At 38.3% G+C, this 121896-nt stretch overlaps 2 protein-coding genes across 3 annotated transcripts in view; one reads left to right on the forward strand and one right to left on the reverse strand.

Moving 5' to 3' along the window:
- Nucleotides 1-12858, reverse strand: part of Pola1 (DNA polymerase alpha 1, catalytic subunit) — a 291393-nt gene extending 278535 nt beyond the window's left edge. Inside the window, exons 1-4 of the mRNA XM_077793905.1 lie at nt 12778-12858; nt 7598-7713; nt 3329-3425; nt 2207-2287 (exon numbers count right to left, since the gene is read on the reverse strand). Coding sequence (XP_077650031.1) covers nt 2207-2287; nt 3329-3425; nt 7598-7713; nt 12778-12820 — 337 coding nt within the window. The 5' untranslated portion in view covers nt 12821-12858. The remainder of the gene's footprint in view (nt 1-2206; nt 2288-3328; nt 3426-7597; nt 7714-12777) is intronic.
- A 45292-nt stretch (nt 12859-58150) lies between these two features.
- On the forward strand, nt 58151-121629 carry Pcyt1b (phosphate cytidylyltransferase 1B, choline). 2 transcript variants are annotated; one of them, XM_026401384.2, is made up of 9 exons: nt 58151-58267; nt 79141-79240; nt 85959-86075; nt 96093-96244; nt 98936-99014; nt 104708-104850; nt 108278-108466; nt 120516-120578; nt 121457-121629. In XM_026401384.2, the coding sequence occupies exons 1-9, from the start codon at nt 58151-58153 to the stop codon at nt 121466-121468; spliced, it is 972 nt and encodes a 323-aa protein (XP_026257169.1). In that variant the 3' UTR covers nt 121469-121629. The 2 variants fall into 2 exon arrangements, with proteins under 2 accessions (XP_026257169.1, XP_026257168.1); XM_026401383.2 differs by lacking the exon at nt 121457-121629 and having other exon boundaries at nt 120516-120728.
- Nucleotides 121630-121896: the final 267 nt, after the last annotated feature.

Here is a 121896-nt window from a genome sequence, read left to right on the forward strand (position 1 = left end):
CGATCCTCAAAATAAAATATATTGTGTCCACCTATAACTAAAAAATGTACCTTAAAATAAACAGAAAGGTTGTTGGTTTAGTAATTCTAAATCAACTGTGTATATTTCAGAAAACAAGGATTTTCATTGAAAGTGTAAAAATATGAATTGAGAAGATGAATTCAGTAGTATTGAACTGGGATAAAATTTATCAGTATGAATTCAAAACATACATAATTTCCTAGTTCTGTTCACCAAAAGGGCCTAGAAGCTAGAAACCATCATACCCCAAGAGCAATAAACACATCCTTCTCCCAGATCTGAATAATATTCCCCATGAAAGGAACCAGATGGTGGCTAGAAACAGTTGATTCCAAGTCTGGTACAGGAAGAGTACAAGGTAAACTTTGAACATCTTCTCAGCCCTGATAGCTAGGAAATGCTCAGACTGATTGGATCACATCAAAAGGATGCAGGCACCAACTAAAAGGGGTTTCACTCCTACCAGCTAAATCTGGGATAATTTGGATACTGAAAGGAGAAATGGTAGCACTGAATTATAACAGTAAATTTTCTAGAAACCCATGAGTTTGAAGTGATAATTTTAAAAAGGAAAGAAGCTGAGTGCAGTGGCATGCACCTGTAGACCCAGCCACTAAGGAGGCTTAAGCACGAAGATCACCTGACCCCAGAAGTTCAAGGCCAGCCTGGGGAACGTAGCAAGACTCTATCTCAAAAATAATAGAATAAAATTTAAAAGGAGAGAATCATCAACAGATGCTGAAAGCACTGGGTGAAAATTCATGGGAAAATGGGATATACACATGGTCTCAAATTATCACCACTTATTTGCATTAATCATAAAGGGGGAAAGGTAGCTTTAGAAGAAATCTGACATATCATCTTAACCAGGAGATCAACACTAAGGGAATGGAATGCTCTTTACAGAGGGCATGAATTCAGGGCCTTGTGTATGCGAAGCAAGCGCAGGGTCAATTTCCAATACTGCAAAAAAAAAAAAAAAAAAAAGCTGCAAAAGACCTTACTCAGCAAACTGGACACATATTACTATAGACAATGATAAATGATAATGGTACTGTGGTTAAGCAGATGAGAGCCTTTATTCTTAGAAAGGGACTTCTGAAGTTCAAAAATTTCACCAACAATTAGTCTGTGTCAGTGGTTGGAAAGGGGAGAGGAAACAAATGTTGCAAAACATTAATGTGCAAATGAGAGTCCACTCCCTCTATAAGAGCATGATAGCAGAGACGTAAGGCTTTGTGGCCAAATAGGATTCTGTAACATGATTATGTATTCTTTATATTTATCTTTTTTTCAAAAAACACACTTTGGGGGCTGGGGATATAGTTCAGTTAGTAGGTGTTTGCCTCCCATGCACAAGGCCCTGGGTTCAATCTCCAGCACCAAACACACACACACTTTGGAAACATAAAAACCTTTCCTTAGCTCAATGGCTGTATAAAAACAGATATGATTTGATGATTTGTGGGGGGGGCTGTTAATGGAGAATGTTCTAAAATAACCTATGGTGATAGCTGCACAATTCTGTGATGAATTTTATACTTTAAATGAGTGAATTACATAGCATGTGAGTTATATCTCAATGAAGTGTTTTTTTTCCCAAAAAAATTAAGCCATAGGTTTGCTGACCCCTGATCTATCACTTGGTGGTAGAAGACCAATTAACAAACTAAACCAAAAAAAAAAAAACAACCAAGGAGTACTTCCCATTCTCATTTTACAGAACTAAATCTGGCTTGTTTACCTGAAAAAAAAATGCCAAGATTGTACAGTTAAGAAAATTTAACACATTCATTCATATCATTTTAAATTTCAATTAAACAAAGCAAGCTGATTACACTAGTTCTAAACTTTATTATTGTACTGTACAATTATTGAAGAGCTAAAATTCTGAGTTCATCATTTCAGTAGGAATTAAAACATATCACTTACTATGGCAGTCCTCAATATCAACAACTCTAAACTGACCATAGGACTAAAAATTTCATACTTTCTGGTACTGTTTTTGTTTCTTACATTTAATTTTCTACACAACTGTGATTCTCTCACTGTCAGAACATATACTCTATCTAAAAATAATTGTGTAGGTTCTTCTCCCTCAAAAGGAGACTGTTTCAGAATACCAAGTCATCTTAAAAGTTTAGACAATTCTTCAAATCTCAAAATGACATTCTCTTGTAGGTACCTTTCTCACTGGTATCAAGAGCATTATCTTCAAGATCATCATCAAAAATCTCTCGGCCGTCTTCCACATAACCAATACCATCTGCAGGAACAAAATTTAATATTGGGATCAAGTTTTCACAAGTCACCAACAATATTTTAGCCATAGCAAAAAGAATACTTTTGTACCCACTCAGATGTTCTCCTAGTCTGTTCCATTTATAAGTGAAGCGGAATCCTATTCAAACAGGTCTCAGACAAGGCAGGTCATCCACACAACAGATGTGGCATCAAAACCAAATATATACTATACCTAGCTAGGTGAAACAGGGAAATGATCTGGTCCCACAGGATCAAAAACTTAGCCACAAAAGCTTGCTTCACAGGTATTTTACTCTACCAGAAGAATTTTTTAAAAGCCCAGAAAGACACCCTAGTCTACATGGGAAAATTAGAATATAGCTGAGTTCTATTACAGAAATAGAAACATAATCACAGACACAGTCTATATCTCCTTCCTGTGGTCAGCAATTACATAAGCAGGAAGCTTTATACAAGGGACACAAGAACAGTAGAAAAGAACCAGCTTTTACAGTACTTTGCATTGCTCATATTACCTCTCATACCTAAAACTTCATGTGCTCCTTGCAGCAATCAGGGAGATAGTTTTCTTATCTCCATTTATAGAATAAAAACTTGTGGCTCAGTGGCATTAAGTAACTTGGCCACAGTCACACAGTTGCAAAGGAGAAAAGAGAACCTCAACCTCTGTCCCTTAATTCAGATGCTGTGGTTTGGCCCCACAAAAACAATTCACTCCAATTCACCCTCCTCCCAATTCACCCTTCCCCACTTTGGTGTTGGGGGTTGAATGCAGGGTCTCGTGCATCTTCACAATTCCCACAGAGTCGTTTCCTGGATGATTTTTACTATATCTTGAGATTTGTGCCTTGATTCTCCAAAATGTTGCCAAATCAACTTCTTATTGTTCTGCTTCCTCATCCTCAAATAACTAAAAATGATCCAAACCAAAGGTATGATTCTAACAATGCCTTCCCTCCACCCAGGCAAAGTAGAAACTCCACATGAAAACCTACAAAAAGCAACTAACACAGTGCCTGGCAGGTAATTTCCTCCTACATACCATCATCCACAATCCAGTCATCATCCTGCCGTGCCTGAACCAGCTTCGAATACTGTTCTTCATCAACTTCTTCATAAACACTTGTGAAGTCCTCGATCTGCCATTATACAAGTTTGAGAAAAAGCTTCAAATGGAGTGAAAGTGTTAAACAATTCTTATGAAAAAAAAATTGTCAAATTGAAACTGGAATGGCAGCCTGACGGAGAAGCTGCAACCAAATCATGAGTTCTGACATTCAACACCACTACAGGGTTTTCCTTAAATAGACATCAATTAACTTAGTATTCCTTTTAGGTGGGTGTTAACATAAGATATTAAATGATTCCATTAGCATAATATACTTGTCACACCATCAATTACTCATCTACTTCATAAAAAACAAACTGAATTATAGCCAATTCTTCATTAGCTGCTTTGGGGATTATTCACTTGTAATTTCTAGACTGGTTGCTCCTATACTTAGCAAACCTGTAAGGCATACCACCTCTTTCTCCACTACTGATGGATGTTCTACAAATAGACAACAATTTTAATGCCTGTTTGACTAAATAAAATGCAAAAGGAAAATCTCCCTCATCCAGCCCCCTACAAAAATTTGGCAAAACAAGCATATTCTTCTATAAGCAAACAAGAAAAGGCTTTTGAGTGTTCGCTCTTTGCTTCACCACTGATCCTCCACCACTCTCAGGTTTTGAAACTGCACAGGGATTTATATGCTGAGCTGTTTGAAAGGCAAGTCCAGAGAAAGCAGCCACACTAGCTGCCTGTCAAAGGGTCATAGTACCAGGAGCTACTGGTACAACTAAAGCAGAATACCTCTGCACAAAATAACAGATGTGCACCATTGCTGCCACTGCCCATGGTAATGGGCCACATACACCCCAAATGAGAATCTGGTGAGCTGGTTAGGAAGATTTCATAGATATCTCATGAATAATATCCGCCTTCTCTCAAGAGTTCTGCATTTTTCAAATAGGATATCAGGGGAGATGACTAACTCTACCTGAAGAGCTAAGACTCTAGGAAAAACCTGGGGGACAGAGATTTGAGAGCTTGATGAACAGAGCTGACTGATTTCTGCCACACCTATAAAGCATATAATGATTACAGGACTAGGCTTTGTTTCACCTCTTTTTTAACTTACTCTGTAGGGATCACTGGCAGGTACTGATTTGGCCTTTTACCATTTGATAAAAAACGAGCTACTCTACCAAACTTATTAACAAGCCAAATGTAAACTAGTCCAATTAATATTATCATATTAACACATTTTCTTTTTCGGGAGGGGGGGCTGGCATAATTATTATTGTTGGTTGAAGGCATACTGTTGTTTTTTATTTAAATAATTGATTTATATGCTATTTTGGGGGGGTACCGGGGATTGAACTCAGGGGCACTTGACCACTGAGCCATATCCCCAACCCTTTTTTATATTTTATTTAGAGACAGGGTCTCACTGGATTGATTTGCACCTTGCCATTGTTGAGGCTGGCTTTGAACTCGTGATCCTACTGCCTCAGCCTCCCAAGCCACTGGGATTATAGACATGTGCCATCACGTCCAACTGATTTATATACTATTTTTGAGGGGATGGTACTGGGGATTGAACCCAGGGGCACTTTACCACTGAGCTACATCCCCAAACCCTTTTACTTTTTATATTGAGATAGAGTCTTGCTAAGTTTCTGAGGTTGGCCTTGAATTTGTGATCCTCCTGCCTCAGCCTCCTGAGTCATTGAGACCATAGGCAGGTGCCACTGTGCCCAGTTGATTTATATAATATTAAGAAGATCCTAGAAAACTTTCTCTTTTTGATACTGAGGATTGAATTCAGGGGTGCTTTACCATTGAGCTAAATCCCCAGTCCTTTTTGTTTTTCTTTGTAGTTGTAGATGGACAGCATGACTTTATTTTATTTTTGTATGCAGTGCTAAGGATCAAATCTAGTGCCTCACACACGCTAGGCAAGTGCTCTGCCACTGAGCCCCAGCCCCAGCCTCCTTTTTATTTTTTGAGATAGTGTCTCACTAAGTTGCTTAGGCTGGCCTCAACCTTGTGATCCTCCTGCCTCAACCTCCCAAGTTGCTGGGATTTATAGGCATGCACCACTGCACCTGGCTAAGAAAACTATTTTTAAAAATCATTTTGGGGGCTGGGGTGTGGCTCAGAGGTAGAGCACTCTCCTGGCATGAGTGGAGCACTGGGTTTGATCCTCAGCACCACATAAAAATAAAATAAAGATATTGTGTCCACCTACAACTAAAAAATAAATATTTTAAAAAATCATTTTGAATAAAAAGTTCTTTTGACTCTTTATTTTTTCAATATTTTTTAGTTGTAGTGGACACAATACCTTTGTTTTATTTATTATTTATTTATTTATATGTGGTGCTGAGGGTCAAACCCAGGGCCCCACATGCACTAAGCAAGCGCTCTACCACTGAGCCACAACCCCAGGCCCTGACTCTTTATTTATTAATGCTGGGGAATAAATCCAGGGCCTTGTGCATATATATATATATATATATATATATATATATATATATATATATTACACTCTACCACTGAGCAACATTCCAAGCCCAGCAGACTCTATCTTTAAAAACAGTATTGCTACTGTTCAGCATGAATTCTTAGAGCCATACAATTAATATCACAGTGTTTAAAGAGAAATCAGCCAAATTGTGCCAACATTAGAAATGCCCCACAAAACCTACATTAAAAATGCTTTACTTTTGCTTCACTCTAATTCTTTTAGCAATGTTTTATTATCTGATTGCCTCCCTTAACTTGAACAAATGGTGCCAGCCACATGGCAAAAATCCTCTTCTATTTGCTTAATTGCCCAGTACAGTAAAGGCCATAGTGAAATGTGCATATTCCAAAACCAGACTGCCTGGGTCTAAATAAAGGATCTGCTATGTGATCTCACTGAATTTCTGTGCCCTCACCTCAAACTGTTGTTAGTCATAGTATCTAATTTATATATGGTTACTAGATGGATTAAATGAATAAACATATTAGTAAAATCACTTATAATAGTGTCAGCTGAAAAATAAAGTTAGGTATTATTATTTTCTAGCATTAATCACTTTCTAGCCTTGGCAGTTAAGATACTCAGAAAGAGTGCTGAAGGTAAAGCTAAACAATGATATATAGATGGTAATCACTTTACTTTTTGCCTACAGGCCAAAAATAATGAGCGGAGGAAAACCACCAAAAGTGTATTACATTCAATCTTACAAGCAAGACATTGCAGAAGTAAGGTCCAAGTCTCCATTCCCTTGCAAATTAAAACAATACTGTCCAAGGAGAAGGTACTTAACTAGGCTGCTAAAGACTTTAAAGTTAAAGCACACTCAGTTCCCCCAGCGAAGCCAAGGGACCTAGCAGAGACACAGCACACCAAATAAGGAAAGTATAGATATAGCTATTTTAATTTTGGAATTTTAAACTCATCTGTAAAGTGCCTTACAGGAACTTTTAAGGAATGAGTACTCTCCATAATCTATAAATCTACCTCATAATTACTATTAAATTAAATTAGTATTTAGAAATAAACGAATATTTCTAAATCCATGTGATTTCTTCTTTGGTGGCTCAAATATGTGTGAAATCACTTTGTAAACCCTAAAACAACTTTTAAAAAGTCAAAGGGTGTTTTGTAGTTTTACTTTGTTACTAATGACTTGTATTCAGTCCTCAACTGAAGCTATTCTGGGAAAGTATTATTTCAAGCAGGTTACAGTTTAGGTATACGGTATGCCCCAAAAGCTCTTGTGTGAGACAATGCAAGAATGTTCAGAGGTGAAATGATTAGGTTATAAAAGCCTTAACCTGATCAGTGGATTGATTGGGCATTAACTATAGGCAGATAAGGTGTGGCTATAGGAGGTAGGTCACTGGGGTGTGCCTTTGGGGTTTATATTTTGTCCTTGGTGAGCAGAAATCAATCAATCAATATCTATCTATCTATCTATCTATCTCCCTCCTTCCCCCCATTGCCATATTCTGAGCTGCTTTTTCTCTGCCATGCCTTTATGCCACGATGTTCTGCCTCTTTCCATAGCCCCAGAGCTATGGAATTGGCCAACTATGAATTCAATCTCTGAAACAGTGAGCCAAAGTAAACTTTTCCTCCTCTATGTTGTTCCTGTCAGGTCTTTTGGTCACTGGGACAAAAAGATGACTAATACACTGACAGAGGTGACACACACTACCAGCAGGCTATAAATTAGATAAAGTACAGGAAGAAAAATGGTTACTTACTTCATATTTATATTTCTCACCAGCTTTAGCCTTTTTCAGTCTTTCTAGAGCTTCTTGGCGACCTTTCTTTGACTTTTTTTCTCGCCGAGCCCGAGAAGTTACAAAACTTCCTGAATCTGACACAGGTGATAAAAACACAAAGGTATAGGAGATGTTACAAAATCACAGCCAGGCATGGTGGGGCATGCCTGTAATCCCAGTGACTAGAGAGGCTGAGACAGAAGAATTGCAAGCTCAAGGCCAGCCTCAGCAACTTAGTAAGGCTCTAAGCAACTTCATGAGACTCTGTCTCAAAATAAAAAGGGCTGGGGAATGTAGCTCAGTGGTAAAGTGCCCCTGAGTTCAATCCCCAGTACCCCCCCCCAAAAAAATGAAGAACACTTCTAGTCAACAATAATATGCAATTTTATTATATGTAATATTAAATTAAATATTATAATGTAAAATAATTCACAAAGCTCATGGCCAAATATGCAGATCCTGTAGTTCTTCAAAAATCTTCTCTAAGATCCTGTTACAACTGAAGCCAATGTTAATTTTTTCCACAAAAAAAAAGGAAAATCTCAAAGCCAACTGATACCCTACAGAAATATTAGCTGTTAGCTAGTCCATAGCCTTTCCATTGGAAATGACAGGCCACAAATAATCCAGTAGGTCATAAAAGAACAATTCATTTTGCTTCCTATTAATCAACATTTGAAAGTCTTTAAGAAGGATCTGTTCTTTGCAAAATACTAGGTGCTATGATGGACTAAAAGATCAAAAAATATGGTCTTTGTGTTTACCCTACCTACAATCTAATGTAGGAGATAAGTAGCAATTGGATCTTAAAGAATATGTAGAACACATGCCCTAATAGAAGTTCAGATAAAGTACCTGGAATTTCAAAGAGAAATACATTAGAGACTGGGGGTATTTAACAAAGATGGTACCATAATTCTAATACAAGATGATACTATATAAAGATGCAAAAGTAAAAACATTAAAAGTGGAATTATTCTTGGGCTGGGGCTGTAGCTCAGTGGTAGAGCACTTGCCTAGCACGTGTGAAGCACTGGGTTTGATCCTCAGCACCACATAAAAAATAAATAAAGTGCCCATCTAAAACTAAAAAAAAAAAGTGGAATTATTATTTTTTTTAAAGTTCATAGTGGTGAGCCGAGGCCATGGCTCAGTGGTAAAGCACTTGCCTAGCATGTGTGAGGTACAGGGTTGATTCTCAGCTCCACATACAAATAAAGAGCCATTGACAACTAAAAAAATATTTTTAAAAAAAGTTCATAGTGGTATTGAAAGATCATGACAGGATTAGAGGACAACAAAACAACAACAAAAACAACGATGGTTCTAAGGAACCATCTTATTAATTCTATCACTGACTTCAAGACCTCAGTGGATCATGATATTATAGGTTAATAATAACACATTACCACGGTTAAAATATATTTTGTCAAAACTGATTGAAATACCAGAGGGCCTCAGCATTCACTCATTCAACTTTTTAACTCTTCATGCTTTTGGTCATTACAAACTGACCACCCCACACACATACTGAAATGAATTCATCCACAGAATTAAGACTTTCACATACCAGCTGATGAATAATCAAATCAAGATGACAGTGCTGCCTGCCAGCCATAAGTTTAGGCTCAGCAGCCATCTACTATATTCCGTGCTAATTTATTAAAATAAGTAGGCACAAAAAGGAAGATGTATTGATAAAGAGGCATCTTAAAAGCTCCAACCCCAATGGCATATTCATAACAACACTAAGTTGTTTGACTGTTTGAAGTATAAAAAACAATCTAAAGAACATGTACCAAATACTGGCAATAAACTGTTGAAAATTATATCTTAAAGGTCAAGTATAATTAGAGAATCTTATTTTTTTAGCTTCCTGTAAATGGAATCTCTATAACATCTTAGCCTATTGTTTGACTTTCACATTTGACTTTTAAATCCATTTTTGGAAAGGCATTAAGTAAAAATTAAGTAATGTGGGTACTTAATGATGACAGTCACAAAATCTTGGGTATAATTCAAATGATTTAAAATTTTTGAGTAGGCTTACATGAAAAGGTTTCAGAGATTATTAAACACAATCAATAAGAGTGAAAAGCTAGCCGCAGTATATTCCCTTTAAGACTCCCTTGACATCTGACAAAATCTAAAGGTCTTCAAATGGACTTACTCCACAGGAAACACTGCTCCACTACACAGGGTTTGTGGTACAATTACAAACAAGACAGAGCTGCCTGTAGCCTCAAGAGGTTCACAGTCAAGTAAAGCAAAAGACCCTGAGACTACCATCATAATATAAATATAGTGCCATAGAAGAGGTAAGAACAGCAGACAAGGAAATGTAGAGAAGAGAACCATTAATTTTGCGTGAGAAATCAGGTCAGTTTTCATAGGGGAGGTCTCCAATACAAGCCTAGAAAGAATTTCACCAGCACAGAACAGGGTAAAAAGTGGAACAAGCAGAGGAAGAGGTGCGAGACAAACTACAAAGGTATTCAAATCCAAGGTGTACTCAGGAATCAAGAGAAAATCAATGCAGAAGGTAAGTTTGACATGAGTGTAAAGTGAGCAGTACAACTGAGAAATTAAGATGTAGCACATCCCAGCTCTGCCATTTAGTAATTAATATGAGACTACAAGTTAACCAGTTCAGCAGTGGACAGCTGTTTTATTTGAAGCTGCCCAGCATCTGAAACAATCTGTGGACACCCCCCCCCCGGCGCCACACACACACACACACACACACACACACACACACACACACACACTTTAAGTCCCATGGGTTCACAGAGCCTATGCCTATACAAGCTGAAAGTTCCCTTTCCCAAACACTCTTGCAGCTGGAGTTAGGGCATTAAAATAGGCTCTAATGATTAGAAAAACCTGCCCAGTGGCTAATGTCCCAATAAGATATATATGGACTTAAGGAAGATTCTAGAAGTAGCAAGAGCTGCAGGAAGATTGAGAATGTGAAGCAACAGTGCCAGCAATGTCCCAAGGTACAAGATCTAGCATCAAGTATTTAGTCATGGTTGGCAATGACCCAGTGGCCCAGTTTTGTGGCACAATTTTAATCACTGTTTCTGGCTAAGCAACCTGCAGATCAGATTTCCAGTCCTTCAGGATTTGTGCAAATGCTATGGAATTCTAATAAATTCCTTTTCAGTTTAAATTAGCTAGAGTTGGTTCCTTCAGCTTACACCAAAGCACTCTGACTAATGCAGAACCTGAGGGTCCTGTGAAATGGAAATAAACCACATCTGTCTACTTCATAAAGCTGAAGGATTACATGAGGATGGCTATCGGATGGCTATCTTCATTTGTACTTAGCAACATAAACTAACTTAATGTTTATATTTGTTTCTCTTTGTGTAGATGCAGGGCAGTCAAATACACATACATATACTCCCACATACATAGTCTAGTTTCAGAAAGCAAAAATAAAGCAAAGCAGTTTCCTCAGGGAAGATTCCACACAGCACTGCATATAACTGGAAATTTATCTCAACTCATGAGGACAGAAACCATGCCTAGTCTACCCATCATCAGAGCCTGGCAGAATACCTATGCCTGGTATGTACATAATAAATATTTACAAATGAACCATTATACCCACTTTTTTGATCACTAAACTCCCCTTGATCTCTTTTCATCCATAAAAATAGTTATAGATATTTCAACTTTTCACTGCTATTGTCAAGGTGCTCCACCTGCTAACATTTAAGAGAAACAAAATCCAGATTTCCCTTTTTGGAACATGTCTCTAATGCTTCATGTAAGTAACTAGTAAATAAAGGAATAAGCATGAAAAAATCCATTTACAAAGACTTAAATATTTATTTTAAAATTACTATCTGGAGTACCTCCATCCTCCCCAAAAGCAGGCCAAGACACTAGCTTGCAAAAGTAGTCTTTCAGGTAACAATCTTTCAGTCTGCTCTAAAGGAAAAATTCCAGTCACAAGTTCTCAGCAAGTACTTAATCAACATCATGACTTAAGAGGGGTCTCAAGATTGCACAGTATCCTCCAGAGAGTGATTTCTTGATGTTCATGGATGGCGTACAGTTTTTAGGGTGAAGAAAGGGCTTAGTGGCAAATCACTGATAGAAGGCTGCAAAGACTGTTCAGATACTCACATCCCATATCCCATTTGTAATCCAGGCTAGTCGACTCTCCAAAATAAATTGTCTTAAAAAACGAAAGGCTAAAGAACAAATTGAAATCTGTGATTTACAACTAGCTGAATGCAAAGGAAGCTGATTAGGAAGCAAGTTCTCATTAATGGTGATGTATTTGAGTGACAGGAGATGTGATGCTTGGGCTAAAAAAGTGAAGCATCTGATTTTAAGTTAGAAGTTCAGGGAAGTTAAGTCACATTTTAGTTGAACACTGTTCAAAAATCAGAAATCAGACAAATCCATTTGCATTTTTGTATTCTATTTTTGGAAATAAAAGATTACCACTGACAAACTGAGTGATATACAATGTACCCGAAATGCTGAATTGATGTATTTTTTAGGAACTTCGCCAAAATGATTAGATTTGAACGCTAAAAAATAGCAGCACTTGAAGAACTTTCCATAGAATAATTTGAAAGAAAAAGTGTTAATGCATAAAATAGAAATCCATTACTAAAAAGACAAAACGCATTTGTATATGGTGTCAGCACTTGCAGCTTTCTCTCCTGCCTAGTTAGAAAGTGTAACAATTTTCCGGGAGTTTCTAGCAAGGGAGGGGCAAATATCTTCTGTCGTAGTCCTCAAGCGGGTGGGAGAAGTGAAATACCCTTGATCAGGCCAGTGCCCCACCGACCCCAGTCTCGCTGAAGTTGTTCCCACACGTGGGTATGACTTACCAAAGGAATTTTTAAAAGGGGTCACTTGCTGACAGAGATGTGACAGTCTCCCAAACAGAAAACCCTGCAACGGGTGGCTCGGATTTGCAAGCCGCCCTACTAGAATGCTGGTTCTGACACCCGAAAGGCCCCCGCCCTGAACCACAAGGTCTGAGCCCAAGCAGACCCGCACAGCGAACCCGGCGCACGCCTCCTTCGGAAGAAATAAAGCAAAGACCCCACCACCACCACCACCACCACACGCAATCATGCTGCTGTCCCCACACTCCCAACCAGTGCTCTGAGTGCGGAGTCGTCCCTCACCGCTTGCCCCCAGTTCGCAGTCGTCGCCGTGCACAGGCGCCATAGTCCCGCAGTCTCCCGATTCCGCGCCAACCAGCCCGAAACTGGCGCGGGGGCCGAGATAGGCGCCAGCCTGAAAGCCAATCAGAGGCTTGGGAGGCTGCGGACTTCCGCCCGGAAGGCCACTGACGTGCCGCGCGGCGCCGCGCCCCACCCCGGGCCTTCCCGCGGGCGCGCATTTGGCGCCCTGTGATGACCCCTTAGGGAAAAACTGGAGCAGAGAAGAGACCGGAAGAGAGCTGGAGAAAGAAGCGGTCGGGCTCTGTAAAGGAGCTTGGCGGAGGATCTGCGCAGGCGCACGCAAGCTACTGGGAAAAGATTTGGGCGCGTGGGAGTAGGGGCTCTCTGGTTCTGAGAAATGATTTTCTAAGCAAAGAGGCGCGGGCGGGCAGGAAGGTGGACGTGGTAGGGCTGGCCCCCTTGTCCCCCTCCCCCAAACCCGGAAAACGACTGCCTCCTGGTGCGCACTCTGAGTTTTGTCTGATCCTTTGCCTCAAGGAATGTGAACACTGTGTGTGTGTGTGTCTCCTAACTTAAAGGTATATGCACCGCTCAGAGCGGTGGCTCACTCCTGTAATCCCAGCAACTTGGGAAACTGAGGCTGGAGAATCATGAGTTCAAAGCGAGCTTCAGCAACTTAGCAAGGCCCCGAACAACTTAGCGAGACTCTATCTCAAAATTAATAATAAATTTAAAAAAAAAACATGGAAAGGGCTTTGATGTGGTTCTGTGGTTAAGCACCCTTGGGTTCAATCCCTGGTACAAAAAAAAAAAAAAAAAAGTATATGCATCATCTTAACCAAATGACCAAAAGAAGCATCACTAATAAGTGGCAGTCTAACCTCATCACATTTGACCTGATGTGATGCACTTGAGAAAAGAACAACATCGCCTACATGCTCTTCTTGCAAAAACAACACACACTAGCCTGAATCTAAACATGAAGAAACAATCAGACTTTTTCAAAGTATAGGACCACTTATAGATGCACAGTGCAGGATGACTTACAAAGCATCTTGCCTGGACTCCTCCAAAATGTTAATGTTTTGAAAGACAAAAGGGCATTAGATTCTTGTGTATGGTACAATGCATGCAATGTATGCATCTCATTTTTTTCTTTTTCCAAATAGGTATATTTTATTAAATAATGCTTACTGTACATTGGTAATATTTTCTCTACACTTTTGCCCACATGCTTGTCGACCCCTTCTTCGTGTGATGACCATTTTGTTTAAATAATGATTAGTAACATTACTTAATACCCAATAAACCTATGTTTACTCCCTGTTTCTCCTTCTGACACATATTCAGTCCATAACATAACCTACAAAATATTTTTGAATCCCATTCAAAATTCTTATGTGCCTGGTCTTGATATTTTTCTTCTTTTTTTTATTGTGCATTAGAGTTGTACATAGGGATGGGATTTTTTTGTTACATATTCATACATGCATAACAATATAATTTTGCCTTTTTAACTCTCTATAGCTCTTTATATAAACACTATCCACTGCTGGTAACATGAAGTGTGCACTGCTCCTGTGTTAAAGGTGGCAGTGTAAATTGGTACAATCTTTTGGAACATAACATTGCAATGTGAGTACAATAAGCATAGTTATATATTTTAAGCCATTATTTCCATATGTAAATTTTTTTTTCAGTAATGAGGATTGAATCCAAGTTTTATGCATGCTAGGCAAGCACTCTACCACTGAGCAACATTCCCAGCCCTTTTTATTTTATTTTGAAACCAGGTCTTTCTAAATTGCCCAGGCTGGCCTCCAATTTGCAATCCTCCTGTCTCAGCCTTCTGCATAGCTGGGATTATAGGCATGTACCACCATGCCCAACTCACATATAAAAGTTTTGTAAGAAATAATAAAGATGAAAAGAAATGCAAAGATGTTAATGCGTCCACTCCAGAGCAGCAGATTAATGATGTGATATCAAAAGGAAAATAATTAGGAAAATGCAAAACCTGGACAGCGTTTATGATATTTCATAAAGTGAAAACAGCAGAGGGAAAAATGATGTATGCTCATTTAATTGCAACAATATATTGAATAGTTATGTGAATGCAATATGCAAAATGGACTGTATCTTCTGAGATGGTAGAATTATTGTTTAAAAATATTGTTTATAATTTGTTCTCTTTAATATTATATTGGAAGGATTAAAGCATCATGTAGAGTCAGATTTGGGAGTTGACTCTTAGAATTCTACTTCTGTTTAAACTTGTGCTGATTATTGAGATCTCAGGCTCTTCTTTTATAAAATGTTTATACTTACCTAAGAAGTTATTGTGAAATTTAATTGAAATAATACATGTATAGTGCCATTATGAAGTCCACACCTAAAAAGCATTTAATAAACAGCTATTCTTATCACTTTGTCAGTGTGTTGGTGTCAACATAATCAAAGGGATATGATAGTTAAACAAATTAAGTGTATCAACTGGCAGAAATTTCTTTCAGTCAACATATTTGGTTATGATCATTTTTTGGAGCATGTTGGTGCTTTACCTATTATATTAAATCTCTATTCAAGAAATTTCAAGTTATTTATCCACACAGGCATTTCTCCCCATTTTTTCTAGTAATAGAATGTGGATTTTCAACTGGGCACATTGGCAGAAGGATGAAAAGACCACATTTCCCAGTCTTCTTTGCAACAAGGTTTAGCTATATGACAGATTTCTGGCCCACAAAATATAAGTGGTAGTGTTGTGAGGGGATTTGAGGGAAGGCTATTTAAAGAAATCTGGCATGTCTGAAAGGGGATTCTGTTTTGCCATTTTGCCTTTTCCATGTATTTCTTCTTGCAATGCAGATGTGATGGCTGAAGCTCAGAAGCCATCTTGGGTCATGATATAACTGTAAAAATGAAAGTCACACACTGAGATGGTGGAATAGAATGGTAACAATGTGGGTCCATAAACATTGTGAAGCCGTTACACCATCCCTGAGCTGCCTTCCTCCAGTCTTTTCCATGATGGAGAACTAAACATTGAACATATTCAAAGAAGCTGTTTGGGGGTTTTATATATAATCAAACCTAATTATATAAATTATACTTATTTTACTTTCACTTTACTTACTTTACTAATTGAAACTGTAAAGTAAGTTTCAGATGGGGGAATCTAGCCTCTTATTTGTCTAACACCAAAACTGACCCATTTTTTACATTGTGTAACTTCTCTGTTTCTGGTGAACGGGTGTCTATCTCATCTCAATGGCAGTAGCAGTTAAGACCCTATGAACAACTTTCATAGCACTCATTCATTCATCAAATGTTTATTGAGTGCCTGTTCTCTTTCTGGCACTACTCAAGACCCTAGGGATAAGATGGTAAGCAAAATCAAATATTTTCTTTCTTTGTTTTAAATATTTATTTTTTAGTTGTAGTTGGACACAATACCTTTATTTGATTTATTTTTATTGGTACTGAGGATGGAACCCAGGGCCTTGCACATGCTAGATGAGTGCTGTACTGCTGAACCATAACCTCAGCCCCCAAATCAAATATTTTCTACTCCTTAAGCAATCTTTCTTCTGTAAACTAGATTTTTTTCTTCAGAGGGAAACAAAAAGCCAGGCATGGTGGCACATATCTGTAATCCCAGTGGCTTGGGAGGCTGAGGCAGGAGGATGGCAAGCTCAAAGCCATCCTCAACAACTTAGCAAGACCCAGTCTCAAAATAAAAAACAGAAAGGACTGGGGATGTGGCTCAGTGGTTAAGCACCCTGAGTTCAATCCCTACTACCAAAAAAAAAAAAAAAAGCAGGGAAAGAAACAGTCAACCAGATTATACTCTGTCAGGTTTATTTCTCATTGTAAATTAATAAATTAGCACTCTGGTGTCAATCAATATCTGTGTGAGTTTGTTTGTATGAGTCTGGGCCCCGAGTCTGATTTTCTTTGTATTGTCAAAACCAGCTTTGTGGCTATACAAAGATTCTTAGTTCAACTAGGATATTCTTTTTTTTAATTTTTATTTTTTATTAGTTGTTCAAGACAATACAATGATCTTGACATATCATACATTTGATTCAAATAGGGTATGAATTCTCATTTTTCCACGTGTACAGATTGCAGAATCACATTGGTTATACATCCATGTGTATACATACAGCAATCCTAGTGTCAGTTGTATTCTGCTGCCCTCCCTATCCCCCCTCCCTCCCCCTTCTCTCCCATCCCTATTGTCTACCCATACTCTCTCTTTTTTTCCCCTTCCCTTCCCCCTCACACCATCGTATATGTATTTTGTGAACCCATGAGGGTCTCCTTCCGTCTTCCATGCATTTCCCCTTCTCCCTCCCTTTCCCTCCCTCCTCTTTTCCTTATTTCGTGGTAATCTTCTTCTCATGCTCTTCCTTCCTACTCTGTTTTGAGTCACCTCCCTTATATCAGCGAAGACATTCGGCATTTGTTTTTTAGGGATTAGCTAATTTCACTTAGCATAATTTGCTCTAGTGCCGTCCATTTCCCTGCAAATGCCATGATTTTGTTATTTTTTTACTGGTAATATTCCATTGTGTATAAATGCCACATTTTTAATCCATTCATCTGTTGAAGGGCATCTGGGTTGATTCCACAGTCTAGCTATTGTGAATTGTGCTGCTATGAACATTGATATAGCTGTGTCCCTGTAGTATGCTCTTTTTAGGTCTTTTGGGTACAGTCTGAGAAGGGCAATAGCTGGGTCAAATGGTGGTTCCATTCCTAGCTTTCCAAGGAATCTCCATACTGTTCTCCAAATTGGCTGCACCAGTTTGCAGTCCCACCAGCAATGTACGAGTGTACCTTTTTCTCCACATCCTCGCCAGCACTTGTTATTGTTTGACTTCATAATGGCTGCCTTTCTTACTGGAGTGAGAAGGTATCTTAGAGTGGTTTAATTTGCATTTCTCCGATAGCTAGAGATGGTGAGTATTTTTTTTTTGTGTGTGTGTGTACTTATTGATTGCTTGTATATCTTCCTCTGTGAAGTGTCTGTTTAGATCTTTGGCCCATTTGTTGATTGGGTTATTTTTGTTGTTGTTGTTTAACTTTTTGAGTTATTTGTATACTCTGGAGATTAGCACTCTATCTGAAGTGTGAGGGGTAAAAATTTGTTCCCAGGATGTAGGCTCCCTATTTACCTCACTTATTATTTCTCTTGCTGAGAAAAAAACTTTTTAGTTTGAATATGTCCCATTTGTTGATTCCTGATTTTAACTCTCATGCTATAGGTGTCCTATTAAGGAATTTGGAGCCCGACCCCACGAGATGGAGATTAGGGACAACTTTTTCTTCTATTAGATGCAGAGTCTCTGGTTTGATTCCTAGTTATTTTATCCATTTTGAGTTAACTTTTGTGCATGGTGAGAAAAAGGGATTCAATTTCATTTTGTTGCATATGGATTTCCAATTTTCCCAGCAACATTTGTTGAAGATGCTATCCTTTCTCCATTGCATGCTTTTAGCACCTTTGTCTATAGGTTTAATGCAATGCCAATCAAAATCCCAATGGCATTCCTCGCAGAAATAGAAAAAGCAATCATGAAATTCATCTGGAGAAACAAGACCCAGAATAGCTAAAGTAATCCTAAGCAGGAAGAGTGAAACAGGTGGTATAGCCATACCAGATTTCAAACTATACTATAGAGCAATAGTAACAAAAACAGCATGGTACTGGTACCAAAACAGGTGGGTAGACCAATGGTACAGAATAGAGGACACAGAGACCAATCCACAAAATTACAACTAGGATGTTCTTTACATAGATATGGTGAGAGAATTGTCTACCAGCTGGAAATAGGCAAGCAGTGGCAGGGGCTACATATGCTCTCAACATCCCACAAAGAGTCCAATTGATAGGAAAATATATACAGCTCCCCTGGACAGCTAGTAGTGCCCAAGCTCAAACAATTTCCCCTTCCACCTAAGTTGCAAGTTCCCTTTTCTTACCTTACTTGACTATTAAAAAAGTGTAATGACAGTGTGTAGGCCCCCTCACTAGCACAACCCTTGATGCATCCCACTGTTCATAGACAAAACACCTCTCTGGATGGTATTTGCCATCCTGTACCAATGTGGTCATGTGGTGCCTATGCTGTGTAATCTTCAAGGTGGTTGTTTAAGCCATTTGCTTAAAACAGCAATGATTCTGAGGCTGATACTAAGTGAATCAACACACAACGGAAGAGAAACTTTGACTTAAGAATGGACTCTATATAATCACCTGTAAAGTAAAACAGGATAACATCCTGAAAATCAAATGGATCTTACATTGTCCAAGTGAAAGAGACACTGGGGAAGAAAAGCAAACTACTTGTTCCTTAGATATGATCTCTAAATAGATACAAATACATAAGTACACACATTAGGTTTTCCTGATGTTGATAACAACCCCTTAATTAATTCATGATGGACACCTGTCATTGTTTTAGCTGCCTAATACCTAATGCCCCTTTCCTGTGTCTGGGGAATTTTCCACATTCTAAGTTTTGAGGGAAGCCAACCTAACTATAACTACACATTGAAAATGTTTTTGTCCCAGCAACCCTGCCAGTTACAGCATGAGCATGTCTATTGGCCATTCCCACAAGAGCTTTTAATTTTGGAGCTACTGGCACAAAAATAAGGAAATTTCTTTGTGTTGGCAGTAGCAGTTTTCTGCTTCCTTCTGGGCAGCAAACTCTTCAGAGTCACTGCAAAGGTCAGCCAGCATCTAGGCCACCTTCAATGGCAGAAATGGTCAGGATGCTATTTGTCAAGTGCCTCAGAAACGTGATTTTTATCCATGATTTCAACTTAGAGTCTCCCTTTGTGTCTGTCCACTTGAGCCTGGTTCCTCTGGATGCTTAGTGATTGTGTGAACTATCTGCTATTCTCTCACAAACTTCTTTTCGTCCTCCTCTACACACTCCTTCTCCTCTCTCTCTTCCTCTTCTCTTCCTCCTCTTTTCTCAAATAAGCCAGAAGTTAATTTCTGTTGCTTGCAAATAATATCCCTGGCTGATACACCATTCTATTTATTTGCTTTATTCTCATGCCAGGCTCATCAAGAAATCTTCTGGTTAGTATTTCAAAAGCTTAAAACTAGGGCAGAAGAATGATAAACAAAGGGTGGATAAAAATATTGCAGTTTCAGCATTTAGAACATGATGGTCCCCACAATCAATCAATAGGTGCCTATTCTAGTTAAAATGTCTATTATGGCTGGGCACAGTGGTGAACACCTGTAATCCCAGCAGCTCAGGAGGTTGAGACAGGAGGATTGCAAGTTCAAGGCCAGCCTCAGCAACTTAGCAAGGTTCTCAGCAACTTAGCTAGACCCTGTCTCAAAATATAAAATAAAAAGGGCTGGAAATGTCACTCAGTTGTTAAGCACCCCTGCATTCAATCTCCAGTATAAAAATAAAAATAAAATAACCTGTTATGAGTTTAATTCAAGTGTAGAGTAGAACTGTCCCTAAAAGACCATATATGGGTGCTCTAAAGGAATCTGGTCAATATCCACAACACTAAGGACAGGACCCTGGAGACTGTGAAGACCAAGAAAGGTGACCCTAAGAAGGCTTTCCTACAACAATGAGAACTTGGCACTTCCAGACCACAATCCATAGATACATCCTCTCTAACCAGGGAACCTTCCTATGGGGCTTCACCTTCATGAGTACATCCCTGTCTTGTCTCTCACAGTATTAATTCATTGAAAAATGACCTTGACATTTGTATTCATTCATCCTTTTCAGACAAAAAATCATTTTGTAAGGTGTGGTTTTCTAGATCTATAAAATTGAGAGAAGTGGGAAGACTTACTAGAATTAGCCATTAATTATTCCACTTCATATCCATTCCATCTCATATCTGCTAGTAATAATTTACCTATTATCTGATTCCAGAAAAACCAGCAGCAATTTACTGTGTCCTGGTCATGTAGATGTGTGCTGCATATTATACCCTCTGATATTTAATCCTAGAGACTAGAATACAAAACATTGAATCTAGAAAGTATATTCTTGAATGACTTGAATCCTAACCCCCACAGCCCTAGTGGCTTCTGGACAGAAAATTTCATTTTCTTAGGACAGCCATGAAAATAAATTAATTAGAAAACAATAAAAAACAAAGACATCTACATGTATATGTGAACTAAAGAGTATTAATTAAGCCAAGAACTCAGTGAGGATTAACCATCTTTGAGTCCCACATTTATATAGCTAACTTTAGCCATCCAGATCAATACATCTGTATCCTTTCCTCAGACCCACTAGTGCATAATGTCTTTAGTCCTTCCCTCCTAGAGAGCAATGTTAGATCCCTGCTCTCAAGTGATCTAACATGAATTATTGACCTGGTAGATCCTTTGTGACAACTTAGGCATGACTCACAGTATAAACATGCATTGTCGTTGTACTAAAACCTGCTATATACTTCAGAACCCTCTAAACTAGCATTTTTAATTAACAGGAATAGAAAAATAGAACTCGTCTAGGAGGTATTAAAGTTATTAGAAGAATTGTAGTTAAAGTATGAATCATATAAATTGGTCAATAGTGAATTTCAGCAGAGGCTGGCAGCATGAGGATTTTGTGATTTATATCTAGCCAATGTTCTATAAAGCAGTGGTTCTCAGCACTTGGATGTAAATTAGAATCATCTGAGTAATCCTTTAAAGTTCCAATGCCCAGTAGTTCCCCAGACCTATTAAATGAGAATTTTTGAGGATGAGATTTCAATTTGCAACCAAAGTTAAGAACATGTAGTCTAGATGAGGCATTGCTAAACTTTCAGCTTGATGGCTAACTTGGACAGACATATTAAATTATATATTGTCAAAATTGCCTGGACACACCTCTTCCCATGAGGAATGAGGGCTCATCTCCTACCTCTACCTTATAGGATTTGGTATTGTGGCTTTGTGTGAATTGAATGCTATCTGGGTTACCTAAAAGTTTTTATTTCAGGTCAGCACTAGCTTTACAAGAAATAATGCAAAAGATCCCACTCTTCTTGTTAAGCATCAGTCACCAGTAGAAATCATAGTCTGACAGCATCTCTGTGGTTTGGGTTTGGGAAATTTGAAAATTATATTTAATTCAAGCAGTCATTACTTGTTGCTTTATCATATTATCCCCTGTTCCTTCAACAGCAAAGACAACTTATATTTCATTTCCCTTAGTTTTTAACTACATATTAAATAATTTCACCAGTGAAACAAATTTGCCCAAACACTCATTGATAGTTCAGGAATAGTCAAGTGAGAGAGAGGGGTGAATGACCCCTCAGTCAAAAGTTCTTAGTAAGGTAAATCTGCTGAGAAGTTATGCTTGTATGTGTGAATCTGATGCCCTCCAGAGACATGAATAAATTATCCTTAGAGCTACAATAACATTCTATCTTGATTGATCTTTCATTTTCCTCCACTGGCATCAATAATCAATGGTTAAGCTATACTTGATAACTTACTTTTATAAATGTACCTTTTTTATACAATGGGCCCATTCTTAAGCATTTTTGTCCAAATTATATTTTATATGTATACTTTGTATCGTACATTTTAAAATGTTATTTTTAGATAATTGTAAATTTGTATACAGTTCCAGGATATAATACAGAAAAACCCCATGTATCCTTTACCTGGTACATAAATATTCAGTCACACAATGTGTGGTCACAAATATGTATATTCTTTACCCAGGGTCTTCCAATGGTTGCATCTTGCACAACTATAGTGTTGCGTCACAACTAGGATATTTAAGTTGGTAATAGTCAAGACATAGGACATTTTTATCACTAAGGATTCCTCATGTTGCCTTTATTCAGGCCTACTCACTTCCCTCTTGTTTCTTATCCCTATCCTTAGCCGCTGACAACCACTTACCTATTTTCCATCCCCCCCCCCTTTTTTTGTACTGGGTATTGAACCCAGGAATGCTTTACTACTAAGCCACATCCACAGCCCTTTTTATTTTTTATTTTGAGATATGGTCTCCCTAAATTTCTAGGGCTGATCTCAAGCTTGCAATCCTCCTGCCTCAGCCTATTGAATTGCTGGGAAAACAGGGTGTGCCACTGCATCAGGCTTAACCTGTTCTCCATTTCTATAATTTTGTGCACATGTCTTCAGAAAAACAGGTTCCAGTTCTCCTGGGTAAATAAGACTGAAATTGCTGAGTCATATAATAAGTGTATGTTTCGTTTTAAAATAAACTGTGAAACTTTACATTTCCACCAGCAATCCTCATAGATTTCTCAGCAGAACTGTCAAATTATATTTTATTTGTTTGCTTTGTTTATTTGCAGTACTAAGGATTAAGGATCTCACCAATGCTAGGTGACCACTCTACCACTGAGGTACATCCCCAGGCAATCAGTTTTTATTCTAATTTTCATCCTAGAGGGTATATAGTAGTGTCTCATTGTGAGTATTAACTTGCCCTTCTCTGATGACTAATGATGTTGAGGATCTTTTCGTGTGATTTTTGACCATGTGCAACTGTTTTCTATTTGGTGGATTTATTCTTTTTTCTTCTTTTTGGCTTGAGTGGAACAGTTCATATGGTTCCATTCTATCTCCTCTCTTGACATATCACTTATATATATTTTTTAAATTTTTTAGTGTTTGCCATAGGGTTTACAATATACATTTAAAAACAATCTAAGTCCACTGCCAAATAACACTGTAGTGCAGGTACCTTTTAAGTGAATACTCCCCATTCCTCCCACCCTTCCCTATTTACACAGCTGTCATTCATTTCACTTTTCCATATGCTATTATCAACCAATACGTAGTTACTATTTTGCTTTAAACAATTATCTTTTAGAGCAACAAAAAATAGTAATAGAGTTAATTTTACCTTCAGTTATTCTTTCTCTAATGCGCTTTTTAAAATGTAGACCTCAAATTCTGACCTATCTAATTTTCCTTCTGCTTGAACAACTGCTTTTAACATTTCTTGCAGGGGAAGACTGTTGATGATAAATCTCCCAGGTTTTATCTAAGAAAGTCTTTATTCCTCCTTCACTTTTTTTTTTTTTGGTGCTTCAAAAAAACCATGCATGTAATGAGAAAATTTCAAAGCAGCATTTTAAAAGAAAACAACCATGAATTCACTATAAACAGCATTTAATTTCCTAAGGGAGGATAATCACTCAAACATGATAATTACCTAAAATATTGAAAAAAAATTAGCAATCACTAAAGGTCTCAAATAGATGGACAGGATCTAAATAGCATTAGAAATAATGAAAAACTTTCATAGTTGACATAACATTTTTATTATATAAATATTTCAAAATTCCACAAAAGGTTATAAAAGTCAAAATGACAAATTATAAATAAATAAACCTTAAAATCATAAAAATACTTATCCATGATAATGATAATGGGAATGAAAAAAATTACACAATTTTTCACTCAATATTTTTTTGTTTTCTGGTCTATATATATTATCAAAATCAGAATAAAGGAAGTCAAAAGCATTTCTGACCATTACCAAGAATCACATTAGGATTTCCACTTCTCTTATTGGTTTCATTTCAAGTAAAAAGAATCTTGTATTTCTTCAATTCTACAGATCATTCTCAATCACATATTCTTTCTTCCCTTTGGAAGTTTAATGTCACTGGATGTAGAACTCAAGGATGATGGGTTTTGTTTTTTTCCAACACTTTAGAGATTTCACTTGGCACTCTCTTGCTTGCATGGTTTCTAATAAATCCACTATAATTCTTTTTAAAATTAGTTTTTAGATGTTGATGGATCTTTATTTTATTCATTTTATTTTTATGTGGTGCTGAGAATTAAACCCAGTGCCTCATACATGCTAGGCAAGCGCTCTACCTATCACTGAGCCACAACCACAGCCCCAAGTCCAATAATATTCTTATTTTTGTTCTGCTATAAAGTTTTTCTCTCACCACCCCTGGGCTTCCTTCAAGATCTTCACTTTGTCTTTGATTTTCTTCAGTTGGAATATGACATTACTAGGTGTATTTTTGTTTTGTTTTGGTTTGGTTTGGTTGGGTATTTATCTTGCTTGGTATGGTTGGAGATTCCTGGATCTGTGGTTTTGTGACTGTTATATTAATGATAAAATATTTGAAAAATTCATGACCATTATTACTTAAATATTTCTTCTGCCTATAACAGGTATGTAGAGAAGCTGTCTTTGCCCAAAGCAGTGTCTCTTTGGGTAGATTCCCCTTGGGTAACTAACTATAGGATAAAGCTTGGCATCTCTGCCTTCATTTTGTATCTGTCTCCTCTATTACCTCAAACTCTGTGACCTGCTCAGCCCTGCATATACACATGTTAGTCATTTAAAGAGTATTCATCTAAAAGTGGGTAATACAAGGTTTATTAGCCCAAAATTTACCTAACCTATCTTGGCCCTCTTCAAGTCTGAGGCAAAATTTGCAGGGATATTTACAACATCCTGTTTCAGCCCCCTGAAGTGGTACTTAGAAATTTCTAGTCATTGCTCTACCCCTTCCAGGAACAGCAAAGCTTTGCAGGCACATTACCACACACTGAGACTGCCCCCTTAAGCAGGAGCATATAGATTGTTCTTGCATCACTATTTTATTTTTATATTTAGTTCTGGTAAAGTATACATTAAAAATTACCATTATGTCCATTTTTTATTTTATTTTGAGACAGATATTGCTAAGTTGCTTAGGTCCTCACTAAATTGCTGAGGTTGGCCTTGAACTTGCAATCTTTCTGCCTCAGTCTCCCAAGTTGCTGGGATTACAGGTCTGCATCACTGTGCCAGGCTCCTCATGACCAATTTTAAGTGCAAAGTTCAATGGCATTAAGTAAGTTCACATTGTTATGCAACCAATCTCCAGAACTCTTTTCCTCTTACAAAACAGAAATTCTATACCCATTAAACCACAATTCCCCATTACTCCTCTTCCCAAACCCTGGCAATTACCAGTCTACCTTCTATGTCTAAATGTGATTATTCTAGGAACCCTATGTATTTATCTTTTCAGTTAGCCTTATATTCTGAAGGTTGATTCATGTTGTAGCATATGTCAGAATTTTCTATCCTTTTTAAGGTTGAATAATATTACATTGAATGTATATACCACATTGTTTATCCATTCATCCATCAATAGACACTTCAGTTGCTCTTGGTTATTGTGAATAATGCTGCTATTAATAGCACCATTCTTCAAAAAGGCAATATTTTTACCCTGGAATTACTTTGACACTTTAGTTGAAAATAACAACACCACATACACATATGAGTCTATGTCTGGATTTTCTATTTTATTCAACTTATCTCTGTTTATACTAATGGCAATACCACACTGTCTACTGAAGCTTTACATAAGTTTTAAAATCAGAGAGTCTGAGTTTTCAACACTGTTCTTCTTGTCAAAATTATTTTGGCTAATCTAGGGTTTTACATTTTCATATAATTTTTGGAATAAGCCCATTTATCCCAAAATGCTTGCAGGGATTTTGACTGGGATTATATTAAATTTGTAGACTAATTTGGGGATGCCTCAGTCAATTGGGGCTGCTTATGACAAAATTCCTTAGACTGAGTAATTTATAAACAGAATTTTATGTCTCATAGTACCAGAGACTGGGAAGTCTAAGATCAAGGCACATGCAGATTTGATATCTGGTAAGGGTCTGTCCCTCATAGATGGCATAGGACATCTGAGTGTGTTCCTCTTATTATCACAAATGGATGCAGTTGCATCGTCCAGAGACAGGGACATTCAGAGGTAGAGAAGTTCTTAGAAATTCTTTAATTGGTAGCCTCTCCCATAAAACAACTTCGGGAATTACAATTAAAGTTAAAGACTCTCTTTTGCCTTGGCAAGTCAGAGAATGGAGAAGAGGGGAGGAAGGGGAGAAAGATATGAGCCAGCCTCTTGGATCAAGCACAGCCTTGCATCACACAAGGGCTAACTGAAAAATAGCAAAAAGCCATGAGAAAGATGTGGAGGCAATCCCAAAATGTATCATGTCCAGTTTTTCTCCAAATAAGTTCCACATTAAGTAGACAACTTTTCTAATGGTGAAAAATGTCTGCAAAACCTAAGTGATCCATTAAAATAATTGTTATTATGTGAGGAAAGGGGAAAAAATTCTGAATTACTTTGATTATCCCTCTAACAGCTTAGAGAAATATTGTTAATGGCCTAATGGATCAATAAACTTGGAAAACATCCATTTGCTTGGAGTTGAGTTGTTTTACTTAGTTGCTATACTGAAACTACTGTGTCCCTAAAATGAAAGTTAATAAATTTCACAGGTCTTTTCACTGTACAATTTCTCAATATATATGTTTTTCTTTGACATCAGTGATTTTCCAGAACCTAACACCATTCTTCAGCATTATTAATATACCTCCAGTTCTTTCAGGAGAAGAAATGACTGACACTGTCAAATCAGATTGCTTTTCCTTTGCCCTGTTCTCCTATCCACCTAAAGCCATATTGAACCAGAGGAAAATAATATCAACACCAAATTATGTTCATTAAAAAATGTTTATTGAGCACTTAATACATATAAGGAACTGGTCTAGGCACAGGAGATGTCATCATTGAAGCAAAGTTTCTGTGCTTCAATTCTGCTGGAAAATAATAAAAAAAAAACCCCAATAAACATAATATATGCCTTGATGGTGGGTATTATGAAGTAAACCAAAGCAGGGTAAAGGGGAAACAGAGTGATGACTTGAGGGTTATAAAATTGATTATTTAAGTCAGGGGACTATTCTTCTTAGTAGCATTCATATACTAATTAATAATTCCATGAAAGCTGGTACTGTCACAATTATCTTCATTTTCATAAATATAGAGAGAAGATAAGTGAAGTAGAAGCAGGAGAACAAGAGGGATGGAGGGAAGGAAAGGGAAAGAAATATGGAATGACTCTAACAAAATCATGTTATATATGTATATAAATGTACCAAAGTAAATTTCACCTTTTTGTATATGTAGAAAGTACCAATCAAAAATTAAAAGTAAAGGAGTGAAAGGAAGATCAGCAGAGGAGGGAGAAAAGGGGGAAGGGAGAAAAGGGGAAGGAAGAAGGGAAGAAAGCAGGGGATGGGGATCCAAATCAGATTCCTTGTATATATAAATTTGTCAAAAGGAACCCAAATATTATGTATGATTATAATGCTCTAATTAAAAAATAAATTGAAAAAAAGTTGTCTTCAATTTTCACCTTGTTTCTGGCTTAGCACAAGATTCACAATGAATTCAACAGAAACAGTAATATGCAAATATACTTACCTTCTACTCTTAAAAAAATTGTAGTTGTAAATAGACAGAATGCCTTTATTTTATTTGTTTATTTTTATGTGGTGCTAAGGATCAAACCCAGTGCCTCACACATGCTAGGCAAGTGCTCTGCCACTGAGCTCCAGCTCCAGCCATTACCTTCTACTCTTGAATTTGGACATATGTTGACATCATGAGGATAGATTATGATTCTAGTCCAGATTTTGGAAGTGCAAAGTCCATACTTCACATTCCTTCTTCAGAACTATTGATAGCTAATTATACATCAGGTAAAGCAAAGAGTTAGGGGTGAGGATCACAGGCAATCACTTTTCTTTAGGACCAAGCAGGCTACCATCTCCTCATCTGTTCCCTGGATTCATCTCAGGATTATATCAATCCAAAGCAACCCTGGATGTAGTCATCAATCACAGGGTTTCCACACCCAAGTTAACCAACAAATGCATGGCAAATGATGAGGGGCACGTACAAAATATTGCAGGGACTCATGTATTTTTAATAATCATTTTAAAGCAACTACTATTGTACCAAGAACTATTCAAGGGGTGGATTATTTCACCTCAGTTCAAAATTTCTCAGCTACTTAAGATTTGGACAATCATATTGCTTACATATTTAGAGATAATCAGACTTTTGATGACAAACCACTTCACTGCAGCAGAATCACACATCCCTAGGCATAAGGGGTTGTTGAGCAGGGACTTTTAGCAGAGGGATTGAACAACAACAACAACAAAAATCCTGGCTATCTAGGCTGGTGCTATCCTGTGGTGTAGGATAGATAAAGGGTTCTGCCTCCTCTCCTCCCTACTTTTCCAGCAAGGAATTCCAAGTCACTTGCCCTCCTAAGTCAATTACAAGGTATATTTGCTAAGTTATGAAGATGGAATACACATACACACACATGTACAATCTGTTAGCATGATTTTGAAGTTTTAAATATCTAGACCCAGGATATATCAGCCTCCATTTATACTTTTGCTTTGATCTCACAAATGTTAGATGTAGGCCCAGATAGAGACATTCTGAATCATTGTAGAAATGAATGAATTGGCATTTTTCTGCCCCCATTCCATTTTCTTTATAGTCATAATTAATCAGAATCTATCTGCTCACCTCTCTCATGCTCCCAAGAAAAAAAAATCACCTACTATAACCAGGAATTAACCAAGAGAATAGATTGGCCAGGATTCTTCTTTTGGCTGTGAGACAAGAAACTTGGAAATATGATCACACACACTGTGATTCTAAGAGATGACAACAGGAGACAATTTCAAAACAAGCCTCTGTTGTTGAACCTTTGGGCCTCAATGACACAAGAGTGATTTTCCATTGCTGAGAAGAGAAAACCAATGCAAATACAGTTGGCTCCCTATATTCACTTGTTCTGCATTCATGGATTCAACCAGCTGTGGATGGAAAATGTAATTATGCCTACAAGGCTTGTGTCTGTACTCAACATGTACAGACATTTTAGTTGTCATTATTCCCTAAACAATACAGTATAACAAGTATTTACATATCATTTACATTGTATTAGAAATTATAAGTCATCTAGAGATGGTTTAAAGTGAATTAGAGAATGTACATAGGTTATGTGCAAATACTACACCATTTTACTTGAAGGACTTGAGCATCTGTAGATTTTGGAATCTGAGGAGGTCCTGGAACAATCCCCCATAGACACTGAAGGACAACTTAAAGGTGGATGATTTTTCCTGATGACTGAACCAGGCTTCGGTTAGTTTCAGAGAAACTTAATTTGAGTTGATTTATCTTTGCTGTGTGGAGCTGGTTTATCATTTGAATGGATCCAATAGATCACTCTGGAGAAAATAATGTACCTAGGAGTTAGGCCTTTTTAGTTGACTATCTAGGATCCACCCTGGTATGTGGCTTACCTCTAATGGCCAATCCTACCTCTCTAGGGGATAAGAATGAGGATGAAAAGCCACAGGAGGGAAGAAGGAAAAAAGTATCTGCTTATATCTGAAAATGGGGAAGAGCTATAGAGAACTGTGAGGAGAGATTTCATACAAATAGAACATCCATTTCCTTGGACTACTCCATGTTTTTAAATTCAAGTTCCATCAGGTTTTCTTCCTATTGCTCTCTCTACTCTCCCTCCCAGCCCCTGCTTAAGGATTATCTCCTAATAGTCCTTGTATTATTTGGAAGACTATGTGTATCAGTCCAAGTTCCAACATGGAAGCACAATGAACTGTGGAAGAAGGGATTTATCATAGGAATTAGTGCTGGAAAGAGGGGTGGGGGAATGGAGGCCCAGAAGGGAGTTGGAGGATAGGAGAAGCCACCCACCATTAGAAGCTCACAGCATCCAGCTACCCAAGTGGAAGAGGAAACCTGTAGGGAGACCTGTGGAGAGTTGCTCCTACTTCTAAGCCTGAAGCTAACTGTCCAGTGGTGGGCCTATGGCTGCTATTGGTCAAGAGGATCAGCAACTGGAAAGAAAATCTGGACACAGAATAAGAATGAGGACAAGCTGGGACTCAGTGTCACTTAGACCTCTGTTTGTCACCACACCTTACTACATAAACCTTTGGGAAGTAAGGACTCCTGCTTTACTCCTGCTTTCCCCTTCAGTACATGCAAATTCCTCTTTTGGCCAACTAACACAGAGCTTTAAGGGAAGGGGAGCCTGGGAAATGCGATTCCAGCTTACCAAGTTGGCACACTACATTCTACCACACTAGGAAACTCATAATATATCTGCTAACAGAACTACCCTAGCAATTGGCATGGCACCTAGACAAAGATGGCACATGATGAATGGATAGACAGAAAGCCTAAAAAGTATCCATCAACTGATCAGAGCATATTTTATTATCCTGGATATTAGAATATAGGAGAAAATTACTAATAGTTTTCCCACTGGGATGAGGCCAAGGAAATCTTCACTTAGCTAAGATGAATTTAGATAGGTAGATGTCTTCATTCTGAGCTGAGGTAACAGTCAGCAACCAAAGTTCCCATAGCACTTTGGTGCAGCTAGATTTTTTTTTAACCATCTTCATTTGGCTTTATTTTGTAACTCTAGAACCAGGCAACACTTCATTTCATCAAATAGAATATGTGTTCTATGGGTTGAGCAGTGGGGGTTGGTTTTATAGACAAGGAACTAGTATGCACAAAGTCCTCAGCACTGAAAAAAAGAATATCCAAGCTGGGTTGGGTGGCATGTAATCCAAACTACTCTGGAATCTGTGGTAGGAGAATCACAAGTTCAAGGCCAGCCTGAGCAATACAGGGAGGTCGGTTTCAGAGGTCGACAGAGGGCTCCATTCCTTTGGGCTCGAGGTGAGGCAGGACATCATGGCTGGACAGTGTGGCAGAGGAAAGCAGATCATATCATGGTGAACAGGAGGCAGAGAGTGGTATAGCTAGATTTTAAAAGAATCTTTTTCTCAGAAAGGCTGGAGCACATGCATATTTAAAGAGTTCTTTTTCACATACCCAGAGTTATCTGAGGGGACGTTACCTTAACAGAAATTATGAAGATTCCACATTGTTAAAATGCACAAATTCATTATCAGTGGTGCTTAGAATAACTCATTGGAAGGAATAAAAATGTTTATTAGAATCAAAGTACATTTGAGTGATTTATTTTCTCCATCTTTATTTTCCTCTTTAAAGAAAGTGCTGATTTGTATATTAACACTTCAAGGTTTTGACTACTTTTTTATCTTGGAAAAAAAAAGAAAATGTTTGTCATTCCGAGAGCATAATCAGTTGAGCCGGCACACAATGACATAGTTAATTCACCAACGGAATTTGTTGCCATAGCTCCAGCGAGGGACAGGGTAGATTAAACAATGGCCTTTTTCACAACTGCAGCTTTCACCACAACCTGCCTGTCCCCACACAACAGGCCATCATAGAGCCAGTCCAGAGCACAGCAATTGTCAATGAACAACAGTCCAGAGAGGACAAGAGGAGGCTTGTGGTAAATAAAGCAAGAGTGTCGGGCAACTTGAATCTCTGCTTATTCAATAACTGGACACTCCTAGTTCCTCTGAGCTCATCTTTAAGCACTGGGCATAGAGAGCTGGCTTGACCTTTGGTCAAGTGTTCCGGTCCAGAACAACAAAAATTTCGCTCAGGGATTCATAAGAACTTGAAAGGGAAGAGGATCCTAGTGAAAGGGGAAAGAGATCAGAGGTAGACATGGTGGGCCACCAGGAATGCACCATGGAAGAGGACACCAAGAACAATTGCACTCCCAAACTCTGGCGCAAGGTAATATGTAACCAATTTCTTATTGATTTTTGCCTTTGACATCAAAGTTAGTTCAAAGAGTAAAGTCTTCTGTATCTGCTAATATAACAGACCTGTACTAATTAATAGAGTCCCACTAAAAATGGAAATATATCCATCTTATTAAGGTGATAAAAAAGAAAAACAAAATGTGGCTAATATTTCTTTATCCCCTTACGGAATGTGTAAGCTCCTTGTATAGAGTTAGGCAACAGGAGCCGACTCACTTTCTTAAAAAAATCAGGGGCTGGGAGTGTAGCTCAGTGGTAGAGTGTATGCTTAGCATATATGATACCCTGGGTTTAATCCCAGTGCCAAAGCCAAAAATAAAGTCAATTTATCAATTAAATATGAAGAAATATAGGTAGCCCAAGGCAAAGAATGATGATGTGGGAGCCTGAGGACATTGGAGAAATGTTTTAACGAAATGTCCATTATCTTATAAAATGAGGAATTCTCCTAATAAAAATGTTCCAATTTTTTTAAATTTTATTTATTCTTTTTAATTATACATGACAGTTCCATGCTGTGTGACTACCACATAAATGAGGTTATCTTATGTGGTCTTTAATTCTGGGGATTGTCCAGAGGAATGTGGGTTTGAAGGGTAGCTTTGTTAAATGAAATAAGTTCTAGATGGAGAAAGTTTGGGCAGTGGGACAAAGTTTTAAGGAGAATCTAGATAATGTGAAGAAGAAATTTAAGATCAGAGGCAATCTTCCCAGAAACAGCATGATTTCTCTGGTGTTATAATGGTGAAACGACTTTTACTCCATTAACCTGAAAGGAGTTTCTCAGGCCTTAGGACATGGCCCTATCTTTTCTGTCCCAGAACTCCTTCAAAATCTTCCTGTGTACCTTGGAATGGATATGAATAGCTGTGTTAAGCACCATAGGCTTCAGAAAGTAATCTGGGTCCACATCCACTGGACACTTAAGCTGATGACTGGTGGACCATTTTCCCTAGTTGGTCCCTTTTCAGATAGCCATCATGTTATCTTGGCTTTAGAGAAATTTACATATTGAAGGTATATGGGTTTATTTTTAATGTTTTTATTAGTGCATTATAGTTATAATATTGGAGTTCATTTTGACATTATCATACATGTATGGAATATAATCTGCTTCATTTCAGTCCCCAGGACTTCCTCTTTCCCTAATCTCTTCCCTTCTCCTCTTCCCTTTCCTCCACTCTCCTGGTCTTCCTTCTAGTTATTGTTATTTTAATTAGTGATATATAAATATACATAAAGGTGAAATTCACTATGGTATACTCATATATGTATACAGCATAATTTGGTCAATTTTATCCCACCATTTTATCATTTGTTTTATTCAGTTAATGGGATAATCAGGAGGCATTTAACCATTGATTCATTCTTCATTCAAAAAATAGATTTGAAATGGTATCAAAACAACTAAATTCAGTTCTTGACTAATGCAGATATAATCAATATGCTCTTTCCATGTTGGAGTCATGTAGAATCAAATCTGTGCAAATACCACTTTGTACTCTCATACTGTTTATGAACTCAAAAATAGACAAAGGCCTCCAATTTCATGGTCACCCAATAGCATCACTTATCATAATAATGACTGGCATTTTTGGTCCTTAGGTGGCATGCCCTGTTCTAAGTACATTCTATGCCTTGCTTCATGTGATTACGTTCACTGAAAGAACTTAAGCTTCTAGCCACTGGTCTATTTTGCTAATTTGTGCCTGAGTTCCTCCCTGATAAATGGAATGAGTTTATTTATCCTCCATGGGCAAACAAAATGGATTACATTGTTAATTGTAACAATATTAAAGAAGGGATTATATTAGCATTTTTATCATGTTTCTCAGTTCTCAATGTACTGTACTTTTCTCACACAGGTGATCTCAACTTTTATAAAGTTAACTTTCTGTCAGGGTTTTTGTACACCATGCACTGTTATCCCACACTAACACATGACCATTTCTGGTTATTGCTAATGGTGTGGCTTATCAGCCAATAGTTACAAGCATCATTAAATATTGTATCTGAAAAGTGAGGATAACTATGAATTTAATAGTATTTTAGAGCTTTATGAGAATGGAAACTCCCTTTAAGTGATAAAGTTGGTTATTTACTTTCCACATATTTAAATTTGGTTAGCACTTATTTGGAAATAGGAGAATGCCCAAACATTATTCCAATTCCTCTTGCCCCAAATCCTGTGAAGTTGATATTATTCATAATCTCATTTTCAAGTGACAAAATTGGAGCTCGTAGAAATTAATTGTCCAAGGTAGTGCTGAAATTCAGGTTCCTCAAATTCAATTTCACTTTTTCTTTAAACCTGTGTTGTCAAATAAGGTGGGCACTACCACATATGGCTATTGGGCACTAGCCACATATGGCTATTTAAATTTAAATTTAAACAAAATTTGAAATTCTTTTCCTCAGTCACACTAGCCACATTTCAAGTGCTCAACAGCTACACATGACTAGTAACTACCTCATTTGGACAGTGCAATTACAGAATATTCCATAATCATGGAAATTTCTTTTAAACAATATTGCTCAAAATCATAATGTCTCTCTTAGATATGTTGACAAATGTCCTCAAAATATATTTAAGTTTTGTAACAAATAATATAGATTTAAAATCTTACATTAAAGTCTCATTCATTTAAAATCTCCTCATTTGCATAGTACAAGTTAACTTTGGTCTGAAAATTAATAATATACATAAGAGTCAAGGAGACTGTTAAATGCACTTCAGAGACCAAAGATTTTTAAGCACCATCAAATAACTCCAGAAGCACTCACTTAGATGCAAGCAATTGATATGATAATTACACATCATTTTTATTTATTCATTAAAACAGGGATCCCCTAAGGTGCCCTTGTAGGAAATAATGTGGCTAGCCTACTTATTTCTAGTAACCCTTTTGCTATTTCTAAATTCTCTGTAAGATCGCTTTATGCTATTGATTTACCTTCCTCTCTTCCTTTGGATCATACAGTAAATTGGTAGCACAACATACTTCCACACTGAAATTTTGACTAGCTCAAGATCTAATTCCAAAACCCTCACTTCTCCCCCTATATTCTGTGATTCCTTGGAAGAGGTGCTCCTGTGGACCCAGGATAGTGCCTGGAACATAGTAGGAATTGGCTAAATATCTGTTGATTGACAGTTCTTCCAAGATACCATTTACTGAAGTGGACTCGGATTTTCTACAGAGAATACATGAATCAAATGGAAAAATAACTTCTGTTTTTTTCTTCCTCCTTTACCAGTCTTTGTTCCCAAGTCTTCATGGTAAGATAAGGACTTCCCATCTGTGAGAAAGAGATGACTTCTGGGCATTCAGGTGGGAAGGGAGGGGCATGTGATCTGGCCTATGGATTTGGAAACTACATCTGCCAGCTTTTTCAGAGGGGAGAGCTGGGCATCAAATATGTTGCCTTCCCAAGGCACCAGTCATCAGTTAGCTCCATTAGTCCTAAAACACCATGTTGAGTGCATTTGCTGGTACTGTGCTGGTTCTAGGTAATGAAGAGAGAATTTCGACTTGTTTAGAGAAGAATGAAAGTGGGACATGTAGCTCAGTTGGTAGAGTGCTTGCCTCAAATGCACAAGGCCCTGGATTCAATCTCCAGAACCAAAAAAAAAAAAAAAGATAGGAATGATACTTGTGGTTTTATTTGTTTGCAGTGCTGGAATCAAACCCAGGATCTTGGGTATAGTAGGTAAGCACTTTACCACTGAGCTACACCTCCAGACTGAAACTTACTTGTATGTCTAAATCCTTAGCTGAGGTGATTTCTTACAGCCTATTGAGATCCATCATACCAAACATTAATGCATTTTTAGCAAAAATAAAACCCAATTCCTCAGTTTAGTTGTAAGTTTCAAAGAACATGATTTGTTGCTTTCTTGTCTTCCATAAGGAAATTTTCTAGCCTACAGGCCATAATCAGAGAAAGAAAAATTCATAGAAACAATGTAAATACACATTAAATATTTAAGATTTTATTTGAACAACTTAGAATGCTCAGATTTATGAAGCTGAGCATTTTTAAGCCACCTAAAGGAAAATTAGTTCCATTTTTACTTTTTGTTCCAAAACATCATTAAACCTTCTTTCCTCTCATCTCTAATTCCTGACCATGAACCCTAATATTACAGGAACAGGCTTCTATTTGTACAGCCTTCACCTAACTCAACATAGTCTTTGTGTCCTTCTAAAGGGTCACAAATCCTCTTAATTCAATTAGCAAATATATGATCACTGCCAGAGATTTCTCTCCTGACACTTCTCCCCTCTGAATATGGACAGGTGGAGCACAACCTGCCCCAGGTTTTAGAACATTTTAAAATTCTGTGTCTTTCCATGAATGACAAATCACCCCACCCCCATATACCTGAGAGAGAAAGAGATAAAGAATTTTAAAAATTGGAAAGTATGGTCCAGGACCAAGAGAAACATAATATCTGTTTCAAATATGTTTTCCTTAGTTCCATTGATTCAAGTCATAAATAAAAGCACAGAGTAATTTACATGATAATTTCTTTTGAAAACAATGACCAACATACCTAGCATATATTTTTTATTTAATTTTTTTCATTGGTGTATACTTTGTTTTTGTTTTGAGGATGGAACTCAAGCCTTCCTGCATGCTAAACATGTGTCGTACCACTGAGCTACATCTGCTACCCTAAAGCAATCTTTTAAAAGTTTGTTCTACATATATATTCTTGTTCTAGATGTTCTTTTTTGAGAGAGAGAGAGAGAGAGAGAGAGAGAGAGAGAGAGAGAGAATGAATGAGAATATGAATCTTTTTTGTAGATGGACACAACACAATGCCTTTATTTTTATGTGGTGCTGAGAATTGAACCCAGGTCCTGCCCATGCTAGGGGAGCACTCTACCGCTAAGCCACAATTCCAGGCCCTCAAGATGTTCTTAAGAGTGGAAACTATCTCATTCATCTTGGATGCATGGCTCCCGGGGACGCTTAGTAAATGTTTTTTGAGTGAGTGAAAGGAATTTAAATCACTATTTATTCTGTATCTTTCTTGTCCAGGGAATCCTGAGTTTGTCCATCTAGGATTACCTCCAGGTCACCTAGGAGAATGAATGAGTTTCAGTCTAGCCTTTGAAGCATGATTCAATGTTAGGTGGACCAACTTCAACTTGACTCCAGACTCTAAATTGATTAACATTGCCATTAGCACTATAACAAAGATGTTGTGGTCACCATTTACAAGGCTCTCTTATTCAATCCCTGCCAGTCTTCTAGGATTGCTATAGGTTTGTGATATTTAATGACTGGGAAGGACTGGCTCAGAGATACAATAGATGGCAGGTTCACCTTTTACAACTCTTTCTCAGCTTATCCAGAGGGGCAGGAGCTGGACCCATCAAAGAGAGATGGTTAGGACTTATACATATTATCTGAATTCTTTCTCATGTGGCTACTACACCTTTATCTAAGGGTAAATTTAAGTACTAAGAGTGTCAATTTAAGTACTTTCTTAAATATTACAAATAATTCAAGATAAAAAATGGAGAACTGGGCACAATAGTGCACACCTGTGATCCCAACAGCCTGGAAGGCTGAGTCAGGAGGATCACAAGTTCAAAGTCAGCCTCAGCAATTTAGTGAGACCTCATCTTAAAATAATAAATAAAAAAGGGCTGATGATGTGGCTCAGTGGTTGAGTGCCTGTGGGTTCAATCCCTAATACCAAAAATGGAGAATTAATGAAAGCTTTGTAAGATTTTCTCTGTTATTCATTGAAAAATAGAATGATTATAATAGAGATTCATTTAAAAATGATAAATACTACATTAAACATCTTATTTAAATATAAAATATATTACTAATTTGACAGTCCTTTGATTGGGCTGCTGATTAGAGCTCTGTGTTATCTCTTTTCCTTTTCTTTTTTTTCTAGTACTGGGGATTGAACCCCAGACCTTGTGCATGATAGGCAAACATTCTACCACTGAGCTACACCCCTAACCCTCTCTGTATTATTTTTATTCATTAGGCATACAGAAACATATTGCCTATTAGTTCTGGTTTTATTCTAATTGGAATGAAAACTTAAGATACTTTCAAAACACTCTGCCTATAGAAGCCTAGATTTTTTTTCCAGTTTAGTCTCCTAGCTTTTACAGTTGTCTTGACCTCAAAAAGCAATTCAACAGCAATTTTTAAAGGTCACATAATTACATATTCTCTTTCTAAAACAATTTAGCTTCGTAAAACAAGACACATTTGAAAGACGCGATTCACATTTAAGGTATACAAGTCAATATTTTTAGTGTATTCATGGGGTTATACAAACATCACCACGATTTTAGAATAGACTACTGTCATCATCCCATAGAAGAAACCTCATACCCACTACCAGTCACTCCCCACATACCTCCTCCTATGCTCCCAGCAGTAGGTAAACCACTAATCTACTTTCTGTTATAGGTATTTACCCATTCTGGATGTTTTGAAATCAAGGGAAAACCAGAATAAACACTCTAGGCTAAACTTATTTGACCTGCTCTTTGTTAACTTCCAGTCACCTTTCATCATGCCTCAGAATATAAATATCCACAAGGCCAAATCTTGGTGGGTAGATTTGAGACTTGGGTCTCTTGTCTCTTCACAATTGGTTGCCTTGTGAATTAACTTTCTTTTTTGCAAAACTCTTTGTTTCATAGATTGGTATATTTCATGGTGAGTAAAATGACCTGGTTCAGTAACAATTTCATATAAGTACAATTATATAACATGTAGTCTTTTGTATTTGGCTTCTTTGACTTAGCATATGATTTTAAGATTCATACATGTTGAGGCATGTATCAGTACTTGGTTCCCATTTATGGCCAAATAACATTCCATTGTGTGGATATATCACAATTTATTTCCCCATTCATTAGTTGATGGACATTTGTGTTGTTTCCACTTTTTACTTATCGTGAATAATGCTTCTTACGATATTCACATACAAGTCTTGTTTGTGAACATATGTTCTTAATTCTCTTGGTGTAAAGCTAGATATGGAATTAGTAGGTCTAATGGTAAGTCTATTTTTTAACTTTTTGAGGAAGTGCCAAACTGCTTTCCAAAAAGGCTGCACTATTTTACATTCCCCTCCAGCAATCCATGAGAGTTCCAACTCTTCAATTCTCACCAATACTTGTTATTTTCCAGGGTTTGTTTGTTTTTGTACTGGGAATTGTACATAAGGGGTACTCTGCCACTGAGCTACATCTCTAGCCCTTTTTATTTTTTGAAACAGGATCTTTACAAGTTGCTTAGGGCCTTGCTAAATTGCTGAGGCTGACCTCGAACTTGTGATCCTCCTGCCTTAGCCTCATGAGTTGCTAGGATTGTGGGCATAAGCCATGGTGCCCAGCTACTTTCCAGATTTTAAAAATGTCCTAGTGGGGGCTGGGGTTGTAGCTCAGTGGTAAAGCACTTAAGCATGTATAAGGCATTGGGTTCAATCCTCTCCACTGCATAAAAATAAATTTAAAAATAAAGGTATGTGTCCATCTACAACTAATAAAATCTTTTTTTTTTAAATGTCCTAGTGGGTGTGAAGTGATGTGTTATTGTGGTTTTGATTTACATTTCCCTAATGGCTAATGATGAGCATTTTCATGTGGTTACTGGCCATTTGTACATCTTCTTTGGAGAAATGTCTACTTAAATCCTTTGCCTAGAGGGGTGCAGTGGTACATGCCTGTAATCTGAGTGGCTCAGGAGGCTGAGGCAGGAGGATCGCAAGTTCAAAGCCAGCCTCAGTAATGGCGAGGTGCTAAGCAATTCAGTGAGACCCTATCTCCAAATAGAATGCAAAATAAAGCTATGGATGTGGCTCAGTGGCTGAGTGCCCCCGAGTTCAATCCCTGGTACCCCCTGCAAAAAAAAAAAAATCCTTTAACTATTTTGACTTGTGTCATTTATCCCAAAGACCCATCTTGGTCCTAAAGCAGGATTTTTAAACCTCATCATTATTGATATTTTCAGTTGGACAATTCCTTGTGGAGGCTGGCTTGAGCAATGTAGGATGTTAAGTAGCATCCCTGGCCTCTATTCACCAGATGCTAGTAGCAATACCCACACAGTAATCAAATTATCTCCAGACATTGCAAAATAACTCTTGTGGTGTTTGTGGGGAAATCTCCTGTAATCAAGAACCACTGCTATAAATGATCCTTCTGAAAAACTTAGAAACATAAATTAGTTTTAGTGGAATAGTAGAGATAGAAGCCAGTCTGAGTGAGTTGGAGATGATTTAAAATGTAAAAAAGTGAATAGATCCTATGAATATGAACTGCCCTTCCCAAATCTGATTGTTCATGAGTTAACTAACCATATAAGAGATAAATATCAAGGCACAAATGAGAATAAGTTGATATTATGAAATAAACAATAGTTTAACACAACAAAATAAAGGAGTTATAACACAGTATATGAAACAATCCAGAATGATACGGTTTCTAAGAAGGAAAATTCACTGTGAGCTGGTCTTTGGGGGAGAACTTAACCCTCCCACGCATGAAGTACAAATAACCATTAGGCAAGCTCTTGGTTTCATTTATCATGCTAGTCTCATCTCTTATTGGACACATCTGTATATCTATCTTAGACACAGATTTCATAGTTTCAAGGAATGGCACTCACTAAGTTAGCTCTTTCAGAAGGGTGATTTCCGGGGTGGAGAATGCAAAGGATTATCTTATAAAATCCACAGAAAGCTGAAAAGCATGCCTCAGCAAAAACAAGAATCGGGGCAGCTTTGAGAAGCCCTCAGAAGGGACATTCACTCCATTTATTCTAATACTCTGCCTACAGCTCAGCTCTTGACCCATTTAGTGTCCATCTGTTCTTCTTATTCTTTTTGTGTGTATGTGATACTGGGGACTAAACCCAGGAACATTCCACCTCCAAGCTATATCCCAGTCCATTTTTAAAAAAATTTATTTTGACATAGAGTCTCACTAAATTGCCCAAGCTGGCCTCAAACTTGAGATCCTCCTGTTTCAGCTTCCTGAGTTGCTGGTATGCACCACTGCACCCCACTCTTATTCTTATTCATGAATGAAGAAATATGAAGATATGAGAAACCACTGAAAAGCAATGACTTGGTGCTCTCCCTCTTTTGAGACCAGGTTTCACTATGTTGCCCAGGCTGGTCTTAAACTCCTAGACTCAAGCAATCTTTTGACTTCAACCTCCCAAGTAGCTGGGACTACAGGGACATGCCACAATGTCCAGGTTGACTCTCTTAATCAGGTGTCCCAACACAATTTTCCTGGGCTGTGGGGTAAAGCAGTTTTCATAAAAGGGGTAGGGTGTGATGACAGAGAAATAAAGAAATAGGGCCATATCATAGATCTTTAAGAAATTCTAATTCCATAGAGATTTTCTCCATTCCCCACCCCCACCATTATCTTCTAAAATATTTATTTTACTGCCCCCCAAAACACACAAAACACCTCACAAAACACCTATGGTTTGCCAACTGAATACACTGTTATCACCACTAATCTCTTTCCTTCAGTCCACGTAGCACTGTGGGTTTTTATGTTTGTTTTGTTTTGTTTTTGGATACTGGGAATTGAATCCAGGACTCTACACATGCTAGGTAGGTGTTCTGTCACTGAACTATATCCCCAGCCCAACAGCACTGTGTTTTTGACTTCAAGTTCCCTGACTTCAGAAACAGGATGGAGGACAAATTGCACATAGTTTTTTCTATTTAATACTGATAGTAGGCAGACATCATCTAAATGGAGATGGGCTATTTTAATAAGAGAAATATAATCCATATGGGGAGTAGTGTCTGAATCTGCTTTATCCTAATCCTCCCCATAGTTGGGAACAAAGACTATATAGAGTTGTCAGGAGATGATACTTTTCACTAGTTAATAAAGAGATGCCCTGCCTTCGCAGTCTATTAATTAAGAAGATAATCAGTGCAAGCTTGGAGTTTGGTATTTGAAACTCAAAGGCAATAAGATCAGAACACTACTCAGATTTTTTTCTTCATAAAGAAATGAATAACAAATTAGGGCCTCAGAATTAGAGTAATCACATTTTGAATGATTTCTCCTGAGCATGCTTTTAATAACCTGTATGTGTTGGGTAAGAAGAACAAAGAAAGGCAAAGTTAATTACTCAGGAAAAACTTCATCAAGGAATTTTGGTCACCTTACCCTAGGGTTTCTCAACCTTGCTACTACTGATATTTTGGATTAGACAATTTTTTGTTGTAGGATTGTCCTGTGCATGGTAGGATGCTTAACAGCATTCTGGTCTCTAACCATTAGATACCAGTAGTGCCCCTCCAAGTTGTGACAAGCAAAAATGTCTCCAGACACTTAAAAATGTCCCCTGTGGGAAAAAAATCACCATTATTGTAAACTACTGAATTAAATACTACCTTCCTTCTCACTCCCTAGCCTCTAGGGCCTTCTAGGTTTTGCTGTTTGAAACCCTCAGAACAAACCAGGTGAGATGGCACACACCTATAATCCCAGTAACTTGGGAGGCTGAGCCAGGACAATTGCAAGTTTGAGACCAGCCTCAGCAAATTAGCAAGGCCCTCAGCATCTTAGTGACACCCTGTCTCAACATTTAAAAAAAAATAAAAAGGTGGCCGGGATGTAGCTCAGTGGCAAAGTGCCCCATGTTTAATCCCAGTACCTAAAATAAAATAAAATAAAATAAATCCTCAGAACAAAACATCTCATACTAATGCCCCCTATATTTTTCAGGGAACTATTTGAAAACAAATTGAGTGGGTCAAAATTATTTATCTGGGGGCTGGGGATGTGGCTCAAGCGGTGGCGCGCTCGCCTGGCATGCGTGCGGCCCGGGTTCGATCCTCAGCACCACATACAAACAAAGATGTTGTGTCCGCCGAGAACTAAAAAAAAATAAAAAAAATATTAAAAAAAATTATTTATCTGGATAACAGAAGGGTCTCATTGCCTTTCTGTATTGAAAAGTAGTAGACAACAAGAACAAAGGAAGATCTAATAAAAGTATTTATTTGAGGCAAACATTTGACTTATATTTAATGTCCACAAAATCCTTAGGTGCATTATTAGCCTTATTTTATTGTGGAGAAAACTGAGGCTAAAAGAGGTCAAAACATTTGCTCAAGAACACAGTTTTTTAATTTTGTGGTGGAGGTAGAAGCCTGACATCATGCATTTACGCATATTGCCTGAGTTTAGGTACTTAAAGTGCCAGATACCAAATAAACCAAGGTGACCACTTTTTTAAAAAAAATATAATTTTGGGGGCAGTGGCAGAGCATTTGCCTAACATGTGTGAGGCACTGGGGTTCAATCCTTAGCACCACATAAAAATGAAACAAATAAAGTAAAAGCATGCTGTCCATCTACAACCATATATATATATATATAAAAATTTTTCAGGGGTTGGGGTTGTGGCTCAGTGGTAGAGCACCTGCCTGGCATGTGTGAGGCATTGGGTTCAATCCTCAGCACCACACAGAAATAAATAAAGATATTGTGACTATATACAACTAAAATAAAATTTTAAAAAATATATAATTTTTCTTTTTTAAATATAATTTTTCTTATGGAGAGTTTCAGACTGATACAAAATTAGACAAAATCATACATTGCCATTTGAACTACTCACATACTCCCCACCTCGCCTCAACAGTGATCAACTCATGACCAATGTTGCCTCAACATTACTGACATTTGGGGTGGGATAATTTTTTGTTGTGACATGCACACACACAAGGCCAGGCCAGGCCAAGGTCTGACTGATTCGACTGGCAAAAGTACAACAAGTCACTTTTAGATTCAGACAGTTTATTACTTACATAGACAGCAAAAGAAACAGTAGCTAATGCTGCCAGTTTCTCATAGTCTTATCTTCACACACTGAAAAAGATAACACTGAAACAAAATGGGCCAGATGAGTCCCACACCCATTGCTCAGGGGCCCACTATAGGCCACAAGTAAGTGGATTTCTATCTATAACTGTATACTGAGAGGAGCAGGGTAGGTACCCGCCTCTCCCAGCAGAATAGAAGGGGTGATTAGAAACTACCTCATAACAGCATTTCAAGGGAGATAAGGAAGGGTGTGAGAGATGGCCCTGAAACAACTCCTCACAGGCCTCCCATTCTTTCCTGTGCCAGGAGGATCACATTCTCCAGTACTCACATGAACTGTACCTCAAGCCTCCGCCTGCATGACCCAAAGTTGTCAGAGGACCAGGCAGGGCCATCCCCCTCTAGTGGAGGAGTGCCTTGTGCATTGTAGGATGCTTAGCTGTGACCTTCACTCACTAGATGCCTGCAGCACCATCCTCCAAGTTGTAACAAACAAAAATGTCTCCAGATATTACTAATTTTTTTTTGAGGAAAAATTGCACCCAATTGAGAATCACTGATCTAGAGCTATATCCACTGCCCACATCCAAACAATATATTTCATGTGCAAATACTACAGTATATACTTTTTTTTTTCCAGTACTGGGGATTGAACCAAGGGATAGTCTACCAATGAGCTACATCCCTGGTCCTTTTAGTTTTTATTTATTTATTTATTTTGGTATGGGCTTGAATCCAGGGGTGCTTAACCACTGAGCCAAATCCCTAACCTTTTTATTTTTTTTAGTTTGAGACAGAGTCTCACAAAGTTACTGAGGCTGGTCCTGAACTTGAAATCCTTCTGCCTCTGTCTCCCGAGTCACTGGGATTACAGGTGTGTACCACTGTGCCTAACTACAGTATATACTTCTAAAAATTGGAAATATAAACATAATACCATTATTATATCCCCCAAATTAACAATTTCTTCATGTATTCAGAAATTGTTCAGATTCTAATTGCCTCACAAATGATGTTTTTATAGTGTTTGAATTGGGATACTAATAACATACCCACACATTATGACTAATTGATGGTTTTTAAATCTCAATCCATAGGTTTCTTGCACATTTTTTTTGGTTGAAGAAACAAAGTTTTTCCTATAGAGCTTCTCACAACTTTGATTTTACTGATTGCTTCCCCATTGTGTTAAAATATGTTTTATTCCTTCTGTATTTTTTGTAATTTAGTCTCAGATCAAGAGGTGGGATCAAAGCCAGGTTCTATTTACTTGAAAGGCATATTTCATACATAGTGCAGAAGTCCAAAATATTTAGGGTGGTCTTTTTGTCATCTTATCAGTGGTTAATGCTCAGAGCATAGATCTAATCATTCATTGGGGGTTAGGAAGCAGGGATAATTCATTGCATTCTTCATTATTTTCTTATCTTCTTCATTACTCATTCTGAGATACTCCTATTTAGACAGTTTGTATAGGAAAGGTAAGATGAATGTCTGATTCCTTCTCTGTAGTTTCCAGTTTTCAAAGTAATGCATTTGTTTTCTAGAACCCACCAAAGTTTTAGGGGTTCTCCCCCACCTATAGTACTTTGAACTCATGGGCTTAAATATATCTAATGGGTTTCAGTTCATTGCAGTTCTTATCCTTATTGATACCTAAACTTTCCATCTTTCACAGGAATCTCTTCAAGATGTCTCATAATTTTGACAATTTCTATCATTTTAAAAAAGTATACACACACACACACAAAGTATTGTTATATCCACAGTCTTACTTGGTAAACCCCTGTACTTACTATATTTTTATAATTTCTTTACAACGATATTAAAGCGTGAACTTCAGGCAACATCTGCCAACTTGATCAAAATTCAAATTGAGGGACCTTACTTGACCTACTGAGTTAGATCCTCTGGGCCCCAGAAAACTATGGTTAACAAATGCTACAGGTGGTTTCTATGAACATTAAAGCTCTAAAACCTTTGCTCTACAATAATTTACTTCTGAGCCTAATTTGGGGTATCTAATGCTTTCCACTTTAAGACAGGGTCACAGGGATTATCTCATCCCCTTTAAGAATCTCCCACCACAATAGGCCACTCTCTGTTCTTATTGGCTATCACTAGTAGCATAATCATCTTGGAAGGAAGTGTTTCTGATATTTTTGAAACAACTATAAGTCAATGAATGTTTGACATGTTTATGACAAATCTAAATTATACCTCTTTGGATCTAAAATTTAGATATGAGTATATAATAACTGGTTCTCAGTTATTGATTAGTTGCCATGATGGAAATTTCAAAAGACTTACTCCAAATGGTTTTTTGTTTGTTTGTTTGGTGGGGGAGTACCTGGGATTGAACTCAAGGGCACTCGACCACTGAGACACATCCCCAGCCCTATTTTGTATTTAGAGACAAGGTGTCACTGAGTTGCTTAGCACCTTGCTTTTGCAGAGGCTGACTTTGAACTCTCAATCCTCCCATCTCAGCCTCCCGAGCCACTGGGATTACAGGCACCTGGCCCAAATGTGTTTTGAACAATGATGATATTACATGTGCTAGGGACTGCTATGGTTCACTGTCATGGTTTTACTCCTTTTGAGTTTCTATGGTTGAGTGGTAGTATAAGTTTATTCAAACCATTTTGAATTAAGTATTATTTTTCTTTGAAGCTGTGCTTATCTCATGCTGTCTTGATTACTTAGGAGAATATTTTACTATAAAAGGATGGTTTCTGTGGAGGCCCATTGGCTACATTACTCTCAAGCACCTGTGGGTGAGCCATTTGACATAGTCTCTCACCTGGCACTTTAGTAGTAGACTAGGTGTGTAAAAGGATTGTATTTGGACATATTGAAGGTTTTTACCTAGCCAGTTTCTTGGGACACATACACGAATAAGGCTTCTCTTGATGCAAACAAAATTGTCTTGAAAAAAAGCATTGTTTGGGGATCAAAATACATATGTTAATAAAGCCTCTCATCTGTGCTTTACCACAGTGGTTCTGAACTTTTAAAAGTCCTGATGCTGAACCCCAGGTCAATGAGACCAGAATCTGTAGGGTGTAGAAACCAGGACTCAGCGATACTGAACTCACCAGGTAATTATAATATACAATCAAGGTTGAGAAACGTAGGGAGTGAAGACAATAAGATACTTCATTAAGACATACCAGACCCCCAAAGTATTAGATTCTCTTTTTTTCTAAAATAGGATATTTAGGCCTGGCCCAGTGTGGCATGTGCCTATAATCCCAGCTAATTGGGGGAGCTGAGGCAGGAGGATCTCAAATTGAGACCAGCTTGGACAACTTATTGAGACACTGTCTCCAAACGAAATTTAAAAGGCTGGGGATATAGCTCAGTGATAGAGTGCTTGACTAGCATGTTCCAGGACCTGGGTTCAATCCCCAGCACCACATACAAAAATATGGTATTTGGTATACTTGTGGGCTTTTGGAAAGATCATTTCTTGCCCACATCAGCCATTATTATTCAGAGATGTACATGTCACCCAGAGAGAAGCAAACACAGTGAATCCAGTTCTGGTTACATTGCAGAGGAAGAATCCATCAATGCTACTTTTTGAAAGATTAAAGAATGTGAAAGCATTTGTTTTCTTCTGTTAGGGATGGAACCCAGGGCCTCAGGCATGCTAGATAAGCACTCCGCCAATGTTCTACATCCCCAGCCGTGGCATCTTCTTAAGTGTGTTTTGTAATGACATTCTGCTTTGGCATCTACTGATTGAGTCAAATATTAAATTTATAGGGGCTTAATAAAAGCTTTTATCTAGCTAGGTTGTATCATTAAATGTCAAACAAACTAAATGAAAAGCTTTCAACATGAAGGCTATCCAGAGAGCAAAATGATTAGAACATTGCAAATGTTGAGATACCAAAGCAGCAGGCAATGTACCTGGACTTTGAAGTCCCACAGCCCTGAATTGGAAACTTGGCTGTTACTAACCATCTCTGTGACCTTGGGCAAATTATTTAACGTCTCTAAGTACCACTTGTTATCTGCAAATTGGGCATGATGCCTATATCTGACAAGGAGTAGGGATTCATAAATTACTAAGTATTAAAATCATAATCCACTTTTTGTTCAGAATATCTGGAGGTCCAGCTCATGCTAAGAAAGGTGTGGTAGGTTGAATAACAACCTCTCAAAGATGTCTGTTAATGGTCCCAAAGTTGTCTTTACATAGCTAAAGTGAGTTTACAGACGTGATTCAGTTAAAGATCTTGAGGTGAGAGCGAGTGTCCTGGTGGGCCTAATGTAATCACAAGGGTCCTTTTAAGTGAAAAGAGGGAAACAGACAACTTAGAAGATGAGACTGTGAAAGATGGAAACAGACAACTTAGAAGATTAAGACTGTTATAGCAAAGGCTAGAATGATGCAATTGCTGGTTTTGAAAATGGAAGAAAGTGGGACATGAGCCAAGTAATGCAGGCAGCCTCTAGAAGCTGGAAGGGAAATGGATTCTCCCTTAGAGCCTCCAGAAGAAATGCAATTGTGCCAATACATTGATTTTAGCTCACTGAGACCCATTTCAGACTTCTGACCCTGGTCCACACTTATGATAATAAACCTATGTTACTTTTAGATACTAAGTTTGTAATAAATGGTTGCAGCAGCCATATGGACTTAATACAGAAGATTAAACCAAATCTTTCTGTGCATTCAAAGACTCTGAGTGCAGGTTTCCAAGATGAAGAGTCACTTTGGAGACCAAATCTTCAAAATCTATTAGTACAAATCTAAGGATTATATTAATAGTTTAATTGTGAATAAATGTATCCATCCTGGCATTAGATAGTCTTCATTATTCAACTAGCCAGTTGAACTCATTGGTGTCACATTTGAAGGCTACAGGCAAAATCCTTAGGATCCTGCAGTATTTGCTACAGTGCTAGGAAAGTGAGCCTAGTGGTTCAGCAAGAAGGAATAAAAGTGGATATGGCAGATCAATAACCAAGAAAGACAACTCTTTAACAGTATATGAACAGGTGTAAATGTGGTTAACCATTCTGGAAGACATTTGATAATAGTATCAAAAAGCATGTACCAAAAGCTTTAAAAAGGCAAGTACTCTGAGTCAGCAACTCATAAGAAAATTCATCCTAGGGGGAAAACCTGGATTAATATGCATATCATTCACTTACTTAAAAAATCCTTTCATGGTTCCTGTAATTGCTTATAGATTAACACCTGGGGATACTGAAGGGCAACAGCAGTATATCCATTTATGTTGAATAATTAAGACTGGCAGGTGTTCATACCCATCATAGCTTGGTATGGACTTGAACCTGGTTAGATTATTAACCTCTGAAGGTCCCTCAACCACTTTTGGTACATTTGGTCTTTTTTCATTAAAATCACCGTAAGAGTGATTGTTACTATCTGTTTCAGTGTTAACTTGGTGCCTGGCCTTGTACTTTTATCACCCAATTTTGTGAGTTAAGTAAATTAATTTTTAATATATGTGTGAAATCAAGCCATTGTTAAAAATCACCTACAGTCTTACTTATCCACTGACATCAGATAGTATATTTGGCATGTTGTGAATTCAAAGAATGCTCAAAGACAAGTAAGAATCTTTATCCATCTTTTTTTCGGTTGCATTACTGGTTTGTCATATGTCTGGACCCAAACCCCAAGGAGGAGGAACCAAAATTTATACAGCATTCTTGAGTATGATGGCGGCTGCATTTGGAGTTTTGATTAAACTGCACTACATGTGTGATTATTACTTGTAAACAGATGATTAGATATTAATTAGACAATAAGTGATTGTAAAGCACTTAGAAAATAAAAGTGTTTATAAATACCACCAAGTAATAGCAACAATAATTCTTTACTGACTACACAGCTGCTAATGTCAGTTAGACTGATTTATTCCAGCTAAGGGCAACTTTAATTTATGCCAAAAAAAACCTCTGCCATCATATCTGTTTTGATACAGCAAAACAAAATATATTTATAACCATTTTATCATCAACATTTAGATAAATACATCTCATTTTGATTAGAAAAACATCTTTAAATACCTTTTCAAACACAGGTACAACCATCATAGTATGGTGTCCTTGAGTAGTAAGAATTCGGGACCTCCTTATTGCTTGTCTTTCTTACGTCAAATATTTTAAATATTAGATGTAAAAATTTATTTTCATTTATGCAGTAAGTTTTTTATGTTGGGTCTGTTCAGTTTCTCCCCAGCACATTACAACTGTGCTTGGAATTGATAAATTTTGGTCAAATGGATGAGTGAAGGTCATTTTTTTGGCTATTATAAAAGTGGAAAAAGAATAAAATACATTTAAGAATGAAACAAAAACAGTTTCCATTTTGTCATTTTTCCAAAAAAAAGTTTTGAAGCTCTATTATATCTCACCATTAATTTTTCTCCTAATGGCCGTTATGGGTCATGGCCCTGTATACATCCAGTTCTTAATCCAGTGATGAATCCGGCAATGCTGCCTTGTTAATTTTTAAGTCATAAGTAAATGCAGGCACCTACAATGAATCCAGATGCTTGTATGCATGCACAGATTTGAAATGAACTAAATGAATAAAAGTGAAGAGTTCTTCATGTTTCATGCATTCAGAAGAAAAGAGGGGAGGGGTGATACTGAATGATGAGAAGTATATGAGTTAATAACCATGTTAATAAAGCAAATCTAACTATATTAAACAGTGGGGAGTGTAATATGGTGGAAAACTGTTCAACTTTGATTCGGGAGGCCTGGATCAGGTGATACTTCTATCACTCACTGTATGACATTGCCATGTCATTTTATATGAATTGGTTTATTCATCTGAAAATTTTTAGTATTAAAATTTGGCAATCTCAGTGTGCTAATCTGATATAATTTAATATATAAAAGTGCCACATGAGAAATGAAATTGTTTCCACTGCAAAATATTTTTTATTACCATGACTTTCCCAGAGTGAATGGAAAAGACATATGCACAAGTTTCATTACTTGGTATAATGGAGATTTTTCCAGACCATCAGGATTTAGGATTTTTTTTTCTTTAGATGGGATCTTGCTATATTGCTCAGGCTGGTCTTTAACTCTTGGGCTCAAGTGATCTTCTTGCCTCAGCCTCCCAAGGAGCTGAACTACAGGTTACAGGTGCACATCATCATGCCCAGCTCACACTGTCAGGTCTTAGGCCCTAACTTTAAGCCACATCTGGAGAATGGGAGATGTGGCTCAAAAAATAAAAATTTGGGGCTCGGTATGTGGTTCAAGTGGTAGCATGCTCACCTAGCATGCATGAGGTACAGGGTTCGATTCTTTTTTTTTAGGGGGGGGAGAGAGGGAGAGAGAGAGAGAGAGAGAGAGAGAGAGAGAGAGAGAGAATTTTAATATTTATTTATTCTTTTTTTTTTTTTTTTTTTAGTTTTCCGTGGACACAACATCTTTGTTGGTATGTGGTACTGAGGATCGAACCCGGGCTGCATGCATGCCAGGCGAGGGCGCTACCGCTTGAACCACATCCCCAGCCCCAGGGTTCGATTCTTAGCACCACATAAAAATAAAGATATTGTATCCACCTAAAACTAAAAATTAAATATTTTTTAAAAATAAAAATAAAATTTGGGGCTGGGGTTGTGGCTCAGTGGTAGAATGCTCACCAAGTATGTGTGAGGTCCTGGGTTGGATCCTTAGCACCACATAAAGATAAATAAAGGTATTGTGTCCATCTATAACTAAAAAGTATTTAAAAATAAAAATATTAAAAGATGAAAAAATAATGAAATTCCATAGAGGTAATACTGGTTTCTGGAAATCTTAAATTCTTCTGTCAATTTTACCCTCTATTTTCCATCTTCCTCCCTTCTTTGTAATAAATTCCTTGTTTGGTAAACTTGAGACTATGAGAAAAAAATGAAAAGTGGAAGAATAGTGGAATCAGGAGTGATGGTATTAGGGAAAGATTTGGAATAAATGTTTTACATGTGGCCTTAGTGATAAGTTTTAAGAGCAGTATGGCATCTGGAATGGCATAAAGATTATAACTAAATAATTTTAAATATTTGGTAGAATTGTCCTAACATTTTAAAGCAATGTATATAAAATCTCCAGCTGCATTACTAAAGATTGGAAAATAGAAAAGAATTTTTTTAAAAAAACTTAAAATTAATGCATTTTTAAAAGGCTAAAATATATTTATTAATTACCTTATGATTCGCTTTTATCCACAAGTGATGAGGTTGTGAAAGGTATTTTACCATTAAAAATATTAAAGCCAGGTGCTGTGGTGTACTGTTTCATGCCGGTAATCCCAGTGACTTAGGAGGCTGAGACAGGAGGATCATAAGTTCAAGGCCAGCCTCAACAATTTATCAAGATCCTAAGCAAACTGATGTGATACAGCAATTTGTATACGGGGTAAAAGCGGGAGTTCATAATCCACTTGAATCAAACCGTGTAATATGATGTATTAAGAACTATGTAATGTTATGAACGACCAATAAAAAAAAATTAAAAAAAAAAGATCCTAAGCAACTTAGTGAGACTCTGTCTCAAAAAATAAAGAGGGCTAGGGATGGTAAAGCACCCCTGGGTTAAATCCTCAGAACCCACCCCCCCCCCAAAAAAAAATTAGAACTTTACGATGGGGCACTGAAGTATCCTCTTAGTCTGAGAGGACCCAAAGGTAGACCCCAAGGGAAGGATTCAAGTTTACGTAGTTAATTTGGTAGGCAATCCCAGGAAACACCCACAGGAATGTGGGCAAGTGAGGCAAGGAAAGGGAGATATCCAGTACAGGTTCACTGTCAAGCAAGCTATTGCATGGCAATTGGAAGTTAAACCCACTGGGCAATTTGGGAGTAGAACGTACAATTTGCTTGAGGGCCGGGGGAGCAGAGGTAGTCATACACTGAGTTATAAGTCGAGAATTCTTTAGCTCTGCCTCTGCTGTGATGTTGGAAAGGCATCAGACTCTAATGGTCAGAAAAAGCCCTCAGGCAGGGAGATGCAGGTGCTGGCAGTTGGCAATGGGCCAGGTGTTGACTACCATAGTAAGGCCTGAGGGGATTTGGACAAGGTTCAGACAGCATCTGCCCCAAAGAGATTTTAGTTCTCCTCTGCAGATCTTTGGGAATGGTATTTTCAACAATTTGATGTTAGTATGAAGACCACTCGTGGGAAGGATGATACATAATGATACATCTGTAATGTAGATCTCTTTTAAGCTGAAGTGAAGGTCTCTATAGCTCAGTTTCTGCATTTGCAAAGTGGGGCCACTACACTCATATGATCAAGTGTTGTGGGGGTGACAGGTAGTAAGTACCTATCATAATGCTAAAAATATAAAAGGTACTCAATAAATTGCAGAAACAATAATGGGGTGCACGTTAGGGCAACACTGATGTAACAAGGTCTCACAGAAGGCATGTCCTACTTGAAGAGGTTACAGGACTCAGGAGCACTGTTTCCAAGCATTCTCTGGGGATTTTTCTGAGCAGCCTGATTCCAACATATTCCTTCTGCTAACTGGAGATAGGTCATAGCATTGTTCCCCAGTTTCAGCTTTCTTATTTCCCCTTACTGAGATACATGCACCTTTCTATTTGCTCATTTGCTAACCAATTCTGCCTCCTCCCCATCTGAATACCCAGCCCTTTATTACTTTTGGAAGGAGGATAATATTCATTTTTTTCTGATTATAAGAGTAATATATGCTCTCTTTCTTTGTTAAAATATTTATTTTTTAGTTGTAGTTGGACACAATACCTTAATTTATTTATTTATTTTTATGTGGTGCTGGGGATCGAACCCAGGGCCTCACACATGCTAGATGAGCACTCTACTGCTAAGCCACAACCCAAGCCCATTAATATATACTCTTTTAAAATACTTTTATAGGGGCTGGGGTTGTGGCTCAGTGGTAGAGTGCTTACCTCACATATGTGAGGCACTGAGTTCAATTCTCAGCACCACATATAAATAAATGAATAAAATAAAGGTCCATCAACACTAAAAAAATTTTTTAAAATACTTTTATACATAGAAAAACTAAAAAAGAAAACAAAATTCCTCAATAATACCATAAGAAACAATCTTTTTGAGAAAAGTTTCTAAGTGGAATCCCTGGGACAAAAGGTATCAACATTTTAAGGGCTGTTAGCATATACTGACAAATGTCCTCTGAGGAGTTTCTTTTTCTCTCTCTCTCTCTCTTTTTTTTTTGGTAGCAGGGATTGAACCCAGGAGCACTTGACTACTGAGCCACATCCCCAGCCCTTTTTAGACTTTATTTATAAGCAGAATTTCACTGAGTTGCTTAGGACCTCACTAAGTTGCTGAGGCTGGCTTTGAACTTTCAATCCTCCTGCCTCAGCCTCCTAAACTGCCAGATTATGGGTGTGTGCCACTGCCACCTCACATGTTGAGCCTCTGTGGAGATTTTGTTAATACAGACATTGGTTTTGTATAATTATTACCATAATCAGAATACAGAACAATTCCATAACCCTAATAAACTCTTTCCTGCTATCCCTTTATATGTTACCTTACTGTAACCCCTGGAGGATTGTAGAATATGCAATTCCATAGTGTGGAATCAACTGGTCATTCTCAGCTAATTGTCTTGATAGTATTACAAGACTTCCAAGTTAAATAAAGTATTATTAAAAAGTTCCTAAATCAGGTAGCAGTATCAGCCAACACTGGGCTCCAAAGTGGGTGGATCCAGTAAGGATCCTTCTCAAAGTGGTGTCTCAGTCTATTTCTGCCATTAGGATTGCAAGACATGCTGGGATTCAACCACTGGGTTGCTGGGAGAAGGACAGAAGAATCAAAGACTAGGCTAGAGTAGGATTAATGCTTCTGCAATTAGTTATAGGGCTGACCTTTAGGGTAGCTAGAAATCCAAATTGAGAAGTTCAAGGACTTGGGATGAATAAGGGTCTAACATGGGTGATGTGATGAAGATACTCACTCTAGGCAGAATAGCCTCTTGGTTTGATGGGATAGGGGAAGATAAGGGGGAGAGGAAGAGAACAACTTTCCACTTTAAGGCAGAAAAGGCTGGGGGCATAAGGACATAGTCCAGGCTCTGGGAAAAGAGGGGTTCATAAGGACTCAGCTAGACATCAAAACTCAACTAAACAAACAGATGGAGAGGCAAGGCTTCTTTTCAAGAGAGGGAATCAGAGGACCAATTAGGAATCAAACTGGAAGTTCAGTGACCCAGAATACAATAAGTGAGGTGCTTTCAAAAGTGAATATATGATTCCAAGTCAGTGGTTCTCAAACTTCTAGTGTATGTCAGAATGTATCCCAAACCGAGAACTTTTGCTAGAATCCAGTTTCTGATTCAGTTGGTCTGGGGTGGAGAATGAAATTTTCTGACAAGTTGCCAGAATGGCTACTGTTCTTTGGAGGACCACCCTTTGAGAACCACTGCTCTAAGGCAAAGGAAATATTGAGATCCAATCTCACTCTCACATCACCCAGCATGGGTAAAAATGGGGCTCTCAAACAATGCAGGGCTTGGCCCTTCCATGTTGATTAGCTCCTTAAAGTCAAACCTGTACCTTGAGGTATTTTGTGTTTCTAGGAGGACAAATAAGGTAAGAAGAAAATGGCCTCTCTTCAAATGACCTAAACATCACTGGAATTTATGCATTACTGAAGTTCTCTTGAGCATAGATAATATACTATCAGGTGACAACACCTTGACAATGTGATAAGATCTATAACCATAAAACTATATAATTCTCTGATGCAATATTCATTTCCTTCTTTTAGGGCTAGCCTTCTTTGCTTATTTGAGGAGTGATAAAAATAATGTCCTTTTATGTTAGCATGGCACATTCTAATTTACAAGGTGTTCACATGATATCTCATTTGATCTCCCACAATTTTATAAGGGAAACAGGGTTGGTATTTTTATCCCATTCTTTGGAATGCTGTTTCTCAATGTATTGTCCCTAGACCTGGAGCATTAGCATCATCCAGGCACTTATTAAAACTGTAAGATTGAAGGGCTGGTGTTGTGGCTCAGCAGTAGAGCACTCGCCTAGTATGTGCAAGGCGTTGGGTTTAATCCTCAGCACCACATAAAAATAAGTAAATAAACAAACAAACAAATAAATAAAGGTATTATGTCCAACTACAATTTAAAAAAAATTTTAAAAACCCTGCAAAAGGGGCTGGGGTTGTGGCTCAGTCTCGCCCCGCAAGTGCGAGACCCTGGGTTTGATCCTCAGCACCATATAAAAGTGAATAAGTGAAATAAAGGTATTGTGTCCAACTACAAATAAATAAATAATAAATAAATAGAACCCTGAAAAATCCAGCACCTCCCCAGACCTACTGAATCTGGTCTGGGGTCTGGTGTGGGGTCAATAATTAGCATTTCTAATAAGTTCCTTGGTGATGCTGATGTTGGTGCTGCTGGTCTTGGACCACACATGGATAAAAACCACAACTACAGAAAAAAATGAAACATTTAAAAGTCTAGGGACTTGTCTTAAGAGGACTCCTTCTTGGGTTCTTTTTCTACTATACCTGCTGCAACCCTACTCCCCCACCCCATCTTTCAAATGCCAGCTCCATTACTTGGGAGCTTTGAGTCCCTGAGTCATTATGCTAAGTTGCAATTTCCTCACCTGTAAAATGGGGATAATAATAGGATCAACTTCTTCAGGTTCTTATGAAGATTAATCAAGATCTAAGTAAAGTACTCAGCACTCTGTGCTTGTGCTTAATAAATGCTACAGATTATAACTTTTATTAATATTGAACGTATGACATTTCACTAGAACAAATACCTTTGTAAGTTCTTTCCTTTGAGTGTATATCTTCAGAATACTTCTCTTAAAATGTGAATATTCCCAGACAATTTAAACTTTCAGGTACACTAATTTTTAACATTCCTTCTGGGATGTTTTTCTGAGTGCCAGGAGCATTTGGCTGAGAACAGAGTGCTTAGGAAATAAGACTGCTAAAATGGGAGCAGAGGGATAATAGACCAACACATGGAACAGTATATTCAAGGACAAACAATAACTAGATTTCTTCAGAGGGGTAAGAGTGGCTGACAGGAAGCAGTTAGTGAGGGTGGCCAGAAGTGGCAGGCAGACTGTCAAAGACAATCTACCTCCTTCAAAGTGGATCCTAGGGTAGCCCCAGGGATAGACTCCAGGGCTACATCATTCTACAGGGGGATCTGCTCCTGTTCCTGTTGCATGCAGTCCAGAGGGTGAACATTCAGGTGCCCACAGTGAATTCCCTGAGAGATCCTTGGAGGCCAGCTGGCAATTGGCACAGTGAATTTGGGCTCAAAAGTGGCTTTGTCCTCAGGGTGACTTCTATTTGGCAAATACTCTGGCTATAGCACATCATACAGTCATGCCAGGGACCTGGTCTTTTTTTTAGTGAAGGTCTGTTATGTTCTTTCTAGAGGCATCCTAGGTCCCTCAGGAAGTTGTTTTATTTTATCTGGGTAGTGAAACCCGGGTCCCTTACCCAAAATGGACCGAGACCTTTGCAGATGAATTAAATAGAAGAAACAAAAGCAGCAAGTTAGGCCCGTGGGTACGGCTGGCCAGCCAATGGGGCCTGGCCGCTCCCCGCTGGAGTGGTACTATGATGACAGTAGCCAACCAGCGCGCTCCATGCAAATGAGGATACTGTATCCCGCACCAGCCGCTCCAGTGCCTTCTGGTTGTTATAGTGATAAACTGAGGCCTTGCCTTTTTGCTTCTCGGAGAAAGAAAGGGGCGGGAGAGGGGGGTAACCTCTTTACTTCCCCCAGGGAAAAGAGAAAGAAGGGAAGAAGAAGGGGGATGGGTAGGGAAGAGAAAAATACGTGACAAAGAAAACATTCTCTGCTTGGGAGGCGACTCCCAGAGGGTGTAGAGCTGGAGGGAGCATTCGCTGGCCATGCCAGTACTTACCACTGATGCTGAGTCAGAAACAGGTATCCCAAAATCCCTTTCCAATGAGCCTCCCTCAGAAACCATGGAGGAAATAGAGCACACATGCCCACAGCCTCGACTGGTAAGTAAAGACAAAGGATGCAAATGTATGCGTGGCTATGGCACAAAAGAGTTCCTTATGCGCCCGCAGCCAGAGAGGAAAATGATGCTTAGAGGATTTTCATGTAAATGAGAATGGAGCTACCGCCTAATCCTTCTCAGCTGTTTATACTTAGCTTCTATACCGGGCGCTGCTCTCAGCTTACAAAGCATTATTGTATTGGCTGGGTAGGAAACGGGCTGCTTGGGATATGCTGTTTTTTTGTGCTTTGGGAGGAGGGGATGGCCTTTTTCCTTTTAGGTGTATTCTCGTTCGGAGATAAAAATCCTACAGTGCAAATTTAAAATGGTTTTCTCTACGCAAAGCTTGGAACGAGTCCCTTGTTAAGTTCTAAATTCTAGCTCAGGAATGATTCGGTCCTCAACTCATCTTCGTGCCTAATGCCAATTTTGTGCCTAATGCCAATTTTGGAAGCAAAACTTACCCCCATTTGTTTAAAAAAAAAATCAAAAGTAAAATAAATAGGGGTCTTTCTGCATTATATTTAGAAATAACAGGCATTTAAAATGAATTGTAAAGATTTCCGGAGTGTGCGATGAGGTTTCTATTCAGATAGTGGAAACCTGGGGAAGCTACATTTATTTAGAATGGGGCTGCATGCCTTTAATAATGAAAGTGTAGAAACGGGGCACTCAGAGCTTCCATCCATCTCAGTAACCAGTATTCCAAATTTGATGAGTTCCTCTTCCGGCATTGGTCATGATCCCTTAACTAGATGTGGAAATTCCTTCTCAACCATCTCAGCATGTGTGCTCAAGGAATCAAAAACATCAAATAAGTGGTGAGTTCTCTTTGGCTTGCAGTCTTGCGGAACTTGAGGAGATCTTTCTTTGAGCCCCCAAGTCCAAGAGACACACTAGAACTATCCTTTATAATTTTCTCTCAAGTTAAAAGGTGCAATATTTTGATTGGCTGTGAAGTTTGACCTGGGAAGAGTTTTTTTTTTTTTTTTAAAGGATTTTGTGGTGTAGCCCCAAATAAGGGCTTACTGATGTCAAAGCCATCCCATCATGGAATTGTCATTTCTTAAGGGTTAATGGGGGTTCAAAAGCAGGTTTAGAACCACTTCCTAAAAAACAGTAAAACCAAGTTATATTAGAGCCCTGTGGGGTTTTTATTCATTATGTTTCTAATTTGCTTAGGGAATTTTAATATTAACTGCTTCCTAGGCCTTTGGATAGTTGCTGAATGACATACACAATGTAGAATTCATGTTCTATGGAGTATAAAATATCCCAATAAGTTTGTTAACTGAGGCATTCCTTAGAGCTAACAAACAACTCATGATTTAGCATTGGAAAAAAAGGCTACTAAAATTATGTTGCAAGATCATCTAGAATGTACTTTTAAGTAAACTTCATGTTCAGATTTGGATCTTATACTTTTCAGAGATAAAGGGCAAGGGAGAGATAGGTGGCTCCATATTATGTATCATTTTAGCTTCATGTGTCTGCTTCTTTTTCTTCCCTTTTCACTTAGTTATTCTGTTCCTTGGTTGCTTCTACCTGAGAAAGATGGGCAGAGGAAATCAAGGGAAGAAAGTTCAAGTTGCTTTCCACTTTCACTTTTGACAGTTCATCCCAGGTGGTAACTCAAGAACCACATAAAGGTTGCAGTTTACACCCTCACCTCCTACTCATTTTAGAAATGGCAAACAGATTCAGAGAAAGTGACTTCCCCCAAAGGTCACATTGCTTTGAAAGAGCAGAGCTAAGAATTGAACCCAAAAGATTTTTAGATCTTTCCCCTTAAAAGACACTGCTTTCCACAACCAAACCCCCAACCCTAGTACTGGGGATCAAACTCAGGGACTTGTGCATGCTAGGCTCTACCACTGAGCTACATCCCCAGCCCTACAAAACACTCTTGAGATACATTCCCTTCCCATTTTTTTGGTTGTTCTGGTTGAAAGTAAGAGAGAGAGAGAGAGAGAGAGAGAGAGAGAGAGAGAGAGAGAGAACACGCATGCACACACACACACACAAGATCAGGTATGACAAGGATGTATAGAAATTGAACTGTTGAAACAATTGCTTTGACCTACTTTTGATTAAAATTTTCCACAATGTTCATCATTATTGTGTGCTACTGAAATTGGTTCTGTTTAAATAGGTACTTGCAACCAATTTATAAACAATCACTTAATCTTTAAAGCACCTTTTCTCTTATTAGCAAACTTTGATCGCTGTAGGGTTGGTTATATTTTGACTTTAGATTTACATATGATAACTGAAGTATCCTTTGCTAGTGATTTTACCTTAATAACTAAGGCACATGCTCACTACTTTAAAGTTTGTTGACAGTGTGTGGCACATGAAAATGAGAAGTTAGTTTTTTGTGGGTTTTAAGAGTTTGTTGATTTTGTAGCTTTGCTAATATCTTCATTTTTTCAAACTCTATTAATCTTGTGTTTCTCCTGATACCCAAGCATCTCTCTCCTGATCACATGTAGGTCACACCATCCATGGCCATAAACAGGTATGGCTACTGAGTGGCTTAACTAACTTTGGAAAGTGTCTAAAGGATTGGAGAGGGGCCTGCTTAGGAATGAAACTCCACACTTAGATTTCCCTTCAGACATCAGATTCCTTCTCCCAATTGTTGAAGTGAAGAAGAAAGCCAGCATCCTTGAGTGAACAAGGCTTTAAAGAATTCTATATTTTATATCCATGTAAATAGCATATTGATGATATTGAGGATACAATTAAATCATATTTCACAGGGAAACTTTTGTGAACGGAATATATATATTTTCCCAGGTTCCTTAAAAGAAAGGAAAGTGGCAAATAGAATAAAATAACACTGCTAAAGACATTAGAAAAAGGCCAGGTATGGAGGCACATGACTGTAATTTTAGCTACTTGGGAGTCTGAAGCAGGAGGTCACAAGTTTGAGATCAGCCTGGGTAACTTCACCAGACACAGTCTCAAAAGAAAATATAAAAAAGAATAGGAATGTTAGTCAGTGGTAGACTGCTTGCCTACCATACACAGAGACCTGGGTTCCATCCCCAGTGCCACACGCACACATATACACATGAGAAAAGTAGTAACAAAATCATTTAGGTTTTATGATAGAGCCTGTATTTAAGTAATGTAATCTTGTTACTCTTATCTCCTTACCATGGTGTTCTGGCTTGAGATGTCTCTGAAAACTCTTCTTTCCATTGTTATAATGCATATTCTTAATATCTGACTGGTTTTCTGTTCTTCAATATTTTCCTGCTTGAACATGATGCAAGGTGACTCATAAGCTTGACAGTCAAGAAGAGAAACTGAGTGACCTTGAGTGATATGATGTAATCTAACTCCTGAGGAATAAGGACTCCTTGTGGGCAAGGACTATCCTCCTATCTCCCCAGGCCTCTGATTATGCCTAGAAAAAGCCTCTGAGCCAAGTAGGTGCTCCATAAACCCTTTCTAATAAGGCCTAGCCACCCCGAAAGCTGTCTGCTTGAGAATTTGGTTAATGACCTTGGTCAAGTTCTTCTAGGGGTGCATTCTTCCATCAGAAGGAAGTTGTAATTCTAGCCTGCAGTAGTCACTTCCATGAAGATGGATGTGCCACGGATCAACTGAGAAGGCCTTGGAAATAAAAAAAGGGCTGGTTCAATATGCCACGTTAGCAGGAGTTCATTTTGGGCTTCACTTCAAAGTGGAGCAGTGCCAAGAGACTGCTGTCTTGCAGAAGGCGCATTATGTCAGTTGGGATGTAGGATGCTGACCAGTAGTACTAAAAAAGATGGTTGGATTTCCAGACATTAGTAGCTTCCTTTACTAGTATCATCACCTATTTAGCCACGTAGAGCAGCATGCATTTTATAAGTGAGACATTCTCAATGTGCTGTATTGGTGAAAATAAACAAACATAAGCTTTTTGGGGCATTTACTGTGGTCAATGGGAATTCTGCCCAAGGTTATTATTAGACATCTTTCTGCTGGTCTCTGTTGAAATGCAACATCCATTTCTTACAAATTGATAATAGTCAAGTGTATCGAGCATGGAATCAATGAATTTGTTTCTTCCATTCTTTTGTTAAATTTGTTTTTACTATCCCTCCAAACCCCCATCTGCCTCATGATAAACTTCTTGTGGAAGAAATAAACCTAATTCAAATATAAGATAGGTAGTAGTTTCTTTTACTTTTGTGTTTGAGCATATAGAAATCAAAAGATACACATATCATCATTCGGGCAGTGAGGAAATGTTAAGGATTTCATGATGGAAAGCTTTATAAGGTAACAGAGTAAACTCCATTTCCTACCAACCCCTACCAACAGGATTCACAGTCAGTCAAGTGGGCAACAACTTTCAGACACAGCAAGGTGCTATGGAAAGATATAAAAGAGAATCCATAATCCCTGCCCTTAAAGATCACTTCCACTTAGTAGAAGACAGTAGTTTGTTATTTGGAAGCATGCCAAGATGCTGAGATCCCTAAGAGAGCCATTTTAAAGTTTGGCTCTAATATATTGGACTTTCTTAAAAGCTGTATTTTATTCACTGAGCAGAAATACTTTCCAGCAGGGAGGGCTCTGTTAACCTGATCCCCAAGTTAAGTCACTCCATCTGAAGAAAATATCCTGACCCAAAACAAATTTGGGGACATGGAAACAATTATTCTATTTCTGAGGGGCTCTTAAGCCCCTGTTGTGGGTGGCACTTTCCAACTTTTTTAAAGCAGTGCTATGCAAAGAAATGCCATTGAAGCCACATATGTAATTTAAAATTTTCTAGTAGCCAGTTTAAAAAGTTAAAAAAAAAGACAGGCGAAATTAATTTAATAATGTATCTTATTTAATGCAGTGTATTCAAAATGTTATCATGTTGACATGCAGTCAATATAAAATTATTAATGAGAAATTTTACATTCTTTTCCTCATGCTGAGTCTGAAATCCAGTGTGTATATTATACTTGCAATACATTGCAAATGAGATTAGCCAATGTCAAGTGCTTACTGGCCACATGTAGCTTTGGAGGGATCTTAATCATCTGCCTGCCCAGTCCTGTTCAGGATGAGCTCTGAGGAGCAAAAACAACAAATGCTTTTCGTGTTGTACAATACATGTATGTCATCATAACTAAAACCAAACATCACTTTTCTTATTTCATATTTTGCACTCATATCTTTTCTGTTATCCTAATCTGTGTCAATTAGGAAGCTGTTAGAATAATCTAAATGAGAGTTGATAAGTTTGAAGTTATGGTGGGGCAGTGGGGGAAAAGAGAGCTGGATGAATATGGGAGACATTAAGGAAGTAGATGAACCTGGACTTGATAATTGAGTCTGAGAGTGGGCCATGGTCAGTGAAGACTAAGTTTTCCAGTTCCAGTGAGTGGGTGCCATCATTGAAATGGAAGAACTATAAGAGAAGGGTTTGTGAATGTTATGTTGGAAATACCATGAAGACTTCCACTTATAGGTGTCTGTTAATATTTTGTTCTGGAACTCTGGAGATCTAAATTTAGGAGACATCAGCATAGACCACATGGATGTGAAATTGAATCACTTTCTGGACTGAGAGGGAAGTGGATTGAAATGATTAGCAGGAAGAATGCTTCAGGATAATCCTACTACAGGGTTAATTCTAGAAAGTAACTGACCCTGAGCTATTCAGATTCTTAGAGGGGGGGGGAATAGAAGAGCTGTAATTAAAGCTATTAGAATCTTCCTTATATCTGCCTATCTCTACATGAAATCTGGTTAAATTAATCTACTTTATCCCAGGAATCTTTTCAGGATGGAACTCCGAGGAAGACCATTTAAAGAGCCAATAGAGGAAGGATCATGAAAAGAAGAGAGAGAGGTATTTCTCAAATGGCTGGGAGATCAGGGAACCAAGGGCAGGGTAAGTTCCATGGAGAGAACATCCAATAGAAGCAAATGCAGCAGAAAGGTCAAGTGAGATAAGAAGAAATAAGCAAGAATTTCAGATTTTATTTAGGAAGAAGTCAGAGATGGTGTTTCAGTGAAGTTGTGGGAGTAGGGACCAGATGGCAGTAGGTCGAAGAGACTCTAGAAGGTAGGAGAGTGGAAACTTAACTGAAAGGGTAAGCAAATAGAATGTATAGTGCCAAGAAATGGAGAAAATAGAGTTTAGGGCCAAAAGCATCTAGCTTTTCCTCTTTCTTCCTTCTTTTCTTCCATCCATCCAAGATGTCAAAACATTTGGTTGGCATTTTTGTAGTACTTGGTGTTTAACCCACCACCTCATGAATGGTAGGGAACTGTTCTGCTACTGAGTTATATCCCCAGCCTTTTAGATTAATTTATATATTCATTTATTTTTTGGTACTGGGAATTGAACCTAGGATCTCAAGCATGCTAGGCAAGTGCTTTACCACTGAGCTACATCCCCAATTCTATTTTATTTTTTTGAGACAGTTTCACTACATTGCTGAGGCTGACTTCAAACTTGTGACCCTCCTGCCTTAGCCTTCTGAGTAGCTGGGATTACCCGTGTGTTCCACTATGCCCAGCTGGCTCATTCTTTTAAGGTGACAGTAACTTAAACTTAAATAAAACAGAAAAGGATCAGTGGAGAGGGATAGGGTAAAGGTGATGAGAACAACTGATGCAAGGAATGACCTTTAGGCTGGAGAGATTGGGTTCCAGTAAATCTGTGGAAGGACTGGCTTCAGGAAGGAAAAATGGTACCTTTCCCACTGTGTGATGTAGGCAAGAATAGTTTGGGTAAGAACAAGTTATAACAGGAAGGGGTCTAAAAAACGAAGTCCCCTCTTATCTAGTGGCTTCCATTATTATTGGTTAAGGTGAAGGCAAAATCATGGTGATTTAGTTCTGGCAGGTGCAGAGTTAATTCCAAGATAGCCTGGAAAGTTGAATCCAGCTCCAGTGTATTTCCTTTTCAGAGGCCACCAGCCTGGGAGTAGGGGAAAGTGAAAAGGCTAGGTTGATTCCTGATTAGATGTGTAGTGATGAGAGCAAGTTGATCTGCTTCTTTGTGGCCTGTGGGGTTCCACAGTAACTCCCATCAAAGCAAATCTACAATTGGCCATGGAGAACTGGACTGCTCCACAGTGAAAGAGCCAGGAGCTGGTGAATCAAATATATTGCAACTTGGTCTCTACTTGCTAGAACCTGCAGTCTCATTCTAGTCTCAGTTTTGTCATTGAATTATTGTGTGGACTTAAGCAAATCACTTTTCTTCTGTGAACCCCAATCTTATCACTCACAATGAATAGACAGATGATCTCTAGTTCTTAGGCTATGATTCTAGCTTCTATCATCATGGAACATAGTGCACTGTAATGTTCTCTGTTTATCCTGATGCTCCTATCAAAAGTCAGGACTACATATGTGGTGGTACACGCCTGTGATCCCAGACACTAAGGAGACTGAGACAGGAGGGTCACAAGTTCAAGGCCAGCCTGGGCAACTTAGCAAGAGCCCATCTCAAATAAAAAAAAGGCTGAGGCTATAGCTTAATGGTAGAGCACCCTTGGGTTCAATCCCCAGTATTATAAAAAATAAAATAAAAAGAAAGTCAGGGCTACCCCACTTCTCATCTTCTTTTGGTTTTATTCATTTGGGATAAAATAGGTTGAGAGATCTTATGGTAAAATATTGGCTAAATATGGATGATAAATGTTTGAAAAACACTTTGGAGTCTTATATTAATGTTATATAAACCATTTCTGCTGTCTTCCAATTTATTCTTCAGATATTTCCTCAAAAATATTAAATGTATTCTGGATTATATTTGTAATGCTATGATTCATTTTTTTTTTAAAGAGAGAGTGAGAGAGAGAGGGGGACAGAGAGAGAGAGAGAATTTTAACATTTATTTATTTTTTCTTAGTTCTCGGCGGACACAACATCTTCCTTTGTATGTGGTGCTGAGGATCGAACCCGGGCCGCATGCATGCCAGGCGAGCGCGCTACCGCTTGAGCCACATCCCCAGCCCTATGATTCATTTTTTAAAGAAACCTATATTGAAATTTTTTCTTAATGTGAACAATAACTTCCTAATTTATCTATTTCATAATACTGAAGTTTGAAACATTGGGCTTTCTTGGAGGTGTGGCAGTATGACATTGAACTAGAGGAGCCTTTCTTAATAGGTGTTATCCCACTAAGCTTAATACTTAAAGTTAAAACCTGGCAGTGGGTCAGGCCATAGTCCTGAAATTCTTGCATCTTTAACTGGTGCTCTGCACAAAGCTTTTCAGTGACCCTTAGGGAAATGAATGCAGAAAAAGAGTTATTCCATATGATCACTGGGAGCAGGATGAAAAGGAGAAAGCAAGGAAGGTAGGAACAGACTAAGTCATAGCAGGCGAGGCCTATTTTCTTCCAATAATCTCCCAGGTAACAGCCTCTACCTTGCTAGGGTCTGATTACCCGTTGCTGGCCTCAGACCATAGTATTATTGTTTTAACATTCCTACCTTCCTCTTTATCCCAGCGTGAACCAGGTTGTATGGGAGGCTGGGGAAGCTGACCTTGCTTGGGGATAAAAAGACAGTTTAGCACTCAACGATCTTGAAGGCAGACTTGAAAACACAGTGATTAGAAAATAAAGCAGCAAGCCCTAGTAGTGTGCGCCTGTATAATAATGTGCGGGGCTGCACGGGGCTAGCCTATTGAGCAGGATTCATTTTCATATAATCTCCTCCCTCTCACCAAAGTCTTTGACTTGGTGTTTTTGTTTTCCACTAGGTAATTCATGCACGCTGAACCTGACATCAGTGTAAAAAGGACGCCAAGGGTTATTTAAACTGGTATTTAAGAAAAATAACAACAGCAATAATAGGTTAATAGAAACATCATGAATGATGTATACAGCTTATTGCCAACCAAATGATGTCAAAAACCCATTCCTGGCACATGCAGACTTCTGTGCTTCATCTCTAGTGTGCCTAATATTGACTGTAGGCACAGTCACATAATAATAAATTTTATTGTATTTCCAAATTATTTAGTTATAAGGTAATTGTTCTATACTAGATCCAAGGCTAGAGGTCTTACACATTTTTCTCTGTAGGGGAAATGGAACAACCAATCATAGTTTGCACTGTGTTGGGCACTGTGTTGAGTGCTCTATGTGTGTTATCCCATTTAAATGGGCTGCAGACCTATGCATTGAGAATTACTATACCCCATGTTATAAGAAAATCAAGAATAATTCCCTAAAGACCAGATAATGATTAAGCTGAGATTTAGAATCAGATCTGTCTGACTTCTAAAATCCCATTTTTATTATGCACAGTTCTCAAACACCCATGAGTGAAGAGTCACCTACCTGCTCAAACCCCCAGGTGATTTGGAAGCAAGATATATCTGCATGTACTTTGAGCAATGCTGTATTAGCCCTAACATGTCATATCTTCTGCTTTTAAGACAAGGAAAAGAAATAAATATGATGTCTAGGCTCTTTGTAATAACACTAGAAATTCAAAGTAAATATTTTTTACTCAGCAGTTCCACTCCTAGGCAATTTTTTATATATGGTCACCAAAAACCAATATTAGGATGTTTTTAGTAACCTTTATTCATTATCACCCCAAACTGGAACCTACCCAAATGCCCAGAAGATGGGGAATAGATAAATTGTAGTATATTCATACAATATGAAGTATATCCATGCAATGAGAATAAAGAACATGCAACCACCTGCAGGACTGTGGATGAATCTCACAAACAATATTGGATGAAAGAAGTCAGACATAAAATAATATGCACAATTTTATTTCTATAAAATATAAAAGAAGCAGAGCTCTCATATGATTTTAGAAGTCAGCAAAGAGGGAGGGGCATATGAACGATACTGGCAGCAGTCAGTTACTTGATCTGGATGCTGCATGTGATCAGCTTGTGAAAGTTCATTGATTCACACACTTAGGACATGTATACTTTTTTGCATGTATATTATTCTTTAGTACAAAGTTCGAAGATATCCAGACCATAGTAATGGAGAAAGAATATACTCTACCACATATTTCCCATTTCCAAATAATTCTGGTGATCTAATATTTAACACTCTAACAGTGGTATCAGAACCCATCTCTAGGTCCAGCTCTTGGCTACTAATAGAACTGTGCTCAGACCTTTTAGGAACCATTATATCCAAGCCCCACTGAGAGCCTAGGTGAGCCCTTGAACTAAATTTGCCTTATTTCTAGGACCAGTCCAGTGCTATTCATATAATCTGTGAATTAAAATCCATTGTCCTCAACTTTTATGCTTTATCTAACAATGGTCTGGTCTCGCAGTTAGTTTCTGGACTCAGAAGGAAATGGATGGAAATGATTAGCTAGCAAGAGTATCTCAGAATAATCCTACCACAGGGCTGATTTCTTGGAAGTAACTAACCCTGAGCCATCCTATCAGGTTCATAGAGGGGGGAAAAACAGAAGAGCTGTAATTAAAGCTATTAGAATCCTCCCTATATCTGCCTGTCTCTACATGAAATCTGGTTAAATTAATCTACTTTACCTCACAATCTTCTAGGATGGAACCTTGAAGAAGAGCATTTAGAGAGCCAATAAAGGATCATGAAAATAAACAGAAAAGTTATTTCTTAAATAGGTAGGAAGTCAAGGATCAAAGGGAAAAGCAATCACCTCATTGATAATAATCCCTCCCTATATTATTTTTGTTAGAGTGTTAAAGAAGTCATCCATTTTATACAATATATCTTCCTTGGAACATCTTTCTTTTAGTGGCTCAGGAAAAAAGGGGGTTTATTACTAAAACAATCTAGCAAATACTTCAAACTGAGACATGTTAGAAATATCTGTACTTCCATCTGACTACATACCAAACATCGTACATTCCATAATTTGTTCTAATGCTTGTTTCTTCTAATATTCAGCAATATTTTCTATGTGTCTTCTAAATATATTATCTGATAAAGAGCTGCATCATAGCTTGATGTCATATTTTCTTTTTCTACACATTAGAGCAGCTAGTTTTACTGTAGCATGAAGAACAGCTGTTTTTGCAATGGTATGGGACTTTGGTTTTTCACTATTGAATTGTGGGAAGCTTAGAAAAGGCTTCTAAACACTTAACATTTAACAATAAAGTACTGGATTGAGTATCATCTGATTTGAAACATCAAGCATTGAAATGTGGAAAAAAATCATGGAGGTTTGTCTTCATGTTTTGGATGCTTCATTTTAGAGTATTGTGATAATTATAATAGCTTCATACTATCATTAACGTACACACACACACACACACACACACACACACACACACACTCAAGGTGATAGGCTTTTTTATTGGTGCTGGGATTGAACCCAGTGCCTCATGCATGCTAGGCAAGTGCTCTACCACTGAGCCATATCGCCATCCCTGAAGGTGAAGTTTAATGTTAACGGCAGCGGGTATTTCTAATAGTCTTCTGTGTGATAATTTTGATTCACTTGTCTTATCAGATCAGATTAAGTGGTCATTGTTCATACCTGATAATGTGGCTGATGCAGAACTCATATAGGGGGTAGAAGGTCCAGGTTTACCATTTTCTTATAGTTCACCTGTGCTCAAACTATCTTTTGCTTTCCTATTTCATTGAAAGAACTATTTTAAGCCATTTGCTTATCTTGTGAGTGTTGGTTTTGTTAAATCTAAATGATATAACCCACAAAGGCATTTATCAAGGTCTAGGTAAACTGTAACATATTGCAATAAACTGAAACAAATGAAAATACCAGACAATCGAGGACACCCAATTTGTACTCTCCCATTGGAACATCTTGTATATTTTATGGTAACAGAGATAGGACACCAGTATAAATAATATCAAACTAGATATTAGTAATTCTTCCTTTCTTGATTTTTGACATGAGATACAAATGTAAGCACAAGTTTTGCTCTCCAATGGATTGTTTTGCCCATCCCATGTTATAAAACCCTGGTCTAGATATTCTAAATCCTGCCCTTAGATTCAACCATCAGAGAGAAAGAACTGAATTTTCAGCTGGCATGTTTGGATCCTTTTAGAAATGTTTTTCTGAATTGCTTTTTGGTTCTAGGTTTCTGCCTTGCATGGAGGGCACTATAAAGATAAGCATAAAAATCAAAACTGTCTTTATCAGGGGGCTGTGTTGAATATATGGCTGTTGAATATATACAGCATCACCCAGTATATCCTTTAAGGTGGCACCATGAGAGGAATTTCTTCCAGAATTTGGCATCAAGAAAAGCTGTGCTTTTCCTCAATAGTCTTTTGCTTTCCTTCCTTTTTTTTTTCTTATGGATAATATTAAATTTATTCCCCTCTTTGCTATGACTGCTGGGAGTTAAAGCCATTTTTGTAGTCTATCATCTCTGAAATGTTGAAGACCATGATATGAATCCCAGTGTGCTCATTTCACCTCATCTTTAAAAAAAAATATTTTCCCTCCTTCACCTCATATCTTGTTTAAACTTTCAAATTTTACTATTTTTAAGTCACTTCAGTTTTGGGGGATAGAGGGATAAAGTGATTTAAGGTATGGAATTTCTTATCTCTAGACAAAGATTATTTTATATTAGTAATAGTGTCTGTGCATTTCATAAATCTAAGATGCTATTAATTGTAAGCTACACTTCCATTTCAGAGGTGTTACAATATGAAAAATTGGCCAACACTGATTTTAAGACAATATTTATTGTTAAGACCCTTCTAACCTCAAAGATGTTAAAAAATATGTGGGAAATATAGATTTTAGAATGCTGTGTGGCTTTATTTATATTACTAGGAGACATCTAATTATTTGTAGTTCACTGCCCTGGGTTTCTAAAAGTAGCCACATGGGAGGGAGTTGCAGTTTATGAAGGGTCAGTGTTTTGTTTTTAATGTTTTTGTTGTTGTTGTCATTGGTAGTGGTAGTTCTGGGGATTGAACCCAGGGGTGCTCTACCACTGCCACTGAGCTATGTCCCCAGCCTTTTTTTAAAATTTTGAGATAAGGTCTTGCTAAATTGCTGAGATTAGCCTTGGACTTATGATCCTCCTGCCTCAGTCCCTGGATTAAAGATATGAGCCACCACACCTGGCTTAGGTGGTCAGTGTTTTAAGGAAGCCTGTATTGTAGGGCATAATAAAAATTCTGATCCCTGATCTCCAGAGGGGCAGTTAATTACTAGCCTGACCTAGATGCTGGTGTTTACACACTGATTTAAAAGATGGATTCCTTCTGAAGAAACTCTAAATAAAGTTGGAAAATATGTTTAAAAAGATATTTTGGGTAACCTTTTAAGTGTGCTATTGTTTTGCTTTTAACCAACTTCAAAATACTTATTCTCAACAATAGAAAACTGGCCAAAGGACATATTATTCTCAAAAGAAAATACAAATGACTAATAAACATTTTTAAAATATTCAATCTTTCTTGTAATCAAAATAATGCAAATTGAAACAGCATGATACCATTTTTTGGTCTATAAAATTGACAAAGATAATACTCAATGCCAGTGAGATGGCAGCAAGATACATGTTTTCATACATTGTAATGTGAGTATAAACGATAAAGCTTTTGTAGAAGGTAATTTACCAATACATTTTAAAACGTTCTGCAAATGTTTATCTTTAAAATGTTCATACTCCTGATCTAAGTAATTCAGCTCCTAAACATCTATCCTAAGGATATGATCAGAGATTCAGAATTATGTTTAGAATGTTACTTACATTAGTAAAGATGAATAATTTAATATTCTTTTTTAAGAGAGAGAGAGAGAGAGAGAGAGAGAATGAGAATTTTTTTAATATTCATTTTTTTAGTTTTCGGTGGACACGACATTTTTATTTTTATGTGGTGCTGAGGATTGAACCCAGTGCCCCGCGCGTGCCAGGCCACCACACTACCACTTGAGCCATATCCCCAGCCCCAAAATAATTTCTCTTTTTAAAAAATTTTTTAATTTGTATTTTCAGCCTTTCTAATATGTCATATATTATACATAACAACTCTGGAATCTTACTGCATAGACATTTTTCACTCAATATATCAAGTTATTTTATCACATCTCTCTCTCTCTCTCTCTCTCTCTCTCTCTCTCTTAAAAAAAGAATTATTTTGAAGTATAAAAAAAGAAAGGCTGAAAATAAATATGAAAAGTATTAGCAATAACTGTCTCTGGGAAGTAGAGTTATTGGTGACTTCTGTTTTTTTCTCTTGATCTTCCCAAGTTTTCTATAACATGTATTATGAAGATGAGAAAAAAATCTATGAAACACTGATAAGTACATGGATCTTCTTATTATGTTTAAATCATGTTTTTGTCTTTATCAATAATTATTCTCTCTCTAGTACTTATTCAACAAATATTGATGGAGCTTTTATGTGCTAGGTACCACTCTAGGGAGCAGAGATACAGCAATAAACACAACAGATCAAGTCCTTGCTTTCTTAGATCTTCCATAACAATGGGGAGAGCCTGAGGAGAAACACATTTTGTTTCCTCATTAGACAACCTGAACCTCTCTTCTACATGTACTTATACCCTTCGCTGAATGAGTGAATTGAATCTAATCACCTTAAGCATCACTTACATTCTGTCAGTTTCTAAACCTATATCTCTAGCATAGTAATCTCTCCCAAACTCCAGACTTATTCATTCAACTGTTTACTGGACATCTGCACTTGGAGATCTAGTAGGTATGTCAAATCAAATCACAGAGAGAACAGAATTCTTAATATTTCCATTCCTGTTTCTCCTATTCTTCTCCTACTCTTCCAATGTTTTCCCCATCCTATGGAGAATTGCAAATTCCAGGCCAGCCTGAACAATTTAGAGAGACCCTTCCTCAAAATAAGAATTTAAAAAATGTCTGGACATGGAGTTCAGTGGCAGAGCACTTGCCTAATATGCTTGAGGCCCTAAATTTGGTTTCTAGTACCACAAAATACTGTTTTTAAACGCCAGTATTTCTAGAGGAAGTGAGCAAAAGGAAAATGTAGTAGGAGATATAGCCGAGATAAGGCATGGAGGAAGTTAGTAATTCTTTAGGTCATTTACTTTGGAATTATTTTGATTCTTCTCATTCTTTCACGCTCTCCATCAATCTCTTCCAAATTTTATTTATACCAAATCTATCCAGAGTCTGACCACTTTGTGTGTGTGTGTTGGAGATGGAAACTACGGTATTGTGTATGCTAGGCAAGCACTCTACCACCAAGCTATAAACCCAGCCCAAAATCTGACCACAACTATCATTCCAGCCTCTGTCTTCTTTTGCCTGAGACACCTCAATGGTTTTCTTGTTACTACCTTTGCCCTCTTACTGTTTAGTCTCAACATATCAGACAAGTGGTCCTCTTAAAGCTGGATCAGATCATTTCAGATCAGATCATTACTTCTTCAAAAATTTCTAATGGTTCCCATCTCCCTGGAGTGAAAACCAGTCCTTGTAGTTTCCTAAAAGCCCCTTACTCTGGTTGCCTCTTACTAACTTCCTCCATGCCTTATTTCGGCTATATCTCCTACTACATTTTCCTTTTGCTCACTTCCTCTAGACATACTGACATTTTAAAACAGTATTTTGTGGTACTAGAAACCAAATTTAAGGCCTCAAGCATATTAGGCTAGTGCTCTGCCACTGAACTCCATGTCCAGACATTTTTTAAATTCTTATTTTGAGAAGGGGTCTCTCTAAATTGTTCAGGCTGGCCTGAACTTGCAATCCTCCTGCCTCAGCTTCCCAAGAATCTGGGATTATAGGCATGAGCCACCATTGCCCAATTTTCCCTCTTTTATCATAAATGGTATCATACTATATAACATATATACATATTGTTTTGTGACCTGCTTTTTGCATTCAATGAAATCATATTACTTACACACACACACACACACACACACACACACACACACACACACCTGTCTTACCATTTTTTCCTTTTTGAGGTGCTCGGGATTGAACCCAGGGCCACTATATGCTAGGCAAGTGCTCTACTACTGAGCTACACCCCAGCCTTATCTTACTATTTTAATGATGCCTATTACCTAATTACATGTGCATACCACACTTAACAAAACGAAAAATGGAAAATTCATGGTGTTGAGCCATGTTCTGGGCCTCTTTTTCCTTCACTCCATTGAAGTGTGTTGGTGAGCACTTTGTTCCAGCTGTCTGATGTGGGATTCTACATAATCAATGACAAATAATCCAGTGATTCATGTGTGTCAGACCTATGGGAAACTGTGAGACCTATTTTTCTTCCCTCTCTATTTCTAAAAAGATTAAAACATTCTGATCCCAAGTAATATCAGTCTTAGCAATTATGTTCAGAGATGAGTAAATAACAAACTCTAGTATGAGATTGAGGGTTGAGATTTTGTAATATCTTTCTCTTAACTCTCAATTTCTGGTTCTAAAATTTATCAGTCCAATTATCTTCAGTCAATAATGCACATTTCATAAGTACAGATTCTACCAGCCATTTTTTGCACTCAAGTAATATTTGCATTGTATATTTTATATAGTACTTCATAGCTTTTAAGGAAATATTTGTCAATGTCCAATTAAAGAGACTCTACAAATGAAATGTCCAACATATAATATCCTTCCTTTTAAAAAATCTGCAGGGAATATGGCTTTGGTATAGCACTATAGTGCAATTTACAAAAGCAGAACTTGCATGATGAATGAGCAACATATTATGTAGAAAAAAGTTTTATTATGGGCTGTGTCCAAGTTTGTGGTCTTGCAAGGTCTTTGTACACGTGAGGTCCAGGTTGCTGGGCCAGGGCTTCTTAAAATCCTCACTCTCCTCTGCTTAGCAATAATTTCATGTGCCTCCCCAAATTCTAATTTAGGATATGGCTCTCTAGGGGGGAATCATCTATCCTCTGATGATCCCCAGTAGTTCAGAGGCTTAGTGTCTATGATTCACATGTTGAGAAGAGTAGGGCTTTTGTTCCAAAATGAAATTATTGAAAATTGAACATGTCTTTTCAAACTAATACCTCCTCCCATTCTAAAGGGGCTACCGTTCACTTTGGAAGATCACTGTCCCAGAACCAATTCTGTTTCTTTTTTTTCCTTATTTTTTCCCTCCATTTAGTTATCCTCAAAAGATCTAGCTAGCATCAATTAAACATGATCTGAGTAACTTAGAGTCTAAGCTGAGGCTTGCTGGTTACTACATGTGAGATTCTACATGATCAATGACAAAGAATCCAGTGAGTCGCCTGACCTGCTTCACTAAGCCTAGGCACAAATATGGTGAAGTGCTTTTATTTCTTTATTAATTGTTTGGGTTCCCCTTCTCAAATTATCAGGAATTTTAGTATCTCCTTTTTGAGGTCTCTCCATTCTAATTTTCTAAAAATCCTGAGTGTTTATTCAGTTCAATTCCCCCTTTTTCCTACTGCTAGGGCACAATAATTAAGACCAAAATGCATGGTATACATAAACCGTTTCCTCACCTTTGAGTAACTATTGTTGCTTTACAAATTTATCTATCTCTGCTCTAATTATCAGATTTCACACCCTCTAGATTACACCTTTCTTGGAAAATGGCAACACCTTATCTCTTTAATAGACTTTGTGACTAGAGTGTAAAAGATCTCCAAATAGTAATTTATTTTAGATCATATGAAGAAGATTCACTGTCCATGTATAATAAAGGGTAATGCATCTTTAATGTAAGCTAGTTTCATTTGCCAACTGATTTGCCTGTTTAGGTCATGTCCTAAAAGTCCATTCATAAGTCAATTTGCTTATTTCTATGGATAACTACACTCTTTTATTATATCAAAATATGTAGTATTACATATAAGAATGAGTAATGATAGCAATAATAATAGCTACAATTTCCTGAGTATCAAGTATGTTACACATATTATCTGTTTTTCACAATAACCCTAGAAGATATTTAACCATTTTACAAATGAAGCTGAGGTTTCAATAAACTAAGGAACTTGCTTTTTTTTTTTAGAGAGAGAGAGAGAGAGAGAGAGAGAGAGAGAGAGAGAGAGAGAGAATTTTAGTATTTATTTTTTAGTTATCGGCGGACACAACATCTTTGTTGGTATGTGGTGCTGAGGATCGAACCCGGGCCGCACGCATGCCAGGCGAGCGCGCTACCGCTTGAGCCACATCCCCAGCCCTGAACTTGCTTTTAAGAGCACACAAAGTCAAATATTTGTCTTGTCCCATCTAAAGCTTCTGCTAAAGTGACAATAGGCCACTTATGACTTTCCTTGCCACAGCTGTTGGTCTGCAGGATAGCTACCTGACCCAATTGCAGCTCACCCTGGTTATGGCCTGATGTGAAAAGATGAGCTTGGCCACTCAGGAACTGCCTCAGGATCTTTGTGGTGTGTGTGTGTGTGTGTGTGTGTGTGTGTGGGTGTGTGTGAATGGAATCCAGGGCCTTTCACATGATAGGCAAATGAGCTCTACCCACAAACCTGCCTTAGGAATTTGAATCAGGAAACATGGAAAGAAGCAGTAAGTTGGTAACAGGAGCTGAAGCTGAAAGGCACAATCAGAAGTTGATAAATGAGTGTTGTGAAGGGAGACTGAGAGGCCATGATAAGCCATCATTAAGCTAAATTTATGGGGAATAGAAGGCAGGCAAACACTTTGGTGTGGTGGCAGCATATAGGGTGAATGGAAATGGAGTAGGAAGAAACATGTTCAGGGAACAACCAGGTTGGTACAGAACACTTGGTACTCTGGGGCCACACTCTGCCCCTTTCTTCCTTTTCCATAGTTTCTGCACCAGAGCAACCTTAAAATAAATCCTTCATCCCTTGATCTAACTTTAGTGGGTGCTAGTTCCTTTTCTTGTGGGGAGGGAGATACTGGGAATTGAACTCAGGGGTACTTGGCCACTGAGCCATATCCCCAGCCCTATTTTTTGTATTTTATTTAGAGACAGGGTCTTACGGAGTTGCTTAGTGCCTCACTTTTGCTGAGGCTGGCTCTGAACTAATGATCCTCCTGCCTTAGCCTCCCAAGCTGCTGGGATTACAAGCATGCACCACCACGCCTGGCAGTGGGTGCCAGTTCCTTTTAACCAGAAGAGCCAAATTAAAACACATAGCCCATGAGTGCTGCAAAGGGGATTTGAACCCCAGTTTTATGGCACAGAGTTTCTGCTCTTGTCACTGTACCCCTTTGTCACATTACAAATGCAGCTCCAATCCACAAGGTCACCTTAATATATCTGAAAAAGAACCAATAGTGGATTCAAGTTTTCTGAATCTTTGTCCCAAGTTTTGGTTTGCCTTTAGAGCCCTGAAGAAGAGGGTGTGGGTTAAGAAAGTCTCAGGCAACTGGGAGGTCTCCCAACATCTGGGGCAGGACTCCCATTTTTAGGGTGGAAGTCACTGCAATAGTGGAAGGGAATGGGCCCAGGACATGGATCCATTCTGGTCAATGCAGAGAATAGTGGCTTCTTAAGGGCAGGGTCTGGTCTTATCTCCACTTCTAGCCTCAGATTCTAAGACAGTGCCTGATGTGTATTTGAATGAATGATTGATTGAATAAATGAATGGCAGAAGTGAATTACAGCTCCTTGTCAAGCGTATGGATCTTCCTCTCATATGTGGAAACTATGAGAAAAAAGGAAAAATGAGATCTTGGGTAAACAGAAAGGAGACCAGTAAGATAGAGGAAGGGAATCAGGTAGAGGAAGGAGGGGAGGGAAAGAGGAGGAAATGGGGAATGAAATTGATCAAATTATGTTATGTGCATGTATGAATATGTCAAAATGAATTCCCACTATTAGTTATAATTATCATGCAACATAAATTTTTTTTTTTAAAAAAATGTATGGGTCCTTCTTCAGTTGAATCTTCCCAAGTCAAAGAACACCTGTCTCCATCTCTAAGAAACTATTCATGCAGCACTATGACTAATGTTTACAGTGACTAGTCAACTTTAGCTTAAAAATTACCAAAGATGATGTAGTGGTGACTGTGATAATGACATAGTTCAAACACTACAAAAAGACAACTCTGGATTGCATCTACCCTGTTTACAAAAACACCGCCCGCTTTGTCTTCCCCTGTCTGGAGAGAGTGAGATTTTCATTTTAAGAGGCTGACTAAAAAATGCAGGGCCACTTCCTGGGCAGGCTTCCAAGTGACTACATCTTTCTCACAGCGTTCCCCAGAGCTCCAGCCTAAGCTGCCTGGGGCGGGGCCTCCAGCCATTGGTGGCTGGCGAAGCTACCACAGTAACAGTTATCTGCAGCCCGCCAGAATTGCTGTGCTTTTAGGCCCTCCCAGAGCACAGATAACGGCCTTGGTCTTTGCACTGAAGAGACGTCAGAGTTTATGATTGGCCAGGCTGGCGTGTGAAATAGAGGAGATGTCGTGCCACGCTTCCGAGTATGATGCTCCTTTCAGCCGAGTACCCCGGGTGTGGGTGAGTCTAAATGTTTGAAGACTGCCCTCATTGCTTGGGAGATGGTCAAAGCTGGGCATTAGGCCTTTCCAGGGGCATGACTTAGCATCTTTATTAACCCTGCTGAGCCTCAGTTGCTTTTTCTGTGAAATAGGCATAGTATAAAGTGTGCATCCATCGTAGGGTGTTGTGAAGCCTAAGAGGCATGACAGATCCAGAGTAGCTCATCTGGTACCTGGCAGATGGTAGACACTGAAAAGCTATTATTTCTGAAGCACCAGTAAAAAAAAAAAAAAAAAAAAAAAAAAAAAAAAAAAAAAAAAAAAAAAAAGGGTGGGGGGCATCATGACAATACCATCTTTATTTCTAGCAGTACAATATTTCTCTGAGAGGCTTAGCAGATATATTTTACTTCTTATTCATACCTGTGTAGTCCACAAGAATAAAACTTCAGGGAAGATGGTGCTGAAGGAAAACTTGTGAGACTGTATTCCCTTTGTTTTCTTTTTTCCCTTCTAGACCCTGACTGCACCTGCCCCATTTGCAGATGAAACGAGCTGCCAGTGCCAAGCACCCCATGAAAAACTGACCATTGCTCAGGCTCGCTTAGGAACACCAGGTGAGGCTGTTCTTCTTTTTCCCCAAATGGGCTCTGCCTTGATATTTAAAGTATTTATAAAGGTCCATCATTATTTGAGCATTGCTTGCTTTCAATTAGAGTTGAATTTAGAGATTATAGCACAATGCAAGAAGGGTGAATGTTAGCAGTGGTAACCTACACCAACCAAAGTATCCAGGTAAAAGATGCAGCTTAATGCAGGAATTTAAGCCCCAAATCTGTCATTTAATAGTCCAACAGCCATGGGCAAGTCATGAGAGAGATATGAGTCTGTTTCCTCATGTGCAAAATGGGGACAATAATACCTGTTCTGCAAAGGTTTTGTGATAGCTAAATTCAGTTAAAAATACCAGAGCATTTTTTTTGCAGTGCTGGGGATTGAACCCATGCATGCTGTACCACTGAGCTGCATCTTTAGCCCCTTTTATTTATTTATTTTTTTATTTTTATTTTGAGACAGGGTCTCACTAAGTTGCTGAGGCTGGCCTCCAACTTGCAATCCTCCTACTCCAGGCTCCCAAGTAACTGGGAAAATAAGACCAAACCTGGCCCAAAGCATTTTTTAAACCATGAAGGCTTTTATGAACCCAAACTACTATATAATTATTACTATTCTTAAAAGTCTGCATTTTTTAAAAAAAAAACTTTTTAGCATGCCTTAAAAATACTGGGCTCTGCAATAAAAGTTTATTCATTCATTCATTATTTTTTAAGGCTGTACCAGAGAATGGATAGTGAAGGGATTTAAAAAGAATATAAATATAATTTGTTTCCCAAGGGTTTTCATGATAATTAAAGAGACAAGACAATTAGAGATGAAATAAAAACCACAAGTAGCATGCTTGCAATGTGCTTAGGGGCTAAATCCTACAACACAGATGATGACTGACAGTTTAGAAAAGGGCAAATTCATTTGGCCTGGAGTGGTCAGGCAAGATGTCAGGGAGGGAACAACATGGAGCTGATACTTTTGTGAGAAATAAGGTTTGAACTGTGTGGGCAGAAATGGAAAATGTGTTCTCAGAAGGATGGAAGAGAAACAATGAAGGCACAGAGATAGAGAGGTGTGTGAGAATAAATGAGTGTAATTCAAGTTGGTTGGGATGGAGTAAAAAATAAGACTAGTTGAGCAAATAAGTTTTGAGCCAGTTATGATGACATAACTCAATGGTTTTTACTTCCTTTGCCAAAAACAAACAACCTAAACTTAGAAGAATCCATGGGACAAAGAACTATTTGCTTAACAATAAGAATGGATATTTATTAAATGCTTACTATGCATTGAGGTCTTTTATGTATCATGCAATTTAACTATCATACTTCTTTATTTCGGGGGAGTGCTGGGGATTGAACTCAGGGGCACTCAACCACTGAGCCACGTCCCCAGCCCTTTTTTGTATTTTATTTAGAGACAGGGTCTCACTGAGTTGCTTAATGCCTTGCTTCTGCTGAGGCTGGCTTTGAATTTGTGATCCTCCTGCCTCAGCCTCCTGAGCCCCTGGGATTGCAGGCATGTGCCACCATACCCAGTTTAACTATCATAGTTCTACACAGCTAGTACTTTTAGTATTTCACAGATGAGGAAATGAAGGCTTAGAGAAGTTGTGAACCTGCATAAGTTTAGGTGGCAGTGATTCTCACACTTGAGCCTGCAACAGAATCACCTGAAGTGCTTGTTAAAAACACAGATGGCTGCCAGGCCCAGTGGTGCATGCCTGTAATATCAGAGGCTCTGAAGCCTGAGGCAGGAGAATTTCAAGTTCAAAGTCATCTTCAGCAACTTAGCAATGCCCTCAGTGACTTAGCAAGGCCCTCAGCAACTTAGTGAGCTCCTGTCTCAAAAAATAAAAAGAGCTGGGGGTGTTGCTCAGTGGTAAGCACACCTGAGTTCAATCCCTGGTACCAAAAAAGAAAAAAAAAAAAGAACCACAGATGGTTGGGGTGGGTCTCAAGAGTTGCTGCTTTAACAAGTTCCTGGGGATACTGCCACTCTTCAGAGCACACCTGCAGAACCACTTCTAAGTGGTAAAGTTGAGATTTGATTTCAAACCTATTTGTGTTAGAGCTTGACCTCTTAACCATGACACTCTGCTTCTTCTTGAAGAATAGCCTTCAAAAGAGTGAGGTGAGGAAGAGGGTGATCAGAGTAAGCTTTTTCATGAGCTTCTTTTGAGAAGGGCAACCAGAGGCTTAGGGAGGTAACACAGAGCAGACTTTAATGTGTCAAGAATCACCTGGTTAGCTTGTTAGAGAAGCAGAATCCCTGTTGTGCTCCCTACCCACACCAAAACCTCAAATCAGGAAGGGAGCCTGGACATCTACATTTTTAACAAACAACTCAGATAATTCTTAAGTTGGTGGTCTGGAAACAATACATTGAGAAAAACTGACCCAGCAATAAATCCAAGGTATGCCAAATGAAAGTCCAGGTGTGTATTAGCTTTCTGTGACTATCATAAAACAACTGAGTTCAACAACTTAAAGGAGGAAAGTTTTATTTTGACTCACAGTTTCTGAGGTTTCACTGCATGATCACTTGGCCCTGTTGTTTCAGGCCTATGACAAGGCTGAACATTGTGATGGGGAGAATATGGTAAAGCAAAGTTGCTCACATCATCATGGGCAGGAAACAAGAAAAAGTGAGAGGAAAGGGCTGAGGTCCCAATATATCCTTCAAGGGCACGCCTCTAATGACCTAACTTCCTCCAACTGGGCCCCATTTCTTAAAGTTTCCACCACCTCCCAATAGAGCCATTAGCTGGGGACCAAGTCTTCAACATATGAGATTATGGGAGACATTTAAGATCCAAACCATAACAAGGTGGTTTTGAAGAAAACAGATTTGACCTCAAGTTAAATAATGAGCTTCAAGTCCAAGCAGAAAAGGACCTTACTTTTCTGAGGAAAAAGAAAAGGAAGCAGAACTTACTATACATCTGATATACTGTATCTCATTTAATCTTTACAAAAACCATGTGAGATGTTTATGACTGTGTCCTTTCTACAAAGGAGGCTAATGAGAATTGAAGAACTGAAAAGTAAGTTGTCAAATGTCCTGACTGGGTAGAATTGGGATTCCAATTTGAGTCCTTTTCACCTCAAATCTCTGCTTTGTCCATCACTGTGAGGCATGGCCCTCAGCCAATGACCATGGAGCTCAGTGAAAACATGCTCAAGCTTTGAACTGAAGGATGGATGGTGTGTGAACAAGAGTAATGTCCACACATTACAATAAGCTGATATTAATATATCTTTTAAATTTCTTTCAATCTGTAGGTCCTCCTTCCTTCTCTCCCCTCCCCCTCTGCTTTTTATCCCTTGAAGTTTAATTTTTGAAGAAACAAAGACACCAGGTTCTTTTGTTGTTGTTTTTGGTCTTGTAGAGCTTCTCACAGTCTAGAAATTGCTGACACATTACAATTTTTAAAAGTGAGCTTACTGCAAAATCAACTCTGCAAATACTCTCAAATTTACTAAATGTCCTTCTTCCCAGTAATTATGTCATCTTTCTTTTCTTTCTTCCTTGCTTCCTGAATTCATTTATCCTGATCACCTCTGAATCATTAACAAAAAGTTCTACAAAACTGCCATCTGCTTTTCCATGGGGTTTATATCTTAAAACAAATTTTCCTCAATTGAAATCAAATTGAATAAGAGCATTGAAACCAAGGATCCCTCATTAGACAGTTTGTTATTTCGAAGCATTTTCTGTTTACTGTGCCTTATTTAGAATACAGTATAATCCTGTGAAGGCAATTCTGTTTGTTCAAAATAGTGTATAATTGAAAATAGTTGCAGTTCCTAATCTGACATAAAGTCTCTAGATATTCTATTAGAGAAATTTATCAGAAACATTATACCATCTGAATCTATTAATGTAACATTTATTTGTTTCCAAATTAATGAGGTGGAATTGCATCAAGAAATAATCACTATTTGAAATCTAAGTTCTAAAGATCATTCAATAGAAGTTTCCATTGATTTCTTTCTTTTTAAAGCATTCACAGAAATACAAGTAGTACAAGCTTCCTCACAAACAAGCAAACAAAAAGACAATCTGAAAGTAGAAGAGGAATACTAGGAGCTGGAAAAGGGGTAGGGAGGAAAGAAAGGGTGAAGGTAAAAGGGTGAATGGATATGATCAATGCACAATGTATGCATGTATGGAAATATCACAGTGAATCCCATTAATTTGTACAATTAGTGTGTTAATTATAATAAAAATTCGTTTATAACATAATACATGCATGTATTTTAAAAAGTCAGACTCTTAGGTTTATAAAGAAAATCAGCAATACCTTTCTCCTCCTACCTCACCCCTAATTCTTATTTCCTGTAGGCACTCAACACTTGACAACTGACTTTACAAAATGTTTTTGACATCTCTCATTCACTGTCACTGTCTTCCTTGTTTTCTCTAACCTTGGCGAAAATTATGCCTTTTCCCCGCCCAAACTGGGGTTGGAGCCAAGGGCCTCACACATGCTAGACAAGCACACCACCACTGAGCTACATTCCTAGCCTTTTTTATTTTAAGACTGGGTCTTAATAAGTTGCTGAGGGTATCACTAAGTTGTGAGACTGGCCTCAAACTTGTGATCTTCCTGCCTCAACCTCCTGAGTTGCTGGTAGACAGGCATGTACCACCGAGCTCTACAAAATGATACCTTTTAAACTCTTTTTTATACTTGTTTTGGTGTTTTGAGAAGGAGGTAGAGATAAATGTGTGTGTTCTGTTGAGCATATTTAATTGATAGTCCTCATATTCTATATCTTCTTATTAAGCATAATTATATATATACTTATGAAGTTCAATGTGATATTTTGATTCATGTATACATTGGGTAATAATCAAATCAAATTTTTAGTGAGTAGAATAGTGATAACCAGAGACTTGGGAGGGTAGGAAGTGGAAGAAGGGTGAGAGGTTGGTTAATAGGTACAATGTTAATGTCAGGGGAAATAAGTTCTCGTGTTCCTCTTTTTCTTTTTTCTTTTTTTTCTTTCTTTCTTTCTTTTTTTTTTTTTTTTGTGAGATGGGGTCTTGCTATGTTGCACAGGCTGGCCCCAAACTCCTGGGTTCAAGTGATCCTCTTGCCTCAGCCTCTCAAGTAGCTGGGACTACAGGTGCATGTCACTGCATCTGGCTTCTCATATTTCTCTTTTAAAAAATCCATTGTGGGGGCTGGAGTTGTGGCTCATTGGTAAGAGCACTTGTCTAGCATGTGTGAGGCCCGGGGTTCAATTCTAAGCACCACATATAAATAAATGAATCTAATAAAGGTCCATCAACATCTAAAAAAATCCATTGTGGAGGGGCTGGGGTTATGGCTCAGTGGTAGAGTGTGTGTCTAGCACATGCGAGGTCCTGGGTTCAATCCTCTGCACCACATAAAAATAAATAAAATAAAGGTGTTGTGTCCAACTACAACTAAAAAATAAATATTTTTAAAAATTAAAAAAAAATCCATTGTGGGACTGGAGGTAGCTCAGTGATAGAGCACTTGTCTTGTGTGTGCAAGGCCCTGGATTGCATCTCCAATATGGAGCAGTAGGGTGGGGGAAAAGCACTGTTGTGACCACATAGATCTCTTTCCTTCTTAGAGAATAAAATGTCCCTATGACATATGTAACCATGGAGAAGAGGTGACAGATGTGCTTGGGACAAGAGTAGTTTGTTATGAGAAACTACTTCTTTCTCCTGTTATCTATTTTTGGATCTTCTTGGATTTTCATTTTCCAATTCCTTTGTTGAAAGTAGAGAAGGGTGTAAAAGTTGGCAAACAAATAAAACTTTCAACAAATGTAACAGGCTTCTTTCAAACTAGCAGGATAGGGGTATAATAGAGTGATACCCGCCTTCCTTCCATTGTGTGACTTGCTTTATCCACCAAACTGATAGAACCCTATCCCCCTAACCCTCCCTTTTGACTCGAAGGGAATAGGTCTTTGGCCTGGTGCAGCAAGTATCCTGTGGGACCATGAAGGACTATAGTGTTGATTGCTTATCTCCAAGCACCATCCTTATATGCAATGCTTATTTCTGACTCTCCTCCCTTTGGGGGCATGGGACCCCATCTCCTATGATATGAAAGAGGTTAGAGAGTGACTTTGTGCAATGATATTATTGAAAATGTTTAACAACTGGCCCCCCAGATGGAAATAAGCCCTGATTTATAGCATTTGCCAATTTCTACAATGAAAACACCCTTACCATGGCTCACTTCAGATTACCAATGAGACTTGAAGTTGGGAAGAAAAGTGTTTGAGCAGTATGAACAGACTCCAGCACAGCTTTGCCTTTGAAACAGGATTTGCAATCTTCATTCAAGACCGCCAGACTCAAGGACATAGTCATTTGTCCTTTCCATTGAGCTCCTCAGTTACTCATGTCTTGATGTTCCTGCCAAGCCGACTATGCCGGCTCAGACATCTAGATTTCACTCTGAGTCAGGAGAACTCCCCAGTGCTCTGTGTTTGTCTTTCCTGTTGGCTAACAATGTGTGTTCTCGTTTGATCTTAATTTTGTTTTTGTTTTGCTTTGATGTCTTTAGAAGAACCTGTATTTAAAATCAATTTCATGCACCAATATGAAATTGATGGTTCAGAGAGATTGCATCTTAACTAGGTAAACTTTCTTATGGCACTATCCTAATGGAAGGTAACTGGAATTCCTTATTCTTGCAGTTCTGTTAACACTGTTTTCTTTCTTTCACAGTTGACAGGCCTGTCAGAGTATATGCAGATGGAATATTTGACCTCTTTCACTCAGGTCATGCAAGGGCACTTATGCAAGCAAAAACACTGTTTCCCAACAGCTACTTGTTGGTGGGAGGTAAGAATTGCATTTTTCTATGTCCAGAAAACTCCTTTATAATATGCTCTCTGAAAAGGGTCCCTTTCAGAATTCCATAAGTAAAATCTGACATTGTTAATGCTTCCAATTCACCCTGTACTGGCTCACTTGTTCACTGCCTGAAATTTAAAATGACATTTTAAAAACCATAGGGGAATTATATCATGAGATTGTGTACCATTGATCCTCAGAGAGACAGATTAATAATACCACCAAGGGTAGCTGCTTCACAATTTCCATTAATGCCTTTCTAATGGAATTTGGGGTATGATCCAGAGGCATGATTAAGAGAAAAGCAATACTATTCTGATTTCAAATCTTGGAGAACTAAAGAGGTTTAGGATGATTAAGGGCAAACAAAGTCATTGTCTATTTCCTTTGTGCAACCCATAGCATTTGGGACAGTATTGTGCTAATAATAATGGCTTAAGATAGCCCTAATTAGTTGAATTTTTGTTCAGTGTGTTAAAGAAATGGAGATTTATGTACCCAAGTAATCTTGGTTCATAATGAAGGGATTGACTTACTTCAAAAGTTTATGGAAAGAAGAATGGTTAAATGTGGATCAAAATTTTTCTCCCCCAGAGGGCCTATCTATTTCAATTTGGGCAAAAGGGATAGTACCTGCCTAGCAGGCTTTCATTCTCACTTCTGTAGCTTCTGAAAGTAGCATTTGCATTCACTATGATCAGTTTTTGTGGTACTGTATAAAATGACACCACCCACCTTTATTTATTTATTTATTTATTATTTATTTTTTTTTACCATCAATCTTTAAACTTCTGTGAGAAAAAAAAAACAGTGCTGGTAAGAGACTGTATTTTTTTAAGTATTTTGGTATCTTCTGCAAGTTTTAAAACTGCTTTTTGTATATTTAAGAGGAACCATTCTGCATATTTTGCTAAGGGTAGTGATCATGTGGCTATTGAATGGAGTTCTTTCAGAAGGAAGAGAAGTAAAAGGCAGCAGTTAATGGACAAGTCATGCAGAGGACACCCAAAGTGGGTAGAAAACCCAACTCTTATTTTATTCCCATTGTCCTGAGTGGAAAACTTTGTTGATTGAGCATGAACATCTGGAGTCTGGTCCTAGGCTACCAGAAACTTGGGGAAACCTCTGCTATGTTTAGGTTTTGCTCATTTTGGCAACTTAACCTTGGAGATGGTTTGGTGTGGATCACAGTGAAAGTTTTCTGTACTCCTAGAGTTTTAGACTCACACTTGTCCACACTGAGCCCCCAGCAATTTGTCAGTTTAAATTTTCCTTCCCAGCACTGGATCCCTCAGAGATTTCTGCTGGTGGGTTTCTGCTCCAGTAAATTGTGATTCTCTTTATCTGTCTGTCTCTCCAATGTTGGGGGCAACCCTGTGACATCATTTCTCTGACAAATCTTTGAAGAGTTGTTGATTTTTCAGTTGCTTCTTCTTTTTACTTGTCATTAGAATGGAGTGGTAATGTCTAAGCTCCTTACATGCCAGGCAAGAAAATAGAAGTCCAATTTTGACATTTTAAAACAAAATTATTACCTAATCACTTACATGTACCAGTGGCATTTAAAACATATGACACTTTGAAATGTACCCTTATTCATCCACAAAATATATCAAGCTCTTTTTGAACTTTCAAATATTTTATAAATTGTCTTTTTTTTCTCCTCACATTTATACATTCATTCTTTTCTCTCCTATAATTTTTTTCTAATGGGATGCTTTAGTGCTTGAAATCTTTTTTGATTACTCTATCATATTCTCTGAAACAGAATTATGTATATAAATTAGCACACAACTAACCAAAATACTGCAATATAACTTTTGATAAATAATTATTAAAAATGAACATAAATTTGATCAGCAGTGTGTCTCTTAATGAGACGAGTGGGATCTCCTTATTTGTGAATGTACCTGTGGATAAATATAACTATTGCTAGAATGAGGCAGTGTTTAACATAAATTTCATTCCTATTTTCCTTGTTATACATATATATAATGAAATATTTGGTTCACACAAATGTATATATGGGAATGGAATGAGTTTGTTACAGTGATGCCACTCAATTCTTTGAATTCCTTCAGAGTTACTGGCCCAAAAAACACAAAAATAATTTATTATTATTACTATTATTATTATTATTTTGTCACCCAAAGTAATCTATCAAGTGACTATTTGCTAAGAACCTCCTTCAAATTTGTTGCAAGCAATGAATTGGAAATGACCTTACTCACAAAAGGAATTGTTAAAGCTATTAGAATCATTTGCCTTTTCTCTTTCTTGGAATAATAACAAAAGGCTATATTCAAGACTTATCAAATGACTCTTAATTATAACCATTACTCTTTTACTTGAAAGCAACTTATTCAACCAGATACATGCAGAAAGGGCTGGGAGAATGGAAATATTGGTAATTTCATTACACCATTACCAAGCCAGTATTGTTCAGTGTGTGTGTGTGCCGAGATTGAACCCAGGGCCTTGTACATCAGCCCAATAATTTTTGAAACAATTTTATCATTTACTAAAAAAAAAAAAAATGGGGCTGTCAGGCGAGGTGGCACATGCCTATAATCCCAGCTATTCAGGAGGCTGAGACAGGTAGATTGCAAGTTCCAGGCCAGCCTGAGCAACTTAGTGAGACCCTGTCTCAAAGCAAAACTAAAAGGGAAAACTTTGGGGCTACAGTTTTAGCTTACTAAATATTCAGAGCTTATTTTCTAACTTAATTGGCAAAACTAGTCCTTACATTCAAAACTACTAGGAACCAAGAAAATGTCCTTTTAAATCAAATGTATTAATGCATTTCAAGAGGCTTTATAAAAACCACTGAGAAATAATTATAGAATGGATTATATAAAAGAGAATGTTAAGATTAAAATAATGTAGATCTAATAAATTATAAACAATACAATAAATCAATGTACTTAATTTGTAGTGATACAATGTAATTTATAGATAAAATTAGATGGCATTAATAAGAAGAGAAACACAATTTTTAAAAGTAATGTTATTCCTTCTCTAATCATTGGTATGTATGTGTAGCAAATTCTAGTGTTTGGTTTTGGGGAATAATTACATAAAATCAAATATAAAAATAAAAATAATTATCTTTGTTAGATATCATGATTAAAATTTTCCTATGTATTTAAAGATGGAAAGGAAAAAACCTACTAAAAGTAATTGCTCTGGGAGTATGTAATTTTATTTTTTATTATAAGGAAGCAGAAAATAAACATTTTAGAAGATAAAATAGAATAAGAATTATCTGTAAATGGAATATTTTATAATGTGAATTTATAAAGTAGGTTTTAAACTTACTTTTTAAATAATGCATATGGAATCTGGAAAAATCATGCTAATGTTTTACTCAGACATTTATTCCAGTATATCTTTAAAAATTTGATAATTCCAGAAAATATTCCAGTTACATTTCCGAGAAGCAGCAGTACCAGCTTATACAGCTTTGGCTTATTAAAGTGATTTTGAAGTGAATAGCTGGAAAAAATGCTTACTCTTAACTACAAGAGAAAAGCCATTTTTAGGATTCAATATGAGTGTTGAGAATAGCTGGAAAAATGCTTACCCTTAACTACATGAAAAAGCCATTTTTAGCATTCAATATTTCTTTCCAGTGCTCCTTTTGCTTTGAATTCCTCCTAGGCTTTATCCCTAAAGATCCATGTGTTTTCTGGTAATAGTTGGGAGAAGAGGAAGCAAAGTTGTTAGGTCAAAATTTGCATTATTCTCTATTCTACTACATTCAGTTTCTAACACCAAATTTCACCTGTAACAGAACTACGTATATGACAGGGAAAGAGAGGAAGCTTTTATAGGTTTGTGGCACTTCAAAGAGTCATTAAATAGGGTTTCTATTTGGTTTGGCCTGAGGGTGAAACCTCTTACCACTTGAAATGTAACATAGTAAGGTTTAGATGGCACCTCTCCTTTAAGAGTAAGGCACCTCTCTTTTAAGTAAGGTAAGGGTGGTTTTGGATACAGAGACTTTTTCAGACTCATTAATTTTAGGGAAGGGTGCTATTAGATATTGAGGTTCCAGACACTGATTCTTTTAAAACTGTGTTTGGATCCCTCCTGAAAAGTTTTTGTATACCCCTGAAGGTATGTGTACTCTAGTTTGAGGGGACTTTGGCCTTAGATTATCTTTTTGGATTATCACAAACCAACTTAATGGCAGACAATTCTATACTGAGGACATTCAGAGGGGCCCTTGAAGAATAGGTATTCTGTGTTGTCCGTTGAAAGGCTGGCTCTTGATATTATGTGTGTAGTTAACAAATAAAAATGCTTATGGTGAGTTAAAAGAGATTCTCATGTCAATTGTAGTCCCCCTTACATCTACAGGTAGGTTCTTTTTAGAAATTCCCCTGGGTAAAGTGAAGGCTTTACCCTGTGAAGCTACTCTGGTTGGGGCAAGTACATGGACAGGTATTTGGTGCCAATACTTAGTATTTACCAGAAACAATTTATTAAAAGATAGGAAACTGGGATAACTGGAGGTACTGTAGTCTACTTCTCAGCCTTAGGCAGGAGTAGACACCACAACTGTCATGATTTCACACTATGATTATATTACCTGCATATATAATTTCTTGAGCATATAGTTAGTAATTATTTGAATTTTTTCTGTGCAAGCTTACCTTGTTAGTATTATTTTAATGAATTGAAACGATTCACTTGTAAAGCACTTTTTTCTTCATTTTAATTTAAAATTTCATGTCATTTGAAAACAGAAAGAAATTACAATTTATAGCAGAATTTTTTCCCTAAAAATATTTTTAAAAGATGAGAGTCACTAAACATCTACCTCTGCATCATAGGAGGGGAATAAAAATGAAATCAATAAATATATTACTACTGCTACTATAGTTGATGTAAATATTACTCCACAAGCTTGTATTTATACTTTATTGAATTTTAATTGAAATGAAATATTCCTCTACAGCTGGGGGTGTAGCTCAGGGGTAGACCACCTGCTTAGCATGGAGGAGGCCCTGGGCTTGAACCCCTGTATTGCAAACAAACAAAAAAAAACAGTTAAAAAAATTCTCAGATTTCATTTGCATGACTGGTGAGAAACTCAATCGCAGTTTTTATTGGGTTCTTTTGACTTCCCCAGAGTCAACAAGTGTCCAAAATATTTGCAAAACAAACCAGGAGAAGAGCTTCTAGTCTTCAACTCAGTGACATTTTTTTTTCACTGTCCTCATTGTCCAAGCCCACATAATTACTAGCAGAAAGCAGATCCATTGCAAGTGAGGCAACTGTGGTCTATGCCCAGGTGGGAGCTCCCGTGCTTAGGGCCTCATGTCCTCATTCCTCTTGAGGCTCTGCCACTGGCCCCTTCTGCTTGTAGAATCCACAGTCAATTGAGCTTTTCCTCCCAATTTGGAGGAATCTTCTCTCTCATTGTGTTCTTCCTTATAGAATTCCCCCAAGGAGCTCTGGCTTTGTAAAAACAGCTGCCAAGAAGACAGGCTGTCTACCAGCAACTTGAACTTTACAACTTCTGCAAGGGAGTTTGTACCAAGAGGCCTGAACACCTGCATGGAGTTGGGCAGGGAAAAGACAGAACACAAAACCCAAAGGAATATTCCCATAAATGATCCTGCATTACTGCTACTGTTAATAAATGGCTAACGTCATTGAGCATTACTTTCTGCTCATGTGGATTATCAAATTTAATTCTCAAAACTTCACCATATTTAAAGATTAAGCAACTGAGGCTTGGAGAGTTTGAATAACTTTGCAAGTAGTAAGTAGCAGAGCTGGGATTGGAATCCAAATCTGTTTGGTTCTAAAGTTCAACCCCTATGCTATTTTTTCTTTCCTGCAGGGTATTTCATTTTGAGCGCAGTGAGCTGCCAGGATAGGTTAGTTGCAGCATGAGCTCCCAGAGAGCTCAATGAATTCATCCATGGAATACCACTGCTCACAGTTCTCCATCTGGTTGTCAGAGTGCATTTGCCAAAACTCAAGCACAACAGTGCTGCTTTGGGTGTAATTAATGTTTAGACAATAACTGGTCAGCATGTTCAGCTGCTTCTTGAGGTCACTCCTGGGATATGAAAATAGAGCCCTGTATTGGCGTAAACAGGATGTTTGTTTTCTTTGTGATCTATCAGGAGGCCATTATCTTGGCCATTCAGAAGTTACACTAAATTGCTCAGGTGCAGATTCAAAAAGGGAGAAAGATACCATCCAGCCTAGTTTTGTGCTGTTTGAGATAGAATATTGATGGATCTGAAATTCCTTTCCACTCAGTATGATTCTTTTTAAAATTTTTTTGTTGTTGTAGATGGATGCAATACCTTTATTTTATTTATTTACTTTTATGTGCTGCTAAGGATCAAATCCAGTGCCTCACACTTGCCAGGCAAGCTCTCTACTACTGAGCTAGAACTGCAGGCCCTCAGTATGATTCTTGATGTAGTATTTTAATAAAGCCCCAAAAGAACATCTAGATCAGTTTTTAAAAATTGTATAGGGTATCCTACCAATAATTCCTATTTTGGGAGTCAATGATATAATCAATGAATCAATACGTAGTCATACATGACCCTGATACCTAGCCTCATCCATCACCTCCTGCTTCTGGGCATGATGGATGATTCAAAAACAGGTCGTTTTACTTAAGTTGTTCATAATATTCATTAGGGGTTTGCACATATTCTGGACATCAGTATCATTCCTGAAGTTTGTCAAAAACAGAGCTGCTTGGGCCCCACTATAGACCAACTCAATCAAACTGTCAAAGAGCAAAACCCACACACATTTGTATTTAACCAGCTCTTTAAGTGATTCTGATACTCATCAAAGTTTTTGAGCCAGCCATATTGTTGGTGTTGTTTTGGTAATGTAAACTGCTACAATAAAAATATCTCAGAAGATATTTAACTAATGTATCACCTATAAATATTTTCTGAGATATTTTATATCTCTGAATACATGTGTGTATGTATATTCAGAGACCCATTAGTCTCTTATTTGCATGTATGTAGTTGAAATGTACCTGCAGATAACTATACATCTATTATTTTAAATAATAATCAACATTTATTGAGCATCTATATGCATCAGGCACCATTAATTCATTCACCAAGTATTTGTTAAGAGCCTACTAGAGGCCAGGTACTGTTCATCAGAAAATGAAATGGCTGCAAGTTCCTGCCCCCCAGGGAGCTTACATTTTAGTAGGGAAACACCAACAATAAAATTAAATAAGGCAGTTGTATGACTGCCAGTGCGATGGCAGGAAGTAATTTGATTGTAACTCAGAATAAATAGGATGCCAGAGGAAGATTTGAGGGAGGAAAGAGAGTGAATCCTATGGGATTTGAAGCACAACTGTTGTTTGGGAACAGGAAGTGCAAAAAAACAGGTTTGGGAAAATAGGAAGTGCAAAACCCCGCCCTGAGGAAGAGGATCACAGTAGCTTGAGAAAACAGTGAGGAGGCTGAGGCTGGGATGCAATAGGAGATGGGTCAGAGAGGGAAGGAGTGGGCAGAGGTCTGGATCTTGTAAAGGTCTGTAAGCCATTGGAAGACTTTGGCTTTTACTCTGAGAGGGATGGAAAGGGTTCTGAGTCTGGAAGGACTTAATCTGGAAGGTTTTAATGAGCTCTTTCTGGATGAGAATAGGGTGTTGGGAGTGAGCAAGACTGGAATCATTTAGGAGGCCACAGTAGTAATCTATAAAAATGAGTGGGTCACAATGGGAGCAATGGAGGTGGGGAGCAGAGCTTGGATTCCGGGTGTACTTTATTTTTTTTTTAGTTGTAGTTGGACACAATACCTTTATTTTATTTATTCATTTTTTATGTGGTGCTGAGGATTGAACCCAGGGCCTCACATATGCTAGGCGAGTGCTCTACCACTGAGCCACAACCCCAGCCCTCCAAGTGAACTTTTAAAAATTATTTTTTAACTCATGTACCACATCAGGAAATTTCATTCAACAATGGACCATGTATACAAAGGTAGTCCCATGAGATTTTAAATGGAGTTGAAAAATTCCTATTGCCTAGTGATGTTTTAGTCATTAGAATGTGACAGTGTAACACATTACTCACCTGTTTATGGTGCTGCTCCACCACTCATATAAGAATATAATATAAACCAGGCATGGTGGTGTGCACCTGTAGTTGCAGATATTTGGTAGGCTGAGGCAGGAGGATGGAGAGTTTGAGGCCAGCCTTGGCAACATATTGAGACCCTGTGTCAAAAAGCATAAATATAGCACATATAATTATGTACAGTATATAATACTAATAATGATAAAGGACAACTATTCTTCTGGTTTATGTGTTTATGATATTATATTTTTTATTGGTAATTTAGAGTATACTTATTTTTTAAAAGTTTACTTAAATAGTATGCTGGGTTAAGCTAGCAGCAGCCTCATTCATCTAATATTTACTGTGTCTCTTAATTGCATCAAGAGACTATATTAATTGATGTCCCTACTATACCATCTACGTCTGTGTGAGTACACTCTATTATCTTCATACAACAATGAAGTCAACTAATGATGCATTTCTCAGAACTTTTCCCTGTCATTAAGAAACACATGACTATCATTGACAGAAAATCATTTGTATATATTTATGGGGTACAATGCGGTATTTCAATCATTAGAGGAATATTCAATCAAGCTAATTAACATACATATTACTTCACCAATTTATCTTTTTTGTGGTGAGAATGTTAAAAATCTATTTTAGCCATTTAAAAATATATAATACATTATTATTATTAACTGTGGTCACAATGCAGTCCACTAGATCAATAAAACTTATTCCTCCAGTCTAACTAAAACTTTGTACCCTTTAATCAACGTCTTTGCTTTCTCAGGCACATCCATTAATTTTGCTGATGGTTTGGATGTGGAGTGTAGGAAGGGGCTACAAAAGGAGGGTTTCCAAGGATGCTGAATGTGAATGTGGATTGTGTACTCACTTGGTGGCCAGATCTGGTTCTAGGCATGAAACAGGATTTGATCCCAGGAAAATGACTCATATTCTTGTTTGTAAACCATTTCCTGTGAACTTAAAATTAGAGAATTTTGCTGGGCACCATGGTGCATGCCTGTAATCTCATCTTCCTTGACCAAACAAAAGATAGGGATAGTGAAAATATATTTCATTTTTTAAGGTATTTCAAAACACATCTATGGGGGCTGGGATGGTGGCTCAGTGCTAGCGTGCTTGACTAGCATGTGTAAAGCACTGGGTTCAATTCAATTTATACTGCATATAAATAAATAAAATAAAGGTCCATTGACAACTAAAAAATATTTTTTTAAAAACACATTTATGTAAACCATCAAAAAAATCTTTCCTAAGGTTGATAGTAAATATATTACTACCCTCATTTGAGGGTTCAGGAACCTGAGATCTAGAATAGATAAGTGATATGGGAAGGGTGAACTCTGTTAGATCAGACCTTCTATTTTATGACTTTGTATAGGCTGATGTGTAGTGAGTGGACTTTGATCCAGGGAACAGAAGTGTGTTGCAGGGGGTGAGAGGGTTGACACTTGGGTTACTTAAATATGAATGATCTAGCAAAATAATTTGAACTTCAATAATTTCAATAATTTGAATTCAAAATAATTTGAATTTCAATAATTCAGGCTTCTTGACTTCTCTCTGCTTTCTCTGTTCATCTGGTCATTTTATTTCCGAATAGTAATTTTCACTGAAGGGTGGGATAGAGATAAAAATATATGAAGGTCACATTGGGTAGGTGGAGAATACTTTTTACAAAAGCCTTAGTGGAGAATGCAGTTGTAATTAGCACTAAAATGAAATTCTTATTTCCCAGTGGGTTTAGGTTTGCTTTACTCTCCTCATCCTTTGTTCCTATAAAAGGCTGTGTTCAATTATGCCAAGCACCTAGTCAGCCTATGCTCCTTTATTCTTGCCCACGAAGCAATGTTTGCACCAGGGCACCTGGTAACAGTATTTAATACGTTTGACTGTTTCAGTTTGCAGTGATGATCTCACCCACAAATTCAAAGGTTTCACTGTGATGAATGAAGCAGAAAGGTATGAAGCTCTCAGACACTGTCGCTATGTGGACGAAGTCATCAGAGATGCTCCATGGACTCTCACACCAGAGTTTCTGGAAAAACACAAGGTACTTTTCATTCTCCGGTATTCTCTAAATAGTAAGATTAGGAAGTCTGGTTCTGCAGCAGATGCTGCAGAATGCCCCTAAACACTTCCAATTTCTAAAAGAGGTAACTTTGGGAGCTGTCATGTGGTGTCACTTGCTATAGCACTTCTCTTCTGCCTGATCCTGGGGACTGCTGTCTTATAGATGCTAGAACTAGACTACCCAGGTCCAAATGCTGCCTCTGTCTTCTTCTAATTGTGGAACCTTGAGCAAGATATTTAACTGCACTACTCTCTTACCTTTTCTGTAAAATGGGATGACATTGGTATCTTCTTCATGGGGCCCTTATTGAGAACTTCATGAGGTAATGTAAGTAAGTCAAACACTTGGAAGACTGGCTGGTCTATAGCAAGAGCTGCAAGGATGTCATCATAATCACCATGACTGCCATCATTATTGCTTGCACATTCACAGGCATCCTTTTATATGGAACAAATGAACACACATCTTATCCAAGTCAGGGGCCAGCCTTTAAGGAAAGAACTTCCTATTTCTGATTTTGTGACCCTAAGATTCCTACTGACATAAGATTTTTATTAGTTGAAAACATGAGAAATTCTTTTGATCTGCATCAAATTATGTGCTTTGTATCTCCATACCAGCCCCACATTAGGAGCTATTCTTTCCTCTCATAAGCAGTACAAAAAAATAAGATTAAGCTGTTCTAAGAATTTTCTTTTCTATTTTTAAATTCACAATGCAGAAGAGAATAGAGAACAGTGATAAATGTGCATGGGTAATAGCAAAGGAGACAATTTTCTAGTGAGAATGAAAAGAAAAGGGAAAAACTACAATATGATTTACTTCCAGTAATCACTAACATTTTTACTAAGCAGCTATTGTATATTCAACAGTGATAGGCATTATAGGAGATAGTAATAATGATAATGATGGCTGCCATTTATTTACCTTGTGCCCAGCACTCTGCTAAAGACTTTGTTATTATATGAATCAAATTCAATCTCATGACTATCCTAAGAAGTTATTATTAGTATACACTGGAGAGGAAGAAATAAGCTTGAGTACTGAGAATATAATTAATAATAATTTATTAAGTCCTTACTACATGCCAGTAATTATTTTTAGGAATGATTATATATTTATGTCATTTAATCCAGTGATTCTCCATATGACAATGTCTGGAAACAGTTTTGGTTGTTATAGCTAGAGGGTGCTACTGGCATCTAGTGGATAAAGGCATGGGATGCTGCTAAGCATCCTCCAACTTACAAGACAGTCTCCCACACCAAAAAGTTATCCAGTCCCCAATGTCACTAATACTGAGGTTGAGAAATACTGATGGAATCCTTCCCACCAACTTTGGAGTTGTGTAGCTAGCAAGTGGTAGGACGAGACTCATACCCCAGCAAATTAAACTGCTACACAAAACTACCTCTCAAAATTGAGTGAAAGGCTTTGAAAGCTGTGACAAGAGTTTACTTGATATAATAGAAAACAGGGGTGAAAATTAGCAGGCATTCTGAAGAAGACCAGAAAGAAATTTTGTTTAAGGATGACACCTCTTGTAACTACAATGAGGAGGTCCCAATACAAGTTGGTGTCAGTAATCCAGGTGACAGGGGCCTGGATTTGTTATAGTATCAATGGAGAGGAAGTGATGGGCACAAGCCCATGAGTGCATGTGCGTGCGCACACACACCAATGGAACCTGTGGCCTATGTGCTATGGAAAGTGAAGGAAGTAGGGAAAGAAGGTCAATTCCAAGATTTTGGTCTAGGAAAATAGACAAAGGAGGTGCCATTGGAAGTGGGCCCAGTTTTCAGGAAGATGAATTTAATTCAGAACAGGTTGATTTTAGAGTGACAGCAAGAAATGATAAAAGAGAAGAAGGCCTCAGTAAGAGTTAAGAAAGCCTGGCCTGGTTCCCCAGGTGCCCATTCCCATTTCTAAACCACCAATCAGCTATGTGACTTTGGGCATATCTAAGAAGTTATCTCATTTCAGCACTTATGTCCTAACTGAAGTAGTACTATATGCACTACTCACTTCACAAAGTTAGGAGGATCAAATGAAAAAACAGACAAGTTCATTTTCATGATATAAAATATGACCTAAGTATGAGTGACTATTGTCTCATTGGGACAGAAAATGGAGACTTGGGTTCCTTTTCATAGCAAGAAAAGTCTGAGAAATGGATAAGTTCTCTGAAGGAGAAAGTTTAAAGGCAAAAAAAAAAAAGATCAAGAAAACTTATTGTCAAAGGTAGAAACCTACTGTCATCAAAGGAGAGGAACCAAACATTTATTCTTCCAGTTCCGGTTATCTCTTGGAAATGGAGACAGTTGTAAATACCTTTTAGTCAAGGATTCAGATCTTTGCTATAAATGTAACATATGATTGCCCTATTTCAAAAAGGCATTTAAAAAATTAATAGACAAGTGAAAGGAAGTCTAATAGAAGAAGAAAACTGGGAGAGGGGAGGGAGGATGGGAGGAAGGGAGGAAAAGGAATGATCATGAACTGAAATCAATTTCCATGCATGTGTGAGTTTGTTGAGATGAACCCAACTACTATGTATAACCATAAAGCTCTAATTTTTTTAAAAAAATGTGTTTTGGAGGCACCAGTTCTTTTTGAATCTTCAGACATGAACATCCATTCTATTGGTGATGTCACTCTTCTTTCCAACAGATTGACTTTGTGGCTCATGATGACATTCCATATTCTTCTGCTGGTTCTGATGATGTTTACAAGCATATAAAGGAAGCAGGTGAGGCATCCCCCTGTGATCATCTGTCCACCACACCAAATAATCAGGTGTTAGAAGAGACATCTGCCCTAGGACTACAGCATAGATATACAGGGCACTGGAATGTCAGATGTCTCCCAAGCAACTTCTACAAGCCTCTGTTGACATGTGCTAAGGCTCAATCATGGCACAGACACTATTAAGACATTTATATAAGAGTTAACCAGGCCTGGTATTGTGGCTCAGTGGTAGAGAACTTGCCTAGCATGTGTGAGGCACTGGGTTTGATTCTCAGCACTGCATATAAATAAATAAAAAATAAAGGTATTTAAAAAAAAGAATTAACTTGAGCACCAAAGTACTCAGCTTCAGGTCTGAGGCTCAATTTTATGGCTCATCAGATTAAAATCATAAAATGGGCAAAACCATCCCTGTGTTAATTTCATGACTTTCCCATTCCAGGGTTTATGGTCAAACATTCTGTAGACTGAGTCTGCTCAGCCTCTGGTTCTTAATAATTCCAGGGACATCTTTGAGATTTAGAAAAATATTTTCATGCTTGCCTTTATTAACTCTTCTTTTTCCAGTGAGCCTTAAAAACAGCCTGTGTTAGAAGTCAAAGGTTTAACACGTTCTCTTGTAATCTCAGCTATATGTACCTCCTATTGAAATGATGGAGGTCTTAGTATTAGTGGGAACAGCGCCTCAGAACAGACATGATGCTAGAAGTGAAAATGACACTGGATAAATAGTTCAGGGAATTATTCTGTTACATAGAAAGTACTGATTCTCCACAATGGTGTTCTGGCTTATTCCCACTTGTTTGGGGTCAATTAGGGAAGTTCCATGCCATTCCCAGCAGGGATGATAGTCAGGCTTGTACCATCCTCTTAGTAATGGCTTCTCAGGGTTCAGGAACATTGGATAGAAATGTGAGCACTGACATTCTTAAATCCCAATCTTATTTGCAAGGAGTTCTGAAAAAAAGGAAATTCTTTACACTTCAATCTTGGAAGGCTTCTGAGAAGCCAGAAAACACAGTATGGGAAGAAGGGGAAAAGAAATGGTCAGTTACATGAAGATGGATTTTATGACATGGGGTGATTGAAGACTTTTTTTAAGTCTTCATAAGATCTGAGCAGTGAGTCACCTGCCCCTTCCCTAAAATTACCATAAGGACCTCTGTTTTTTCAAACTTAAAGATGCCTACACATCATCTGCAGGATCTTGTTAAAATTCAGATTTGGATTCAGGAGGTCTAATGGGGCCTGAAATTCCCATTTTTAATGAGCTCACAGGTTGCTAAATGCTGCAGATCCATAGACCTTATTTAGAGCCCCATGGATCTAGATGAGCAATTAGGGTCCAGCCATATATCCCCCAAGGCTAACTGAATCACTTGTTTCCTGGGATTACTCAGCTACCTTGCAATGTAGGAACAAGCATTAGGTGCTGATTTTCTTTTGCAGTGAGTGACCTCTAGTGAGTGAAAAATAAGTTGCTTTTCTGATTTTAGGGAATAAAATCAATGCCGAGTTCCAATTGGGTACTGGAACAAGTCCAACACTTTTCTAACTCTAGCAATCCAGCATCTCTATTGTTGAGTAACAACATGAGTCCCAAATTTAGTGGCTTGAAAGAGTCACTTTATTTTTCTCTTGATTTTATGGGCAGGATTTTAACAGAGGCTCAGATGGGTGCTTCTTGCTTGGGCCTCTCACATAGTTGTAATCTGATGTTGGTAGGGGCTACAGTCCTCTGGAAAGCTATTGGGCTGGGGCTCCCAGCTTGCACACTTACATGGCTGGCCTTGGATACTGGTCAACAGGGGGCTCAGTCATGTTTGTCATTGGAGTACCTAAACTTGGTCTCTCAATGTTGCTTGGGCTTCTCACAGCATGGTAAACTGGGAGGAACTATCTAGAGCATGAGCAATCTGGATAGAAGCCACAAGACTCCTTCTGACCTACCACTGGAAATCACACAGCATCATGTCCCTTTCTATACAGTACAAGCAAGTCACCTGAGCCAACCCAAATTCCAGGGAAGGAAAGGGAATTATGGCCATTTTTTAATCCACCACAATTCCTTTTCCATATTAAATAGTCAAGTGGTATTTTACTTGTTCTGGGGCCTAAGATTCTGTATGACTTGTCACGTACATGAGGACTCTTCCTTCTGGTCCATTAATCTGATCTGCTGATTTCTCACCAGGAGGGAAAGTCAGTAAAGATCTATTTGGGGCCTAGGTAGAGAGGACCAGAGTTCATTGTGGATAAAGATGCTCAGAAAAGGTCTGAGCATCCACATTTGACTTTTACACTCTAATTGTGGCTTGTTTTGAGAGTAAAAAATCACTTTAAATGAAGCCAGAGATATCAAGAACATGAATTAAGCTTTACAACACTCTGCTCTGCTTGTCAGAGCTACACGTCAAAATCCTCTAGCAAGGCTGGGTGAAACGATGGAGCTGAAATGAATTAGACTGTAAAGTCCACATTACTCATCATCATTCTAATATTGCCTACTACTGTTGAAAGTTTCCTTCATTAACATGTGCTTTGCTGCTTCTTAAAATAGCTCCATAACCAAATGCTGCAGTTCTGAAAAGCATGATAAAAAAGGTTCTCTGATCATGCTCATTACTGAATATTTTTAGAAGAGCAATAATTAGGATTTGGAGGAAGCCGGGCGCCTCATTATGTCAGCAGAGGGCTTGGCTTCTTTCAGAGACCTACCCCCTAACCAGCCAAAGTAAATCTCTCCCCAACCCCAAACCTACTTTCAGTTACTCAACCACAGACACTTCACCCTCTGGCTTCAAAGAAAGGGTGAGCTCATGTCACCAATGTCTCAATGACTTTCTAAAATCTGTTCATAGCTAGAGTCCTCTTAACATCACAGCAGACTAGAGTATGGGAGAAATATCTACCTGCTAAAAGATGGAATGAATTTCTCACGAGAAAGCTTTCCACTGCTCCCACCAAGGTGGGGATGTTGTTCCAGCACCTACCCCCCGACACCAGCTTGAGACTACTCAGGGTTCCTCTACTCACCAGAGCACCCTACACACTTGGGTCAGTTTCAGTGCTATATATGTCCATGTGTTTAGATATTTGCACCCTCTGCCTTCCATTTATTTTTCTGTTTTTGATTCCACTCTCCTAGAGGGTGATAAAACAAAGTTTTTCACCTGGTGGCAAACCCTAACTCAGTCCTCTGAGTCACAGAACATGAAAAACTGAATGTTCCGTCCCTAACATCAGCAGCACCACTAGTAGATGACATCAAAAGAAAGTTTCAGAAGGGACATCCTAGTTGGGTTTAGAAGACTGAAAAATTCAGGATGAACCAGGTCATTGAGGGATCAATATTCATCTAGTCATTCATTCAACAGTGTTCCTATAGTGTCTGCTTGTCACCCAGTGCTAAGAACATAGAAGAGTTTCTTCTCTCATGTATCTTATAGGCAGGTGGAGGAAACAGTTACTGAAAAAGTTGTTCTATAAAAATCTTGCAGTATTTGAAGGCAAAGAGCAATGGCACATGGGAGGGAATAACAAACAAAAAGTCCTGGTCTGGGGTTGAGGGATTTCCTTGAGGAAGTAACACCAGACTGAAACCCAAAGAATGACCAAGAGTTAACCAGATAGATTGTGTTTCTGACAGAGTTAGCAGAGGAGAGCCAACATTTTCAGAACACTAAAGTTCAGTATGGCTGGGCCAAGGCAGGCACAGTGTATTTCCCAGCTCCTTAGAATACAACAAGAACAAAATCTGCAGATCTGCAGCACAGGAGTCTTACTTTAGGGAGTAAAGGGGAGAGGGTCTGAGTTGAGGCTAGAAAGAAGCACAGAGAAGAGATCATGCAAGCTGCTTCAGAACCAAATTAAAGATTGGGCTCTAAATTCAGAGGACAGTGGAAAGCCAATAAAGGGGTCTGAGCAGGCAGATTTCAAAAGCTCACTCTGAGCCAGGCATAGTGGCACACTCCTATAATCCCCGAAACTCAGGAGGCTGAGGCAGGAGGATCCAAAGTTCAAAGCCAGCCTCAGCAATTTAGAAAGATCACTCTGAGCCAGGCATGGTGGTGCACACCTATAATCCCAGTGGCTTGGAAGGCTAAAGCAGGAGGATCGCAAATTCCAGGCCAGTCTCGGGAACTTAGTGAGGTCCTAAGCTATTTAGTGAGATTCTGGGCATGTAGATCAGTGGCAAAGTGTCCCTGGGTTCAATCCACAGTACTGAAAAAAAAAAAAATCACCTTGTAGATCTTGTTATGTGGGTTGAAGTGGGATGTCACTTAGTGATAGAGCACTTGTCTAGTTTTCATGAAGCCCTGGGTTTCATCCCCTGCATCACACACACACACACACACACACACACACACACACACGGTATCACTGGAGACTGCTTTTGAGGCTCTTGCTGTGATATTTGAACGAGATTGTGTTGGATTGATTAAGGATAAGAGAGGGAAAAGGTGGGTGAATTAGGAAAACTTTTTGAAAAATAGGTTGGTGATTGGAAATTGACCAGATATGGGGACCGAGGGCAAGAGAAAAGGCATAGATGAGTCCCAAGTCACTGTATCCAGCTACCCCATCTCTCAGTTAAGAAGACTAAGGTTAATAACTTGCCTTCCTAGGGTTTGAATGACTTGCCCAATCCTGTAAATTGAGGACATGCTACCTTTGTCCCTGGGCTCTATCATGCTGTCCCATGTGTGATGTCTCTAAGTGGTTGTAATGATATTGGGTAGAAAGATCTCGGTTGCCAACATATTATTTCAGTTGACAACAGAATTTTGAGCATGAATCCATTTCTATATTAATATTTATGACCTCTTTATAGCCTGTATTGGTTGGCATACACAAACATATCTTTGAAGACTTTAAGAAATTCTAATAGAACTATTACATCTTGGCACCCTCCATGTTTATTTTACTCAGTCCTGTGTATTCCACATGAAAGAGCTTTTGAGTGGTAAAACTGCCATGCAGAGTAGACTCTTGGATAAAATCATCCAGAACCCCACAGACATGTTCTTAGAACAGAGATAACAAAAACAGTATATTTTCTCTTCTTTTCCTTCAGTATAACATGACACAGACTTCCTTGGAAGAGGAGGAGTAGCTGTGATGTGACTAATTCATTGACTCAGTTATTCTTCACTCACTTACTCACTTTATTTGCATTTATTGAGCACCTTCCATGTGCTAGACACAGGGGCACTGAGCTGAGTGCTGGGGATTAAAAGACAAGGCATAATCTGTGCCTTCAAAACGTCTGTTTCTATGTGGAGTCAGATATTAAAAATCCCTTTGTTAACAAAATATGTGCTTATGTCTAAAATGTTGTAGATTCTGCCTGGTAATATCAGGAAAGACTTCCCAAAGGTAGAACCTTGAAGCTGGACCATGCAGGATAAGGAGGAGCTCTGTAGTTGATATGGGCAGGGAAGTGTTATCCAAGGCAGAAAGGATGGGCTTGGCATGAGTCAACTCAGGAGCCAGATGAGTGTGTGGTGCACCTGGAAACAGGCCTTATGGTAGGGGGCAAGTGTTTGGAACTGAGGCTAGAAGAGTTGGGGCCAGACCTGAAGGCTTTCCTGACAAAGTAAGAGTTCCAACTTTGTCCTGGAAAGGAGGACCATGAAACAAAATGAGTCAACCAAACTAATCTTAGTTTTATCTCCTCTCCTGTTTGAACAGGAATGTTTGTTCCAACCCAGAGAACAGAAGGCATCTCAACATCAGACATCATCACCAGAATTGTCCGGGACTATGATGTTTATGCCCGACGCAATCTCCAGAGAGGGTACACAGCCAAGGAACTGAATGTCAGCTTTATAAATGTAAGCATGCCCCTCCACATCCCCTGAGGACCACCACATTACACCTCCACCACTACCACTGCAGTCATCTACCAAGGGGTTACTATGTGCCATGCAGTGTTCTAAATGCCTTGTATTAGATGGGTGCTGTGGCACATGCCTCCAATCCCAGAGACTAAGGGAAGCTGAGACAGGAGGAACACAAGTTTGAGGCTAGCATCAGCAAGTGAGACTCTGTCTCAAAATAAAAAATAAAAAGGACTGGGGATGAGGGATTTAGCTCAGGGGTAAGTGCCCCTGGGTTCAATTCCTGGTACTAAAAATAAAAACAAAGCTGTGCATTTATTGTCCCATTTAATCCACATAACAACCCAATGATGTGTTTTTATCCCCATTTTACAGATGAAGAAACCAATTTCCAAAGGGGTAACGTAAGTTAACCAATAAGCTTCCTCACTTCCCTTCCCTCATCCCAACCTCCCTCTTAAGTTTTCAGACCTGAGTAAAGGTTTTCTGGGAAATCTTGCCCCTTGCAAAAGGCAAGATTTGTCTTTTGCTTAAAGGGAAAGAAGGAGGGTGAGGGGAAGCAATGAAATGCTAAGCCCAGAGAAAATGCTTTCTTGTTTTAACATTTAAAATTTTTCATTTTCTTTAGGGCTTACAGCTGCTCATTAGAAACCTTAACAACCGTTTTTTATTGTCCAGAGAAATTACAGCTGCTTAAATAAAGTCTAAAGTCTTTGACCTCTTTTTGTATTTCTACCGTATTGTTCCCACAGAGGTGTTGTTAGTTTAATAATAGAGCAACTGTTAAAACAATCTTTAAAACAAGCAAAACAAGCTGTTCCAAAGCAAAAGGGCAGCCCCATGGCTGGAGGTGATGTTAGCAAGTCTGGACAACTGTATTTGCCTGGCCTCCAAGGAGCTGATACCTTTGATGAAAACAAGAGTCCTCCATACATACAGAATTCCAACTCCCAGAAATAGATACTATACTTTGAAAGAGTGATTTGTCTTCAAAACTATGTATTTACACCAGGTGGTGCACACCTGTAATCCCAGCTATTGGGAAGGCTGAAGCAGGAAGATCACAAGTTCAAGGCCAGCAACTCAGCAACTTAGCAAGACCCTGTCTCAAAATAAAAAAACTAAAAGGGCTAGGGATGTGGCTCAGTGGTAAAATGCCCCTGGGTTCAATTCCCATTACCAAAAATAAAAAAAAAGAATAAGATTAAAAAAAAACTAGGTACTTATCATTACATGCAGACATAATTATGCAGCAGTTACATAATTGATACTGGTACCTTCAAAATAGGAGAGGTTCATTAATTGTAAATCAGTGATTATTAATTGTCCTCATGAGGCAGAGAGCACTGGGAGTCCAGGCTCTGTTGCTTCGCACAAGCCGGGCAACAAAATGGAAAATGTCGGGTTCGAGTGGCACCAGAACAAGTGGCTGAAAAGAATTCAGTCAAAGTGATTATTTGGTATCTTACAGAGAATAAAGCCCTGGTTATTTCAATAAATTAAACTGTCTGTTCTTTTAAATTGAATTCAGTCAACCATCCAAGCATGGCAAGCCATTTCCAAAAGTCATTGCTCATTCTTTTTAAACGGTCTTTCGATAAGCCACTTAGCTCAAGGAACCGTGCAGACAGTGTGGATGCGCTCACTGCCTTTCTGTGACAACAAACCTGGCCGTAGCTCAGAAATGAAATTGAATGTGTTGAATAGGCGTGTAGATGAATCACAGAACCTCAGAAGTGGCAGGGACCTGACGGGGGCCAGTCATTAAGTCTAAGTCCCTTGATTCAGAGATGAAGAAAGCAGAACCCAGAGAGGGAACCTGGCCAGCATCCCTCAAGTAAGGGAGAGGTGGAGGTGGCAGCAGGTCCCAGTATCATGACTCCCCAGCCCAGTGCTCCCCATTGCTGCCCCTGAAATCTGTACATAGTAACCATCTCCTGTGCAAAGTGAACTATGGAAGACAATGATGTAAAGTCAACAGCTAAAATGTCTTGAGAGTTTATCATGTGTCCATCTGAGTGTTTTACCTGGATTATTTTACTTAATCCTCATGATAAGCCTATAAGATTGGGTATAATGACCTCATTGAACACAGGGGTGAGAAAACAGAGGCCCAGAGAGGTTGAACAACTCACCTAAGGTCACATAGTAAATGATAAAAGACTGATGCCTTCCCACAGCATATATGTATGTGTGTATATTGCTGAGGTGTGACATATACATAGCTCATACCTCACCCTGAGGCTACAGTAAGGTTTGGAAGATATAAGTCAGGGATCCAAGGAAGATCTGTATAAGTTGCATAATATTCAAGGTGCTTTGGAAAATTCTGAATTACAAAATGAACTTGAGTCCCACATAGTGAAGAAAAACAATATGTCTTTTTACCCTTTTAGTGGAAAACATATGATTTTATGGCTGAAGACTCTTTGCCTCATGTTATTTTCATTGTTTTGATATAATGTTCATGATGTAACACAGATAAATTCCAGTGCCATTTAATCTCAATGAGACAGTCAATGTATATCAAACAATTGCAAAATGCCAGGCATGTGCCAAGCATTTGTATGCATTGTCTTATTTAATTTACCACCATTTTACAGATTAGAAAACAGGTTTAGAGGTGACATATGACTTGCCCAACACACAGTGGCTTTCAGGCATATAGATAGACAGCATTGCTGCATAAATTCCCTAACAAGAAAATTCAAGGATCAGAGATGCTATCAGAAGAAAAACTTTCTTCATCACCAAGGAAATTGATGCAGTCCAACTAGCTTATTGGAAAATATCATTACAACGAAAATTTTGGTATAACACACAGGCTCAAAAACTCAGTGAATGGCCCACTTATTGCAAGCAATATTGGTTTTAACAATGTCCTAGCTAACCAGAAAACCATTCTGTACACAATCTGTACTTTTGTCTAAGTACCAGAAAAATTGAGTGAGATATTTGCCTAATAAAGGGCAACTGTGGGGGCTGGGGTTGTGGCTCAGTGGTAGAGCACTCATCTAGTATGTGTGAGGCACTGGGTTCAATCCTCAGCACCACATAAAAAATAAACAAAATAAAGGTATTGTGTCCATATACAACTAAAAAAGGAATTCTTTTTTTAATAAAAGGGCAACTGTATCTTTTTTATTTTTCTCTTATATAAGTGAATTTAGCTCATAGACATTTAACAGAATTAAAACAACTTGTACTTCCCTTTACATATCCAAATAGATTAATGAAAAATGACTTTCTTATAAGAATTGCCCTTCCTGTCAATCTAGCCCTTGGGAAATGGCAACATCCTGACTCTTAATGTTAGAAACAAATACAAGTTGACACAAAATGTGACCATTAGTGTGAATGATTGATCTCTCTCATGCCCTCTTGGATAAATCCACTTCTTTCTTCTATAAATTTTGACCAGGAAAAGAAGTACCGTTTCCAGAACCAGGTGGACAAGATGAAAGAAAAGGTCAAGAATGTGGAGGAAAGATCAAAGGAGTTTGTTAACAGAGTGGAAGAAAAGAGTCATGATCTAATTCAGAAGTGGGAAGAGAAGTCAAGGGAATTCATTGGCAACTTCCTAGAACTGTTCGGACCTGATGGAGCATGGGTATGTAATTATTTCACTTAGCCCCACAGGAATGAGTGTTTTTAGTTTATCTTCCTTTTCATGGAGCACTATGTCACTCCCTTATTGAGTTATGGCCTTACCTCTCAATATTGTACACAGTAGCACCCAAAGGCAGGGCTGGTTTCTTTCTCTTCTTTGTCCAGAGGTTCCTAGCCATTCAGTAATCATTTTTTTTTAAAGAGAGAGTGAGAGAGGAGAGAGAGAGAGAGAGAGAGAGAGAGAGAGAGAGAGAGAGAGAGAGAGAGAGAGAGAGAGAGAGAGAATTTTTAATATTTATTTTTTAGTTCTCGGCGGACACAACATCTTTGTTGGTATGTGGTGCTGAGGATCGAACCTGGGCCGCACGCATGCCAGGCGAGCGCGCTACCGCTTGAGCCACATCCCCAGCCCTTCAGTAATCATTGAATGTCAGTTATTGCAGAGTTTAGTTCTGTAGCTTATCCAAGTCTCCCAGTTGGAGATGATGTAAAGCTTGAGATTAAGGGTAAGCAGTCATTCACTGGCAGCATGGAGCTTGTGTTGCAAGCCAAGGCCAGTGGCTCTTGGATCAACCACAGGTATTTATGTTTTGGGGAGGAGAATGCAAAATAAGTACAGCTGCTTTGGTTACCTTTTGTTGTCAGGAATCTTCTTCTTTTTTCTTTTGGAAGCGAGAAAGAGAGAAGAGGTAGAATTTTGCCTTGTAGCTGTGCCCATCGTGACCTGACTTTCTTATTTTTTTCTTTTTAAAAATTTTAAAATGTGTTCTAATTAATTATACATGATCGCAGAATGCATTTTGATTCGTTGTACACAATTTCAGCACAACTTTTCATTTCTGTGGTTGTACATGATGTAATGTTGCACCATATGTGCAGTCATACATGTACCTAGGGTAATGATGTCCATCTCATTCCACCATCTTTCCTACTCCCATGCCCCTTCCCCTTTGCTCAATCAAAGTTTCTCCATTCTCCCCATGCCCACCCTCATTATGGATCAGCATCCACTTATGAGAGACAATAGCTGGACTTTTGATTTTTGGGATTGGCTTACTTCACTTAGCATGATATTCTCTAATTCCATCCATTTACCTGCAAATGTCATAGTTTTATTCTCTTTTAATGCTGATTAATATTCCATTGTGTATATGTACCACAATTCCTATTTTTTTCATGGCGTACAAGGGTTAGGACAAATCACAAAATCTTAGGGATTGAGGCCATGAACTGAGAAAAAATATAAATCATCTTCTTGCCTAAATTCTATAGACAATTTTGAATGATAACTATGGAAAGGGAAAAAAAAGAATATTCTGAAAGCCACCTAGATCTCCATTGGTATTTCTACCATGCTTGCCCTTCCTGAGGAAATAACTATTATTGTCAGCAGAACTAAGGAGGATTCTATGAAACAAATACTTTTAATGCTGACTTTCCTTGTAAAACAAAAATACATGATTCCTCTTGCTTTTTCTGATTTTAAGTAGCCTACATTTCCTATTATGATATGAGAAATCTCTAATGAAATCCACACATTGACTTAATTATTTTATTGTTGGGTTTTCACTGCTGCCTCTGCTCGTTTGAGCTCATTCATTATAGGATTATCTAAAAGTAAAACACTCAATAATAGAAAAAGAACAATGTTTGGGAAGAGATGGCTTACTTAAAGCCAAGTGGATGTTATAGGCCAACTTTGTCCTATCTATTTGTCTGAGTTTGAAAAGGAGAGGTGGAAATTTTGCAAGGGCTGTTTGAGCTCTTAGTAACTTCTAGAAAGAGCTGGCAAGAGTGGAAGAGCCAGGTGCTGGATTCCCTTTCATTTTCCTCAGGCCTGTTAAAAATTTCAGTTCCAACAATTTAATCCATGACATTTATTAATGTTCTAGTCTGTGCATGGCACTATGGAAGAACACAAAGATAGACAAAGTAAAGACTCTGTTCTCTGATCTTTAGAACATGAAGTCGAATATTTCTCACTTGATCTCATGCATAACTTAGTGGTTCATGTTTTCACAGTTAACTTTCAGGCTCTGAAGGAATAGCTAGTGGTTTTTTTTAATGAAACCATATAGGTATTCATTTGCTTACAGGGATTCAGAAATGTGTGTCTGCTGAGAGGCCCTCATATTATAATACAAGGGGTAGATGTTTTCTCCACTTGGGGTGAGCAAATGCAGGAAAAGGATATAATTTTGAAGCAACTTTATGGCCCTAGTCCTTTCAAGCACCCAGTGAAGGCAAAATAGTAGCTGGAATTGTTCTTAGGGAGTCTGGTGACAGTGAGCTTAGGTGATTTTTAAGAAATGAAACCCAGCTTAGAGACTGGAGGTTTTTCTTTTTCAAACTTGCTATTAGTGTCAAAACTGTTATTAACATTAATTTACTGTATCAGCCAGACTTAGACATTACTTTTTTCCTGTTGACATTAAAAGTACGGAAATAGTACAAGGATGTTAAAAGCAAGATAAGTAATTTGCTTTTCATGAATATGCTATTATTATAATAATTCTTTATTTGTGGATTTGGGACTGGAACTCATTTCTTAAACTAGAGGATCTGCATTACCTGCAAATACAGTATTGATACAAATTTCCCAAACTTGGAAAGGCACAAAATAGAAGAATTTAAGGTACAAAATTTGATACAGCTGGATCAGTATGCAGCATAATACGTAGCTTATAGTGGGTACTCCATAATGTTTATGGATAAATGGAAATATGAATGAATGGATGTGTGAGATAGACCCATTCACAGAACCCTCTAGCATTTACGAAGGATATGATGAGGACTGAACCTTCTATACCATTAGTTTTTCATTGCTTATGGTGCCAGATTACATTTTTGTATTTGGTGGGTTAAATTCAATAGGCAGATTTAGTTTGCTTTGCTCTCAGCAATATTTTAAAGTTTGTTTTAGAGAGGGCATGAACTTCTCTACTTTTTCATGGTCACCTCATTCCTCATAGCTTCTCCCTGTCCCCCAACCTGACTCACATATTTATGCTGCCCACCTGGCTCCAGGGAATATTTGAATTTGCTCCTTATCCACTGTGGGAGGATACTGCATAAGGAGGTGAATAGCAGGAAGTAGAAACATTGGGGGCCATCTTGGAGGCTGTCAGCCACAATGGCTTCTGAAAATTTAAAGCAAGCAATCTTTGTATGTCTTAAATGCTATAATGGATTATCTTTGCCCACTTATTCAGTTTGATTTGTGAATTATGAAAGTACAAGCTGTTGTTTTCCAATCTCATCACTCTACTTATTCAACTACTTTTGTTGATTCTTCTTCTCTTTCTCCTCCTTCTCATTCTTCTTCTACTGGGGATTGAATCCAGGGGCACTTTACTCCTGAGCTATGTCCCCAACCCTTTTTATTTTTGAGACAGGGTCTCACTAAGTTGCTGAGGGCCTCACTAAGTTGCTGAGGCTGGCCTGGAACTTTCAATCCTCCTGCCTTAGACTCCCAAATAGGGATTACAGGCATGTGCAATTACAGGCATGTGCAATTGCTCCCAGTTTGGTCCTCCTCCTCCTCCTCCCCTCCCTCCCTCCCTCCCTCCCTTTCTTCTCCCTCTCCTCCTCCTCCTCCTCCTCCTCCTCCTCCCCCCCCCATACTAGGAATTAAACCCAGAGACATTACCACTGAGTTAGACCACTAGTCCTTTATATATACATATATTTATATATTTTAATTTTGAGACAGGGTCTCACTAAATTGCCTGGGTTGGCCTCAAACTTGTAATCCTCTTTGCCACAGCTTCCTGAGCTCTAGGATTACAGGCATGCACTGCTGCACCCAGCTTCCTTAATTCTAAGTAGTCGGGCTGGGGATGTGGCTCAAGCGGTAGTGCGCTTGTCTGCCGTGCATGCGGCCGGGGTTCCATCCTCAGCACCACATACAAACAACGATGTTGTGTCCACCAATAACTAAAAAATAAATATTAAAAAAAAATTCTCTCTCTCTCTCTCCCTCTATCACTCTCTCTTTAAAAAAAAAAAATTCTAAGTAGTCTTGACTCATACTCAGAAAGTATCCTATAACCTAGCCAGAATGGCAAAGGGAAGCCTTCTGTGTTAGTCAGCTTTGTGTTACTATAACAAAATCAGCTTTAAAAGAGGAAAGGTTTATTTTGGCTCACAGTTTTGGAGGCTTCAGTCCAGGGTTGATTGGCTCCATTGTTTCTGTGTCGTGGTGAAACAATACATCATAGCAGGAGTATGTGGTAAAGGAAGCTGCTCATCTCATGGCAGCTGGGAAGTGAAGGGAAAGAGGAAGAAAGGGGGTCCCAGAATTCCCTTTGAGGATTCCTCCCAGTGACAGGAAGTCCTCCCACTAGGTTTCCACCACCTCCCATTAGTGCTATGAGCAGGAGACCAAACCTTTAACAAGTGGGCCTTTGAGGGACATTCCAGACCCAAACTATAGCACCTTTCCAACAGAGACACAGTATTAATTCTCTTTGGTGGGTGTGCTTCTGAAAGACATACTGTCTCAATGAAGGGTCTTTTTCAAAATAGTACTTAGTACTGAGGGTCAAGGAACCTAAGTCAGGAGATGTTGGCCCAGTATTCGGGGTTTGATTTGGGGATATGGTCTTCCCAGCAAAACTTTTTTGTTTTTACTTCAAATATCTGACTTCTATTCAAATATCAGATATTCAACCACAAATGCTGTTTTTAAAAATATTATGTATTATTTTGAATGGGCTGCCCTTGTATTCCTTCATTAACTCTGAAAGCAGAATTCATTCCTGTTTAAAATTAAATGACTCTAATTGATTTTTACCATGCAAATAAATACAGACTCTTTCCTTGAGCACCAGGAGAGAATATTTTTAAGTCAGGAGCAAGTTTTTAATTCATCGTAGACCAGTAAACTCTTCTTGCTCCAGTCCAATCAATGATAGATCCTATGCCAACCAAGCAGGCATGCATCATCTGATATATGAGATTACCCTTTTAAAAATATTCTTTTTAGTTATTTATGGACCTTTATTATTTTTTAATATTTTTTAGTTGTCAATGGACCTTTATTTCATTTATTGATACACAGTGCTGAGAATTGAATGCAGTGCCTCACAAATGCTAGGCAAGCACTCTGCCACTGAGATAAAACCCAAGCCCTATGAGATTACCTTTTAATCAAGTGGACTATGTATGTCCATTTTTACAAAGAACAGATTTACATAATGCGAGGTCCATTGCTAATTTGAAAAATCATGGCAAATATATATATATATATAACAAAAATTTGCATTTTAATAATTTAAGATTACAGTGGCATTAAGTACATTCATATTGTTGTGTAACCATTACCACCATCTATCTCCAGAGCCTTTTCATCATCCCAAACAGAAGCAAAAACACTCTGTGCTTCTTAAACAACTCCCTTCCAGCCCCTGACAAACATCATTCTACTTTCTATCTCTGAATTTGTGTACTCTAGGTATACTGTATTATATCAGTAGAATCATAGTTTTTGTCATATTGTGTCTGGCTTATTTTACTTAGTATAATGTCTTCAAGGCTCATTCATGTTGTAGCCTGGACCAATGTTGTAGCAGCTCTCTAAAGGCTGAATAATATTCCGTTGTGTGTATATATGTACCACATCTTGTTTATCCATTCTTCTGTTGATGGATTTTGGTTGTTGCCACCTTTTGGCAATGGTAGATAATACTAGTATGAACATTGGTGCCATGTGCATCTGTTTGGGTCCCTGTTTTCAATTCTTTTGGGTATGTACATGGAGGTGGAATTGCTGGATTATATAGTAATTCTATGTTTAATTTTTTCAGGAAATTCATACTGGTTTCCACAGTGGCTACACTATTTCATATTCCTAGTAACAATGCACAAAAAATCTAATTCTTCTATATCCTTACCAACACTTATCATTTTATTTAATTTTTTATAATAGCCATTTTCATTTTAGGCACTGCTAATTTCAAAGACTGTTTTGACTAGGCACAGTTTCAAATGCCAGTAATCCCAGTGGCTCAGGAGGCTGAGGCAGGAAGATCGTGAGTTCAAAGCCAGCCTCAGCAAAGCAAGGTGCCAACCAACTTAGTGAGACCCTGTCTCTAAATATAATACAAAATAAGGCTTGGGATGTGGTAGTGGTTGAGTGTCTCTGAGTTCAATCCCTAGTACCCCCACCCCCCAAAAAAAGAGGTCAAATACTGTTTTGATTTTGAGAAAGGAGATACAAAATGAAGTCTGTGGATCTAAGATAGATTTCTCACTTGGGACTTTTTAACAGTTGGCTTAAACAAATTATCTTTAAACAAATGCACAAGTAGATGGGGGTGAACATGAAAAGCTTCTTACTATGAAAGTGGCTAATTACAAGAGAGATAGTCATGAGCATGGACTCACTTCCTGGCTGGTAGCAAGTTCCTTTGCATCTCTAGGATTCAGTCACAGCATCTGTAAATGGGGAAAGGAAGCTTAGCTGCCTGCTAGGGCTGTTGGGAGGATTAAACTAGTTCACACTTGAAAGCCCTTATAATGGTGCCTGGCACCCAGATGCACATCAGGAACTGTGTAAGGATTAGTTGTTGATGATGTTGTTTATGAACTTGGCCAGAACTGAAACAGAAACTGAAACTCTCCTTGAGTTTATCTTGCTTACCAGAGGTTCAAACCAATCACACTACAATACTTTTCATTTCTAGCAGACATGCCAGTATATATCTGAAATACTGAAACCTTTAAAGGCATTTGTCAAGACATTTATTGCCTCACTAGATGTTAAGTACTTCTTAAAAGGAAAAACTTTGTAGGAGGGAAATAGAAAATTACTTTCATATGGACAGGACTATAAATGGGATTATTTTCTTGGGGAAAATTTATAAATGGAAACCTCTTAATACAGTAAAAGACTGAATTTAAATACCTTTTCTCTTTGAAAATGCCATGCCATGGTCTTCATTATTTGTTATATTTCTAAAGTGCTTTTCTTCCCAGGAAGCTCATTACAAACTGTCTCCTGACCCGATTTAATTCAGCTCCTTTGTAGGGGAACCGCCCTTCAAAATGTACCAGAAACAGATCAGAGAGGCTGCAAATCGAGGCTGGGAGTTGTTTTGCATGGATATCACATTTTATGATGTGTGATACCATTGTTTATCATTAAGGATTCAAATTCCTTCATTCCCTTAGGCAGAATATTCTCATTTATGAGTCTGATTCAAACTAGAGTAGACAAGATGTAGATTTCTTAGAAAGTGGGTTTCTAATGGAAATGGTGACAATCCATTAACAGCAGGAGGGCTAATGGCTGCCACTAAAAATATACTTAAAGATTACAGTAATAAAAACACATATTTTAAAGTGCCTGCTAGAAGTTCAAGGATTTTTTTTAATGTTGCTGTTAATAATAGGCCACCAGATCCTTTTGGCATTTGATTTTGTCTCATAAATGGGCTTAATCTAAGGTAATGCTGTTGTACTATACTATTTTTTTCTTTTTGATTTTGAGGGGAGTTGGTTGTCTTTGGGAAGAATTATCAGTGCCCTTAATGGAAGGTAAATAATTGGTGTATTCATAGGCATGTGGAATTTTAAATCTGGAAAGGATTTTAGTGATCAGCAAGTCATCTCTCTTGTATCTACTAGAGGAAACTTGAGACTCTAAAAAGTGATGGGCTAGAGCTTAGGAAGGAAAAATGAGTGCCTGAAGGAATTGATGATGTGCCTGAGGTCTTAATATTTTCTCACCTACATGATTATTGCAGTGTCTGCCCTTCTGCTTCATCTCCCTGCCCAAGACATCTGCATTATCTTCCTGTATTCCTACCATACACTTTCTGATGGTTTGTTTTGTTTTCTTTCCACATTTTTATTGGTGCATTATAGTTGTACATAATGATTTATTGTTACATATTCATGTATGCACACAGTATAACAATATAAACTGGCCAGTGTCACTCCCCAGCACTTCCCCTCTCCTACCATATACTTTTTTAAGATCATAAAAGTAATATACAGACAACCCTTGGTATCTGCAAGGTATTGGTTGTAGGACTTCCCTTAGATACTGAAATCTGTAGATGTTCAAGTCCCTTATATAAACTGATGTAGTATTTGCATATAACCTATATAATTCTCCTGTACACTTTAAATCATCTCCACAATACTTACAATACCTAGTACAATGTAAATGTTATGTACATATTTCTTATACTATATTTTTTAAAGAATAATAACAAGAGAAATGTGTACATGTTTGGCACAAGTACAATTTTTGGTCTACAGTTGGTTGAATTCATAGATGTGGAACTTGCAGATATGAACAGCCTACTGTATTCATTATAGAATTATTAGAAAATAAAGACTAAAAGGAGACTAAAAATTACCTGTTGTCCCATCACCCATATCTTTTTACTTCTACATTATATACATTAATTCTACAACATTTAAATCATGCAGAACATATTCTAAAATTGTTTTTACTTTATAATTGCTCATGAGCATTTTTTTCATATTAAATACTTTTGAAGAACCTGATTTTCCTCAACTTCTTAGTATTTCATATGGGAGTTGTATGAGATTTCTCTAACCTATTTAGGGAGTTTTTGTTTTGTTTGTTTGTTTGTTTTTTCACAGTGCTGGGAATGGAACCCAGGCCCTGTACACACTAGGTGGGTACTCTACCACTGAGCCCTGTTTGCACTGAATATCCATATAAACAATAGACATTCACATAGATCTCTGATTATCTCCTCAGGAAAGAAAAAAAAAAAAAGATTTTGCACCTATTACCAAATTACCCCTGAGAAAGATGCTACTGTGTATTCCTCCTACTTTTCCTGTGCCTTCATCCATCAACACTAGCCATTGCAATTTTTTGAAGAAAGTTAGCAATCTGATATATAAACAACTCATTACAATTATTTGCATCTGTTTGATTATCAGTGACTCTGAACATGTTTAGAATTCATTTATAAATTTCTTTTGTGATTGCCATATGGAACATCCCATATTCCTTTCTTATTATGGTTTTTATTTTATTTTTATTATTTATTATTTTATTTTTATTTCTTATTATGGTTTTTACCCTATTTTTAATTTATAATCTCTATTTAGTATTTATTTATTTATTTGTGGTGCTGGGGATTGAACCCAAGGACGCATGCCTGTTAACCAGACACTACCATTGAGTCAAATCCCCAGTCCCTTTAGTCAAATGTTGCAAAAATTTCCCCATAGTTTTCTATTTACCTTTTATCTTATTTTATAATTTTTTTCAAACTTTTAAATTTTTATGTAGTCAAATATTGACATTTTTCTTTATGGTTTCTTTTATGCTTAAAGATATTTCTAAACAACAAATCTGATCATAGCCCTCCTTTGATTAACATCTTCCCAGGGAGCTTAGGGTGGCAGTCCAGCCTCCTTCTGGAGCTCCAGGCCCAGGCTATTGTCACCCCATATGTTCTAGTCATGCCAAGCAACTTGCACTTAGTACTCTCTTCTTTGTGTCCTCTGCTTGGAAAGCTGGTCCTCTCCCCACCAGTCCCTACAAACTTACCATCAACTCTAATCCCTTTTCCTGTGTATTATCAAAGACCCAGATCAGCCACAGCCATCTGCTTGATTCTTGTCTTCTGCATCCCCTTCTTCTTGTGCAGTACCCAGGCCCCAGAAGATGTTCATAATAATCTGCAGAACAGAATAATCCAAATGATAAGCAAAGTCTAAAATGGGTAGTATTGGTTGAGCTTCCTTAATCTGAAAATACAAAATCTGAAATGTCCCCAAATCTGAAACTTCTTTAGCATTGAATAGATGTACAAGTTAAAAATTCCACCTGACCTAATGTGACAGGTCACAGGCAAAGGACAAATGCACAACAAAAGTATCATGTAAAATTACATTTAGGCTAAGTGTATAAGGTTTATATGAAACATAAATGAACTTTGTGTTCAGACTTGGTTCCCATCCCCAAGATATCTCATTATGTATATGCAAATATTCCAAAATTTTAAAAACTCAAAATCTGAATCACTTATGGCTCCATGCATTGGATGAAAGATACTCAATGTATAGGAAAATTGGCTTTGAGGGCTAGTTTAGGATGAAAAGATTGGACTGAGCTTTTGGAGGCCAAGGTTCAGCTGTGAGCAATCAAAAGACCTCAGCCACCATAGGCAGAACCCTCAGAAGGTGGTGGAATGGAGCATCTGGGAGTGGGGGGTTTGAGCATCAGTCAAAGGGTAGGAGGCCATGTAGGCTGCCAGCACCTAGAGGCCTAGCAGGTAGGAACTCGAGGCCAGGACTGAGTTTCCCAGAAAGGTGAAGGACAGTGTCAGGGAAGGGCTCATTTCTGAAAGCACCAAGCAACAGTCACCTGAAGGGCCAGTTTGGAAAGCCAATTTTACCATCCAAACCTCCTCCCACCCCCACACTCTTCTCTACCCCAGCAAATAGCATAGCCACTTTCCAGAAACTGGAATCACTTGATTTCTTACCCTCCTATGAGCAACATATTGTCTGTTAGCAAGTCCCATTGACTCAACCTTCAAAATATAGCCAGACCATATACTGTAGGATGCCATTTTGATGACATTCTGGAAAAGGTAAAACTGTGGGCCAGAAAACAGATCTGTTGCCAGAGGTGGGGAGAGAGAATGACTACCAGATCATGAGGGAATTTGGGGGCTGATGGAACTCTTCTACACCTTGATCATGCTGGTAGTCTCCCAACTGTGTTTGTCAGAACTCATAGAACTGTGCATGAGAAAGGTGAAATAAATATACCTTAATGAAAATATGGAGAAAATATAGTGGGAATCCAACCTTTTCTCACCATCATTACCACCATCACCGTTGGGCCAGCTGCCATATAACCTTGGATTCTTATTGAGATGGTCTGTTCTTCATTGGTCTCGCTGCTCCTGCCTTTGATTCACTAAAGTCTATGCTCAGCACAGGAGCCAGATTGGTTCTCAGAAGACAAAAGCAAATTTTGTTATTCCTTTGCTCAGAACTCTCCAAAGGTTTTTCTTCTCCTCAGAGAAGGCCCTACATAAAACAATCCTTTGTTCTTTCACCAGCCTAATAACTCCCAAACTCTCCCACACTCCTCTCCCACTAGCTCTCTCCACTGCTGCCATGATGGCCTCCCTCCTCTCCTTGAACATGTCCTGCGGTTCTTATAGTAAAAGATGAGTTCCCACAATAGCCGCCAACACACTAAGCAGCACAGCTCTGTGCTACTTCTCTGGTGATCCCTTAACTCCCTCCCTTATCCTGTTCCCCACCCAGCAGACCCCACTCCACCCCCATGGCCGGCTTGCTCTTCCTAGTGCATACTATGCTTCATTCTTGGAGATTTCTGCCTGATTTCTACTCAACAGAGTCTCTCCCTCATCTCTTTCAGGTCTTTGCTCAAATAACATTTTTTTCAGGGAGGCCTTTCCTGAGCACCACATTTGTAAATGCAGCCCCCCACACCTACTCTTACTTGCTATATCCTCATCTTATTATTCTCACAGACACAGTTCCACCTGACATACCAAATATTTTGTTTATTATGGGATACCTCCTTAAGTCCACGAGGACAGAGATATTTGTTTTATTTTATCCTGCCCTTCCAATACCTACGACATTACTGTTTGCCTGGCAAATAATAGATACTTTGGGGGTGGGATTGTGGCTCAGTGGTAGAGCACTAGCCTAGCATGTGTGAGGCCCTGGGTTTGATCCTCAGCACCACATTAAAATAAAGGTATTGTGTCCAACTACAACTCGAAAATAATATTTAAAAAATAGATACTCAATCAAATTGTGTAGACTGAAGAAAAGAAATAATCCCAAGAACTAGCAGTGATTGTAATCTTATGTATCAGCATCTCTCTAGCTCAGAATTTTGGCCAATTTCTTACCACTCGTGGTCTTTGGCAACATGGAATGTAGTCTATGATGTGGGCACAGGGGTTTTGGGGTGGTGTCTTTCCTTCCTGTCTTTCCTTTTTGTTTTGCTGCCACCTGAGACTGCTACGTTAACAGACACCTTCTCTCAAATTTCTCTCTAGAAGCAGATGTTCCAGGAGAGGAGTAGCCGGATGCTACAAGCCTTATCACCCAAGCAGAGCCCTGTGAGCAGCCCAACCAGGAGCCGGTCCCCTTCCCGCTCCCCGTCACCCACCTTCTCGTGGCTTCCGATCAAAACCTCACCTCCCTCCTCACCCAAAGCAGCCTCAGCCTCCATCAGCAGCATGAGTGAGGGGGATGAGGATGAGAAGTAAAGGTGGCTGGCAGGCAAGAGCCACACCACACAGGAGGGGGAGGGGCACTGGGGATGCCTGGGTGGTGTTTGAAGGGGAAGAATCATGGGAGCTACAGCTCAATAGGGAGGCCCTGAGCTCTGCTAAGGGAAGGTTGATCTGTTCTCCCTCATCTTCCACATGGCCCAGCTGGGCTCAGCATGGAGGTTTCCAGCTGGAGAACCTCCATAAACCTTCTTAGCATCCTCTAGAATCACTCTAGTTTAACCTTGCTAAAGAGAGGAGCAGAGCACCCCAGGGAGACTTGCATTGAGTAGGGTGACTTCTGCTTTTATCCATGCCCCCATCCCCATCAAGTAAACTACCTGTGGAAGCGGCTGTTTCCTCAACCTGCTACTTTTGGCTCTTTAAAGGGCCTTGCACGTTGCCTCCTACCACCCAAGCTCTGCCAGAATAAATTTGTTTCCAATAGAGGTGGCAAAGTGCTTCCGAAATAGTCATGTTAAAGACAAATTCCAGTCTTCTCAGTGCAGCCACTAAGACCTGATGTGGCAACACATCAAATCTTTCCAGTGCCGGGACCATGGCTCAGAGCCAAAACCTTGCTTTGGATCAGATATAAAAGGTGATCTAGTGTGAACCCTAACTTCTCACTCAGAGGACAGTGTTGGCAAGGAGAAGTCCACCTAAGTCCTGATGTGCTCCTGGCTGTACTTTCTCATTATTGGTGTGACTTTATTGTTTTCCAGAAATTACCTTAATCGGTGGAAACTGCAACAAGGAAAAACATCCTGTATAAAAAAAGAGGAGCTGCTTTGCTTTGGCTCCAAGTTTGGCAGATGAGAAACATCTCTCGAAGCTTCTCCTTAAAGGATGCTACTATGGAATGGCTCTTCCCATTTCTGACCAGTTAACAGTTTCATAGACCTCAAGTAACAGTTTGATGTACCAAACACATAGTATACTGATAGGGGGTGCTACCTGCACGTATCTGTTCTGTGTATGCTCCAAATATGCCACCCCAGGGTGTATACCATATGCAATATGAATATGTGGTGGTGGCATTTTATGATATACTCCTCTCCTGCTCTCCACCCTAATAGCCTGCTGAAATCCTTATCTAAAGAACCATCTGGTTCCCTTGTGACTTGGGCACTTTGTCAAAAGCTCATACCAGATTCTTGTAGAA

This window comes from Urocitellus parryii, chromosome X (assembly GCF_045843805.1).
Source record: "Urocitellus parryii isolate mUroPar1 chromosome X, mUroPar1.hap1, whole genome shotgun sequence".
Taxonomy (NCBI): Eukaryota; Metazoa; Chordata; class Mammalia; order Rodentia; family Sciuridae; genus Urocitellus; species Urocitellus parryii.

Coding starts and splice junctions, on each gene's coding strand:
- Pcyt1b (XM_026401383.2), top strand. CDS start 58,151: ATGCCAGTACTTACCACTGATGCTGAGTCAGAAACAGGTATCCCAAAA. Junction 99,015..104,707: donor CAAGCATATAAAGGAAGCAG/GTGAGGCATCCC, acceptor CTGTTTGAACAG/GAATGTTTGTTCCAACCCAG. Junction 104,851..108,277: donor TGAATGTCAGCTTTATAAAT/GTAAGCATGCCC, acceptor AATTTTGACCAG/GAAAAGAAGTACCGTTTCCA.